This window comes from Haemorhous mexicanus, chromosome 35, assembly GCF_027477595.1.
Source record: "Haemorhous mexicanus isolate bHaeMex1 chromosome 35, bHaeMex1.pri, whole genome shotgun sequence".
Taxonomy (NCBI): Eukaryota; Metazoa; Chordata; class Aves; order Passeriformes; family Fringillidae; genus Haemorhous; species Haemorhous mexicanus.
Genome location: NC_082375.1, coordinates 1,017,479 through 1,124,978, shown reverse-complemented (window position 1 = coordinate 1,124,978; position 107,500 = coordinate 1,017,479). Strand labels below are relative to the sequence as shown.

At 62.9% G+C, this 107,500-nt stretch overlaps 8 protein-coding genes and 2 long non-coding RNA genes across 16 annotated transcripts; 4 read left to right on the top strand and 6 right to left on the bottom strand.

Moving 5' to 3' along the window:
* The first annotated feature begins 17,293 nt into the window (after positions 1-17,293).
* On the top strand, positions 17,294-20,253 carry LOC132341105 (uncharacterized). The gene is made up of 2 exons (XR_009490094.1): positions 17,294-17,499; positions 18,636-20,253. It is a non-coding gene; the product is annotated as an uncharacterized LOC132341105 (long non-coding RNA).
* A 20,679-nt stretch (positions 20,254-40,932) lies between these two features.
* On the top strand, positions 40,933-42,751 carry ZNHIT2 (zinc finger HIT-type containing 2). Its single transcript, XM_059872280.1, has one exon. It carries the CDS (start codon positions 40,975-40,977, stop codon positions 42,154-42,156), a length of 1,182 nt encoding a protein of 393 aa, XP_059728263.1. The 5' UTR covers positions 40,933-40,974; the 3' UTR covers positions 42,157-42,751.
* A 103-nt stretch (positions 42,752-42,854) lies between these two features.
* LOC132341018 (delta(14)-sterol reductase TM7SF2-like) lies at positions 42,855-47,039 on the bottom strand. Its single transcript, XM_059872282.1, is given in 11 exon segments — positions 42,855-43,316; positions 43,704-43,826; positions 43,912-43,992; positions 44,266-44,428; positions 44,874-44,987; positions 45,515-45,612; positions 45,793-45,925; positions 45,927-45,958; positions 46,267-46,306; positions 46,579-46,760; positions 46,982-47,039. Coding segments are annotated over 11 exon segments (1,179 nt in total). The 3' UTR covers positions 42,855-43,161.
* Positions 47,040-48,775: 1,736 nt separating this feature from the next.
* On the top strand, positions 48,776-51,466 carry ZFPL1 (zinc finger protein like 1). Of its 3 annotated transcripts, none has more exons than XM_059872277.1 (8): positions 48,778-49,039; positions 49,398-49,551; positions 49,625-49,736; positions 50,081-50,274; positions 50,374-50,437; positions 50,763-50,855; positions 50,963-51,074; positions 51,225-51,466. In XM_059872277.1, the coding sequence occupies exons 1-8, from the start codon at positions 48,918-48,920 to the stop codon at positions 51,391-51,393; spliced, it is 1,020 nt and encodes a 339-aa protein (XP_059728260.1). In that variant the 5' UTR covers positions 48,778-48,917; the 3' UTR covers positions 51,394-51,466. The 3 variants fall into 3 exon arrangements, with proteins under 3 accessions (XP_059728261.1, XP_059728260.1, XP_059728262.1); XM_059872279.1 differs by having other exon boundaries at positions 48,901-49,039; positions 49,435-49,551; XM_059872278.1 differs by lacking the exon at positions 50,763-50,855 and having other exon boundaries at positions 48,776-49,039.
* A 292-nt stretch (positions 51,467-51,758) lies between these two features.
* LOC132341055 (EGF-containing fibulin-like extracellular matrix protein 2) lies at positions 51,759-56,123 on the bottom strand. The gene is made up of 11 exons (XM_059872320.1): positions 56,067-56,123; positions 55,723-55,819; positions 55,440-55,488; positions 54,808-55,058; positions 54,356-54,476; positions 53,906-54,022; positions 53,668-53,787; positions 53,331-53,444; positions 52,889-53,021; positions 52,496-52,679; positions 51,759-52,123 (listed from the first exon to the last, which is right to left on the bottom strand). Exons 2-11 carry the CDS (start codon positions 55,813-55,815, stop codon positions 51,896-51,898), a joined length of 1,410 nt encoding a protein of 469 aa, XP_059728303.1. The 5' UTR covers positions 55,816-55,819; positions 56,067-56,123; the 3' UTR covers positions 51,759-51,895.
* A 244-nt stretch (positions 56,124-56,367) lies between these two features.
* Positions 56,368-63,973, bottom strand: FIBP (FGF1 intracellular binding protein). Of its 4 annotated transcripts, none has more exons than XM_059872344.1 (11): positions 63,655-63,803; positions 63,048-63,134; positions 62,520-62,718; positions 61,409-61,535; positions 60,670-60,770; positions 60,295-60,428; positions 59,409-59,517; positions 58,780-58,843; positions 58,234-58,320; positions 58,040-58,137; positions 57,394-57,615 (listed from the first exon to the last, which is right to left on the bottom strand). In XM_059872344.1, exons 2-11 carry the CDS (start codon positions 63,130-63,132, stop codon positions 57,546-57,548), a joined length of 1,074 nt encoding a protein of 357 aa, XP_059728327.1. In that variant the 5' UTR covers positions 63,133-63,134; positions 63,655-63,803; the 3' UTR covers positions 57,394-57,545. The 4 variants fall into 4 exon arrangements, with proteins under 4 accessions (XP_059728326.1, XP_059728327.1, XP_059728328.1 ...); XM_059872345.1 differs by having other exon boundaries at positions 61,454-61,535; XM_059872343.1 differs by lacking the exon at positions 60,670-60,770 and having other exon boundaries at positions 56,368-57,615; positions 63,655-63,973.
* A 6,189-nt stretch (positions 63,974-70,162) lies between these two features.
* Positions 70,163-89,939, bottom strand: LOC132341054 (autophagy-related protein 2 homolog A-like). The gene is made up of 32 exons (XM_059872319.1): positions 89,403-89,939; positions 88,812-88,962; positions 88,513-88,635; positions 87,888-87,994; positions 86,805-86,900; positions 85,959-86,055; positions 85,132-85,261; positions 84,842-84,937; positions 84,490-84,538; positions 84,056-84,195; positions 83,047-83,173; positions 82,346-82,453; positions 82,041-82,238; positions 81,517-81,718; positions 81,127-81,214; positions 80,702-80,801; positions 80,451-80,593; positions 79,996-80,162; positions 79,701-79,851; positions 79,062-79,192; positions 77,945-78,099; positions 76,867-76,947; positions 76,454-76,560; positions 75,802-75,891; positions 75,378-75,445; positions 74,900-74,979; positions 74,219-74,428; positions 73,852-73,939; positions 73,419-73,630; positions 71,781-71,983; positions 70,861-70,960; positions 70,163-70,378 (listed from the first exon to the last, which is right to left on the bottom strand). Exons 1-32 carry the CDS (start codon positions 89,793-89,795, stop codon positions 70,163-70,165), a joined length of 4,407 nt encoding a protein of 1,468 aa, XP_059728302.1. The 5' UTR covers positions 89,796-89,939.
* A 424-nt stretch (positions 89,940-90,363) lies between these two features.
* On the bottom strand, positions 90,364-91,941 carry LOC132341086 (uncharacterized). The gene is made up of 2 exons (XR_009490077.1): positions 91,833-91,941; positions 90,364-90,717 (listed from the first exon to the last, which is right to left on the bottom strand). It is a non-coding gene; the product is annotated as an uncharacterized LOC132341086 (long non-coding RNA).
* A 640-nt stretch (positions 91,942-92,581) lies between these two features.
* Positions 92,582-94,852, top strand: ARL2 (ADP ribosylation factor like GTPase 2). Of its 2 annotated transcripts, XM_059872371.1 has the most exons (6): positions 92,582-92,761; positions 93,239-93,349; positions 93,747-93,909; positions 94,146-94,226; positions 94,301-94,453; positions 94,646-94,852. In XM_059872371.1, exons 1-5 carry the CDS (start codon positions 92,697-92,699, stop codon positions 94,433-94,435), a joined length of 555 nt encoding a protein of 184 aa, XP_059728354.1. In that variant the 5' UTR covers positions 92,582-92,696; the 3' UTR covers positions 94,436-94,453; positions 94,646-94,852. The 2 variants fall into 2 exon arrangements, with proteins under 2 accessions (XP_059728354.1, XP_059728353.1); XM_059872370.1 differs by having other exon boundaries at positions 92,583-92,761; positions 94,301-94,852.
* Positions 94,853-95,056: 204 nt separating this feature from the next.
* LOC132341053 (protein enabled homolog) lies at positions 95,057-97,979 on the bottom strand. The gene is made up of 6 exons (XM_059872318.1): positions 97,836-97,979; positions 96,757-96,785; positions 96,141-96,191; positions 95,774-95,840; positions 95,395-95,502; positions 95,057-95,254 (listed from the first exon to the last, which is right to left on the bottom strand). Exons 1-6 carry the CDS (start codon positions 97,872-97,874, stop codon positions 95,057-95,059), a joined length of 492 nt encoding a protein of 163 aa, XP_059728301.1. The 5' UTR covers positions 97,875-97,979.
* Positions 97,980-107,500: the final 9,521 nt, after the last annotated feature.

The window sequence follows — 107,500 nt, the reverse complement described above, 5'->3', positions numbered from 1 at the left end:
GGCGGGCACCCGGGGGGGGTCACGTGGTGGCGGGGCAACATGGCGGCACCCGGGGGGGGTCACGTGGTGGCGGGGGCAACATGGCGGCACCCGGGGGGGGTCACGTGGTGGCGGGGCAACATGGCGGCACCCGGGGGGGGTCACGTGGTGGCGGGGCAACATGGCGGCACCCGGGGGGGGGTCACGTGGTGGCGGGGCAACATGGCGGCACCCGGGGGGTGGTCACGTGGTGGCGGGCAACATGGCGGCACCCGGGGGGGGTCACGTGGTGGCGGGGCAACATGGCGGCACCCGGGGGGGGTCACGTGGTGGCGGGGCAACATGGCGGCACCCGGGGGGGGTCACGTGGTGGCGGGGCAACATGGCGGCACCCGGGGGGGGGGGGTCACGTGGTGGCGGGGCAACATGGCGGCACCCGGGGGGGGGGGGGGTCACGTGGTGGCGGGGCAACATGGCGGCACCCGGGGGGGGTCACGTGGTGGCGGGGCAACATGGCGGCACCCGGGGGGGGTCACGTGGTGGCGGGGCAACATGGCGGCACCCGGGGGGGGTCACGTGGTGGCGGGGCAACATGGCGGCACCCGGGGGGGGGTCACGTGGTGGGCGGGGCAACATGGCGGCACCCGGGGGGGGTCACGTGGTGGCGGGGCAACATGGCGGCACCCGGGGGGGGTCACGTGGTGGCGGGGGCAACATGGCGGCACCCGGGGGGGTCACGTGGTGGCGGGGCAACATGGCGGCACCCGGGGGGGGTCACGTGGTGGCGGGGCAACATGGCGGCACCCGGGGGGGGGGGGGGGTCACGTGGTGGCGGGGGCAACATGGCGGCACCCGGGGGGGGGGGGGGGGGGTCACGTGGTGGCGGGGCAACATGGCGCACCCGGGGGGGGTCACGTGGTGGCGGGGCAACATGGCGGCACCCGGGGGGGGGTCACGTGGGTGGCGGGGGCAACATGGCGGCACCCGGGGGGGGGGGTCACGTGGTGGCGGGTGCAACATGGCGGCACCCGGGGGGGGGGGGGGGGGGGGGGTCACGTGGTGGCGGGGCAACATGGCGGCACCCGGGGGGGGGGGGTCACGTGGTGGCGGGGCAACATGGCGGCACCCGGGGGGGGGGGGTCACGTGGTGGGCCGTAAAGATGGCGGTGTTGTCTGGGGTGGGGTGTGGGGTTGGGGCTGGTGGTTGTTGGGGGACTGGTAGCAGGTCGGGTATGGATCCCTATAGGTAAAAAGAAGAAAAACTATATGTCTGGTGCAGCAGTAGAAACTTTCAGGGCTCCCCGGAGTAAAAGGGTGTTTCTTTTTTTTTAATTTTTTTCTTTTATTCCCGGGGAGCCTGAAAGTTTCTACTGCTGCATTTGTATTCTAAAGCTAGAAAGGAAGACAAGTTAGAGAAGAAGGGGAGAGAGAGGAGAGAAAAGAACAGAGAGAGAGAGAGAGAGAGGAGAGAAAAGAACAGAGAGAGAGAGAGAGAAGAGAGAAAAGAACAGAGAGAGAGAGAGAGAAGAGAGAAAAGAACAGAGAGAGAGAGAAGAGAGAAGAGAACAGAGAGAGAGAGAGAAGAGAGAAGAGAGAAAAGAACAGAGAGAGAGAAGAGAGAAGAGAGAAAAGAACAGAGAGAGAGAGAAGAGAGAAAAGAACAGAGAGAGAGGAGAGAAAAGAACAGAGAGAGAGAAGAGAGAAAAGAACAGAGAGAGAGAAGAGAGAAAAGAACAGAGAGAGAGGGGAGGGAAAGAACAGAGAGAGGAGAGGGAAAAGAACAGAGAGAGAGAGAGAGAGAGAGAGAGAGGGAAAAGAACAGAGAGAGAGAGAGGAGAGGGAAAAGAACAGAGAGAGAGAGAGGAGAGGGAAAATAACAGAGAGAGAGAGAGAGGGGAGAGGGAAAAGAACAGAGAGAGGAGAGAAAAAAACACAAAGGGGGAGAAAAGAAAAGTAGAGAGGGAGGGAGGTAGAGAGAAAGAGAAGAGGTAGAGGGAGAAAACAGAGGTAGAGAGAGAATAAAGAAAAGCGTGAGTAAAAGAGAGGGAGAGAGGAAAAAGATTGAAGGAAGGGAGGAGAAGGAAAGGAAAGAGGAGAGGGAGAAACTGAAGAAGGAGAGGAGTTAGGAGTTAGAATGAAAATAAAAAGGAAAGGGAGAGAGTGAAGGAGAAGAGGAGTTAGGAGGGAAAGCGGTTAGGGTTAGAGTTGAAGTGAAGGCTTGGGCTAGAGTGAAAAACAAAAAGAGTACGAGCGAAAAAGACGGACCGAGTAAAAAGAGAACGCGGAGCGGAAAAGAAGGGAGAAAAGTTAAGGTTTAGAGGGGAAAGAAAGAAGGTGCAAATTATAGACGACGGACAGAAAAGTGAATACGGTCAGAGACAAATAGGGAAATGGACAAACGGAAGAAAGGAAGCGTATGGAAACGGAGTTACAGAGGCGGAGGCGCAGAGCTAGAAAGGGTGAGAAACGGAAACAAAAGGTTAGAGACGGATGGAAATGGAGTCAAGTCAGAAATAGAAAAGTAGAGTGAGGAGCAAAAGGGAGAACTACAGTGGAAAAGAAAAAGACAAAACCACACCGAAAGGAGGCAGGGGCCAGGGTGGGGGTAGGGGTTGTCTTTATTAGGGGTGATTCAACTTTATTAAATGAATATTTTCATTTACACTTCAGCAAAATACATGGAAACGGTCTATACAAATGCAAGTACAGATACAATCTATAGACACACAGGTAAAAGTCTAATTTACATACAGAGCAAGACGGGGAAAGGCAGCAGCTGATGCCAACACAGAGCAATACAGAGCAATACAGAGCAAGGCGGGGAAATGCAATACAGAGCAATACAGAGCAAGGCGGGGAAATGCAATACAGAGCAATACAGAGCAAGGCGGGGAAATGCAACACAGAGCAATACAGAGCAAGGCGGGGAAACGCAATACAGAGCAATACAGAGCAATACGGGGAAACGTAATACAGAGCAATACGGGGAAACGCAATACAGAGCAACACAGAGCAACACAGAGCAACACAGAGCAACACAGAGCAACACAGAGCAACACAGAGCAACACAGAGCAACACAGAGCAACACAGAGCAACACAGAGCAACACAGAGCAACACAGAGCAACACAGAGCAACACAGAGCAACACAGAGCAACACAGAGCAACACAGAGCAACACAGAGCAACACAGAGCAACACAGAGCAACACAGAGCAACACAGAGCAACACAGAGCAACACAGAGCAACACAGAGCAACACAGAGCAACACAGAGCAACACAGAGCAACACAGAGCAACACAGAGCAACACAGAGCAACACAGAGCAACACAGAGCAAGGCGGGGAAATGCAATACAGAGCAATACAGAGCAAGGCGGGGAAATGCAATACAGAGCAATACAGAGCAAGGCGGGGAAATGCAATACAGAGCAATACAGAGCAAGGCGGGGAAATGCAATACAGAGCAATACAGAGCAATACAGAGCAATACAGAGCAATACAGAGCAATACAGAGCAATACAGAGCAATACAGAGCAATACAGAGCAATACAGAGCAATACAGAGCAATACAGAGCAATACAGAGCAATACAGAGCAATACAGAGCAATAAAAATTAGCACACTATGATAACCTTTTTCATATTTTCATTACAGGTTGATTTATTGTTACAGGAAACCCAAAACAACAAAAGCACATTGAAAACAACGCTCATCTACCATTAACACCCCCTTCCGACACAAAATCACCGTCGCTCTGAGCACAACTGCTAAATTACACACTGGCAATCTTTGGTCCTCGGGAACGCTGTTCCCGGGAGCCTCCAAAAAATCCTCCTGCCTGACGAAAACCCCGGCCCCTGGACGGTCCGCGCCCAAACTTTGGCGATGAACGTCGCCTCGCGGACCGGCCGGGACCGAGGAAAAAAAAACCCAGCCGGGGGGAAAAAAAAAAAAACCCCCCGGCTGGGGATTTTTTATTCTAAATTTAAAAATGAGTTGAAAAACCTGAAAGGCAAAAGTCATACAAGGTTAAAACCCTTCAACGCACACGCTTCCTTCAGCTTACGCACAAACCCACCCTTGCTCACATCTTATTCACTCTGCTAACAACCGGCACACATTCGCACGGCTCCTGGGGAACGTGGTTCCCGGGAGCCTCCAAAAAATCCTCCTGCCTGACGAAAACCCCGGTCCCTGGACGGTCCGCGCCCAAACTTTGGCGATGAACGTCGCCTCGCGGACCGGCCGGGACCGAGGAAAAAAAAACCCAGCCGGGGGGGAAAAAAAAAAAACCCCCCGGCTGGGGATTTTTTATTCTAAATTTAAAAATGAGTTGAAAAACCTGAAAGGCAAAAGTCATACAAGGTTAAAACCCTTCAACGCACACGCTTCCTTCAGCTTACGCACAAACCCACCCTTGCTCACATCTTATTCACTCTGCTAACAACCGGCACACATTCGCACGGCTCCTGGGGAACGTGGTTCCCGGGAGCCTCCAAAAAATCCTCCTGCCTGACGAAAACCCCGGTCCCTGGACGGTCCGCGCCCAAACTTTGGCGATGAACGTCGCCTCGCGGACCGGCCGGGACCGAGGAAAAAAAAACCCAGCCGGGGGGAAAAAAAAAAAAACCCCCCGGCTGGGGATTTTTTATTCTAAATTTAAAAATGAGTTGAAAAACCTGAAAGGCAAAAGTCATACAAGGTTAAAACCCTTCAACACACACACACACACGCTTCCTTCAGCTTACGCACAAACCCACCATTGCTCACATCTTATTCACTCTGCTAACAACCGGCACACATTCGCACGGCTCCTGGGGAACGTGGTTCCCGGGAGCCTCCAAAAAATCCTCCTGCCTGACGAAAACCCCGGCCCCTGGACGGTCCGCGTCCAAACTTTGGCGATGAACGTCGCCTCGCGGACCGGCCGGGACCGAGGAAAAAAAAACCCAGCCGGGGGGGAAAAAAAAAAACCCCCCGGCTGGGGATTTTTTATTCTAAATTTATAAATTAGTTGAAAAATCTGAAAAGCAAAAGGTCATACACACAAGGTTAGATCCGGTCAGCATGCACTCACACGAGCGGAGACGAGCGGACGCGGACGGCCACGTGCTCTCACACTCTTCCGACTTGGATGCTCACTGCGGCCCTTACTTGAAACGCTGGAGAACGTGCTTCGATGCATCTTCTGGCTGCTGCTCCTCGATGTCAAATGGTAGATTCTGGGGAAAATCGGTAGCCTCGGGGACCTGCGAGACAAGAGGAAGTGGTCAACAGGGGGCTGACAACTAGGACTTGTCCCCGCTCCAGACCAATAAAATTTCAACCCACAGTCCCATAGAAGACAGATGAGCGGTAAAGTTTTTGTAACTGTTCTACCTAGCTGTGACTACGTGCCAGGGCAGGGCAGCTCCAATCGTAACAGGTACAAAATAAGTAAACACGATATAAGCCGACGCGTACGGTGCAAGTGTACGTATGGTGTAAGTACATACACTATAAGCCAACATACACTATAAGCCAACATACACTATAAGCCAACATACACTATAAGCCAACATACACTATAAGCCAACATAGGTACAGACACTATAAGCCAACATAGGTACAGCCAACATAGGTACAGACACTATAAGCCAACATAGGTACAGCCAACATAGGTACAGACACTATAAGCCAACATAGGTACAGCCAACATAGGTACAGACACTATAAGCCAACATAGGTACAGCCAACATAGGTACAGCCACTATAAGCCAACATAGGTACAGCCAACATAGGTACAGCCACTATAAGCCAACATAGGTACAGCCAACATAGGTACAGCCAACATAGGTACAGCCAACATAGGTACAGCCAACATAGGTACAGCCACTATAAGCCAACATAGGTACAGCCAACATAGGTACAGCCACTATAAGCCAACATAGGTACAGCCAACATAGGTACAGCCACTATAAGCCAACATAGGTACAGCCAACATAGGTACAGCCACTATAAGCCAACATAGGTACAGACACTATAAGCACAGACACTATAAGCCAACATAGGTACAGCCAACATAGGTACAGCCAACATAGGTACAGCCAACATAGGTACAGCCAACATAGGTACAGCCAACATAGGTACAGCCAACATAGGTACAGCCAACATAGGTACAGCCAACATAGGTACAGCCAACATAGGTACAGCCAACATAGGTACAGCCAACATAGGTACAGACACTATAAGCCAACATAGGTACAGACACTATAAGTACAGACACTATAAGCCAACATAGGTACAGCCAACATAGGTACAGACACTATGAGCCAACATAGGTACAGACACTATGAGCCAACATAGGTACAGACACTATGAGCCAACATAGGTACAGACACTATGAGCCAACATAGGTACAGACACTATGAGCCAACATAGGTACAGACACTATGAGCCAACATAGGTACAGACACTATAAGTACAGACACTATAAGCCAACATAGGTACAGACACTCTAAGTACAGACACTATAAGCCAACATAATTATAGACAATATAAGCCAACATAATTACAGACACTAAAGGTACAGACACTATAAGCCAACATAATTACAGACACTATAAGCCAACATAGGTACAGAAAATATAAGTACATACACTATAAGCCAACATAGGTACGGACAATATAAGTACATACACTACAAGCCAACATAATTACAGACAATATAAGCCAACATAGGTACGGACAATATAAGTACATACACTATAAGGCAACATAGGTACAGACAATATAGAGTACATACACTATAAGCCAACATAATTACAGACAATATAGAGTACATGCAATATAAGCCAACGCAGGTAGATACAGTATAAGTACACAGAGTATAAGCCAACGCAGGTAGATAAGGTATAAGCCAGGACTTGACATAACTCTCTGAAAGATTAATTCTTGAGCCCTATACCCTTTGAGAAGATGGAACCTAGAGAACTACTGCGGTCACGTGAGGAGGGTGTGAGACGCTCCCTCTAAAAGTCCGAGAGAATGGCGTGGAAGAAAAGGCGCTACCGAAGCCGGTAGCGAGAAGGAAGATGGATGAGGACATCTTGTGTAATCCTTCCTGTCTCAAAGAGTAAAGATTTAAAGATGCCGGAATAAGTGAAGGAACGTGTGTAAAATACGGCCGATATGGCGCAAAATAGTGCCCGTAAAGAGCTGGGATGGAACGAAGGCCTACGACGTGGAAGACGGTGGAGACGGACTACGTGACACGGACACGGATGACGTGACATAGACAGGGATGACGTAACGGAGAGACGAGGGGAAACTGCCTGGCGCTTTCACGTTATGGACCCGAGATTCCTAGCGCGAGATGAGCCGGGGGCTGATGATGCTAAAGGAAGGAAAGCCCTATGACGATAGGATGTAATGATGAAATGTAACTCGTTAAAAGAAGTTAGCGCCGAAGCGGTTAAGAGGACGCTCGAGAGGCTCGGTGGGCCTAGAGAAGGAAGCGGAGACCGCCGGTTGACCGTGGCCGTAGCTCCGGACCTGAAGGCGAGCTCCTCGGGTGAAAGATCCGTGACGATGTCGAGTTGAAGGAGGCTGACGACGCAAAGTTTACGACAATGTGGGGATGGGTCGGAACTGCCCTGCCCGGCAGAGGCTGTGGTGAGGCTGAGGAGAAACCCTCCCCCTTTGCTTCCAGAGAGCCCGTCCCGCTACGGACCTCTGCGCTAAACTGACATCAAATTGCCCCCTGTGATAGTAAAGGTTTTTCCCCTTCTCCCAACTACTGGCCGCGACACTTAGCTTTTGGAAGACGAGTGGACAAAATCCATCGTCGGTTGTACGTGGACGTGGGGACGTTCTCCGTGTTTGCTTCGGTGCTGCCGTTTCCAAACTTTGGCTGCGAACCTCCTCCGGGTACCTAAGACGATACGGAAAAGGTGACTATTGCCCTCAAAAAGAGTAATCCCCGGGACTCCTCTGCACCGCTGCCCCGGCTCACCTCAAATCCCGATTCTGCTCCAGAAGCTGCTCAAAGGATATCTGCAAAAAGAAAAGGTACAGGCTTAGCATGCTGCTGCATAAAACTCACCTATGAGTCACCCTGCCTAAACGCAGACTCACCTGCTCTCCTCTGTTCTTTGGCATGCCTGGAGCGGTGACAGCACCTGCAAGAAAACAAAGCAGAAAAGCATGCTGAGATACTGAGGAAACACAACCTCCCTAATCTGACAAGTATGCCATACTGATACCTTAAGCTTGTACCCACCTGGCATCGGGCATGCTCGGCCAGGAGAGATGGCAAGTGGACCACCTAAAATAAAAAAATTAGGAGTAGATTTAGAAAAATTAGGAGTAGATTTAGAAAAATTAGGAGTAGTTTAGAGCTGCAGTGGAAACTGAGACCTCAGCAATAACTGCTTCTGGAAACTACTCAATGCTCACCTTGCCTACTCGGTCTTGACTGCGGCTCTCTGCCTTGACTTCTGAAAAAGACAAAGAACAGCGCTGTAACAGAGTCACCATTTACACTTCTGCTGCAGAGACAAACAGTGACGGACCTGCACCGGGGGACTCCCACAGCCGGGATGGGGCCCTCGTGCACAGATTTGATCCATATGAATCTGAAAAACAAGTAAGAACAAACGTCAAAGGTCTGCAGGATAACTTCCCAGCTGCAAACATCTTGTGTCCATCTACAAATGCCATCTAGAGTTCAACAACACCCCACATCACAAACTTCAAGGCCCCAGGACTTCTCCTGCTGCACCAGGCTATGCGGCAGGGCAGAGCGGCTCCGGCACAAATGCGTGCAGACACCCGTGACACAGGACAGGACGTGACAAACAAGGGGGACACAACACACACAGAAATCTCTTGGCAAGAAAATTGACTGCAAGGACCGAGAGAATTCAAAATGAGATGACCGAGGCGAGACCGATGGAGAGCTGATGAGGCTCAGAGAAGCCTGGAGGAAGAAGATGCTAACTGAATGATTAATTCCAAGAACTGCCAAGATGGATGCCTGGGAATCCTACGGTCAGAATCCTCTGCCTAAGCTCGCATTCTGACAAGTCCTAACCTGCCGTAATGGATCCTTGTGGGACGCGGCTGTCCCTACAGCTCGAAACAAGACCTGAAAAGACATCTAAGTGGATGCTACTAAAGAAGAGATGCGAGTCTGATGGCAGTCTGAGCTCCTAAGTCAAAAGTTCTATGGCATTGGTGCCAGGATAAAGAAGGCAGATCACAGATGCCAAGAATGGTTTCTGATAGGCCCCTCAAAGGCCTGAGGTAAAAGACATGACATATACAAATAACACAGAATGCACAATAGACAAGTGACACGACACACACCGGAACTGCTCTGCCCTGTGCACCTTGGCACTCTGATCAAAAGCGATACTTTCCCTTTACAGGGCCTAAGAGGCCATTACTTGGACATCCCCATCTCGCAAGCCAAATCGAAATCCCCTCCCCGTGGGTTGTGACCCAGAGCCCACTGTCATCCCCTCTCTGGGTCGTAGCCCTCTACTTATCTCTCGGACAGGTGGGCGTGCCGATCCGTGCTGGGTGGAAAGAAAGCGGACCCGCTGTCTGGGAAGTCCCTGCTGACACCAGACTGTTGTCTCTTAGTCTGCCAGGAGAAAGGAAACCAAACGTGAGTGCACGATCTCAGCAGCACAGCGGCCAAAACGTGACAATTTTCCTACTCACCGTTCTCCTGTGAAGGCCCGGCTCCGCGGGCCACACGCTTCAGGCCTGCTCGGCAGCTGACACCGTCATCACACCTGGGTTAAAGTGGAGACAAGGTGATCTGGCATTGCTGAGACCTGAGTGGAGCCTCCTTCCTCTTCCCTGCCTCCTTGACTCACCGCAACTCCTTGGTCGTTCCTGAGGGCTGCCAGGATGGGACCATGAAATAGAAAAGTTGAAGGCTTCATCATCACAGACTCCTGTAATACTTCCACAGGACTTGCATTTGCAGGAAACCCGGTGCATCGGCCGGTTGGTGACGGGGGCTGGACGTATGCCGAGTTGATTGCCTAAAGTGCATAAACGAGAATGGATGCTTAGAGTTGCACCAGAAAGTGAGACTTAAGCAATAACAACTGCTCCTGTACAATGCTCAATGCTCACCTTGCCCACTTGGCCTTGACTGCTGCTCTCTGCCTTGACTTCCTAAAAAGAAAGACAAAGAACAGTGCTGTAACAGAGTCACCACTTACACTTCTGCTGCAGAGATAAACAGCGAGTGACTGACCTGCTCAGGAGGATGCCCGCACCCAGGATAGAGCCCTCTGGGACAGATTTGATCCATAGGAATCTGAAAGAAAAGTTAGGACGATAGTCAAACTGTTGCAGGATAACTTAACCTGCAGAGCTCCAGACATCTTGTGCCCATCTAGAGTTCAACAACACCCCACATTACAAACTTCAAGGCCCCGGGACTTCTCCTACTGCACCAGGCTATGCGGCAGGGCAGAGCAGCTCCGGCACACATGCGTGCAGACACCCGTGACACAGGACAGGATGTGACAAACAAGGGGGACACAACACACACAGAAATCTCTTGGCAAGAAAATTGACTGCAAGGACCGAGAGAATTCAAAATGAGATGACCGAGGTGAGACCGATGGAGAGCTGATGAGGCTCAGAGAAGCCTGGAGGAAGAAGATGCTAACTGAATGATTTATTCCAAGAACTGCCAAGATGGATGCCTGGGAATCCTACGGTCAGAATCCTCTGCCTAAGCTCGCATTCTGACAAGTCCTAACCTGCCGTAATGGATCCTTGTGGGACGCGGCTGTCCCTACAGCTCAGAACAAGACCTGAGAAGACATCTGACTAGATGGTTCTAAGGAGACATGCGAGTCTGATGGCCGTCTGAGCTCCTAAGTCAAAAGTTCTATGGCATTGGTGCCAGAATAAAGAAGGCAGATCACAGATGCCAAGAATGGTTTCTGATAGGCCCCTCAAAGGCCTGAGGTAAAACACATGACATATACAAACACACAGAATGCACAATAGACAAGTGACACGACACACACCGGACCTGCTCTGCCCTGTGCACCTCGGCACTCTGATCAAAAGTGACATTTTCCCTTTACAGGGCCTAAGGGGCCACTGCTTGGACATCCCCATCTCCAAAGCCAAATCAAAATCCCATCAAAGTGAATTGTGAACCAGACCCCACTGACATCCCCTCTCTAGGTCATAGCCCTCTACTTATCTCTCGGACAGGTGGGCGTGCCGATCTGTGCGAGGGGGGAAAGAAAGTGGACCCGCTGTCTGGGAAGTCCCTGCTGACACCGGGCTGTTGTCTCTTAGTCTGCCAGGAGAAAGGAAACCAAACGTCAGTGCATAATCTCAGCAGTACGGCGGCCAAAATATGACAGTATTGCTACTCACCCCTCTCCTAAGAACGCCCAGGTCCTCGGGCCACACGCTTCAGGCTTGATTGGAGGCCATCGCCATTGTTGCAGGCTGCACCAGGGTTAAAGTGGAGACAAGGTGATTTATCATTGCTGGGACCTGAGTGGAGCCTCCCTCCTCCTCCCCGCCTCCTCCACTCACCACAACTCCTCAGCCATTCCTGAGGGCTGCCAGGATGGGACCATGAAATAGAAAAGTTGAAGGCTTCATCATCACAGACTCCTGTAACACTTCCACAGGACTTGCATTTGCAGGAAACCCGGTGCATCGGCTGGCAGGTGACGGGGGCTGGATGTACTCCGAGTGGATTGCCTAAAGTGCACAAATGAGAATGAATGCTTAGAGCTGCACCAGAAATTGAGACGTCAGCAATAACTGCTTCTGTACGCTACTCAATGCTCACCTTGCCCACTTGGCCTTGACTGTGGCTCTCTGCCTTGACTTCCTAAAAAAAAAAAAAAAAAAAAAAAAAACAGTGCTGTAACAGAGTCACCACTTACACTTCTGCTGCAGAGACAAACAGTGAATGACTGACCTGCTCAGGAGGATGCCTGCACCCAGGATAGGGCCCTCTGGGACAGATTTGATCCATAGGAATCTGAAAGAAAATTTAGGACAATAGTCAAACTTTTGCAGGATAACTTAACCTGCAGAGCTCCAGACATCTTGTGCCCATCTAGAGTTCAACAACACCCCACATTACAAACTTCAAGGCCCCGGGACTTCTCCTATTGCACCAGGCTATGCGGCAGGGCAGAGCGGCTCCGGCACAAATGCGTGCAGACACCCGTGACACAGGACAGGATGTGACAAACAAGGGGGACACAACACACACAGAAATCTCTTGGCAAGAAAATTGACTGCAAGGACCGAGAGAATTCAAAATGAGATGACCGAGGTGAGACCGATGGAGAGCTGATGAGGCTCAGAGAAGCCTGGAGGAAGAAGATGCTAACTGAATGATTTATTCCAAGAACTGCCAAGATGGATGCCTGGGAATCCTACGGTCAGAATCCTCTGCCTAAGCTCGCATTCTGACAAGTCCTAACCTGCCGTAATGGATCCTTGTGGGACGCGGCTGTCCCTACAGCTCAGAACAAGACCTGAGAAGACATCTAAGTGGATGCTACTAAAGAAGAGATGCGAGTCTGATGGCAGTCTGAGCTCCTAAGTCAAAAGTTCTATGGCATTGGTGCCAGGATAAAGAAGGCAGATCACAGATGCCAAGAATGGTTTCTGATAGGCCCCTCAAAGGCCTGAGGTAAAACACATGACATATACAAACACACAGAATGCACAATAGACAAGTGACACGATACACACCGGACCTGCTCTGCCCTGTGCACCTTGGCACTCTGATCAAAACTGATACTTTCCCTTTACAGGGCCTAAGGGGGCATTACTTGGACATCCCCATCTCCAAAGCCAAATCAAAATCCCCTCACCTTGAGTCATGACCCAGACCCCCCTTTCATCCCCTCTCTGGGTCATAGCCCTCTACTTATCTCTCGGACAGGTGGGCATGCCAATCCATGCGAAGGAAAGCGGACGCGCCGTCTGGGAAGTCCCTGCTGACACCGGGCTGTTGTCTCTTAGTCTGCCAGGAGAAAGGAAACCAAACGTCAGTGCATAATCTCAGCAGTACGGCGGCCAAAATATGACAGTATTGCTACTCACCCCTCTCCTAAGAACGCCCAGGTCCTCGGGCCACACGCTTCAGGCTTGATTGGAGGCCATCGCCATTGTTGCAGGCTGCACCAGGGTTAAAGTGGAGACAAGGTGATTTATCATTGCTGGGACCTGAGTGGAGCCTCCCTCCTCCTCCCCGCCTCCTCCACTCACCACAACTCCTCAGCCATTCCTGAGGGCTGCCAGGATGGGACCATGAAATAGAAAAGTTGAAGGCTTCATCATCACAGACTCCTGTAACACTTCCACAGGACTTGCATTTGCAGGAAACCCGGTGCATCGGCTGGCAGGTGACGGGGGCTGGATGTACTCCGAGTGGATTGCCTAAAGTGCACAAACGAGAATGAATGCTTAGAGCTGCACCAGAAATTGAGATGTCAGCAATAACTGCTTCTGTACGCTACTCAATGCTCACCTTGCCCACTTGGCCTTGACTGTGGCTCTCTGCCTTGACTTCCTAAAAAAAAAAAAAAAAAAAAAAAAAACAGTGCTGTAACAGAGTCACCACTTACACTTCTGCTGCAGAGACAAACAGTGAATGACTGACCTGCTCAGGAGGATGCCCGCACCCAGGATAGAGCCCTCTGGGACAGATTTGATCCATAGGAATCTGAAAGAAAATTTAGGACAATAGTCAAACTGTTGCAGGATAACTTAACCTGCAGAGCTCCAGACATCTTGTGCCCATCTAGAGTTCAACAACACCCCACATTACAAACTTCAAGGCCCCGGGACTTCTTCTACTGCACCAGGCTATGCGGCAGGGCAGAGCAGCTCCGGCACACATGCGTGCAGACACCCGTGACACAGGACAGGATGTGACAAACAAGGGGGACACAACACACACAGAAATCTCTTGGCAAGAAAATTGACTGCAAGGACCGAGAGAATTCAAAATGAGATGACCGAGGTGAGACCGATGGAGAGCTGATGAGGCTCAGAGAAGCCTGGAGGAAGAAGATGCTAACTGAATGATTTATTCCAAGAACTGCCAAGATGGATGCCTGGGAATCCTACGGTCAGAATCCTCTGCCTAAGCTCGCATTCTGACAAGTCCTAACCTGCCGTAATGGATCCTTGTGGGGCGCGGCTGTCCCTACAGCTCGAAACAAGACCTGAAAAGACATCTGAGTGGATGCTACTAAAGAAGAGATGCGAATCTGATGGCAGTCTGAGCTCCTAAGCCAAAAGTTCTATGGCATTGGTGCCAGAATAAAGAACGCAGATCACAGATGCCAAGAATGGTTTCTGATGGGCGCCTCAAAGGCCTGAGGTGAAAGACATGTGACAGAGGATACCCAAATAACACATAAGGCACGATAGACAAGTGACACGATACACACCGGGACTGCTCTGCCCTGTGCACCTTGGCACTCTGATCAAAAGTGAGATTTTCCTTTTATGTGACCTAAGAGGACACTTCATGGACACCTCCATCTCCAAAGCGGACTCAAAAACTCCTCCTGGTTGGTCCCCGCCCAGCACCCCACTTTTGTCCCCTCTGTGGGTCATAGCTCTCTACTTATCTCTCAGACATATGGGGATGCCGGTCCGTGTCAAGTGCACAAGAAGGCCGCCTCGACAGCTGGCAAGTTCCCACTGGCACTGTTGTTCAACAACTTCCTGTTGTTTCTTATTGGGCTGCATTAAAGAAAACCAAACATCAATGCATGATCTCGACAGCACAGCGGCCAAAACCCAACAATTCTGCTACTCACCGTTCTCCTAAGAATGCCCGGCTCCTCGGGCCGCACACTTCGGCCGCGCTCGGAGGCTTACGCCGTCCTCGCGGGGCACGCCTGGGTTAAGGGGAGACGAGGTGATGTGGGGCTGCTGAAACCTGAGTGGAGCCTCGCTCCTCCTCCCTACTTCCCCGACTCACCGCTACTCCTCGGCCGTTGCCAAGGACTCCCCGGGTGACACCTTTAAATAGAAAAGGCAGAGGCTTCGTCCCCGAGTCCCGTAATACTTCCGGAGGGCTCACGGGTGCAGCAAACCCGGCACGTCGGCCGGTCGGTGACGGGGCGTGGACGTACTCCGAGTGGATTGCCTAAAGCGCACGAACGAGCTGGGGTGCTTAGAGTTGCACCAGAAAGTGAGACTTGAGCAATAACAACTGCTCCTGTACACCGCTCAAAGCTCACCTTGCCCACCTCACCTTGACTGCTGATACCCGGCTTTACTTCCTCAAAATAAAAAGAACAGTGCTGTAACAGACTCACACTTTACACTCCCCCACCAGAGACAAACGGTGACTGACTGACCTGCTGGGTGGAACCTCCTCACCTGGGATGGGTGGATGGATTTTTCCCTGGATTTCATCCTTCTGCATCTGAAAGAAAGTGAGGACTAAAGTCAAAGGGCTGCAGGCAAACTTCACAGCTCCAAACATCTTGCGTCAATCTAGGAATATCATCTGGAGTCCAGCGATACCTCACAATCTGCAAGTCCCCGGGACTCGTCCTATTGCACCGGGCTATGCGGCAGGGCAGAGCAGCTCCGGCACAAATGTGTGCGGACACCCGTGACACAGAACGTGACAAACGAGGGGACGTTAAACACAAACACATTATGCTACCAACAGTGTGACACAAGGATGAGAAGAGAGTTCCTGGCAAGATTAAAAACGGCAAGGACCAAGAGGATGCCAAAAGAGATGACTGATGCTAAGGTGATGGTAGACGGAGGGAGCTCCTCTAAGGAGCAGAAGAAAAGACTGGAACAGAGTGACCTGTTAGAAGAACTGTTGGTCACGATGATCGAGGTGGCTGTGAGACGATGCTGCGTTTGGAATGCTCTCCGTAGCATACAATGTTATAAGGCCCTGAGTGCTGTGACTCAGGCTGGAAATGATGGATAGTGATACGCCACGAACCAAAGCCTCAAAAAACATCTGACTCGATGCTTCTGAGATGTGACTCGGACAGGGCCGAGCCTGCCGGCGAAAGAACGAATGATATCGGCGTTGTGCCGAGAAGTACGAGCGTTTGAGAAGCTAGAGATGACGGCTGATGCTTGTGGTAAGGGCCTTGAGAGGAAAAGGCAGAGCTATCTGATCAAAGGACCCCAAAGACACCAGGTAACACGGTACACCAGACAACACGACACAGACCGGAGCTGTTCTGCGCTGCACGCCCGACAGCTGCGATCAAAAGTAGAGCTTCTCCCTGTCACTGTCCTAAGAGGCCTCTTAGAGGACACCCCTTTACCCTCTGCTGATTTTTAAATCTGTCCCAGGAATTTCTAATCCAGTACTCTCCTATCCTCCCATCTACAGGCTGTGGCCCCTGACTTATCTTTTGGATGATCGGTGGTGTGAATCCACATTGGACCTGAAACGAGTCTGCCTCGGAGGGCCCTGTGATCGCCTGTTAGCCTCTCGGTCAGCTACAATAAAGAAAACCAAAAGCAATGTAGGAGTTCGGGGTTATCTGGGCCCAATCCCAGCAAGTCAGCTACCTGCCCTCTCCAGAACGTACCTGGGTCCTCGAGGCTCCAGCTTCATCCTGATTCCAAGAATGTGGCTGTTATTATGAGCAGCACCTGGGTTAGAGAGAAACAAAGTTACATGGCATTTCTGTGAGTGCAGTGGGTGACATTGTGTGCTGTAAGACATGCAAATGCCTCTTCTACACTTGTGAAACGCCTTGTGGGGGGGGGGGGCCCTCAAATAGATACCATTTCTCACCCTGCTACCTTCAAACCACCCCCACAATAACTCCTAACCTGATACCTGCTCACCCTCCCTCTCCTAGTCACAATCCTCAACTCACCTGAAGCCTCAATCCCAAACATCATCTTGGACACTGGGCAGATGCCTTTTGTGATATGATGAATGTGCTCAAAAAATATTGTACTTGACACAACCTGGAATTTCTGGAAGCTGCGCTCCTCCTAAAATAAAAATAGGAACAACAAAACAAGAATAACACCAGAAATTACAAAAGCACCTTACCGCTCCTGAACACACAACCCAAAATCATGAACTTCAATACTCCCTCTGTTCAATGCTGTTTTCTTCGCAGTATCTTCAAAGCCTCTGTTGCTTTAGATGCCCAAAAGCAGCTGGTGAAAACAAGCTGAGATAAACTGAAAAAGCCCCTTCACTAAAATGAGAGAAGAGCTCTCATCCTACTACATCCCAGAGAGGGAATGAAGCTCCTTAGCAAAGGCTGGGGTTAATATACCCCTGATTGTGCCCGCCTCTCGTTCCCACAATGCCCGGGAAAAGGGAGGGGGCAAATCCCACCGGGTATAAAGGCCCTCAGAGCAGCTGCAGCTGTTTGGCTCCTCTGACTCTAATTCAAGGGGGGTAAGTGGCTTGTTATAGAAGAAAACTTTTCAGGGAAATAACAGCACTTTTTTTTTTTCCCTATAACTGCTTGGAGCAGAAGAACAGAAAACAGGTAGGAAATAAAACTGTGTGTTTTGGTAGCATGGCTAGATAAATTGGGTAATGTGCTGTTAACTTACATAATTAGACCTTGGTGATCACTAAGTAGTGCTTCATGTGTGACTAAGCAGAGTGGAAAAGATTACTAACAATATGAAGAGTCTGACTCTCCTTAGGACCTCTAATTAGAACAATCTACAATATACACAAAAAAAAAAAAAAAAAAAAAGAAAAAAAGAAAAAGAAAAAAAAACCAAAATCCTGGGCAGTGTAATGTTGAAGTACATGCCAACCTGACCCTTCTCTGAGATATCTAGTCTAAAGACACAGAAAGAAGTGCCCAGAAATGAAAAAGTAAATTCTTAAAACTCAGAAAAAGAGCTTTGTTCAAGTGAACCTGTAAAAATGAAAAAACAGAGCAGGTACCTCCACTGAAACAGATGAAATGGCCAAAACCCCCTTTGGTCCTCTAATTTAATCTCCAAAAATATTGTGAAAAGAAGGGTCCTCCTCCCAGCTAATCTGAGGCCCTGCAACTGCAAGGCCACAGTGGCCTTGGGTATAGCTGTAGTCTGATAACAAGATGATGTAGCCGAGAGCAGAGCATGAGAAAAGGGAGATGTAAGTTGTAAAGAATAAAGAAGTAGGAATAACCAATAGACTGCTTAGCTTACAGAATATGCATGAGCTTATTACATGTTGTGCTTAAATGTCTGATGCTCTAATCAATAAACGAAGCTTGCTGATTCTCACATGGAGATTACCCCAGCTTCCTGCACTGGGACAAATGGCGCCTCGAACAGAGACCCTAAAAGAGGGGGGAGGCTAAAGGGCTGGTGTTCCGCGCCTTGAACAAGGACCCTAGAGAGGGGGGTTGGCAAAAGAGCTGGTGGTCTCCGTGCCCCGAGCGACCCTACAGAGGAGTCTCGGCTTGAACCTGTTGGCCACGGTCCAGTGCAGTATCCGTGTCGGTCCCGAAGCAGCACGGGAGGCAAAGAGCTGGTACTCCGGCCCCGAGCGACCCTAGAGAAGAGTCTCGGCCGATGAACGCCGCCGACGTCTTGGAAGGGCTGCAACAGCGCTGACGTTTAAATTGAAAGGTATGAAAAGACAAGCGGCGTATGATTTTTTTTTTTAAATGCTTTTTAGAAAAGCGGGGACTATAAAGTATTGACCTGGGAAAAGAACTCCCAAGATTGCCTGCATATAGACTGTAAGCCGTAACGTAACCAAACAAGAGTTAAAGAGCCTGTTACAGCAAGCAAACAAACAGTGAGATCTTTATTAAGTGGACGCGAGACTAACTTTACCACTTGGTAAGCAGCGGCGCGGTAAAAGTAACATTTAGCTCCCCCGCTGGGAGCAGAAACTGCTGCGGCCACTTTGTGCTTTTTTTTTCTGCATCGCAGCCGGCAATTGCATTCACAGCGGTGCCGGCGGGAGTCGACCCTGTATTACCCGTGCCGACCCCTCCCGTGGCCGCCTCCCCAGCAGAGCCCGTGAGAGCTCCGGCCGCGGCTGTCCTGCCATCTCCCGTGTCGGCTCCACCAGCAGCTGTCTGCGCCTGCACTGCAGCTTTCGGCACCCGGAAAGGACGCGGCTGCCGTCCCCAGCCCGGCAAGAGATGCATTTCCTTCAGCTTTGCAGCCCCCACAGACTCCCGCGGCGACCCCGCCTTCGCCCGCCGCGCCGGTGAAGAAGATTAGAGTCGACAATAGCGACCACCAAGCGGAACCGTCTTCAGAGCCACCCCTCTGCCCCCAACAGTAGCTGCCAGCGCCTGCGATCAGCCGAGATTCCCTCCCGAACTTTTCCAACTGTCCCGAGACTGCCCCTGCGGGGGCAGCTGAGACAGGGGAGAAGACGAGGAGGAGGGGGGGGACGCCATCCTGCCCCTGCGGTGCCGCAAGGGCCTGTGTAAAAACTCAGCGTTTTTTGCAAGCCGATTCGAGTCTAGTTTAGAAGTTCCCATTAAAGTTTAAAATGCTTAAATTCCCCTGCTCGCCCCAGCGGCCTAGAGAAAGTAACTCCTAAAAGTTCTGCCTCTGTTCCCCAGCCCGGGTGGGGGGGGTGAGAGTAGTACCAAGGAGCTGTAAATTAACCCTGTGAGTACACCAAAGGGAACTGCATAACTGTAAAGAATCTAAAAGCCTGTGTTATATAGACCTTTTTAACCATTCACAGTCTATTTACTCCCAGCTCTCTGACTTGCAGAGGTTAACTAGAAACTTACAAGTAAAATTAAGCTTTAGTGTTGATAGATAGCTCAAATCTCTAAGCCTAAGATTATAGCTATGTTTTATTGTTAAAGCTAATATTATAATAAGTGTTATAGCTTTGTTAATAGTATTAGTTTTGCTTTGGTTTTGCATGTGCTTATAAAAAATAGTATAAAAAATAATATTTACTGCATTTAATCAAACATTGCTTGTGCAAAAAGAAAACAGGGGAATTGTTGGGAATTGGTTACATTACAAAGGTCACGTAGACATGCTCTGGATAGCTGAGAATTGGAAAAATACTGGCCAAGCTAATCTGAGGCCCTGCAACTGCAAGGCCGCAGTGGCCTTGGGTATAGCTGTAGTCTGATAACAGGATGATGTAGCCGAGAGCAGAGCATGAGAAAAGAGAGATGTAAGTTGTAAAGAATGAAGAAGTAAGAATACCCAATAGACTGCTTAGCTTACAGAATATGCATGAGCTTATTACATGTTGTGCTTAAATGTCTGATGCTCTAATCAATAAACAAAGCTTGCTGATCCTCACATTGAGGTGTCACCGAGCTTCCCTCACTGCGACAGAGAAGATTTTTCCCCCAATCAAAACCCACAAAAGAACAGACAGCTGGAGAACGTTTGAAAGATGTGCATGGGACTCACAAAGCAGCCTGACTTTGCGGTGGCAGCAGCTGTGGTCTAGGAGGCACCATGCGCAATGCAGAATTCTCAGCATGCAGCCGGTCGTTCTGCGCAAAAGAACCCTGAACACAAGGGCCAGTCCTTTCCAAAATGAAGAAAATCAGACCAGACAAGGCTCTGGAAGGGGAATTGTAGGACCCACTCAGCACTCTCAAACAGCCGAACATTGCAGAGATGGCAGCTTGGCTTCTGGTAAGCATCCTGCAGAATGCAGAATTACAGGAGCCAGCCGGACTCCAGGAGCCACAGGCCTAAAACACAAACAACGGCCATTTTCCCAGGTAAGCAAAAGTCACCACCTCAGTTTCAGGGTGCCAGTTTGCAGGGGGTACTTGGCATTCTCAAACCAGCATAACTTGTCACTGATGCCAGCTTGCCTCTGGCAGGCATCCTGCGCAATGCGGGATTTCAGGAGCCAGCCGGCCTCTCCGAGCGAATGACTTAAAAAACCAAGGCCGGCCCTTTTCCCAGGTAAGCAAAAGTCACCAACCCTGGTTCTTGGTGTCAGTTTGCAGGAGGTACTTGGCACTCTCAAACCAGCCTGACTTGGCACTGGTGCCAGCATGCATCTTGGAGACAGCCTGCGCAATATGGATTTTTAGGAGCCAGCCGGCCACTCCAGGCCACAGGCCCTGGAACACAAACAACGGCCCTTTTCCCAGGTAAGCAAAAGTCACCACCTCAGTTTCATGGTGTCAGTTTGCAGGAGGTACTTGGCACTCTCAAACCAGCCTGACTTGGCACTGGTGCCAGCTTGCCTCTGGCAGGCATCCTGCGCAATGCGGGATTTTCAGGTGCCAGCCGGCAACTACAGGCCACAGGCCCTGGAACACAAACAACGGCCATTTTCCCAGGGAAGCAAAAGGCACCACCTCAGTTTCATGGTGTCAGTTTGCAGGAGGTACTTGGCACTCTCATACCAGCCTGACTTGGCACTGGTGCCAGCTTGCCTCTGGCAGGCATTCTGCGCAATGCAGATTTTTAGGAACCAGCCGGCCACTCCAGGCCACAGGCCCTGGACCGCAAACAACGGCCCTTTTCCCAGGTAAACAAAAGTCACCAACCCTGGTTCTTGGTGTCAGTTTGCAGGAGGTACTTGGCACTCTCAAACCAGCCTGACTTGGCACTGGTGCCAGCTTGCCTCTGGCAGGCATCCTGCGCAATGCGGAATTTTAGGAGCCGGCCAGCCACTCTGGGGCATTGGCCCTGGAACACAAACAACGGCCATTTTCCCAGGTAAGCAAAAGTCACCAACCCTGGTTCTTGGTGTCAGTTTGCAGGGGGTACTTGGCACTCTCAAACCAGCCTGACTTGGCACTGGTGCCAGCTTGCCTCTGGCAGGCATCCTGCGCAATGCGGGATTTCAGGAGCCAGCCGGCCTCTCCGAGCGAATGACTTAAAAAACCAAGGCCGGCCCTTTTCCCAGGTAAGCAAAAGTCACCAACCCTGGTTCTTGGTGTCAGTTTGCAGGAGGTACTTGGCACTCTCAAACCAGCCTGACTTGGCACTGGTGCCAGCATGCATCTTGGAGACAGCCTGCGCAATATGGATTTTTAGGAGCCAGCCGGCCACTCCAGGCCACAGGCCCTGGAACACAAACAACGGCCCTTTTCCCAGGTAAGCAAAAGTCACCACCTCAGTTTCATGGTGTCAGTTTGCAGGAGGTACTTGGCACTCTCAAACCAGCCTGACTTGGCACTGGTGCCAGCTTGCCTCTGGCAGGCATCCTGCGCAATGCGGGATTTTCAGGTGCCAGCCGGCAACTACAGGCCACAGGCCCTGGAACACAAACAACGGCCATTTTCCCAGGGAAGCAAAAGGCACCACCTCAGTTTCATGGTGTCAGTTTGCAGGAGGTACTTGGCACTCTCATACCAGCCTGACTTGGCACTGGTGCCAGCTTGCCTCTGGCAGGCATTCTGCGCAATGCAGATTTTTAGGAACCAGCCGGCCACTCCAGGCCACAGGCCCTGGACCGCAAACAACGGCCCTTTTCCCAGGTAAACAAAAGTCACCAACCCTGGTTCTTGGTGTCAGTTTGCAGGAGGTACTTGGCACTCTCAAACCAGCCTGACTTGGCACTGGTGCCAGCTTGCCTCTGGCAGGCATCCTGCGCAATGCGGAATTTTAGGAGCCGGCCAGCCACTCTGGGGCATTGGCCCTGGAACACAAACAACGGCCATTTTCCCAGGTAAGCAAAAGTCACCAACCCTGGTTCTTGGTGTCAGTTTGCAGGGGGTACTTGGCACTCTCAAACCAGCCTGACTTGGCACTGGTGCCAGCTTGCCTCTGGCAGGCATCCTGCGCAATGCGGGATTTTAGGAGCCAGCCGGCCACTCCAGGCCACCGGCCCTGGAACACAAACAACGGCCCTTTTCCCAGGTAAGCAAAAGTCACCACCTCAGTTTCATGGTGTCAGTTTGCAGGAGGTACTTGGCACTCTCCAACCAGCCTGACTTGGCACAGGGGCCAGCTTGCCTCTGGCAGGCATCCTGCGCAATGCGGGATTTTAGGAGCAAGCCGGCCACTCCAGGCCACAGGCCCTGGAACACAAACAACGGCCACTTTCCCAGGGAAGCAAAAGTCACCACCTCAGTTTCATGGTGTCAGTTTGCAGGAGGTACTTGGCACTCTCAAACCAGCCTGACTTGGCACTGGTGCCAGCTTGCCTCTGGCAGGCATCCTGCGCAATGCGGGATTTTCAGGTGCCAGCCGGCTACTACAGGCCACAGGCCCTGGAACACAAACAACGGCCATTTTCCCAGTTAAGCACAAGTCACCAACCCTGGTTCTTGGTGTCAGTTTGCAGGAGGTACTTGGCACTCTCAAACCAGCCTGACTTGGCACTGGTGCCAGCTTGCCTCTGGCAGGCATCCTGCGCAATGCGGCATTTTCAGGGGCCAGCCGGCCACTCCAGGCCACAGGCCCTGGAACACAAACAACGGCCCTTTTCCCAGGTAAGCAAAAGTCACCAACCCTGGTTCTTGGTGTCAGTTTGCAGGAGGTACTTGGCGCTCTCATACCAGCCTGACTTGGCACTGGTGCCAGCTTGCCTCTGGCAGGCATCCTGCGCAATGCGGAATTTTAGGAGCCGGCCAGCCACTCCAGGCCACAGGCCCTGGAACACAAACAACGGCCCTTTTCCCAGGTAAGCAAAAGTCACCACCTCAGTTTCATGGTGTCAGTTTGCAGGAGGTACTTGGCACTCTTCAACCAGCCTGACTTGGCACTGGTGCCAGCTTGCCTCTGGCAGGCATTCTTCGCAATGCAGAATTTTAGGAACCAGCCGGCCACTCCAGGCCACAGGCCCTGGACCGCAAACAACGGCCCTTTTCCCAGGTAAACAAAAGTCACCAACCCTGGTTCTTGGTGTCAGTTTGCAGGAGGTACTTGGCACTCTCAAACCAGCCTGACTTGGCACTGGTGCCAGCTTGCCTCTGGCAGGCATCCTGCGCAATATGGATTTTTAGGAGCCAGCCGGCCTCTCCGGGCCAAAGGCCCTGGAACACAAACAACGGCCACTTTCCCAGGGAAGCCAAAGTTTCCACCTCAGTTTCATGGTGTCAGTTTGCAGGAGGTACTTGGCACTCTCCAACCAGCCTGACTTGGCACAGGGGCCAGCTTGCCTCTGGCAGGCATCCTGCGCAATACGAATTCTTAGGAGCCAGCCGGCCTCTCCGGGCCACAGGCCCTGGAACACAAACAACGGCCACTTTCCCAGGGAAGCAAAAGTCACCACCTCAGTTTCATGGTGTCAGTTTGCAGGAGGTACTTGGCACTCTCAAACCAGCCTGACTTGGCACTGGTGCCAACTTGCCTCTGGCAGGTATCCTGCGCAGTGCGGGATTTTAGGAGCAAGCCGGCCACTCCAGGCCACAGGCCCTGGAACACAAACAACGGCCATTTTCCCAGTTAAGCACAAGTCACCAACCCTGGTTCTTGGTGTCAGTTTGCAGGAGGTACTTGGCACTCTCAAACCAGCCTGACTTGGCACTGGTGCCAGCTTGCCTCTGGCAGGCATTCTGCGCAATGAGGAATTTTAGGAGCCGGCCAGCCACTCTGGGGCATTGGCCCTGGAACACAAACAACGGCCATTTTCCCAGGTAAGCAAAAGTCACCACCTCAGTTTCATGGTGTCAGTTTGCAGGAGGTACTTGGCACTCTCAAACCAGCCTGACTTGGCACTGGTGCCAGCTTGCATCTTGGAGGCAGCCTGCGCAATATGGATTTTTAGGAGCCAGCCGGCCACTCCAGGCCACAGGCCCTGGAACACAAACAACGGCCCTTTTCCCAGGTAAGCAAAAGTCACCAACCCTGGTTCTTGGTGTCAGTTTGCAGGAGGTACTTGGCACTCTCAAACCAGCCTGACTTGGCACTGGTGCCAGCTTGCCTCTGGCAGGCATCCTGCGCAATGCGGGATTTTAGGAGCCAGCCGGCCTCTCCGGGCCACAGGCCCTGGAACACAAACAACGGCCACTTTCCCAGGGAAGCCAAAGTTTCCACCTCAGTTTCATGTTGTCAGTTTGCAGGAGGTACTTGGCACTCTCCAACCAGCCTGACTTGGCACAGGGGCCAGCTTGCCTCTGGCAGGCATCCTGCGCAATACGAATTCTTAGGAGCCAGCCGGCCTCTCCGGGCCACAGGCCCTGGAACACAAACAACGGCCACTTTCCCAGGTAAGCAAAAGTCACCACCTCAGTTTCATGGTGTCAGTTTGCAGGAGGTACTTGGCACTCTCAAACCAGCCTGACTTGGCAATGGTGCCAGCTTGCCTCTGGCAGGCATCCTGCGCAATATGGATTTTTAGGAGCCAGCCGGCCACTCCAGGCCACAGGCCCTTCAACACAAACAACTGCCATTTACTCAGGTAAGCAAAAGTCAGCACCTCAGTTTCATGGTGTCAGTTTGCAGGAGGTACTTGGCACTCTCAAACCAGCCTGACTTGGCACTGGTGCCAGCTTGCCTCTGGCAGGCATCCTGCGCAATGCGGGATTTTCAGGTGCCAGCCGGCTACTACAGGCCACAGGCCCTGGAACACAAACAACGGCCCTTTTCCCAGGTAAGCAAAAGTCACAAACCCTGCTTCTTGGTGTCAGTTTGCAGGAGGTACTTGGCACTCTCCAACCAGCCTGACTTGGCACTGGTGCCAGCTTGCCTCTGGCAGGCATCCTGCGCAATATGGATTTTTATGAGCCAGCCGGCCTGTCCGGGCCACAGGCCCTGGAACACAAACCACGGCCACTTTCCCAGGGAAGCCAAGGTTTCCACCTCAGTTTCATGGTGTCAGTTTGCAGGAGGTACTTGGCACTCTCCAACCAGCCTGACTTGGCACAGGTGCCAGCTTGCCTCTGGCAGGCATCCTGCGCAATACGAATTTTTAGGAGCCAGCCGGCCTCTCCGGGCCACAGGCCCTGGAACACACAATATGGCCATTTTCCCAGGGAAGCAAAAGTCACCAACCCTGGTTCTTGGTGTCAGTTTGCAGGGGGTACTTGGCACTCTCAAACCAGCCTGACTTGGCACTGGTGCCAGCTTGCCTCTGGCAGGCATCCTGCGCAATGCGGGATTTTCAGGTGCCAGCCGGCTACTACAGGCCACAGGCCCTGGAACACAAACAACGGCCATTTTCCCAGGTAAGCAAAAGTCACCAACCCTGGTTCTTGGTGTCAGTTTGCAGGGGGTACTTGGCACTCTCAAACCAGCCTGACTTGGCACTGGTGCCAGCTTGCCTCTGGCAGGCATTCTGCGCAATGAGGAATTTTAGGAGCCGGCCAGCCACTCTGGGGCATTGGCCCTGGAACACAAACAACGGCCATTTTCCCAGGTAAGCAAAAGTCACCACCTCAGTTTCATGGTGTCAGTTTGCAGGAGGTACTTGGCACTCTCAAACCAGCCTGACTTGGCCCTGGTGCCAGCTTGCATCTTGGAGGCAGCCTGCGCAATATGGATTTTTAGGAGCCAGCCGGCCACTCCAGGCCACAGGCCCTGGAACACAAACAACGGCCCTTTTCCCAGGTAAGCAAAAGTCACCAACCCTGGTTCTTGGTGTCAGTTTGCAGGAGGTACTTGGCACTCTCAAACCAGCCTGACTTGGCACTGGTGCCAGCTTGCCTCTGGCAGGCATTCTGCGCAATGCGGAATTTTAGGAGCCAGCCGGCCACTCCAGGCCACAGGCCCTGGACCACAAACAACGGCCCTTTTCCCAGGTAAGCAAAAGTCACCAACCCTGGTTCTTGGTGTCAGTTTGCAGGAGGTACTTGGCACTCTCAAACCAGCCTGACTTGGCACTGGTGCCAGCTTGCCTCTGGCAGGCATCCTGCGCAATATGGATTTTTAGGAGCCAGCCGGCCTCTCCGGGCCACAGGCCCTGGAACACAATCAATAGCCACTTTCCCTGTGAAAGAAAAGGAAGCAACCCTGGTTCTTGGTGTCAGTTTGCAGGGGGTACTTGGCACTCTCAAACCAGCCTGACTTGGCACTGGTGCCAGCTTGCCTCTGGCAGGCATCCTGCGCAATGCGGGATTTTAGGAGCCAGCCGGCCTCTCCGGGCCACAGGCCCTGGAACACAAACAACGGCCACTTTCCCAGGGAAGCCAAAGTTTCCACCTCAGTTTCATGTTGTCAGTTTGCAGGAGGTACTTGGCACTCTCCAACCAGCCTGACTTGGCACAGGGGCCAGCTTGCCTCTGGCAGGCATCCTGCGCAATACGAATTCTTAGGAGCCAGCCGGCCTCTCCGGGCCACAGGCCCTGGAACACAAACAACGGCCCTTTTCCCAGGTAAGCAAAAGTCACCACCTCAGTTTCATGGTGTCAGTTTGCAGGAGGTACTTGGCACTCTCCAACCAGCCTGACTTGGCACTGGTGCCAGCTTGCCTCTGGCAGGCATCCTGCGCAATATGGATTTTTAGGAGCCAGCCGGCCTCTCCGGGCCACAGGCCCTGGAACACACAATATGGCCATTTTCCCAGGGAAGCAAAAGTCACCAACCCTGGTTCTTGGTGTCAGTTTGCAGGGGGTACTTGGCACTCTCAAACCAGCCTGACTTGGCACTGGTGCCAGCTTGCCTCTGGCAGGCATCCTGCGCAATGCGGGATTTTCAGGTGCCAGCCGGCTACTACAGGCCACAGGCCCTGGAACACAAACAACGGCCACTTTCCCAGGTAAGCAAAAGTCACCAACCCTGGTTCTTGGTGTCAGTTTGCAGGAGGTACTTGGCACTCTCAAACCAGCCTGACTTGGCACTGGTGCCAGCTTGCATCTTGGAGGCAGCCTGCGCAATATGGATTTTTAGGAGCCAGCCGGCCACTCCAGGCCACAGGCCCTGGAACACAAACAACGGCCCTTTTCCCAGGTAAGCAAAAGTCACCAACCCCGGTTCTTGGTGTCAGTTTGCAGGGGGTACTTGGCACTCTCAAACCAGCCTGACTTGGCACTGGTGCCAGCTTGCCTCTGGCAGGCATCCTGCGCAATGCGGGATTTTAGGAGCCAGCCGGCCACTCCAGGCCACAGGCCCTGGAACACAAACAACGGCCCTTTTCCCAGGTAAGCAAAAGTCACCACCTCAGTTTCATGGTGTCAGTTTGCAGGAGGTACTTGGCACTCTCAAACCAGCCTGACTTGGCAATGGTGCCAGCTTGCCTCTGGCAGGCATCCTGCACAATATGGATTTTTAGGAGCTAGCCGGCCACTCCAGGCCACAGGCCCTTCAACACAAACAACTGCCGTTTACTCAGGTAAGCAAAAGTCACCACCTCAGTTTCATGGTGTCAGTTTGCAGGAGGTACTTGGCACTCTCAAACCAGCCTGACTTGGCACTGGTGCCAGCTTGCCTCTGGCAGGCATCCTGCGCAATGCGAGATTTTAGGAGCCAGCCGGCCACTCCAGGCCACAGGCCCTGGAACACAAACAACGGCCATTTTCCCAGGGAAGCCAAAGTCACCAACCCTGGTTCTTGGTGTCAGTTTGCAGGGGGTACTTGGCACTCTCAAACCAGCCTGACTCGGCACTGGTGCCAGCTTGCCTCTGGCAGGCATCCTGCGCAATGCGAGATTTTAGGAGCAAGCCGGCCACTCCAGGCCACAGGCCCTGGAACACAAACAACGGCCATTTTCCCAGGTAAGCCAAAGTCACCAACCCTGGTTCTTGGTGTCAGTTTGCAGGGGGTACTTGGCACTCTCAAACCAGCCTGACTTGGCACTGGTGCCAGCTTGCATCTGGGAGGCATCCTGCGCAATATTGATTTTTAGGAGCCAGCCGGCCTCTCCGGGCCACAGGCCCTGGAACACAAACAACGGCCACTTTCCCAGGGAAGCAAAAGTCACCACCTCAGTTTCATGGTGTCAGTTTGCAGGAGGTACTTGGCACTCTCAAACCAGCCTGACTTGGCACTGGTGCCAGCTTGCCTCTGGCAGGCATCCTGCGTAATGCGGGATTTTAAGAGCCAGCCGGCCACTCCAGGCCACAGGCCTTGGAACACAAACAACGGCCCTTTTCCCAGGTAAGCAAAAGTCACCACCTCAGTTTCATGGTGTCAGTTTGCAGGAGGTACTTGTCACTCTCAAACCAGCCTGACTTGGCACTGGTGCCAGCTTGCCTCTGGCAGGCATCCTGCGCAATGCGGGATTTTCAGGTGCCAGCCGGCTACTACAGGCCACAGGCCCTGGAACACAAACAACGGCCCTTTTCCCAGGTAAGCAAAAGTCACAAACCCTGCTTCTTGGTGTCAGTTTGCAGGAGGTACTTGGCACTCTCAAACCAGCCTGACTTGGCACTGGTGCCAGCTTGCCTCTGGCAGGCATCCTGCGCAATATGGATTTTTAGGAGCCAGCCGGCCTCTCCGGGCCACAGGCCCTGGAACACAAACAACGGCCACTTTCCCAGGGAAGCCAAGGTTTCCACCTCAGTTTCATGGTGTCAGTTTGCAGGAGGTACTATGCACTCTCCAACCAGCCTGACTTGGCACAGGTGCCAGCTTGCCTCTGGCAGGCATCCTGCGCAATACGAATTTTTAGGAGCCAGCCGGCCTCTCCGGGCCACAGGCCCTGGAACACACAATATGGCCATTTTCCCAGGGAAGCAAAAGTCACCAACCCTGGTTCTTGGTGTCAGTTTGCAGGGGGTACTTGGCACTCTCAAACCAGCCTGACTTGGCACTGGTGCCAGCTTGCATCTTGGAGGCAGCCTGCGCAATATGGATTTATAGGAGCCAGCCGGCCTCTCCGGGCCACAGGCCCTGGAACACAAACAACGGCCATTTTCCCAGGGAAGCAAAAGTCACCACCTCAGTTTCATGGTGTCAGTTTGCAGGAGGTACTTGGCACTCTCAAACCAGCCTGACTTGGCACTGGTGCCAGCGTGCCTCTGGCAGGCATTCTGCGCAATATGGATTTTTAACAGCCAGCCGGCCACTCCAGGCCACAGGCCCTTCAACACAAACAACGGCCCTTTTCCCAGGTAAGCAAAAGTCACCAACCCTGGTTCTTGGTGTCAGTTTGCAGGAGGTACTTGGCACTCTCCAACCAGCCTGACTTGGCACTCGTGCCAGCTTGCATCTTGGAGGCAGCCTGCGCAATATGGATTTTTAGGAGCCAGCCGGCCACTCCAGGCCACAGGCCCTGGAACACAAACAACGGCCCTTTTCCCAGGTAAGCAAAAGTCACCACCTCAGTTTCATGGTGTCAGTTTGCAGGAGGTACTTGGCACTCTCAAACCAGCCTGACTTGGCACTGGTGCCAGCTTGCCTCTGGCAGGCATTCTGCGCAATCTGGAATTTTAGGAGCCAGCCGGCCACTCCAGGCCACAGGCCCTGGAACACAAACAACGGCCATTTTCCCAGGTAAGCAAAAGTCACCAACCCTGGTTCTAGGTGTCAGTTTGCAGGAGGTACTTGGCACACTCAAACCAGCCTGACTTGGCACTGGTGCCAGCTTGCCTCTGGCAGGCATCCTGCGCAATATGGATTTTTAGGAGCCAGCCGGCCACTCCAGGCCACAGGCCCTGGAACACAAACAACGGCCCTTTTCCCAGGTAAGCAAAAGTCACCACCTCAGTTTCATGGTGTCAGTTTGCAGGAGGTACTTGGCACTCTCAAACCAGCCTGACTTGGCACTGGTGCCAGCTTGCCTCTGGCAGGCATCCTGCGCAATATGGATTTTTAGGAGCCAGCCGGCCTCTCCGGGCCACAGGCCCTTCAACACAAACAACGGCCATTTTCCCTGTGAAAGAAAAGTCACCACCTCAGTTTCTTGGTGTCAGTTTGCAGGAGGTACTTGGCACTCTCAAACCAGCCTGACTTGGCACTGGTGCCAGCTTGCCTCTGGGAGGCATTCTGCGCAATGCGGAATTTTAAGAGCCAGCCGGCCTCTCCAGGCCACAGGCCCTGGAACACAAACAACGGCCATTTTCCCAGTTAAGCACAAGTCACCAACCCTGGTTCTTGGTGTCAGTTTGCAGGAGGTACTTGGCACTCTCAAACCAGCCTGACTTGGCACTCGTGCCAGCTTGCATCTTGGAGGCAGCCTGCGCAATATGGATTTCTAGGAGCCAGCCGGCCACTCCGTGGCATTGGCCCTGGAACACAAACAACGGCCATTTTCCCAGGTAAGCAAAAGTCACCACCTCAGTTTCATGGTGTCAGTTTGCAGGAGGTACTTGGCACTCTCCAACCAGCCTGACTTGGCACTGCTGCCAGCTTGCCTCTGGCAGGCATCCTGCGCAATGCGGAATTTTAGGAGCCAGCCGGCCACTCCAGGCCACTGGCCCTGGAACACAAACAACGGCCCTTTTCCCAGATAACCAAATGTCACCACCTCAGTTTCATGGTGTCAGTTTGCAGGAGTTACTTGGCACTCTCATACCAGCCTGACTTGGCACTGGTGCCAGCTTGCCTCTGGCAGGCATCCTGCGCAATATGGATTTTTAGGAGCCAGCCGGCCACTCCGGGGCATTGGCCCTGGAACACAAACAACGGCCCTTTTCCCAGGTAAGCAAAAGTCACCAACCCTGGTTCTTGGTGTCAGTTTGCAGGAGGTACTTGGCACTCTCAAACCAGCCTGACTTGGCACTGCTGCCAGCTTGCCTCTGGCAGGCATCCTGCGCAATATGGATTTTTAGGAGCCAGCCGGCCACTCCAGGCCACAGGCCCTGGAACACAAACAACGGCCCTTTTCCCAGGTAAGCAAAAGTCACCAACCCTGGTTCTTGGTGTCAGTTTGCAGGAGGTACTTGGCACTCTCAAACCAGCCTGACTTGGCACTGGTGCCAGCTTGCCTCTGGCAGGCATCCTGCGCAATGCGGAATTTTAGGAGCCGGCCAGCCACTCCGGGGCATTGGCCCTGGAACACAAACAACGGCCATTTTCCCAGGTAAGCAAAAGTCACCAACCCTGGTTCTTGGTGTCAGTTTGCAGGAGGTACTTGGCACTCTCAAACCAGCCTGATTTGGCACTGGTGCCAGCTTGCCTCTGGCAGGCATTCTGCGCAATCTGGAATTTTAGGAGCCAGCCGGCCACTCCAGGCCACAGGCCCTGGAACACAAACAACGGCCATTTTCCCAGGTAAGCAAAAGTCACCAACCCTGGTTCTTGGTGTCAGTTTGCAGGAGGTACTTGGCACACTCAAACCAGCCTGACTTGGCACTCGTGCCAGCTTGCCTCTGGCAGGCATCCTGCGCAATATGGATTTTTAGGAGCCAGCCGGCCACTCCAGGCCACAGGCCCTGGAACACAAACAACGGCCCTTTTCCCAGGTAAGCAAAAGTCACCACCTCAGTTTCATGGTGTCAGTTTGCAGGAGGTACTTGGCACTCTCAAACCAGCCTGACTTGGCACTGGTGCCAGCTTCCCTCTGGCAGGCATCCTGCGCAATACGGATTTTTAGGAGCCAGCCGGCCTCTCCGGGCCACAGGCCCTGGAACACAAACAACGGCCATTTTCCCTGTGAAAGAAAAGGCACCACCTCAGTTTCTTCGTGTCAGTTTGCAGAAGGTACTTGGCACTCTCAAACCAGCCTGACTTGGCACTGGTGCCAGCTTGCCTCTGGGAGGCATTCTGCGCAATGCGGAATTTTAAGAGCCAGCCGGCCACTCCAGGCCACAGGCCCTGGAACACAAACAACGGCCCTTTTCCCAGGTAAGCAAAAGTCACCACGTCAGTTTCATGGTGTCAGTTTGCAGGGGTTGCTTGGGACTCTCAAACCAGCCTGACATGGCACTGGTGCCAGCGTGCCTCTGGCAGGCATCCTGCGCAATATGGATTTTTAGGAGCCAGCCGGCCTCTCCGGGCCACTGGCCCTGGAACACAAACAACGGCCATTTTCCCAGGTAAGCAAAAGTCACCAACCCTGGTTCTAGGTGTCAGTTTGCAGGAGGTACTTGGCACTCTCAAACCAGCCTGACTTGGCACTCGTGCCAGCTTGCATCTTGGAGGCAGCCTGCGCAATATGGATTTTTAGGAGCCAGCCGGCCACTCCGTGGCATTGGCCCTGGAACACAAACAACGGCCCTTTTCCCAGGTAAGCAAAAGTCACCACCTCAGTTTCATGGTGTCAGTTTGCAGGAGGTACTTGGCACTCTCCAACCAGCCTGACTTGGCACTGCTGCCAGCTTGCCTCTGGTAGGCATCCTGCGCAATGCGGGATTTTAAGAGCCAGCCGGCCACTCCAGGCCACAGGCCCTGGAACACAAACAACGGCCCTTTTCCCAGGTAAGCAAAAGTCACCACCTCAGTTTCCTGGTGTCAGTTTGCAGGAGGTACTTGGCACTCTCAAATCAGCCTGACTTGGCACTGGTGCCAGCTTGCCTCTGGCAGGCATCCTGCGCAATGCGGAATTTTAGGAGGCAGCCGGCCACTCCAGGCCACAGGCCCTGGAACACAAACAACGGCCCTTTTCCCAGGGAAGCAAAAGTCACCAACCCTGGTTCTTGGTGTCAGTTTGCAGGAGGTACTTGGCACTCTCAAACCAGCCTGACTTGGCACTCGTGCCAGCTTGCATCTTGGAGGCAGCCTGCGCAATGCGGGATTTTTAGGAGCCAGCCGGCCACTCCAGGCCACAGGCCCTGGAACACAAACAACGGCCCTTTTCCCAGGTAAGCAAAAGTCACCACCTCAGTTTCATGGTGTCAGTTTGCAGGAGGTACTTGGCACTCTCAAACCAGCCTGACTTGGCACTGGTGCCAGCTTGCCTCTGGCAGGCATCCTGCGCAATGCGGGATTTTAAGAGCCAGCCGGCCACTCCAGGCCACAGGCCCTGGAACACAAACAACGGCCCTTTTCCCAGGTAAGCAAAAGTCACCACCTCAGTTTCATGGTGTCAGTTTGCAGGAGGTACTTGGCACTCTCAAACCAGCCTGACTTGGCACTGGTGCCAGCTTGCCTCTGGCAGGCATCCTGCGCAATATGGATTTTTAGGAGCCAGCCGGCCTCTCCGGGCCACAGGCCCTGGAACACAAACAACGGCCATTTTCCCAGGTAAGCAAAAGTCACCACCTCAGTTTCATGGTGTCAGTTTGCAGGAGGTACTTGGCACTCTCAAACCAGCCTGACTTGGCACTGGTGCCAGCTTGCCTCTGGCAGGCATCCTGCGCAATGCGGAATTTTAGGAGCCGGCCAGCCACTCCGGGGCATTGGCCCTGGAACACAAACAACGGCCATTTTCCCAGGTAAGCAAAAGTCACCAACCCTGGTTCTTGGTGTCAGTTTGCAGGAGGTACTTGGCACTCTCAAACCAGCCTGATTTGGCACTGGTGCCAGCTTGCCTCTGGCAGGCATTCTGCGCAATCTGGAATTTTAGGAGCCAGCCGGCCACTCCAGGCCACAGGCCCTGGAACACAAACAACGGCCATTTTCCCAGGTAAGCAAAAGTCACCAACCCTGGTTCTAGGTGTCAGTTTGCAGGAGGTACTTGGCACACTCAAACCAGCCTGACTTGGCACTGGTGCCAGCTTGCCTCTGGCAGGCATCCTGCGCAATATGGATTTTTAGGAGCCAGCCGGCCACTCCAGGCCACAGGCCCTGGAACACAAACAACGGCCCTTTTCCCAGGTAAGCAAAAGTCACCACCTCAGTTTCATGGTGTCAGTTTGCAGGAGGTACTTGGCACTCTCAAACAAGCCTGACATGGCACTGGTGCCAGCTTGCCTCTGGCAGGCATTCTGCGCAATCTGGAATTTTAGGAGCCAGCCGGCCACTCCAGGCCACAGGCCCTGGAACACAAACAACTGCCCTTTTCCCAGGTAAGCAAAAGTCACCAACCCTGGTTCTTGGTGTCAGTTTGCAGGAGGTACTTGGCACTCTCCAACCAGCCTGACTTGGCACTGGTGCCAGCTTGCATCTTGGAGGCAGCCTGCGCAATATGGACTTTTAGGAGCCAGCCGGCCACTCCAGGCCACAGGCCCTGGAACACAAACAACGGCCATTTTCCCAGGTAAGCAAAAGTCACCAACCCTGGTTCTAGGTGTCAGTTTGCAGGAGGTACTTGGCACACTCAAACCAGCCTGACTTGGCACTGGTGCCAGCTTGCCTCTGGCAGGCATCCTGCGCAATATGGATTTTTAGGAGCCAGCCGGCCTCTCCGGGCCACAGGCCCTGGAACACAATCAACAGCCACTTTCCCCGTGAAAGAAAAGGAAGCAACCATGGTTCTTGGTGTCAGTTTGCAGGAGGTACTTGGCACTCTCATACCAGCCTGACTTGGCACTGGTGCCAGCTTGCCTCTGGCAGGCATCCTGCGCAATATGGATTTTAAGGAGCCGGCTGGCCTGTCCGGGCCACAGGCCCTGGAACACAAACAACGGCCCTTTTCCCAGGTAAGCAAAAGTCACCACCTCAGTTTCATGGTGTCAGTTTGCTGGAGGTACTTGGCACTCTCAAACAAGCCTGACTTGGCACTGGTGCCAGCTTGCCTCTGTCAGCATCCTGCGCAATGCGGGATTTTCAGGTGCCAGCCGGCCACACCAGGCCACAGGCCCTGGAACACAAACAACGGCCCTTTTCCCAGGTAAGCAAAAGTCACCAACCCTGGTTCTTGGTGTCAGTTTGCAGGAGGTACTTGGCACTCTCAAACCAGCCTGACTTGGCACTGGTGCCAGCTTGCCTCTGGTAGGCATCCTGCGCAATGCGGGATTTTAAGAGCCAGCCGGCCACTCCAGGCCACAGGCCCTGGAACACAAACAACGGCCCTTTTCCCAGGTAAGCAAAAGTCACCCCCTCAGTTTCATGGTGTCAGTTTGCAGGAGGTACTTGGCACTCTCAAACCAGCCTGACTTGGCACTGGTGCCAGCGTGCCTCTGGCAGGCATTCTGCGCAATATGGATTTTTAACAGCCAGCCGGCCTCTCCGGGCCACAGGCCCTTCAACACAAACAACGGCCCTTTTCCCAGGTAAGCAAAAGTCACCAACCCTGGTTCTTGGTGTCAGTTTGCAGGGGGTACTTGGCACTCTCCAACCAGCCTGACTTGGCACTGGTGCCAGCTTGCATCTTGGAGACAGTCTGCGCAATATGGATTTTTAGGAGCCAGCCGGCCACTCCAGGCCACAGGCCCTGGAACACAAACAATGGCCCTTTTCCCAGGTAAGCAAAAGTCACCAACCCTGGTTCTTGGTGTCAGTTTGCAGGAGGTACTTGGCACTCTCAAACCAGCCTGACTTGGCACTGGTGCCAGCTTGCCTCTGGGAGGCATTCTGCGCAATGCGGAATTTTAGGAGCCAGCCGGCCACTCCAGGCCACCGGCCCTGGAACACAAACAACGGCCCTTTTCCCAGGGAAGCAAAAGTCACCACCTCAGTTTCATGGTGTCAGTTTGCAGGAGGTACTTGGCACTCTCAAACCAGCCTGACTTGGCACTGGTGCCAGCTTGCCTCTGGCAGGCATCCTGCGCAATGCGGAATTTTAGGAGCCGGCCAGCCACTCCGGGGCATTGGCCCTGGAACATAAACAACGGCCATTTTCCCAGGTAAGCAAAAGTCACCAACCCTGGTTCTTGGTGTCAGTTTGCAGGAGGTACTTGGCACTCTCAAACCAGCCTGACTTGGCACTGGTGCCAGCTTGCCTCTGGCAGGCATCCTGCGCAATCTGGAATTTTAGGAGCCAGCCGGCCACTCCAGGCCACAGGCCCTGGAACACAAACAACGGCCATTTTCCCAGGTAAGCAAAAGTCACCAACCCTGGTTCTAGGTGTCAGTTTGCAGGAGGTACTTGGCACACTCAAACCAGCCTGACTTGGCACTGGTGCCAGCTTGCCTCTGGCAGGCATCCTGCGCAATATGGATTTTTAGGAGCCAGCCGGCCACTCCAGGCCACAGGCCCTGGAACACAAACAACGGCCCTTTTCCCAGGTAAGCAAAAGTCACCACCTCAGTTTCATGGTGTCAGTTTGCAGGAGGTACTTGGCACTCTCAAACCAGCCTGACTTGGCACTGGTGCCAGCTTGCCTCTGGGAGGCATCCTGCGCAATGCGGGATTTTAAGAGCCAGCCGGCCACTCCAGGCCACAGGCCCTGGAACACAAACAACGGCCCTTTTCCCAGGTAAGCAAAAGTCACCACGTCAGTTTCATGGTGTCAGTTTGCAGGGGGTGCTTGGGACTCTCAAACCAGCCTGACATGGCACTGGTGCCAGCCTGCCTCTGGCAGGCATCCTGCGCAATATGGATTTTTAGGAGCCAGCCGGCCTCTCCGGGCCACTGGCCCTGGAACACAAACAACGGCCATTTTCCCAGGTAAGCAAAAGTAACCAACCCTGGTTCTTGGTGTCAGTTTGCAGGAGGTACTTGGCACTCTCAAACCAGCCTGACTTGGCACTCGTGCCAGCTTGCATCTTGGAGGCAGCCTGCGCAATATGGATTTCTAGGAGCCAGCCGGCCACTCCGTGGCATTGGCCCTGGAACACAAACAACGGCCCTTTTCCCAGGTAAGCAAAAGTCACCACCTCAGTTTCATGGTGTCAGTTTGCAGGAGGTACTTGGCACTCTCCAACCAGCCTGACTTGGCACTGGTGCCAGCTTGCCTCTGGCAGGCATCCTGCGCAATGCGGAATTTTAGGAGGCAGCCGGCCACTCCAGGCCACAGGCCCTGGAACACAAACAACGGCCCTTTTCCCAGGTAAGCAAAAGTCACCAACCCTGGTTCTTGGTGTCATTTTGCAGGGGGTACTTGGCACTCTCAAACCAGCCTGACTTGGCACTGGTGCCAGCTTGCCTCTGGCAGGCATCCTGCGCAATGCGGGATTTTAGGAGCCAGCCGGCCACTCCAGGCCACAGGCCCTGGAACACAAACAACGGCCACTTTCCCAGGGAAGCCAAAGTTTCCACCTCAGTTTCATGGTGTCAGTTTGCAGGGGGTACTTGGCACTCTCAAACCAGCCTGACTTGGCACTGGTGCCAGCGTGCCTCTGGCAGGCATTCTGCGCAATACGAATTTTTAGGAGCCAGCCGGCCTCTCCGGGCCACATGCCCTGGAACACAAACAACGGCCATTTTCCCTGTGAAAGAAAAGGCACCAACCCTGGTTCTTGGTGTCAGTTTGCAGGGGGTACTTGGCACTCTCAAACCAGCCTGACTTGGCACTGGTGCCAGCTTGCCTCTGGCAGGCATCCTGCGCAATGCGGGATTTTTAGGAGCCAGCCGGCCACTCCAGGCCACAGGCCCTGGAACACAAACAATGGCCATTTTCCCAGGTAAGCAAAAGTCACCACCTCAGTTTCATGGTGTCAGTTTGCAGGAGGTACTTGGCACTCTCAAACCAGCCTGACATGGCACTGGTGCCAGCGTGCCTCTGGCAGGCATCCTGCGCAATATGGATTTTTAGGAGCCAGCCGGCCACTCCAGGCCACAGGCCCTGGAACACAAACAACGGCCATTTTCCCAGGTAAGCAAAAGTCACCAACCCTGGTTCTTGGTGTCAGTTTGCAGGAGGTACTTGGCACACTCAAACCAGCCTGATTTGGCACTGGTGCCAGCTTGTCTCTGGCAGGCATCCTGCGCAATGCGGGATTTTAAGAGCCAGCCAGCCTCTCCGGGCCACAGGCCCTTCAACACAAACAACGGCCATTTTCCCTGTGAAAGAAAAGGCACCACCTCAGTTTCATGGTGTCAGTTTGCAGGAGCTACTTGACACTCTCAAACCAGCCTGACTTGGCACTGGTGGCAGCTTGCCTCTGGCAGGCATCCTGCGCAATACGAATTTTTAGGAGCCAGCCGGCCTCTCCGGGCCACATGCCCTAGAACACAAACAACGGCCCTTTTCCCTGTGAAAGAAAAGGCACCAACCCTGGTTCTTGGTGTCAGTTTGCAGGAGGTACTTGGCACTCTCAAACCAGCCTGACTTGGCACTGGTGCCAGCTTGCCTCTGGCAGGCATCCTGCGCAATATGGATTTTTAGGAGCCAGCCGGCCTCTCCGGGCCACAGGCCCTGGAACACAAACAACGGCCACTTTCCCAGGGAAGCCAAAGTTTCCACCTCAGTTTCATGGTGTCAGTTTGCAGGGGGTACTTGGCACTCTCAAACCAGCCTGACTTGGCCCTGGTGCCAGCGTGCCTCTGGCAGGCATTCTGCGCAATACGGATTTTTAGGAGCCAGCCGGCCTCTCCAGGCCACAGGCCCTGGAACACAAACAACGGCCATTTTCCCAGGGAAGCAAAAGTCACCACCTCACTTTCATGGTCTCAGTTTGCAGGAGGTACTTGGCACTCTCAAACCAGCCTGACTTGGCACTGGTGCCAGCTTGCCTCTGGCAGGCATCCTGCGCAATATGGATTTTTAGGAGCCAGCCGGCCTCTCCGGGCCACAGGCCCTTCAACACAAACAACGGCCCTTTTCCCAGATAACCAAATGTCACCACCTCAGTTTCACGGTGTCAGTTTGCAGGAGGTACTTGGCACTCTCAAACCAGCCTGACTTGGCACTGGTGCCAGCTTGCCTCTGGCAGGCATCCTGCGCAATATGGATTTTTAGGAGCCAGCCGGCCTCTCCGGGCCACGGGCCCTGGAACACAAACAACGGCCATTTTCCCAGGGAAGCAAAACTCTCCATTTCAGGTTGATGATGGCAGGTTCTAGGAGTTACTTGGCACTCTCAAACCAGCCCCAGTTGAGAGTGGTGCCAGCTTGCGTCTGGCAGGCATCCTGCGCAATGCGGAATTTCAGGAGCCAGCCGACAGCTCTGGGCCACATGCCCCTGAGCTCTATGGCAGCTCCCCACCTGTCAAGGCCCCCCCCCATCTCTGCGCCTGAGCCCACAATGTCTGTGCATCACTCCAAGTCCCTCAATACTGTCCCTTGGCCCCCTGACCTCCAACCTGCACTCTCCACCTGTGTATGGGTGGTTTTTAGGGTGAGTATAGGTGTGGTGTGATTGCTGGCTCACCTGTCACCCTCAGGCACCCCCACTTTGCCTCTCAAGGCACCCCCTGCCCCTCAGCCTCTTTGTGTCACTCTCAAGTTCCACACTGCAGCCTCTCAGTGTCTCTGTGCCACCCTGGAGCCCCCCTTGGCTCCTAAGGACCCCTAAAGGGGAGCGGGTAAGGGTTAGGAGGGGGCACCCCAAATCTCCCAGAGCGAAGCTGCAGCAAAACAAAACTCTGGCTGCCCTGGCAGTGCCAAACATGTCCTGGAAACTGCCATCGGGAACCTTTGTGTCCTGTGGAAAGGGGCTGCAGCTGCTGCTGGTTTCCAGGGAGTGGGATTGTGCCTCCTAAAATCGCAAAGGGTGGAGGATTTCTCGCAGAGACACTTGGGTGGAAAGCTTTCCTTCCTCTGCAGAAAAAAAAAAGCCATCATTCACAGCGAGGCGTCCAGGGCTGCAAATCCCCTCATAGCAACACAAGGGGCGGGGAAACGTGACTGTACATCCTCAAAACTTCTAGCACATCCAAAACGTTCATTCCATAATTATGAGAGTCAGCCGTGGCATTACTCACGTGTAACAAACCCTTGTGCTCAGGGGAGCACCTCAGCAGGTGGGGCAGCGTGTGGGGTCACAGGGGAACCCTTCTCTTTCCAGTTCCACGCTCCCAGTCTAGCGGCAGAACTCTCAGTTCCATCCCAGCTCCACCCCAGTATCCCCACTCCCTCCCCAGTGCAACCTATTAACCCCAGAAAAACGAAGAGGTTTGAGTGGAAAAGGAGTTTAAACGGAGGGGGAATCCTTTTCCATAATTGTCCCCTTTTTTTAAACGAAGGGGGAATCCCCTTTCCCTGCAATTTTAAAAAATTTTTACTTTGGGGATCCCGCTCATCCTTCCCCCTCAGCTCGCACCCAGAGCATCACCTGCCCCGCCCCTCCTCTCCCGGCAGGCTCTGTGATGGGGCGCTAATTAGAGGGAACGTTAATTAACTTGTTACGGTGAAATGGGTCTTGTTCGGAGGTGGGCGGCGAAAACAGCCGAGTGCTGCCGGAGATGCCCGAATAGCGGAGCGAGCGCGGTCAGCGAAAGGACCCGAGCGGGGACGGAAAAACCCGAGCGGCGGAGCTCGGCGGAAAGCGACCGAGGAGCTTTCCGGACTGCGAGCCCTGATTAGCCAATGGCCTCGGGGGGGCGGAGCGTGCCTGGCCCCGGTGGCGACCTCAGACGCCGCGATGGCGGCGGAGGCCGCGGAGCCTCCGTGCGGGCTCTGCAGCGCCTCCGTGGCTCCCTACACGTGCCCGCGCTGCCACAGCCGCCTCTGCTCCCTGCGCTGCTACCGCACCCACGGCCCCTGCGCCGAGGCCTTCTACCGCGATCAGGTTCTTGAGGCGCTACGCGCCGAGCGCAATTCTCCCCGGGGCCCCACGCCGCCCGGGCTGCGGGAACTACGCGAGCCCGCGGATCCAGCGCGGCCTGCAAGCCGCAGGCTGTGGGAACAGCTCAGCGAGGCGGAGCGCGACGGGTTCCGGCAGCTGCTGAGCTCCGGGGAGGCCGCGGCGCTGCTGCCGCAGTGGCGGCCGTGGTGGTGGCGCGGGCGGGGGCAGGTGGAGGAGCTCGGAAAAGGCTCGGGGACCGAGGAGGACGATGAGGAGGGCGGCGAAGACCGGCCCGGCCCCGCGCCGCCCGTCCCGGCCTCGGTGCCCCCGCTGAGCGCCCTCCGCGCTGCGCCCCCGTCGCCCTTGGTGCGGTTCCAGCTGCCGAACGCGCTGTTCGGCTACGCCTTCGCCTTGAGCCTGCACGGCGGAGACGAGACGCTGCTGCCCGAGCTCCCCGAGGCCGCCATCGCCGCCTCGGCCGCGCTCCGCGACCGCCGCCCCTTCGCCAGCACGGCCGAGGCGCTGCTGAGCGCCCGGCGCGACGCCCGCGCCGCGGGGCTGCCCCTGAGCCCGCTCGGCGACAGCGGGGCGCTCCTGGCTGTCGCGCAGCTGCTGGAGGGTCGCGATAGTCGCGACCCCGGCGCCGACGTGGCGGCGGCTTTGTGGCACCTGTGGCGGCTGCTGAAGGCGGGGGCGCGGGCGCTGCCGCCCCCCGAGCGGAGCCGCTTCCGAGGGGCGCGCAGGAAGGTGGGGTTCCTGCTGAGCTGGAGCCGGGGGGCCCCTGAGGAGCTCGCCCAGCTCGCCCGGGAGGTGCGGGGAGTTCACGCCGAGGTGGCCGCGGAGGAGGCGGCGGTGGCCGAAATCAGGGAGGGGCTGGAGAAGGTCTGGGGAGGTCCCCGGCCGCCCCCCAGGGAGGAGCAGGTGGATCGGGTTCCCTGGCTGGTCAGGGAGGGGGTTGAGGAGGTTTTCGGGGATCCCCGGCCGCCCGCGGCTGACAAGGGGCGGCAGGGTCGGCAGCTGATCGAGGAGCTGGACTGAGATGGGCAGATGGCAAAGAAACAGCCCGGGAGAGAATCCGCTGGTCAAGGGACAGAACTGATTAACGTTCGGGAAAGCTGCTCGTTAAGGAACAGGCCTAATGAATGTCCAGCGAAGCCCTGCCAGGAGTGACTGTTAAGCGATGGGACTGAGCGATCCTGGCTCGTTAAGGGGTGGGACGAACCAACATCCCGAAACCCGAGAAATGGCACTCTTTAAGGAACAGGGCTCATCAAGGATGGGAATTAACGAGACCCCCCCGGGAAGTGGGTTCAGGAGAGAACCTGCTCGTCAGTGACCCAGACCAAGGAACCAGGCCCAGAACCGCTCATTAAGGGCCAGGACTAAAGGACATCCCACAAACCAGTCCCAGGAATGACAATCACCAAGGAGTGAGACTCATAAATGACTAGTGATATACCATTAGGAGAGGCCCTGAATTAATTAAGGGTCTGGGCTAATGAAGTGCTGGTGAAAGTGGCCCGGGAAAAGCTGTGCAATAAGGGATGGGAATAACCAGATCCCAAAGGAACCAGAGACCCTTCTTGTTCATAATTGGCCAAAGAACATCTAGGAATAAACTGACCCCTCACAACCTCCTTGTGCTAATTAATGAGTGTGGGCCCCGGGTAATAAAAGCAGGTACTGATGAATGTGGGCATTTATTTAACAAAGGGGGGCACTAATGAACACAGGCATTTACAGAGCCACAAAGGAAGGGGAGACCCCAAGACTTTATTACAAGTGATTCACAGTGATGGGGCTGTGGAACCAACCCCCTGTGACCTGGGGGGGGTCCCAAGAGGGGTCCCCACTCTCAGCAGGTGTGGGGAGTCCCAGGGGGTCCCTCAGTTGATTGGAGAGGTCCCAGCAGTGTCAGTAAATGGTGGGGGACAGGAGTTGGGGGGGGTCCCAAAGGTGCCTCAGTAGATGGGGGGTCTTGGGGGTTCCACAGGCAATGTGGGGAATCCCCAGGGGGTCGCAGGGGGGGTCTCGGAGGAGCCCTCAGTAGACCAGGGGCAGCAGGCGGTGGGGGACACGCTGGCACAGGCCCCCCCAGGCCCCCCCAAAGCGGCGCCGCTGCCGCCGCTCCCCCACAAGTGCCCGGAGCTCCCGGAGTGCCGCCCCCGCCAGGAGCAGCAGCAGGGGTGGGGACAGCCCTGGAGGGACACGGGGGTCAGGGGGGACACGGGGGGCAGGGCCCGGGACTGGGGGGGGCAGTTGGGAGGGTCTGGGTGTTGGGAAAGGGGAGGGGAGGACCCAGGTGTTCGGGGGGAGATGCTCAGGAGGTCCCAGTGGGGCAGGGACAGGGGCAGGAGCCCAGGGGTTTGGGCTGGAGCTCAGGTAAGGCCCAAATGTCAGGGGGGTGCAGGTGTCTGGGGTGTTCAGGGGACACCCAGGAGTCTGCAAGGGTTTTGGGGGGCTCAGGTGTCTAGGAGGGACACAGGGCTTTGGGGGGCTCAGGTGTCTGTCTGGGATGGACACAGGGTTTTGGGGGAACCCCAGCAAAGGAGGGGCACCCTGGCGGGGTGAGGGGGGGGTCTCACCGCAGGGAAGGGTCCAGCCCAAGGCCATCAGCAGCTCCCCGAGGTCATCGGGGCGTCGCACGAGCCCCCACCAGCCCCCAGCCAGCAGCACCTGCCCCGTGGCCGTGGGGACCGTGGGGAGACCTGGGGGGGAGGGGAGCAGGAGTTTGGGGGGTCCCAGATTTGGGGATCCTCAGCACTTTGGGTGTCCCGGCCTTGGGGGACTCACCCGCCACTCGGGGGTCTCGGGGGTTGCGGCTGAAGAGGCTCCTCTGCGTGGTGGCACCGTGGAAGATCCACAAGCCCAGGACTTGGGGAAAGGGGAGGGGGATGTCAGGGCCCCCCAAACTACCCAGAGACCCCCCCGAGCTCCTCACTGACGCCCCCCAAAATCCCCCCACCTCCCCTGAACCCGCTCCACCCCCATTCTGCCCACTGCCCCCCCATTCCCCCAATTAATCCCCAAATGATCCCTGGTGCTCCCATTAACCCCAAATCCCCCAAATTCCTCCCGAATCTCCTTCAGTGCCCCCAGCTCCCCCCATTTGCTCCCCAGTTCCCCCCCAGTTCCCCCCGTGCCCACCGTAGAGCCCCCCACAGGCGGCCCCCCCGGCACCCCCCAGCCCCTGCTGGGGTCTCCGCAGCAGCAGCAACGCTGGGAGGGGACCCCCAAAAGGACCCCAGGCAAGAGCCCCGAAGAGTCCCAGGAACCCGCTGGGGCCGCGGGCAGAACTCCCGCTCAGCTCCTGGGGAAGGGCAAGAGGTGAGACCCCACAACCCTCCCCCACCCCCAAACACACCCCAGAAACCCCCCAGAGATGCAAACGCACCTCACCCCCCGGGGGGACCCCAAAAACCCACCCCCCAAACACACCTCATCCTCCGGGGGGACCCCACAACCCCCCCAACCCCACACACGCCTCACCCTCCGGGGCACCCCACAGCCCCCTGGAGACCCCACAGACCCTCCCACTGCCCCCCCCCGGAGTCCCCCCACGTACCCCCACCCATCCCGTCCCCCCCACCCCCACCATGCCTCCCCCTGGGGGTTCCCTTCACTGTGGGGTCCCCCCCTTGACTCCCCCCGTGAGGTTCCCCCCCGTGGCCCTCACCCCCCGCCATGCGTGGTTTCCCCCCCCATGTCCCCCCGTGTCCCCCCCACTCGTGTGGACCCCCCCCCGCGCCCCCCACCCTGAGGCGCCGCAGCACCGGGACCCCCTGAGCAGCCGCCACGAGCGCCAGGGGCAGCGAGGGGGACCCCCAAAGGCGCTGCTGCTCCCCCAGGGCCGCCGCCAGCACCAGCAGCTGGGGGGGACAGGGGGAAGACGGGGGGGACAGGAAAGGGGGGGCAACAGGGGCGACACAGATGGGGAACAGTGGGGGAAGAGCCCATTAACCCCCTGGGCCCGCCCCTGGTCCCAGGGCTCCCAGTCCCTCCCAGTTTGCCCGCAGTAGCCCCAGCGCCCCCCCCCAGTTCTCCCCAGATCCTCCAGTACCCCCTGCACCCACCCAGTGTCCCCCGCGTGTTCTCCCAGTCCCCTCCCGGCGTCTCCCACTCCCCCCAGTGCTCAACCAGTCCTCCCCCAAGCTCCTTCCAGTGCCCCACAGTTCCCCCCAGTCACTCCCAGTGCCCCCCAGTCCCCCCCCCAGTTCTCCCAGTTCCCCCCCAGTTCCCCCCAGTCCCTCCCATTCCCCCCCAATTTCCCCCAGGCACTCCCAGTGCCCCCCAGTCCCCCCCAGTTGCCCCCAGTCCCTCCCATTCCCCCCCAGTTCCCCCCAGTTCCCCCCCAGTGTCCCCCAGTTCCCCCCCAGTGCCCCCCAGTTCCCCGTACCCAGGCGCAGAGCCCAACCCGCTCCCAGTGCAGATTCTCGGGGGTCTCCAGGGGGGACCCCGCTTCTCCCCCCACGAAGAATTCGTACACGGGGTGTCCTGGGGGGGAGGGGCACGGCCTTAGCACCCCCGGACCCCCCCAGCCCCCCCGGACCGACCCCCCAGCCCCTCCCCCAGCCCTCCTCGGCCCCTCCCAGGGACCTCCGGAGTCCCCCCGACCCCCAGCCCGCCATGACCCCCCCCAGATCCCCGATTCCCCCCTCAGCCCCCCCCGCTCACCGGTGCCCCCCCCCCGCAGTCGCCGCCGAGCGAGGAGGAGGAGCCCGAGGCCGAAGGCGACGCTGGAGGCGGCCGCGGCCAGCGGGGGGAGGAGGGGGCACAGGGGGGGCAGGGGGACCCCCAGGGCCAGAGCCGCCGCCAGGGCCCCCCCCCAGCGCCAGCAGCCCTGAGCCGGCGGCAGTGAGTCCCCCCCAGTGAGAGCTGCGACCCCCGAGGGAACCCCCGACCCCCACAGTGAGAGCTGCGACCCCCGAGGGAACCCCCGACCCCCCCAGTGAGAGCTGCGACCCCCGAGGGGACCCCCCGAGACCCCCGCCCGCACCCAGACCCCCCCAAAGGACCCAAACAGACCCCGGACCGCCCCCCAGGACCCCTCCGAGGGGCCCTGATCTCGGAGCCCCCCCCCAGCTTCCTCAGGGACCCCTGCCATCCCCCCTAGAGGGGTCCCCAGACCCCCGAGCGGCCCCCACTCACAGCCGAGGTCTCGGAGGGGTCCTGGGGTGTCACCGGGGCTCTGGGGACAGCAGCGTCACCCTGACCCCCCCTGACCCCCCCGACCCCCTCCTGCAACCCCCCCCGACCCCACCGGTCCTCACCCCTCTCCCACCGCCCCCACCCCCCCCGCTGTGTCCCCAAAGCCCCCGAGCCGCCCCCACCGTGCCCCCCAACCCCCATCCCCCACCACCCCAACCCCCCCAACCGCTCCCATATCCCCGATCCCCCCCACCCCCCGCACCTCCCCCAAAATTCCCCCCATTCCCGCCCAAACCCCAAATGCCCCCTCACCCTCGGGGGTCTCCAGCAGCTCCCCAGCCCGTGCGCGCCCACCCAGGCGAGGACGAGTGCGAGTGCGGGGGGGGTGGGGAAGGCCAGGGCGGGGGTCCCCCAGCCCCCCTCCCCCTCCCCCACGCTGGCGCTCACGACCCCCACGAGCCCCAGGGGCAGCAGCAGCGTCAGAGCCCCTGCGCCTGGGGAGGGGGCGGGGGGCGAGTGAGACCCCAGCCCCAAAAAAGGGACCCGGGAACCCCCAGGTGTGACCCTTCCCCAAAAACAGGACAGCGGCCACTCCCCTATCCCCGCCCCCCACCCCCAAAAGGGGACCCAGGGCTGCGGACACCCCTTACCCCCCCCTCCCTCGCCCCCTCCCCAAAAAGGGGACCCCGTTGTGCCCCACCCCTGCCCCCCTCACCCCAGGGCCCCCCAAATTCCAGCTCGGAGGGGGTGGGAGGCGCTCGGGGGGGCTCCATGGCCGGGGGGGGACAGGGGGGATTTTTTGGGGGGGTCCTGGACTCGCGATCTCCGCCTCCGGGGGCGTGGCTTGGCAGTCGCCATGCCCCTAGGGCGGGTGATGTCATCGCGCCGCGCGTTGATTGGCTGCAGCAGTGCCCCACCCCACTCTTAAAGAGGCAGTAACCTAATTCTGCTGCTCCGTGACGTCAAAAACTGCGTCATCACACAGCGCGGCCACAGCAAAACCGCGTTTATTGAGGAATAAAGGGGGGTGGGGGGGGGGTCCCTCGAGCAGGGGGGGGCTGTGCACGGGGGGCCCTTGCACAGGGACCCCCAGTCCTGAGGGTCCCCCGAGGGTCCCCGGGCATTTCTCCAGCTCTCATGGGGGTCTGAAGGGTTCCCTGAGGGTCCCTCCTGCACGGGGGGCCCCGGGGGGTCTCCGGGGGTCCCTGGGGGTCTGGGGTCACTCCACGACCAGGTGGAAGCGCTCGGCCTCCTCGAACTGCGCGTTCATGGAGGCGGCCCAGGCCTCGAGCTCCGACAGCTGGGGGGAACGGGGAAACGGGGGTCAGGGGGAAACGGGGGCTTCACGGGGGGTCTGTGGGGAGCAGGGGAAGCCCTGGGGGTCAGAGGGGCAATGGGGGGCCAAGGGGGTGCAGGGGACAGCAGGGCGAGGGGAATGGGGAGGATCCCGGAGGGTCGTGGGGGCTCCCAGGGGGTCCTGGCAGTATGGGAAGGGTCCCTGGGGGGGTCCCTGGGGTTAGGGTCAGGGGGTTAGGTCCCAGGAGGGTCCCTGGGGTGTCACTCACGTCGATGGGCGTCACCTTCTTCTTCCTCCTGCGCTCGGGGCCGGCGCCAATGCCGGGGAGGCCGAGTGGAGGGATCTGGGGAGGGGGCTCGGGGGGCGGCACGTTGAGAGGGAGGGGGCTCAGGGGGAGCCCCCCCCTGGGGCTGGGCACTCCCCCGCCCTCCAGGCGGCTGTAGGAGCGGCGGACGCGGGGGGGCACGGGGGAGGGGAGGGGGGAGGGAGGGGGGGAGGGGGCGCCACGGGCGGGGGAGGGGGCACAGGAGGGGGCGGGGGCGTTCTCCTTCTGGCTCTGCAGCTGTGGGGAGAGGCGGGGGGGGGGTCAGTCTGCGGAGGGGTCCCGGGGTAACCAGGACCCCCCCCGACCCCCCCGCCTCTCCCTCAACTGACCCGGGGGCTCTGTCGGCGTCGCTCAAAGTCCTGTGGGAGAGGGAGAGGGGTCTGAGAACTGCCCCCAGCCCCAAGACCCCCCAAACCCTGCCTGGGACCCCCCAGGGCCCTCCCGGGACCCCCCCGAACTCCTGGGACGCCTCACACCCCCGGGACCCTCCCCCAACCCCTTGGTGACCCCCCCCCCCGACCCCCACTCACGGGGCTGCCCCGGGGGCTGCGGGACCGGAGGGTCCAGGGGGGGCCCCCCCGCGGCGCCGAGACCACCAAGCGCTGGGAGCTCCGTCGCGTCACTGGGGCAGAAGATGGGAATGGTGAGGGGTGGGGGTCGCGACCCCCGACTGACCTCGAGACCCCCCGAGCCCCCCAGAACCACCCCGAGCCCCTCCCCAGAGCCCCCGAGCGGACCCCCCCCGTCCTACCGGCCTGCCCCCGACCCCGACCTCAAATTCCCGCTGGGCCCCTCCAGACGCCCCCAGCCCCAATAGACACCCCCCCCAGCCCCATCTCCGCTTCTCCTCCCCAAATGCCCCACCCAGACCCTCAGGACCCCCAGGCCCCCCCTCACCCCTCGGGGTCGCCCCCGCCGAGCGCCGCCCACCACCGGCTCCCGCCATGGCCGTTCGAACGGCCGGAAGTGGCGTCATCGCGCCGTGCCGCGCACCAGGGCAGACGGGGGGGGTGCGGGGGCTCGGCCACCATGGTGGGTGTGGCCGCGCGGCAGAGCCAGACCGCACTTCCGGCGCGGCGGCTGCCGGTGACGCCATCAGGGAGCGACGCACCCGGAAGCGCCAGCGGGGCAGCGCGTCGCCATAGGAACGTGTGAGTGGGGGGCGGAGGGGGTCTTGGGGGTTCCAGGAGAGTCTGGGGGTCGCCAGGAGGGGCTGGAGGGATCCTGGGGAGCGCTGGGCGCGGCTTTGCGGTGTCCCGTTGGCGAGCGCGGGGTGCTCAGCGGGCTCTGGGGAGTCCCGGGGGGCTCTGAGCGGTCTCGGGCACCGGGAGAGCGCGAGGGGGGTCCTGGGGGCTTCTCGGCGGCTTCTCCTGGGAAGGGGTGCTGGATGTTCTCGGGGCGAGGAGGGGGGTCCTGGTTCTTCTCGGGGTCTTTTTCTCGGGAGGGGTCCTGGACGTTCTTGTGGCCGAGGAGGGCCCCAGCCCCCCGGGACCTCCCCCTCAATTCCAGGCTGCCCCCAGGCCCCTGGGACCCCCCCCATTTCCAGCCCCTCCAGGCCGCCATGGGGCTGTGCAAGTGCCCGAAGCGCAGGGTCACCACGCTCTTCTGCTTCGAGCACCGCGTCAACGTCTGCGAGAGCTGCCTGGTCAGCGCCCACCCCAAGGTGGGCCGGGGATCTCCGGGCTGCTCTGGGGGTCCGGGGGTCCCTCGACGCTGACCCCCCCATGTCCCCGCAGTGCATCGTGCGCTCGTACCTGCAGTGGCTGCAGGACAGCGATTACAGCCCGCAGTGCCCGCTGTGCCAGGCGCCGCTGGGCGAGCGCGACACCGTGCGCCTGGTCTGCTACGGTGGGGAGGGGGCTCGGGGGGCTTTGGGGGGCTGGGAGGGCTCTGGGAGCCTCCAGGGGGCCAGGGGCGCCTGGTCTGCTACGGTGGGGAGGGGGCTCGGGGGGCTGGGGGAGCTTTGGGGGTCTGGGGGCGCCTGGCCTGCTCGGAGGGGCTCAGGGGGCCATGGGCACCTCATCTGCTACAGTGGAGAGGGGGCTTGGGGGGCTCGGGGGGGGTTCCAGGGGCTGGGCGGGGGCTGGGGGGCCAGGGGCACCTCACCTGCTGGGGGCGGTGGGGGGCCGGGGGGGTTCGGGGGGGGCTCTGTGGGGTCCTGGGTGTGCCCTGACGACCACATGCCCCCCCAGACGTGTTCCACTGGCCGTGCCTGGCCGGGTGGGCTCGGGCGCTGCCCCCCCGCACGGCCCCCGCCGGGCACCGCTGCCCCCAGTGCGGGGGGCCGCTCTTCCCCCCCCCCAACCTGCAGGGCCCCGTGGCCGAGGCGCTGAGGGCGCGGCTCCGGACGGCAGCCTGGGCCCGGCCCGGCCTGGGGCTGCCCCTGGTGAGTGTCAGAGTGTGCCCCCCAGACCCCGCACTGTGCCCCACCAGAGCACCCCTCAACCCCCCAGAGTGCCCTGACAGCCCCCCAATCTCCCCCCAGATCGAAGACTCGGAGGCGTCGCCAGAACCTGAGACCTGTCCAGAGCCAGACGGGAGCTGGGACGGTGAGGGGAGACCCCAAAACCACCCCCAGGCCCCCAAAACCACCCCTAGGACTCCCAAAACATCCCCAGGTTCCCCAGAAACACCCCCAGGACCCCCCAAAACACCCCCAGGGCCCCCAAAACCCTCCCTGCAGCCCCAGCCCTGCCCTGAGCCCCCTCTGGGACACCCAAATCTCCCTGGGACCCCAAAACCCTCTGGGACACCTCAAACCCCCCCCCAAATCTTTCCTGGTACACTCCAAACCCTTGAGACCCCCCCGAGTCCTGTCCTGGGGCACCCTACCCCCCCCCAGGGCAGCCCCCAACCCCAATTCTGTCTCCGCAGCCCCCATGACCCCCCCAGAGCCCCCCCCGAGCCCCCCCACCCCCCACGCCGTCGTCCACATGGGGGGAGGGGAGACCCCGACGCTGCACGCGGGTGAGTCTGGGGGCTGCAGGGGCTGGGGGGGCTGGGACCCCCACGGTGGCCAGTGGGGGGCAGGGCCCCCAGCCCTGGGCAGGGCATTAATGTCGCTCCGCCCCCAGGCTCCGCCCCCCGAAAGCCCCTGGGGGGCCGCGAGCCCTGGAGCCCCCCCGACGGTGAGGAGGACAAAAAATACCGGAGGAGACCCCGGGCGTGGCTGCCCCCGGGGCTGAGGTGGGGCTGGGGGCTGCAGGGGGGCTGGGGGGGCACTTTGGGAGTGTCATGGGGTCCCTCTGGGGGTCAATTGGGGATCTCCCTGGGGGTCTCTTTAGGGCCCCTCTGGGGTCCCTTTGGGGTCCCCCCTGCCTGACCCCTCCCCCGCAGGTGCCGTGTGCGCGGGGCCCCGCGGCGCCCCCTGCTGGCGCTGTGCCTGGGCGGGGCCGCGGCCTTCGCGCTGCTCCTGCTCCTATTGGGCAGCCTGGGCAGGGGTGGGGCCGACGCCGACCCCGCCCTCGAGCCGCTCAACAACCCCCACGTGCGGGTGGGGCACTGACCACGCCCCCAGGGGCAGGGCTTCCGAGGGCGTGGCAAATAAAGGGCGCCCCCTTGTGGGGAGGGAGGCAGAAGTGTCAGTGTGGCTTTGGGGGGGCACCAGTCCCCCCCAGACCCCCCCCGGTCCCTCCCAGTTCCCAGTACACAAAACTGCTCAGGACTCGTTCTTTGCCCCCAGACCGGGGGTCCCAGTTGGTTTTGGGGGGTTCCTGGGGGTTCTTTGGGGGCCCTTGGGGAAGGGGGAGTACCCAAGAAAGAAATTTTGGGGTCCCAGGTAAATTCTGGCCATCCCAGGGAGGTTTCGGCGTTTCCTGGGAGGTTTTGGGGCAGTCCCATGGGGGCTTGGGGCCCTTGGAGGGGCCCAGGGGAGATCCCAGGGGGTCTTGGGAAGGGTTGTGAGGGCCGGCGGGAAAACTGGGGGTCGTGGGGGTCCCAGTGGAGTTTTTGGGGGTCGCAGGGCGGTTTTGGGGGGTCCCAGTGGAGTTTTGGGGATGTCCCCCCCCCTAGAACGGGTGGGCCCCCACTGACAGATGGAGGCGGAGCAAGGCCAGGCCACGCCCAGCCAGAGGGGGCGGGTCCCATGCGCTTGGGGGCGGGTCCTCTGTGGCGGAGGGCGGGGCCTCTTGCGGAGGGCGGGGCCCCGGGCGGAGCAGCTCCACCTCCAGCAGCAGCTGCCGCGGGCCCGCCAGGGGGCGCGCGAGCTCCAACAGCGAGCTGTGATTGGTCAGCGCCTGCGGGGGGGGCGGGGCCACACTGAGACCTCACCCCCAGCCCCCCAAATTCCCACCGACCCCCCCCCCCTCCCCAAAATACCCCGAGGACCCCTCCCCAAATACAGCCAGAGACACCAAAGAGAGCCCGGAGTGCCCCCAGAGACCCCCCCCCATCCTCCCCTAACCGCCCCCCCACTGCCCTCGAGACCCCCCCAAAAAACCCCAGAGCTTCCTCAGAACCGCCCCCGACACCCCCAGATTCCCCCCGAGCCCCCCAATGCCTCCGAGCCCCACCAGAATCCCCCTGACCCCCCCAGAGCCCCCCCAGTTCCCCCCCAAGCCCCCTGGGTTCCTGCTGGGCCCCCCAGGAGCCCCCCCAGCCCTCGGTACCCGCAGGCGGAAGGTGCCGGGGGGGCCCCCCCGCAGCCGCAGCCTTTGGGGGTCCCCCGGGGGGTGCTGGAGCTGGAAAATCCCGGCGGGGACCTCGGGGGTCTGGGGCAGCGCCAGGAACCGGTGCAGGAGCCAGCGGGGGCGGGGGGCACAGCCGGGGACCCCCACGGGGCACACACAGGTCCTGGCGGCCCGAAAAGGAGAATGGGGGGGGTCCCCTAACGCGGGACCCCCTCCCCGAGACCCCCAAAACTCCCCTGAGATCTCGGGGCCCCCCACTGGGGTTAGGGGGACCCCCAGAGGGGGTAAGGAGGAGCCCCCCGGATTTTGGGGGCATAGGGAGGGGTCCCCTCCCACACCGGGATTTTGGGGGGTGTGGGGGGGGGTCCGTACCCGTTGCTGCGGGGGTGAGGGGTGTAGGGTCCCCGGCAGAGCTCGCGGGGGACACAGAGGTGCCCCCCGAAAGTGTTGAGGCAGCTCTGGGCCCCCCCGCAGCCGTGGGAGCCCTCGGCGCACTCGTCCCGGTCTGGGGGGAAAGGGGGGGGGGGGCTTTGGGGGAGGCTGAGCCCCCCCAGTGCCCTGCAGCCCCCCCCCACTGACCACAAACCCCCAAACCTACCCACAGCCCCCCAGCCTCCCCACAGACCCCCCGCTAACCCGCCCACCCCCCACAAACGGCTCCTCTGCTGCCCCGGAGACCCCCAGTCCCCAGACGGCCTCAGAGACCCCCAAAGCTTCCAAACCCACCCTAAAGCCCCCCAAACGCCCCCCCAGCACCCCCAAAGCTCTCACCCCCCCCATAACCCCCCAACTCCCCCCCCCAGCGCCCCCATACCCCGGCAGAGCCCCCCCTCCTCGGCGTAGCCGGGGGGGCAGAGGCAGCTGAAGCCCCCCGGGAGGTTCTGGCAGCGGTGCTGGCACGGGACTCCCCCCTGGCACTCGTCCACATCTGAGACCCCCGGAGGCGGGGAGAGAGACCCCGGTGAGACCCCGGGGGGGCACAGAGAGACCCTCGAGAGACCCCCGGGGGGGTTCCGGAGCCCCCACAGGGACACCCCGAGGGTCCCTCGGCCCCACCCCGGCCACGCCCGTGCCACACCTGCAGGTGTCCGGCCCCGGCGGGTGTGTCCATCCCACAGTGGGCGTGTCCCCCCGCGGTGGGCGTGTCTTACCGAGGCACCGGTGCCCGTCGGCGCCCAGGGCGAAGCCGGGCCGGCAGCGGCAGCGGAAGGAGCCGAAGGTGTTGAGGCAGCGCTGGGAGCAGCGGGCGCCCATGGAGCACTCGTCCACGTCTGGGGGGCACAGAGAGACCCCGGGGGCTTGGGGAGGGGGCCCGGGGGGCCTCACCTGCCCCCGGCCCCCAGGAGGGCGAGGGAGGGGCTCCCAGCCGAGTCTGGGGGGTTCTCTGACCGAGGCAGGAGCGGCCGTCGGGGCCGAGGCTGAAGCCAGGGTGGCAGCGGCAGGCGAAGGCTCCGGGAGAGTTGGCGCAGCTGTGCTGGCACCAGCGGAACTGGCACTCGTCCTCGTCTGTGCCAAAACCGCCCAAATTCACCCCAAAACCACCCCGTGAACACCCCCGGTAGCCACACCCAGCACTCGTCCTCGTCTGCACCAAAATCGCCCAAAAGTACCCCAAAATAGCCCATAAACACCCCCTGGGAGCCACACCCACCCCAGAGATTCCCCACAGCTCACTTCAGCCAAGACCCCCATCCCCAAATCCCCCCAAACCCTCCCAGACATCCCCAAATCCCCTCAAGCTTCCCCCAGGACCCCCGTGTCCCCCCAAACGCCCCCAACCCTCCCCATATCCCCGCCCCAAACCCCCCCGTACCCCCCAGGCCCCCTCCCCGCACTGACCCACGCACTCGGTGTCCCGGTGCCGGTACCCGGGGGGGCAGCGGCACTCGAAGCCCCCCGGGAGGTTGATGCACTCCTGGCTGGGCCGGCACGGGGGGGGGCCCCGCGCACTCGTCCACGTCTGGGGGGGCACGGGAGGAGGGGCGGGCAGCGGGACCCCCGAAATGGGGACCGTGACCGGGGGGCACCTCCCTGCCCCGGCGGGACCCCTCCCGGGATAACACCCCCCGTGAAACCCCCCCCCGAGCAGCCCCACCCTTCCAGACCACGCCCATAAACAGGCACCGCCCACAAAACTGGCTCCACCCACTCTGCTCAGCCCGCTGCTCATCGACCCCACCCCCGCCCCTTTCCACAGCCTCGCCTACCGATTTGCATTCACATAACCGCACCCCCTTTCACCCCGCCCACCAATTTGCGTCCATACTACCCCGCCCCTCCTCCCCGCCCACCGAGCAGGCCTCTCCCCCTTTACCTGCGCAGGTGCCGTCGGGGGCGGGGCCGAAGCCTCGTGGGCAGCGGCCGTCGGGGAGAGGGGCGGGGCGCGGCGGGGGCGGGGCGGGGGGCGGGGCGGGGGCGGGGCCGGGCCCGGGGCTGAGCAGCGCGGCCGAGCGCGGCAGGCACAGGTACCCCCCGAAATGGTTCAGGCACTTCATGGAGCCCCGGCACGGCCGCGGCCCCTCGGCCGCGCACTCGTCCACGTCTGGGGGGCCGGGGGGGCGGTCAGAGGGGAACACCCCCAAAAACAGCCCGAGAGGGGCCCCGCGCCCCCCGCCCCAAAAACAGCCCCAAGGCCTCCCCAGAACACTGCCGGCAAAGCCCGCGGGACCCCCCCAAAACCCTGCCCAGGAACCCCCAAAACCCTGCCCGAGACCCCCAAAACCCTGCCCGGGACCCCCCAAACACTGCCCGGGACTCCCGAAAACCCTGCCGGGACCCCCCCCCAAATCATCACCGAGGCCACCCCCGAGCCTCCCCCATGGACCCCAGGACCCCCAAACCCCACGGACCCTTCCCCCGACCCGGGCACCCCCAAACCCCCCCGGGCTGGGCCTCCAGACCCTCCCCACATCCCCTCCCCCACCTTTGCAGTGCTCGGTCTCGGGGTCCCACTCGTAGCCATCGCTGCACTCCTGGGGGGGAGCGAGAGGGGGTCACCCCCCCCCCCAAACCACATCCCCCCCGCCCCGCCCCCACCCTTCCCAGCCCCTCCCCCACAGCGGCTCCAGAAGTTTGGGAATGGGGGAGGGGCCAAGGAGTTTTTGGGGAGGGGGCATTTGGGTGTTCGGGGGGGGACAGGAAGGTTTCGGGAGGGGGGCCGGGATCCCCCGCACCCCCCCGCACCCCCCCCATCTCCCCTTCCCCACCGCGTAATCCTCGGGCTCCTCCAGGTCCGGGGGGGCCGCGGGGGCCACGCTGGCGCCGAGGAAGAGGAGGAGGAGCAGCGAGGGGGGGCCCATGGCGCTGGGGGGGGCACGGGGGGTCACCCCAAACTCCGGGACCCCCCGGAGGGGCCCGACCCCCTCCTGGGAGCCCCCCCCTCCATCCCCGGGACGCCCCTTCCCCCCCGCCAAAGGCCCCTCTGGGGTTCGCGGGGGAGGGGCGTCTCTGTGGGGGAGGGGCGTCTCGGGGGGGTCCCCGCAGAGGGAGGGGTGGGGGGGATGTCCGCACCCCCCAGAACCCCCCGAAAACCCCCCGCGGCCTCACTTACCCCTCTCAGCTCTGGCCCCGCCCCCAGACTCAAAAGCTCCTCCCCCCCAAATTGGCCCCGCAGCGCGGGAGAGCCCCTCCCCCACCCCAACGCCCCTCCCCTTTATTCCCGCGCCCTCCCCAGACCTCCCCACCTCCCTCTCCCCACTTTTGGGGACCCCCCCCTCCCCCAGCCCTGCCCCTCTCCTCCTTGGAGCTTTTGCCCCCCCCCAACCCCTCGCTGAGATTTGGGGACCCCCCAACTCTGCCCCTCCCACCCCAAACCCAAAATTTGGGCGCCCCCCCCCACAAACGGCCCCAGCTCAGCTCCGATTCCGGCTCTTTATTGCACCCCCCCATTTTTGGGGTTCCACGGGGGGTCGTCCCCAGGTTTGGGGATTCCCCCATTTTGGGGGGGTCCTGATTGCCAGACCCCCCTGATTTTGGGGAGCCTCCAGGGGGCTGGGTTGGGCGAGCCCGGGTTTGGGGTGTCCCGAGTTTGGGGTGACCGGGGTTTGGGGGTCACCCCCTTTTTTGGGGTCCCCCCCCATCCCCAGTGTCCCGATTTTTGGGGCGCTGCCGCTGCTGCTCCTCTGGGTTTGGGGGGTCCTGGTGCTCGGGGTCCCTTCCCGGGGTTCTCCAAACACCCAAATTCTGGGGGGCTGACGCTCCATCCTCGGCCCGTCGGGGTTTCGGGTTCCCCCTCCTTTTGGGGTCCCATATTTGGAGGCAGCCCAACTTTTGGGGTATCCCCAACTTCGGGGTACCCCCATGTCGGGGGGCACTGCAGGTTCTGGATCCTTCCATCTCTGAGGTGCCGTTTGTGGGGTGCAGTGCCCGTTTCTGGGGTGCTGTTTTGGGGTGCAGTGCCCATCTCTGGGGTGCTGTTTTGGGGGGCAGTGTCCATCTCTGTGGCACCGTTTTGGGGTGCAGTGTCCCTCTCTGGGGTGCTGTTTTGGGGGGCAGTGTCCCTCTCTGGGGTGCTGTTTTGGGGTGCAGTGCCCATCTCTGGGGTGCTGTTTTGGGGTGCAGTGTCCCACTCTGGGGTGCTGTTTTGGGGTGCAGTGCCCATCTCTGGGGTGCCGTTTTGGGGTGCAGTGCCCATCTCTGGGGTGCTGTTTTGGGGTGCAGTGTCCCACTCTGGGGTGCTGTTTTGGGGTGCAGTGCCCATCTCTGGGGTGCCGTTTTGGGGTGCAGTGCCCATCTCTGGGGTGCTGTTTTGGGGTGCAGTGTCCCTCTCTGGGGTGCCGTTTTGGGGCGCAGTGCTCGTTTCTGGGGTGCTGTTTTGGGGTGCAGTGTCCCTCTCTGGGGTGCTGTTTTGGGGGGCAGTGTCCATCTCTGGGGTGCCGTTTTGGGGTGCAGTGTCCCTCTCTGGGGTGCTGTTTTGGGGTGCAGTGTCCCTCTCTGGGGTGCTGTTTTGGGGGGCAGTGTCCATCTCTGTGGCACCGTTTTGGGGTGCAGTGTCCCTCTCTGGGGTGCTGTTTTGGGGCGCAGTCTGGGGTCAGTCGTGGTACATGCGCAGCAGGCAGGCGGTGATGGCGGCCATGTAGCGCTCCCACAGCGCCTGGTGCCTGCGGGAGGGGGCAGAGCTTGGATTTGGGGTTTTTGGGGGCACCGCTGGGATCTGGGGGGCTCCCTCCCTTTTGGGGAACCCCCCCGGTGTTCCACACCACCCCCAGCCCCCTTCTGGGCTGGCTTTGGGGTTCCCCTAAAGGCTGCTGGGGGAAGATTTGGGGAGTTCCTGGTTTTGGGGTCTCAGAGGAAACCCGGCAGGTTCTGGGGGGTTCTGGGGGGATTTGGGGGTGGTTCAGGGGGGGTTCCCAGTTTTGGGGTCTCAGAGGAAACCCGGCAGGTTCTGGGGGGTTCTGGGGGGATTTGGGGGTGGTTCAGGGGGGGTTCCCAGTTTTGGGGCCCAGCTGAACCCCAGCAGGTTCGGGGGGATCTGGGGGTGGTTTATGGGGGGGTTTATGGGGGGTTCCCGGTTTTGGGGCTCACCTGAAGCCCGGCAGGTTTCGGGGGGCCGCGGTATAGTGCGTCAGGAAGAGCCGCAGGTCCCCCAGGCTCCACTTGTCGGAGCGGCAAGGCTCGATCACCTGGGGGACCCCAAAAAACCCACCCGGATTTTGGGGGGGTCCCCATCCAGGGGGGTCCCCATCCAGGGGGGGTGCCGCTTTGGGGGTGCCTCTCACCTTCTCCACCAGGTCCACGAAGAAATCCCGCACGTCGCGGGCGTGGGTCAGCTTCCCCCCCACGTTCACCAGGGCCCGCGACAGCGCCTGGGGACACGGGGGGCGTCAGGGACCCCCAGAGCCGGGGGGGCACGGGGGGCGTCAGGGACCCCCAGAGCCGGGGGGGCACGGGGGGCGTCAGGGACCCCCAGAGCCGGGGGGCACGGGGGGCGTCAGGGACCCCCAGAGCCGGGGGGGCACCCCAGGCTCTGGGGACCCCTCCCAAGAGGGGGGCCCAGGACTTTGGGGAACCCCCACAACCAGGACCCCCCTGCCCGGACCCCCTGAGCCCCCCAGAAGACAGACCCAGGACTTCGGGGGGCTCTCAGGAGTTTGGGGACCCCCCCCAATCCCCACCCAACCTCCCCCCACAAATGTGCACGGGGAGTCCTTTGGGATTTCAGGGGGGTCCCAAGATTTTGGGGGAGCCCCTCCCCCTCCAATCAGACCCCAGGGGTTGGGGGACCCCTCCCCCCCTGAGGACACCCCGTTTTTGGGGGGCTTCACCTTGAAATTGGCCTCCAGCTCGTTGTAGACCGAGATCTTCCCCCGCAGGGCCGAGCACACCAGGCTGGGGGGAGGGGGCGCTTGGGGGGGGCCGGGACCCCCTGGAACCGCGACCCCCCCCCAGGGACCCCCCAAAGCCGGGACCCCCCCCCCCAGGGCCCGGGCAGCCCCTCCCCCACCCCAACACAGACCCAAGGGGTGCCAGGGTTGGGGGGGCACCAGGGTTTGGGGAGAAAAAGTTTGGGGGGCCCCACGGAATTCAGCAGGACCCACAGATTTGGGGACCCACCCGCTTCTGGGGGGCTCCTTCTGCAGGGAGCCGGTTCTGGGGTGCCCCATGGGGTCTGGGGTCCTGCTCTGAGGGCTGGCCCTGCTTTTCCTGTCCCTGTTTTGGGGGACAGCTCCTTGGGGGTGTCCCTGTCCCACTCCCTGGGGTGTTCCTGGGGTGTCCCCATCCCTGTCCCACCCCTGTCCCCATCCCTGTCCCCATCCCTGTCCCCACCCCTGTCCCATCCCTGTCCCCATCCCTGTCCCACCCCTGTCCCCCTCCCAGGGGTGTCCCCATGCCTCGGGTGTCCCATCCCTGGGGTGTCCCCTGGCTGTCCCTGTCCCCGTGCCAGCGGTGCCACCTCTTGTGCTGGTCCAGCAGGTCCTTGTCGCTCACCAGCACCTTCAGCTCCTTCAGGTCCTGCAGGAAGGACTTGGGCAGGTCCCCGTCGGGCTCGGCCGCCTCGGGCGCTGCGGGGACAGGGACAGGGGTCCTGGGGTCACGAGGTCACAGGGGGTCACAGGGTCACCAGGGTCACAGGGACAGGGGTCCTGGGGTCACAGAGACAGCAGGGTTATGGGGTCACAGGGACAGGGGTCATGGGGTCATAGGGGTCACAGGGACAGAGGTCATGGGGTCAGGGGGTCACAGGGACAGGGGTCACAGGGTCACCAGGGTCACAGGAAGAGGGGGTCACAATGACAGGGACACTGGGGTTTTGGGTACCCAGGGCCCCCTGGCTCCAGTGGCCCATCATGCTCTGGGGTTTCTGGGGTTTTTGGGGGTTTTGGGGGGTTTTGGGGTACCCAGGGCCCCCTGGCTCCAGTGGCCCATCATGCTCTGGGGTTTTTGGGGGTTTTTGGGGTTTTTGGGGGTTTTGGGGTACCCAGGGCCCCCTGGCTCCAGTGGCCCATCATGCTCTGGGGTTTTGGGGGGTTTTGGGGGTTTTGGGGTACCCAGGGCCCCCTGGCTCCAGTGGCCCATCATGCTCTGGGGTTTTGGGGGGTTTTGGGGGTTTTGGGGTACCCAGGGCCCCCTGGCTCCAGTGGCCCATCATGCTCTGGGGTTTCTGGGGTTTTGGGGGGTTTTTGGGGGTTTTGGGGTACCCAGGGCCCCCTGGCTCCAGTGGCCCATCATGCTCTGGGGTTTCTGGGGTTTTTGGGGGTTTTGGGGGTTTTGGGGTACCCAGGGCCCCCTGGCTCCAGTGGCCCATCATGCTCTGGGGGTTTTTGGGGGTTTTGGGGTACCCAGGGCCCCCTGGCTCCAGTGGCCCATCATGCTCTGGGCGCAGGCAGCGAAGTCCCCGAAGCTCAGGAACTGCAGGCGCCTCTTGCCCGTCTCGAAGCGGCTGTTGGCGAAGAACACGATGGCGGCGTAGTCCCTGGGGGGGCAGGGGGGTCAGGGGGGCCTGGCCTCCCAGGGGACCCCGAACACCCCCCAACCCCCCCCCCAAAACCCCTCCCAGCCTTCCCCCAAACTGCCCCCCCAAACTCCAACCCCCCCCAGACCCCTAAAGCCCCGACACTCCTCCCCAAATTCCCAACCACGGGAGCGTTTGCTGGGCCCCAGAAGCCCCCTGAGCCCAGAGACCCCCCCCAGAGCCCCCCGGAGCCCCCTCGCACCGGGCCAGGGGCGGGGGCAGCAGGAAGAGCTGCTGGATGTTCTCGGCCAGGGGCCCCCGCAGCTCCTCCACGGCCTTGAAGACCCTCTTGAAGTTGTCAAACTGGGAGGGCAGGGGGGGTCAGCGCCCCCAAACCCCCCCAGGGCCCCCCTGCACCCCAAACTGGGAGGGCAGGGGGGGTCAGCACCCCCAAACCCCCCCAGGGCCCCCCTGCACCCCAAACTGGGAGGGCAGGGGGGGTCAGCACCCCCAAACCCCCCCAGGGCCCCCCTGCACCCCAAACTGGGAGGGCAGGGGGGGTCAGCGCCCCCAAATCCCCCCAGGGCCTGAAAAAGCCCCTTGAGCACCCCCAGGGTCCCCAGCAGGCCCAGACCCCCCCCACGAGCCAAGGCCCTCCAGTTTTGGGGTTTTCCCCATTTTGGCGTTTTCCCGTTTCCCTTTGCCCCCATTTTGCCCATTTTGCCCATTTCCTCCGCCATTTTTTGGATTTCCCCCCCAGTTTTTTGGGATTTCCCCCATCATTTTCAGGTTCCCCCCCCCATTTTTTTGTTTCCCCCCCAGTTTTTGTTTCCCCCCCAGTTTTTGGGTTCCCCCCCCCATTTTCGGGTTCCCCCCCCATTTTTTTGTTTCCCCCCCAGTTTTTGGGTTCCCCCCAGTTTTCAGGATTTCCTCCCCCATTTTTTTGCTTCCCCCCCAGTTTTCGGGTCCCCCCCAGGGCCCCCCCGTTGCCGGGGTCCCACCTGGCGGCGGCAGCTGCGGATCCCCACCCCGGTGCGGGCGCTGACCTCGTCCAGCTCCTTCTTGGTGCCCTTGGAGAGTTTCTTGCCCAGCAGCTCCCGGGCCAGCGCCTCGTCGAAGGCGTAGTACCTGGGGGGTCCCAAAGATGGGGGGACCCCGAAATGGGGGGGACCCAGAAATGGGGGGGGAACCCCAGAAATGGGGGGGAACCCCAGAAATGGGGGGGAAACAAGGGAGAAACCCCAAAAACGGTGAGAAAATCCCAAAAATGGGAGGGAAACCCCCACTCCCCCCAGTCCCGCTGCACGAGCAGCGCTCCCAGTACTCCCCAGTGCTCCCAGTCTGTCCCAGTTGCCCCCCAGTCCATCCCAGTGCCCCCCAGTGCCCCCAGTTTGCCCAGTACCGCTGCACGAGCAGCGCTCCCAGTGCCCCCCAGTGCTCCCAGTCTGTCCCAGTTGCCCCCCAGTCCATCCCACTGCCCCCCAGTGCCCCCAGTTTGCCCAGTCCCGCTGCACGAGCAGCGCTCCCAGTGCCCCCCAGTCCATCCCAGTGCCCCCCAGTGCCCCCAGTTTGCCCCCAGTTTGCCCAGTACCGCTGCACGAGCAGTGCTCCCAGTGCTCCCCAGTGCTCCCAGTCTGTCCCAGTTGCCCCCCAGTGCCCCCCAGTGCCCCCCAGTGCCCCCAGTTTGCCCAGTCCCGCTGCACGAGCAGCGCTCCCAGTGCCCCCCAGTCCATCCCAGTGCCCCCCAGTCCATCCCAGTGCCCCCCAGTGCCCCCCAGTGCCCCCAGTTTGCCCAGTCCCGCTGCACGAGCAGCGCTCCCAGTGCCCCCCAGTCCATCCCAGTGCCCCCCAGTCCATCCCAGTGCCCCCCAGTGCCCCCCAGTGCCCCCAGTTTGCCCAGTCCCGCTGCACGAGCAGCGCTCCCAGTGCCCCCCAGTCCATCCCAGTGCCCCCCAGTCCATCCCAGTGCCCCCCAGTGCCCCCCAGTGCCCCCAGTTTGCCCAGTCCCGCTGCACGAGCAGCGCTCCCAGTGCCCCCCAGTCCATCCCAGTGCCCCCCAGTCCATCCCAGTGCCCCCCAGTGCTCCCAGTTTGCCCCCAGTTTGCCCAGTACCGCTGCACGAGCAGCGCCTGCCGCTCGGGGGGGATCTGGAACAGCAGCTGCTGCAGCAGCCGGGGCGGGGCGTGCAGGAGCCGCTCCAGCATCTGGAAGGTTCTGTAGTGGTCGCGGGTGTCGCTCTGCAGCACGGCCACCGAGGTCCCCTCGCGCTCCAGGACCCCGCCCCGGAGCCGCCGCGCCACCGCCTCGGCCACTGGGGACACAGGGGGGACACGGGGACACATTGGGGACACATTGGGGACACGGGGACAGCCATGGGGACATGGGGACACAGGGGGGACACGGGGACACAGAGGGGACACGGGGACAGCCACGGGGACACGGGCACGGCCACCGAGGCCCCTCGCGCTCCAGGACCCCCCCCCAGAGCCGCCGGGCCACCGCCTCGGCCAGTGGGGACATGGGGACACCAAGGGGACATGGGGAGGCATTGGGGACACGGGGACACTGTGGGAATGCGGGGACACGGGGACACTGAGTGTCCCCCAGCTGTCCCAGGTGTGTCCCCAGGTGTGTCCCCACCTGAGTGTCCGTCCAGCCACAGCCGGTACACCTCCTCGTCGATCAGCGTTGTGTTCCCCACGAACACGTCCAGGTCGCTGCTCATGGCTGAGGGACGCCACCAATGTCCCCAAATGTCCCCAATTGTCCCCATGGCCCCAGACCTGCTGTCAGGGACACGCTGACCCCAAACTGGGACCCCCCGACCCCAAACTGGGCCATACTGGGAGCCCCCCCAACAGCCCCCAGCCCATACTGGGAACGCCCTGACCCCAAACTGGGCCGCACTGGGAGCCCCCCCAACAGCCCCCCAGCCCATACTGGGAACGCCCTGACCCCAAACTGGGCCATACTGGGAGCCCCTCCAACAGCCCCCAGCCCATACTGGGAACGCCCTGACCCCAAACTGGGCCATACTGGGAGCCCCCCCAACAGCCCCCAGCCCATACTGGGAACGCCCTGACCCCAAACTGGGCCGCACTGGGAGCCCCCCAACAGCCCCCAGCCCGAACTGGGCCCGCCCCTCCCCCAAACTGGGCCGCACTGGGATCGCCCCCGCCCGGGGCAGTGACGGCCCCTCCCCCACCCCCGGGACCCCTCCCCCACCCCCCACCCCTTCTCCACCGACCGGCGCCGACCCGCGCGCTCCTCCCGCGGCGCACAGCGATGACGTCACACACAACGGCTGTGACGTAGCGGGCAGGGCGGAGCCTCGCCGCTCCGGCCCCGCCCCCCCGCGGCGCGCAAGCCCCTCTCGGGTCCCCCCAGTAAAAAACCAGTGAAAACCAGTAAAAACACTGAAAACCAGTAAAAACCAGTGAAAACAGTAAAAACCAGTCCCAGTGAAAACCAGTAAAAAGCAAGAGAAGCCAACCCCAGTAAGAACCAGTCCCAGTAAGGACCGGTCCCAGTCCCAGCCCCAGTGCCCGTCCCAGTAAGAGCCAGTGCCAGTCCCAGTAAGAACCAGTCTCTCCCAGTTTATTGGGGGCGGGGCCGCGGGGGGGGGGCGGGCCCCCCCCAGTCCCTCGGTGGGGGCGGAGCCGCTCCTCGAGCCGGGGGGGCGCTGGGGAGAGAAGGGGGGGGGTACTGGGGTTACTGGGAGGGACTGGGGGGCACCAGCACCGCCCCAGCACTGCCGGGGTGAACTGGGACCCCCCGTCCCCAGACTGGGCCACACTGGGAGCCCCTGAGCCCAAACTGGGCCATACTGGGAGCAGTCCCCATCCCCCTCCAGTCCATACTGGGATCCCCCCAATCCCAAACTGGGCCATACTGGGAGCCCCCAGCCCGTACTGGGACCCCCTGACCCCAGACTGGGCTCCCCCCGCCCCCCCAGCCCCCCCCCAGTCCATACTGGTCCATACTGGTCCGTACTGGGGGCCGCTGGTGCCGCCCCCCGCGGGGCTCGGGGGGACCCGGGGGCAGCCGGGGGGGGCCCGGGGGGGCCACGAGTCCGAAGAGAGCCTCGGCCAGGGCCTGGGGGTCAAAGGTCACGGCGGGGGGACCCCCAGAGGGACCCCCGGGGGGGCTGGGGGTTCCGGGGGGGTGGGGGGGGGGGGGGGGTTTGGGGGGAATTTGGGTGATTTTTGGGGTGTTGTGGGGCAGTATTTGGGGCACTATTTTGGGGTGTTTTGGGGTGTTTTGGTGTATTTTGGGGTGTTTAGGGGTGTTCTGGGGTGTTTAGGGGTGTTTTGGGGTGCTTTGGGGTGTTTTGGGGGTGTCTGGGGTGTTTAGGGGTATTTTGGGGTGTTCTGGGGTGTTTAGGGGTGTTTTGGGGTGTTCTGGGGGTGTTTTGGGGTGTTCTGGGGTGTTCTGGGATGTTTAGGGGGTGTTTTGGGGTGTTTTGGGGTGTTCTGGGGTGTTTTGGGGGTGTTCTGGGGGTGTTTTGGGGGTGTTCTGGGGTGTTTTGGGGTATTTTGGGGTGTTTAGGGGTGTTCTGGGGTGTTTAGGGGTATTTTGGGGTGTTCTGGGGTGTTTTGGGGTGTTTTGGGGGTGTCTGGGGTGTTTAGGGGTATTTTGGGGTATTTTGGGGGTGTTTTGGGGGTGTTCTGGGGTGTTCTGGGGTGTTTAGGGGTGTTTTGGGGTGTTCTGGGGGTGCTTTGGGGTGTTCTGGGATGTTTAGGGGGTGTTTTGGGGTGTTTTGGGGTGTTTTGGGGGTGTTCTGGGGTATTTTAGGGGTGTTTTGGGGTGTTTTGGGGTGTTCTGGGGTGTTTTGGGTGTTTGGGGGTGTTTTGGGGTATTTTGGGGTGCTTTGGGGGTGCTTTGGGGGTGTTTGGGGTATTTTAGGGGTGTTTAGGGGTGTTTTGGGGGTGTTTTGGGGTATTTTAGGGGTGTTTTGGGGTGTTTTGGGGTGTTTTGGGTGTTTAGGGGTGTTTGGGGTATTTTAGGGGTGTTCTGGGGTGTTTTGGGGGTGTTTGGGGGTGTTTTGAGTGTTCTGGGGTGTTTTGGGGTATTTTAGGGGTGTTTAGGGGTGTTCTGGGGTGTTTAGGGGTGTTTTGGGGTGTTCTGGGGGTGTTTTGGGGGTGTTTGGGGTGTTTAGGGGTATTTTGGGGTATTTTGGGGGTGTTTTGGGGGTATTCTGGGGTGTTTAGGGGTGTTTGGGGTGTTTTGGGGTGTTCTGGGGTGTTTTGGGGTATTTTAGGGGGTGTTCTGGGGTGTTTGGGGTGCTTTGGGGGTGTTTAGGGGTGTTCTGGGGGTGTTTTGGGTGTTTAGGGGGTGTTTTGGGGTATTTTAGGGGTGTTTTGGGGGTGTTTGGGGGTGCCTCACCCACCTGCAGCGCCCGCAGCAGCCTCGCTCCCAGCCCCAGCGCGGCGCTGGCCCCGGCGGCCCCGAGCGCGGTGGACACCACGGGTCACCCCCCCGGGTCACCCCCAGGGTCACCCCCCCGGGACCCCCCCCCTGCAGCGGCAGCAGCAGCAGGTCCCGGAGAGCCCCGCCCTGGGGGACATTGAGGGGACACTGAGGGGACACTGGGGACAGGGGGGGACAGCAGGGACAACGGGGACTCTGAGGACAGGGGGACACTGGGGACACCGTGAGGACACTGGGGACACTCACAGAGGCGCAGCACGGCGTGCACCGGTGCCACCCCCCCCAGCAGCCCCGGCAGTTGGTGACACCCGAATGTCCCGGAGCCACTCGGTCACCGCGTAGGACACGACCCGGCCGAGCCCCAGCAGCCTGAGGGGACAGAGGGACACGGGGGGGACACCGCAGTGCTGAGCTTGGGCTCACTCGGAACCCCGCCTGTGTCCCCCCGTCCCTTTCATCCCCATTGTTCCCCCCTGTCCCCAGTGTCCCCATTATCTCCAGTGTCCCCAATGTCCCCTCAATGTCCCCCCTGTCCCACCCCTGGCGGTGGCAGAGCCGTTGTGCCCAGTGTCCCCAGTGTCCCCAGTGTCTCCCCTGTCCCCAGTGTCCCCAGGGTCCCCAATGTCCCCCCTGTCCCCAGTGTCCCCCCCCCGTCCCCTGTCCCACCCCTGGCGGTGGCAGAGCCGTTGTGCCCAGTGTCCCCAGTGTCCCCAGTGTCCCCAATGTCCCCCTGTCCCCAGTGTCCCCAGTGTTCCCCCTGTCCCCAGTGTCCCCCCCCCGTCCCCTGTCCCACCCCTGGCGGTGGCAGAGCCGCTTCAGGCGCAGCTGGGAGCAGTTCAGCCGTGCCAGCCCGATCAGGATCCCGGCCAGGGCGCCCTGGGGACACGGGGACACGGGGACAGTGTCAGCAGGGCATGGGACACAGGGACACAGGGACAGTGTCAGCAGGGCGTGGGGACACAGGGACACAGGGACACAGGGACACGGGGACAGTGTCAGCAGGGCGTGGGGACACAGGGACACGGGGGACATGGGGACAGTGTCAGCAGGGGGACACAGGGACAGAGAAGGGACAGGGGAGGACAGAGAGGGGCCAGCGAGGGGCCAGCACGGGGACAGTGGCACCGGGGGACACAGGATTGTCCCCCCGTCCCCCCTGTCCCCATGTCACCTGCTCCATGGTGACGCGCTTGCCGCGGTAATCCAGCCAGACGGGGACATCGGCCGTGAACCGGAACTCGCTGGGGACAGGGACAGGGACAGGGACAGCCCGTCAGCCCGGGGACAGCGTGGGGACATCCCCAGGGACACGGGGACAGCCCAGTGTCCCCAGTCTGTCCCACTCCCCACCAGTGTCCCACCCGTCTGTCCCAGTCTGTCCCAGTCCCCACCAGTGTCCCCCCCAGTGTCCCCAGTCTGTCCCACTCCCCCCCAGTGTCCCCAGTCTGTCCCACTCCCCCCCAGTGTCCCCAGTCTGTCCCAGTCCCCCCCAGTCTGTCCCAGTCCCCCCCAGTGTCCCCCCCCAGTGTCCCCAGTCTGTCCCAGTCCCCCCCAGTGTCCCCCCCAGTGTCCCCCAGTCTGTCCCAGTCCCCCCCAGTGTCCCCAGTCTGTCCCACTCCCCCCCAGTGTCCCCCCCAGTCTGTCCCCAGTCTGTCCCACTCCCCCCCAGTGTCCCCCCCAGTGTCCCCAGTCTGTCCCAGTCCCCACCAGTGTCCCCCCCAGTGTCCCCAGTCTGTCCCACTCCTCCCCAGTGTCCCCCCCAGTGTCCCCAGTCTGTCCCAGTCCCCCCCAGTGTCCCCAGTCCCCCCCAGTGTCCCCAGTCTGTCCCAGTCCCCCCAGTGTCCCCAGTCCCCCCCAGTGTCCCCAGTCTGTCCCAGTCCCCCCCAGTGTCCCCCCCAGTGTCCCCAGTCTGTCCCACTCCCCCCCAGCGTCCCCAGTCTGTCCCACTCCCCCCCAGTGTCCCCCCCAGTGTCCCCAGTCTGTCCCAGTCCCCCCCAGTGTCCCCAGTCTGTCCCAGTCCCCCCCAGTGTCCCCCCCAGTGTCCCCAGTCTGTCCCACTCCCCCCCCAGTGTCCCCCCCAGTGTCCCCAGTCTGTCCCAGTGTCCCCAGTCTGTCCCAGTCCCCCCCAGTGTCCCCAGTCTGTCCCCAGTCTGTCCCAGTCCCCCCCAGTGTCCCCAGTCTGTCCCAGTCCCCCCAGTGTCCCCCCAGTGTCCCCAGTCTGTCCAGTCCCCCCCAGTGTCCCCCCCAGTGTCCCCAGTCTGTCCCAGTCCCCCCAGTGTCCCCCCCAGTGTCCCCAGTCCCCCCCAGTGTCCCCCCAGTGTCCCCAGTCTGTCCAGTCCCCCCCAGTGTCCCCAGTCTGTCCCACTCCCCCCCAGTCTGTCCCAGTCTGTCCCACTCCCCCCGCAGTGTCCCCCCCAGTGTCCCAGTCTGTCCCAGTCCCCCCCAGTGTCCCCCCCAGTGTCCCCAGTCTGTCCCAGTCGGTCCCAGTCCCCCCCAGTGTCCCCCCCAGTCTGTCCCCAGTCTGTCCCAGTCCCCGCCAGTGTCCCCCCCAGTGTCCCCAGTCTGTCCCAGACCCCCCAGTGTCCCAGTCTGTCCCACTCCCCCCCAGTGTCCCCCCCAGTCTGTCCCCAGTCTGTCCAGTCCCCCCAGTGTCCCAGTCTGTCCCACTCCCCCCAGTGTCCCCAGTCTGTCCCACTCCCCCCCAGTGTCCCCCCCAGTGTCCCCAGTCTGTCCCACTCCCCCCAGTGTCCCCCCCAGTGTCCCCAGTCTGTCCCAGTCCCACCGGAAGTAGATCGGGGGGGTCTCCTCTGGCTCCGGCTCCGGGGGCGGCTCGGCCGGGGGGGGTCCCCGACCGGGGGGGGGGCTGCAGGAGGGGGGGCACAGTCAGGGGACCCCCAAAGCCCGGGAGCCCCTCCCCCCGTGCCAGCCCCTCCCCCCGCGCCAGCCCCGCCCCCCCGGCAAGCCCCGCCCCCCGGGGCGCGGTACCGGGCGAGGGTCCCGGGGGGGGGCCCCGGGGGGGGGGCTCAGGTGGGCGAGGAAGGCGCCGGCGAAATCCCTGAGGAAGATCAGCGCGTCCTGGGGGGGCGAGGGCAGAGTGAGACCCCCAAAACCACCAAAAATACCCCAAAAACATCCCAAACACCCCAAAATCCCCCCCCAAACGCCTCCACCCTCCCAAAGACCCCCCAAAACCACCCAAAATACCCCAAAGACATCCCAAAATACCCCAAAATCCCCCCCAAACACTCTTCACCCTCCCAAAGACCCCCCAAAACCACCCAGAAAATACCCCAAAAACACCTCCACCCCCACCCAGCCCCCCCAGCCCCCCAGCCCCCAGCCCACCTGGTCGATGTGCAGGGCGCAGCGGGGTCAAGGGTGACCCTGAGGCAGCACTCGGGGACCCCCCCCGGGGGGGGAGGCGGGTGGGGCAGGACCCGCAGGGCCTTGAGCCACAGCTGGGGGGGGGAATTGGGGAGGGGGTCAGAAATGGGGGGGGGGCTCAGAATGGGGGGGCAGGACCCGCAGGGCCTTGAGCCACAGCTGGGGGGGGGAAACGGGGAGGGGGTCAGAAATGGGGGGGGGGGGGCTCAGAATGGGGGGGCAGGACCCGCAGGGCCTTGAGCCACAGCTGGGGGAGGGAAATGGGGAGGGGGTCAGAAATGGGGGGGGGGGGGCTCAGAATGGGGGGGCAGGACCCGCAGGGCCTTGAGCCACAGCTGGGGTGAGGGGAAATGGGGAGGGGGTCAGAAATGGGGGGGGGGCGGCTCAGAATGGGGGGGCAGGACCCGCTGGGGGGGGGAAACGGGGAGGGGGTCAGAAATGGGGGGGGGGGCTCAGAATGGGGGGGCAGGACCCGCAGGGCCTTGAGCCACAGCTGGGGGAGGGAAATGGGGAGGGGGGCAGAAATGGGGGGGGCAGAAATGGCAGGGGAAGGTCTGGGTCAGGTTTGGGGGAGGGTCTCGTGGTGGGGGGGTCATGTTTGGGGGGGGAATCACATTAGGAGTCACATTTGGGGTACCTCAGATTTGGGGTGTCCCATTTGGGGTCCCATTCTGGGGTCCCAGATTCGGGGTGTCCCACGCCGGGCCCCTTGGGGGGTCCCATTTTGGAGGGTCCCAGATTCGGGATCCTATTTTGGGCTCCCATTTTGGGGGTTCCCATTTTGGGGTTCCCATTTTGGGGGGTCCCATTTTGGGGTCCCATTTTGGGGGTTCCCCATTTTGGGGTGCCATTTTGGGGGGTCCCATTTTGGGGGTTCCCATTTTGGGCTCCCCATTTCGGGGTCCCATTTCGGGGTGTCCCACCCGGGCCCCGTTTGGGGGTTACCGTGGGGGGGCTGCGGGGGGCGGCGCCCCCCCGGGGGTGGCGGCTGAAGGGGGGGCGCGCTGCCCCCCCCCCAGGCGGTCCCGCAGCTCCAGCTCAGGCACCAGCAGCACCAGCCGGGACGTGGGGGTCTCCCCCGGGCCCAGGACCCCCCCCCGGGGCCCCCCCGGGCACCCCCCGGGTGCGGCCAGGTACGTCTCGTGCTGCAGGCACACCTGGGGGGGCACGGGGGGCGCTGGGCACCCCGCGCCCCCAAAACCCACCCTGCACCCTGAGACAGCCCCCAAAACCCACCCCGGACCCCAAAACAGCCCTGGGACCCCCGAAATCCACCCCGGACACCAAGGAGCCCCCCGAAACCCACCCTGCACCCTCAAACAGCCCCCCAGGACCCCCGAAATCCACCTCGGACCCCGAAACAGCCCTGGGACCTCCGAAATCCACCCCGGACACCAAAGAGCCCCCCGAAACCCACCCTGCACCCTGAAACAGCCCCCCAGGACCCCCGAAATCCACCTCGGACCCGAAACAGCCCCCCGGACCCACCTCCCACCCCAAAAACCCCCAGACTCCCAGAATCCCCCCCCCCAAGAGCCCCAAAACAGCCTCGGACCCCTGGGATCCCCCCCAGCCCCCAAAATCCCCCCCAAGAGCCCCAAAACAGCCTCCAGCCTGCCCCAGACCCCCAGGTGCTCACCTTGCCCAGGTACAGCTCCATCAGCTGCTCCTGGACCCTCCCGGGGCCCCCCTGGCAGCGCCACCGCGGGGGGGCGGGGCCGGCGCTGCGGGGGCGGGGCCTGTGGGGGCGGGTCCGTGCAGGCACACCCATGGTTCCTCCTAGCCACACCCATCAGCCCCACCCCTGTGCTCTGGGGGCATGTCCATCTCATGGCCACGCCCACCCCAGCCTCTCCCTGCTTGGCACATGGCCCAAGAAATGGCCCCACCCATCCTTGCCCCAACATGGGCGTGGCCCACCCCTGGGGTGTATCCCCTGCCCCAGCCTGGGGCATGTCCCCTGCCCCACCCATGGTGTGTCCCTCAGCCCCACCCATGGGTGTGTCCCAAGCAGCCCCACCCATGGGTGTGTCCCCAGCAGCCCCACCCATGGTGGTGTGTCCCCAGACCCGCCATGGGTGTGTCCCCAGCAGGCCCCACCCATGGGTGTGTCCCCAGCAGCCCCACCCATGGGTGTGTCCCCCAGTCCCGCCATGGGTGTGTCCCAAGCAGCCCCACCCATGGGTGTCCCCAGCAGCCCCACCCATGGGTGTGTCCCCAGTCCCGCCATGGGTGTGTCCCCAGCAGCCCCACCCATGGGTGTGTCCCCAGTCCCGCCATGGGTGTGTCCCCAGCAGCCCCCACCCATGGGTGTGTCCCCAGTCCCACCCATGGTGTCCCCAGCAGCCCCACCCATGGGTGTGTCCCGTGTCCCCAGTCCCGCCATGGGTGTGTCCCCAGCAGCCCCACCCATGGGTGTGTCCCCAGCAGCCCCACCCATGGGTGTGTCCCTAGCAGCCCCATGGGTGTGTCCCCAGCCCCACCCCTGGGTGGGTCCCCAGCAGCCCCACCCATGGGTATGGTCCCATGAGCCCAGCCCCGCCCCCGGGCGTGTCCCACCTGTGCGGGGCGGGGCCGAAGTCCCCGCCCCCCCGAAGAGCGCCCAGGTGAGGCTGAGGTCGCGCAGGAGCAGGCGGGTGTGGGGGGGGGGGCAGCCCCGGGGGGGGGGCGCAGCCGGTCCCCGCCCCCCCCCGCGGGACCCCGAAATGGCCGGGGACGATGCGCAGGGGCCCGGGGGACAGCCAGCGCACGCGGGGACAGGCCTGGGACAGGGACAGGAGTGTGACACCTAAATGTCACCTGGGGACAGCCAGCGCACGCGGGGACAGGCCTGGGACAGGGACAGGAGTGTGACACCTAAATGTCACCTGGGGACAGCCAGCGCACGCGGGGACAGGCCTGGGACAGGGACAGGAGTGTGACACCTAAATGTCACCTGGGGACAGCCAGCGCACGCGGGGACAGGCCTGGGACAGGGACAGGAGTGTGACACCTAAATGTCACCTGGGGACAGCCAGCGCACGCGGGGACAGGCCTGGGACAGGGACAGGAGTGTGACACCTGGGGACAGCCAATGTCACCTGGGACCCCCCAGTGTCACCCGGGGGACAGCCAGCGCACGCGGGGACAGGCCTGGGACAGGGACAGGAGTGTGACACCTGGGGACAGCCAATGTCACCTGGGACCCCCCAGTGTCACCCGGGGGACAGCCAGCGCACGCGGGGACAGGCCTGGGACAGGGACAGGAGTGTGACACCTGGGGACAGCCAATGTCACCTGGGACCCCCCAGTGTCACCCGGGGGACAGCCAGCGCACACGGGGACAGGCCTGGGACAGGGACAGGAGTGTGACACCTGGGGACAGCCTGGTGTCACCTGGGACCCCCCCAGTGTCACCTGGGGAAAGCCAGCGCACGCGGGGACAGGCCTGGGACAGGGACAGGAGTGTGACACCTAAATGTCACCTGGGGACAGCCTGGTGTCACCTGGGACCCCCCAGTGTCACCTGGGGACAGCCAGCGCACGCGGGGACAGGCCTGGGACAGGGACAGGAGTGTGACACCTGGGGACAGCCAATGTCACCTGGGACCCCCCAGTGTCACCTGGGGACAGCCAGCGCACGCGGGGACAGGCCTGGGACAGGGACAGACAGGTGACACCTGGGGACAGCCTGGTGTCACCTGGGACCCCCCAGTGTCACCCGGGGGACAGCCAGCGCACACGGGGACAGGCCTGGGACAGGGACAGGAGTGTGACACCTAAATGTCACCTGGGGACAGCCTGGTGTCACCTGGGAACCCCCCAGTGTCACCTGGGGACAGCCAGCACACGCGGGGACAGGCCTGGGACAGGGACAGGAGTGTGACACCCGGGGACAGCCAATGTCACCTGGGACCCCCCCCAGTGTCACCCACGCACCCCCAATGCCACCCGGGGGACAGGCCTGGGACAGGGACAGGAGTGTGACACCTAAATGTCACCTGGGGACAGCCTGGTGTCACCTGGGACCCCCCCAGTGTCACCCACGCACCGCAATGCCACCTGGGGGACAGGCCTGGGACAGGGACAGACAGGTGACACCTGGGGACAGCTGGCGCATGCAGGGGGTGGCCTGGGGACGCAGTCACCCCAATGTCACCTGGGGACGCCCCAGGGTCCCCCCAGGGTCCCCCCCAGCCCCCCCCAGCCCCCACTCACGGGCTCGGGGCTCTCGGGCGCCTCCAGCACGCAGAACCCCTCGGGCTCGGGCTCGAGGACGGGGCCGGGCTCGGGGGCGGGGCCGGGCTCGGGGGCGGGGCCGGCACCGCCCCCCCCGGGGGGGCTCGGGGGGGGGCCCGGGCGGAGCCCCCCCCCTCCCCCGGGAACAGGTACAGCGACACGGGGGGGGGCCGGGGGGGGCGGGGCCTGGCCTGGGGGGAGACGGGGAGTCAGAGCCCCCCCCGGACCCAGAACAGAGCCCCCAGACCCCAAATAACCCCCCAGACCCCCCAAAGACCCCCTCCCCCCAGCCCTGAACAGCCCCCCCCGGACTCAGAACAGAGCCCCCAGACCCAAAAAAAAACCCCCAGATCCCAAAGACCCCTCCCCCAGACCCAGAACGGCCCCCCCCAGCCCCTGCCCCCCCCCATACCGGCGGTCCGGGGGTCCCCGGGGGGGGTCCCGGGGGGGTCCCTCAGGGCGTCCGCCAGGTCCTGCTGGTTGATGGGGGCGGGGGCGGCCTGGGGGGGGCAGAATTGGGGGAGGCACTGGGGGTCCCCGTGTGCCCCCCCCAGACCCATCTGGGGTTCCCTTTTACCCCCCGCCTTCATTTTTACCCCCCCACCCGTTTTTTACCCCCCCCACGCCCATTTTTGCCCCCCCCAGGCCCCTTCCCACCCCCACCCCCATTTTATCCCCTCACCCCTTTTTTACCCCCCACCCCCATTTTTGCCCCCCATCCCCCTTTTTGCCCCCCCACCCCCATTTTTTACTCCCCCACCCCCATTTTTTTGCCCCACCTGCTCTCCCCCCGGGGGGGGCTCCTCCTGCCCCGGGGGTCTCTCCTTGGCTGCCCCCGGGGGGGCCGGTGGGGCGGGGGTCCCGGGGCCGGGGGGGGGTCCCGGGGGGGCGCCCAGGTGCTGCAGCAGGCGGGCGATGGCGGCGGCGCTGTCGGCGCAGGTGCGGCCCCGCAGCCGGGCGGGGGCCACCAGCAGCTCCTCGGGGGGGGGCTGCGGCCGGGGGGGGCACGGGGCACGGCTGTGAGCCCCCCGAGACCCCCACAGCCCCCCACAGCCCCCGACACCCACCTGCCCCTCCCTGAACCCCCCCAGCCCCAGCAGCTCCTCGGGGTGGGGGGCACGGGGCACGGCTGTGAGCCCCCCGAGACCCCCACAGCCCCCCGACACCCACCTGCCCCTCCCTGAACCCCCCCAGCCCCCCCTAACCCCCCCCAGCCTTCAGGACCCCCCCAGCCCCAGCAGCTCCTCGGGGTGGGGGGCACGGGGCACGGCTGTGAGCCCCCCGAGCCCCCCACAGCCCCCCAGACCCACCCACCCCTCCCTGAACCCCCCCGAGCCCCCCCAAACACCCCCAGCCCTCACGATCCCCCAGCCCCAGCAGATCCTCGGTGGGGGGGCAGGGGGGTCACCCCAAATCCCACCCGCCCCCCAGCCCCCCCCAGCCCCCCCAGCCCCACTCACCGCCCCCCCCTCGCCGTCCCCCCCCCTCCCGGTGCTCAGCAGCAGCTCCAGGAAATCGACGTCGAGCACGGAGACGAAATCTGGGGGGACACCGAGGGACCCCCAATGACCCCCTGAGGGACCCCCCCGAGGGACCCCCCCCAGAATGACCCCTCCCAGAACGACCCCCCGGAGGGACCCACAGTGACCCCCCTGAGGGACCCCCCCACAGTGACCCCCCCCAATGACCCCTGGAGTGACCCCCCCAGGTGACCCCACCGAGTGCCCCCCCAGACCCCCCCACAGTGACCCCCCCCCCAAGACCCCCCCGAGAGGGGACAGGGTGGGGACAACGGGGGGGAACCCAGGGGGTGTCACTCCCCGGGGGACAGGGGGGTTTCAGGGGGTCCCATTTTGGGGGGGCTTCCCTTTTGGGGTCCCATTTTGGGGGGTTCCGATTCCCCCCCATTTTGGGGGGTCCCCCTGGGGGTCCCGTTACCCCTCTGCAGGTCCAGCCCCTCCCCGCAGCGCTCGCTCAGGAACACGGAGCCGTCATCCACCAACAGCCTGGGGGGCACGGGGGGGTCACACCCCTGCAGACCCCCAAACAACCCCCAACAAGCACAAAAAAAACCAAAATCTCCTGCAGACCCCAAAACAACCCCCAAAAACACCACAAAAACCAAAATCCCCCCGGACCCCAAACAACCCCCCGAAAACCACAAAAAAACCCCAAAATCCTCTCCAGACCCCCAAAAAACCCCCCAAAAATCCCCAAAACAACTGAAATCCCCCCCGGACCCCCCAAAAACCCCAAAAACCCCAAAATACCCCCAGACCCCCCCAAAAACCCCCCAAACTCCCCCAGGACCTCCCCAAACCCCCCGGGAGCCCCCAATCCTCCTGTGCTCCCCCCAGCTCACCTGAGCCCCCCCGGGCGGGGGTCGGGGCCGCTCCCACAGGTGACACTCAGGGTCTCGGCTGTCACCAGCACCCGCAGGGGGAGGGGCGGCCTGGGGGGACCCCAAACCCGGGTCACCCCCCCGGGAAGGGATCGGGGGCTCCCCCACCCCGAGCCCCCCTGGTTTGGGGTGTCCCACTCAGGGGACCCCAAAACCAGAACCCCCTTAAAAGGGACCAATGCCAACCCCCAAGCACCCCCACTTTGGGGTGACCCCTCCCCTCCCAGGACCCCCATTTGCCCCCCCATTTCGGGTCCCCCCCCATTTCGGGGTCCCCCCCATTTCGGGTCCCCCCCCCGTTTCGGGGTGCCCCTCCATTTCGGGTCCCCCCCCATTTCGGGTCCCCCCCCATTTCGGGGTGCCCCTCCATTTCGGGGTCCCCCCCCATTTCGGGGTCCCCCCCCATTTCGGGTCCCCCCCCATTTCGGGGTGCCCCTCCATTTCGGGGTCCCCCCCCGTTTCGGGGTCCCCCCCCATTTCGGGGTCCCCCCCCATTTCGGGGTCCCCCCCCGTTTCGGGGTGCCCCTCCATTTCGGGTCCCCCCCCATTTCGGGTCCCCCCCCATTTCGGGGTCCCCCCCCATTTCGGGGTGCCCCCCCTTTCGGGTGCCCACCTGTAGTCGAGGCCGCAGCGCTGCAGGTGCAGGTGCAGCTGGGTCAGGGGCGTGGGGGCCGTGTACCCCAAAACCGGCTCGTCCTCCAGGGCCAGCAGGGCCAGCAGCTGGGGGGGAAAGGGGTGACCCCGGGACCCACAGAGACCCCAGGAGAAACCCCGAAAAGGAGAAAAACCCCCCAAAAAAACCACAAATGAAGAACTCCCAGGAAAAAACCCCGAAAATGGGAAACACCCAAAAACGCTCCCAAAACGGGAACCAGCAAAACACACCCCCAAAAAACCCAAAACCAGGAAACCCCCCCAGAGAAACCCCAACCCCCAGGAGGCCCCAGGAAACCCCAATCCCCCCCCATTTGCCCCCCCAATCCCCCCCCATTTGCCCCCCCCCCCACTGGGGTCTCCCCCCCTCACCTGGCGGTACCAGGGGGTCCCGGGGGGGTCGGGCCGGTGCCGCAGCATCAGCCCCTCCAGGGCCAGGGCCACCTCCAGCTCCTGGGGACACGGGGACATCGGGGGGCTCGGGGGTGGCATCCCCCCCAGGGACCCCCCATGTCCCCCCGTTCGTGTCCCCCCCGTGCTCTGCTGTCCCCGCCGTGTCCCCCCCGCTGTCCCTGTCCCCTGTCCCTCTGTCCCCGTCCCTGCTCCTGTGTCCGCATCTTGGTGTACCCTGTCCCCCTGTCCCTCTATCCCCTCTATCCCCTCTGTCCCTGTCCCCCTGTCCCTGTCCCCCTGTCCCTCTATCCCCTCTATCCCCTCTATCCCCTCTGTCCCCAGTCCCCCGTCCCTGTCCCCCTGTCCCCCTGTCCCTGTCCCCCTGTCCCTCTATCCCCCTGTCCCCGTCCCTCTGTCCCCCTGTCCCTGTCCCTCCATCCCCCTGTCCCTCTATCCCCCCGTCCCCCTGTCCCTGTCCCTGTCCCCCTGTCCCCTGTCCCTGTCCCCCTGTCCCTGTCCCCCTGTCCCCCTGTCCCTCTATCCCTCTATCCCCCTGTCCCCCTGTCCCCCTGTCCCTGTCCCCCTGTCCCCTGTCCCCCTGTCCCTCTGTCCCCCTGTCCCTCTATCCCCTCTGTCCCCAGTCCCCCAATTGTCCCTGTCCCCTGTCCCCCTGTCCCCCTGTCCCTGTCCCCTGTCCCCCTGTCCCTGTCCCTCCATCCCCCTGTCCCTCTATCCCCCCGTCCCCCTGTCCCCTGTCCCCCCTGTCCCTCTATCCCCCCGTCCCCCTGTCCCCTGTCCCCCTGTCCCTCTATCCCCCTGTCCCCTGTCCCCCTGTCCCTGTCCCCCTGTCCCCTGTCCCTGTCCCCCTGTCCCTGTCCCTGTCCCCCTGTCCCCTGTCCCCCTGTCCCTCTATCCCCCTGTCCCTCTGTCCCCCTGTCCCCAGTCCCCCTGTCCCCCTGTCCCTCTATCCCCCTGTCCCTCTGTCCCCTCTATCCCCCAGTCCCCCTGTCCCTGTCCCCCTGTCCCCCTGTCCCCAGTCCCCCTGTCCCTGTCCCACCTTGGTGTCCCCGCGGGGGCTCAGGTGCCCGCTCAGCGCCAGCGCCATCATCCGGGGGGGCGGGGGGGCGCCGGGGGGGGGCGCGGGCTCCTCCCAGGGCACCAGGGTGGGGAAAAGGGGGGGGGGCGTCCCCTCCCCCTCCGCGGGCACCGGTCCTGGGGGGGGGGGGCGAAATGGGGTACGAGCCCCCCGAGAAACCAGGGGCCCCCCCAAAAAGCGGGACCCTCTAAGCTCCCCCTCCCCCAAAGAGAGCCCCCTCCCCAATTTTTGACACCCTCTCCCTCAAACCCCCCTCCCATTCCCGGACCCCCCCCGGTGCCGGTACCGTGCAGCCCCCCCCCCCATGTGCCCCCCCCGTGCCGGTACCGTGCAGCCCCCCCCCCCAATTAGGACCCCCCCGGTGCCGGTACCGTGCAGCCCCCCCCCATGTGCCCCCCCCGGTGCCGGTACCGTGCAGCCCCCCCCCCATGTGCCCCCCCCGGTGCCGGTACCGTGCAGCCCCCCCCCATTTGGGCCCCCCCGGTGCCGGTACCGTGCAGCCCCCCCCCATTTGGGCCCCCCCGGTGCCGGTACCGTGCAGCCCCCCCCCATTTGGGCCCCCCCCCAGTGCCGGTACCGTGCAGCCCCCCCCCATTTGGGCACCCCGGTGCCGGTACCGTGCAGCCCCCCCCCCCCCATGTGCCCCCCCCGGTGCCGGTACCGTGCAGCCCCCCCCCATTTGGGCCCCCCCCGGTGCCGGTACCGTGCAGCCCCCCCCCCCCCATGTGCCCCCCTGGTGCCGGTACCGTGCAGCCCCCCCCCATGTGCCCCCCCCGGTGCCGGTACCGTGCAGCCCCCCCCCCATTTGGGCCCCCCCGGTGCCGGTACCGTGCAGCCGCCCCCCCCCATGTGCCCCCCCGGTGCCGGTACCGTGCAGCTCCCCCCCCCCATGTGCCCCCCCCGGTGCCGGTACCGTGCAGCCCCCCCCATTTGGGCCCCCCCGGTGCCGGTACCGTGCAGCCCCCCCCCATTTGGGCCCCCCCCGGTGCCGGTACCGTGCAGCCCCCCCCCATTTGTGCCCCCCCCGGTGCCGGTACCGTGCAGCCCCCCCCCCCCGTGCCCCCCCCGGTGCCGGTACCGTGCAGCAGCCGCAGGCTCCGCGCGTCGGCCCCGGCCCGGGTCAGGCCCCGCTGCCCCCCCGGGCGGGGCAGGACACACAGCCGCCCCTCCCCCAGCTCCAGCACCAGCCGCGAGCCCGGCAGCCCCCCCTGGGGACCCCAAAATCCGTGTGACACCCCGCCCCTCCCCCCCGGGGACCCCAAAATCCGTGTGACACCCCGCCCCTCCCCCCGGGGACCCCAAAATCCGTGTGACACCCCGCCCCTCCCCCACGGCCCGGCAGCCCCCCGGGGACCCCAAAATAGGGGACCCAGAGTGACCCAAGGTGACCACAGGGGACCCAGGGTGACAGAGAGTGACAATAAGGGACCCAAGGTGACAATGCGGCACCCAAGGTGGCCCAAGGTGACAAGAGGGAACCCGAGGTGACAATGCAGCACCCACAGTGACCCGAGGTGACAATAAGGGACCCGAGGTGACAACAGGGGACCCAGGGTGACAATAAGGGACCCAAGGTAACAATAAGGGACCCGAGGTGACAACAGGGGACCCAGGGTGACAATAAGGGACCCAAGGTAACAATAAGGGACCCGAGGTGACAACAGGGACCCGAGGTGACAACAGGGGACCCGAGGTGACAGCCCGGCCGCCCTCACCGGCGGGGGGACACTCGGCGGTGACACAGCCCCAGGGCACGGTGACCAGGATGGCGCCGCCGCTCTGGCGGGGCCCGGGGGGGTCCCCAAGGTCCCCAAGGTCCTGCAGGGACCCCCCGGGGCCTTCATCATCCTCCTCCTCCTCCTCCGAGTCTGGGGGACAAGGGGGGGTCAGGGGGACACCAAAGGGACACCCAGGGGACACCAAGGGGACACCAAGGGACACCAGGGGACACCCAGGGACACCCAGGGGACACCTGGGGGACCCTCAGGATTTGGGGGACCCCGGGGTCTCACCTGTGCCCAGCCCAGACCTGCAGGGCTTGAAGGGGGTGGGGCCTTCTGAATGGGTGGAGTCCTCCAAAGGGGCGGAGTCCTCTGAGGGGGCGTGATCTCCATGGAGGGTGGGGCCAGCTGAGGGGGCGGGGCCAGACGGGTCCCAGAGCAGGAGGTCGTTGTTGATCCTGGGGGGGTTTGGGGGGGTCAGCAGGGGCCCTGCCCCTCCCCCCGCTCAGGACCCCCCAGGGCTGCCCCCGAGACCCCCCCCAGGCCCAGGTGTGCCCCCCCCACCTGCTGTGCTCCCACCTGTCACCCCTCACCTGTCCCTCATCCGTCCCTCACCTGTCCCTCCCCTGCTGTCCCCTCACCTGTCGCTATTCGTCACCTGTCCCCCAGCTGTTACTCCTCCCCTGCCCCCTCACCTGTCCCCACCTGTCCCCCCGTGTCCCCCTGTGTCCCCACCTGTCCCCCACCTGTTGTAGAGGCGCTGCAGCAGCTCGGGGGTGCTCAGGCTCAGGTGTGCTCGGGGCAGCGTCACCTGCAGGCTCCAGGGGGCCCCGCCCAGGGCCCCGCCCACGAACGCCCCCAGCTCCTCGGGGGTCCCGGGCAGCACCAGCTGGGGGGAGTGAGGGGGTGCTCAGGGACCCCCAGAGCCCCCCAGGGATTTGGGGAGGGGTCTCCAGGACCCCCAGAGCCCCCCAGGGATGTGGGGAGGGGTCTGCACCTCGTGGCTCTCGTAGATGCTGCGCCGGGCGGAGAACGGGGTCGGGGGGGGCCCGGGGGAGGGGCCCTGGGGAGGGGTCGCAGCCACTGTCACCTCCAGCCTGGGTGGGGGACACGGGGGGGTCAGCCCTGGAGAGGGCAGCCCCCAGACCCCCCAAACCCCCCAGCCCAGCCCCGGGGTCCAAGGAGACCCCAATAACAGACCCTGAACAGCCCCCTCCCAAACCCAGACCCCGGGGCCCCCCCAACTCAAAAATGGACCCCGGGAACGCCCCCACCCCCAGAAACAGACCCTAAGGACCCTCACCCCAAAAACAGCCTCTGGGGACCCCTCCCATCCCAAAAATAGATCCTGGAGACGCCCCCCAACCCCCAGGGAGCCCCCCAGAACAGACCCTGAGGACCCCCCAGACGCCCCCCACTCACGTGGGCACGCTGGGGACGCCCCCCGGGCCGGGCCCCGGCTCGGCGCGCAGGCAGGGCAGGGTCCCCATGTCCTCGGCCTCGTACGTCACTGGGACGGGGGGACACGGCGGGGACACGGGGGGGGGGGGAACAAGGCTGTGACCCCCTCCCCACCCGCGTCCCCCCACCGTGCCACCCCACCCCCATCACAGCCCCCCCGCCGTGCCTGCTCCTGTTCCCAACCCCCCCAGTGTCCCCTCCCGGCCCCCCCAAAGCCACCTGGACCCCCAACACCCCTGTCCCACCCCCAAGACCCCTCTCCCACCCCAGTATCCCCCCAGCCCCCCCTATGCCCCCCCATCCCACCCTCCTGTCCCCCCTATTCCCCCCCTTGTCCCCTCCCCCGCTCACCCTCCAGGTGGTCGCAGGCAATGGCCCCGCCCACCGGCCCCACCCAGCCCCGGGCCCCACCCAGCCCCACCCAGAGGCTCTCAGGGCGGAGCCGGGGGGGAGGGGCACGTAGGGGGGCGGGGCGCAGGTCAGTCAGGGGCAGCCACAGCCGCAGCCCCGCCCCTGGCACCGCCCACCGCACCAGGGGCCACGCCCACTGCACCTAGGGGGAGGGACAGGGTCAGGACACGCCCAGGAACCGCTACAAAGACACACCCACAGTGAGCCCCTCCCTGACCACACCCATTGGCAAAGCCCCTCCCCTCAGCCACACCCCTGACCAAACCCCTCCCCTCCCCAACCCCTCCCTCCTCCTGAGCTCCTCCCACTTCAAGCGCCTCCTACTCCAAGCTCCCATTGGCTCCAACCATTGAGCCCCTCCCCATTGCCCCACCCCTTTCAAGCCCCTCCCCTTCAGCCCCACCCACAGCCCTCCCCCACACCCCTCCCTCTCCCAAGCCCCGCCCCTTCCCTGCCCCACCCACCTCATCAGGAGGCGCATCCTGCGCTGTGGGCGTGTCCCGGCCAGGGTGGGCGTGGCCCAGGACGGCCTCGAGGGCGGGGCCGAGGCGCTCGAGCAGCCCCAGGTCCAGCTCGGCCTCGGGGGGGCTCAGCTGCACCCCCAGCTCCAGCGGGGGGGGGGGGCCCTGGGGGGCGCGGGGGTCAGGGGGGAATTGGGGGGTCTGAGGGGGGAGGGGGGGTGGGGCGAGACTCCCCAATTCCCCCCTGACCCCCGCCCCTCCCCAAATTCTGCCTGGGGGGGCAGTGGGGCCCCCCCTCCCCCACTCACCTTGGGAAGGGGCGGGGCCCCAGGGGGGGCAGGGCCAGGGGGGCCCCAGCGGAGGCGGAGCACGGGCTGGGCGGGGCCTTCAGCCGGGGGGGTGGGGAAACGCAGGACCTGGGGGTGGGGCCAGGGATCAGCAGGGTGGCCACACCCATAGAGACCCCACCTCTTAACGTGAGCCCCATCCCTTCACAGCCACACATAGATAGGCCACACCCCTTAGTGTGAGTCCCACCCCCCACAGCCACACCCATACAGACCCCACCCCTTGGTGTGTGCCCCACCCATTCACAGCCACACCCATACAGACCACACCCCTTAATTTGAGCCCCACCTCTTCACAGCCACACCCAGACAGGCCACACCCCTTAGCATTATCCCTGCCCTTTCACAGCCACGCCCATACAGGCCACACCCCTTAGGGTGAGTCCCGCCCCTCCACAACCACACATATTCCCACCTCCCTGCTGGCCACACCCCCTCCCTCAGGTTCCACCCCACAGCCACGTGCAGGAACTAGGCCACGCCCACCTCCAGGCCACACCCACAAGCTCCACCTCTCTTTAGGCCCAGCCCCACCCTGCCCAAGTCCTGCCCACCATTAGCAGCACTCTCCTGGCCACACCCCCACCCACCTGTATGTGGTCAGGCCCCGCCCCCACCCCGCCCACCTGAATGTGGTCAGGCCCCGCCCCCACCCCGCCCACCTGAATGTGGTCAGGCTCCGCCCCCGGCAGCTCCTCCTGCAGCTCCAGGCGGGCGAGCGAGAGCCCACCACGGGGCCCCCCCGCAGCCCCCCAGGACAGCCAGAGCTGGACCCCCCCCGCAGAGAGCCTGGGGACAGACAGACGGACAGACAGTCAGGGACAGACAGACAGGGACAGACGGACAGGGACAGACGGACAGTCAGGGACAGACAGACAGGGACAGACAGACAGTCAGGGACAGACGGACAGGGACAGACAGACAGACAGACAGTCAGGGACAGACGGACAGGGACAGACGGACAGGGACAGACAGACAGTCAGGAACAGACGGACAGACAGACAGGGACAGACGTACAGACAGACAGTCAGGGACAGACAGACAGGGACAGACGGACAGCGACAGACGGACAGGGACAGACAGACAGTCAGGGACAGACGGACAGGGACAGACGGACAGGGACAGACAGACAAGGACAGACAGACAGTCAGGGACAGACAGTCAGGGACAGACAGACAGGGACAGACGGACAGGGACAGACGGACAAGGACAGACAGACGGACAGACAGTCAGGGACAGACAGACAAGGACAGACAGACAGTCAGGGACAGATAGAGCTGGACCCCCCCCGCAGAGAGCCTGGGACAGACAGACGGACAGACAGTCAGGGACAGACAGAGCTAGACCCGCCCCCAGAAAGCCTGGGGACAGACAGACAGACAGACAGTCAGGGACAGACAGACAGACAGACAGTCAGGGACAGACAGAAAGGGACAGACAGACAGGGACAGACAGACAGGGACAGACAGAGCTAGACCCGCCCCCAGAGAGCCTGAGGACAGACAGACAGACAGTCAGGGACAGACAGACAGTCAGGGACAGACGGACAGACAGACAGTCAAGGACAGACAGTCAGTCAGGGACAGTCAGACGGACAGTTGGACACGGGGGGGAGGGGATGAGGGGGTCTGGGGACACCAAGGGGGGCGGACCCGGGGGGAGTGGCCTCACCTGAGGTGGGGGAAGGGCAGGGCGCGGTCCCAGGTGGGGTGGGCGTGTCCATCGCAGAGCTCCGCCCAGAGGCGCTGGTGGGCGGGGCAGGGGGGTCCCCCCGGCTCGGGCAGGACGGCGGTGAGGGTCCCCAGGGTCACCTGCAGCCGCAGGCCCCGCCCCCGGCACGGGGGACCCCGGCCTGGTGCAGCGTCAGGGACCGGGGGGGACAGGGACCCCCAAGGGAAACCCCCAGGTACCCCCCCTCAAGGGGCACCCCCAGGAACCCCCCCACAGGGGCACCCCCCCACAGGGGCACCCCCCCAGGGACCCCCCCCACAGGGGCACCCCCAGGAACCCCCCCACAGGAGCACCCCCCCAAGGGAAACCCCCTGGGAACCCCAGGGACCCCCCCAGGGACCCCCCAGGGACCCCCCCCAGGACCCCAGACTCACCTGGGGGGGCGCAGCTGTGGGGGGAGGGGCGGCGGGGCCGGGGGCTGCCCTAAGGCGGGAGAGGGGTGCAAGGGGAGGGGTCAAACCCCAAAATTCCCCCCCAAAACAACCCCCAAATAATCCCCTGTCAGGACCCCCCCTTAAAAACCCCCAAATCCCCCAGTCCCAATAACCCCCCGGCCCCCCCCCCCCCAATAAACTCTCCATTCCCCTTCCAGGACCCCCAAAATTACCCCCAAATCCCCCCCAACCCCAAACTAAACCCCCCAAACCCCCCCAACCCCAAACAAACCCCCCAGGACCCTCCCTCAGGACCCCAAAATCCCCACCCCCCCAGACCCCCCCGACTCACCGCAGGGCTGGGGGAGGGGCTGCCCGTGGGGGTCTCCTCGGAGGGGGCAGCGCTGTCCCCCCCCCCCCAGGGACCCCGTCATGGAGTAGAACAGCTCTGTGGGGGGGAAAGAGGTGAGGACCCCCCAAAATCCACCCCAAAGCCCCCCAAAACCCCCTCAAACCTCCCGACACCCCCCCAAAGCCCCCCAGTCCCTCCCAAAGCCCCCCAAAATCTCCTCAAACCCCACCCCAAAGCCCCCCAAGCCCCCCCTCAGCCCCCCCCAAGCCCCTCCCTAGCCCCCCCCTCACCGGTGTCGGGGTCCTCCCCGGAGGGGCTCGGGGGGTTGCACCCCCCCCCGCAGCCCCCGGCTCAGCTCCCGCTCGATCAGCGCCAGGTCCTGGGGGCCCAGGGGGCGGCTGCGACCCCCGGGGGGGGCACCTGGGGGGGGGCAGGGCGTCAGACCCCCGGGCAGCCCCCAAAGCACCCCCAAAATAATGTACTGACCCCCAAAACCCCCCCAAAATGACACACTGACCCCAAAACCCCCCCAAAATAACACACTGACCCCAAAACCCCCCCAAAATAACACACTGACCCCAAAACCCCCCAAAATAACACACTGACCCCAAAACCCCCCCACAATAACGCACTGACCCCCCAAAACCCCCCAAAATAGTGCACTGACCCCCAAAACCCCCCCAAAATAACACACTGACCCCAAAACCCCCCCAAAATAACGCACTGACCCCAAAAACCCCCCAAAATAACACACTGACCCCCCAAAACCCCCCACAATAACACACTGACCCCAAAACCCCCCCACAATAACACACTGACCCCCAAAACCCCCCCAAAATAACACACTGACCCCAAACCCCCCCAAAATAACACACTGACCCCCCAAAACCCCCCACAATAACACACTGCCCCCCCAAACCCCCCCCAAAATACCCCACTACCCCCCCAAACTGCCCTACAATAACTCAGTGCCCCCCCAGATCCGCCCCAAATCAGCCCCCTGCCCCCCCGAGGAGCTTAGGTGTTCGGGGAGACCCCCGGGGGGAACCCCAGAAACCCCCAAGATACCCCACCCCCCCGAGGCCCCAGCCCCTCCCCAGGGTTTGGGGTCCCTCACCGGGGGGGTCGAGGGCCCCCAGCAGCCCCCGCAGGGTCCCCAGCAGGGGGGGGGGCAGCAGCAGGTGCAGGGCCCCCACCTTCCCCTCCAGCTCCACCTGGGCACGGCCGCGGTCAGACACCAACACCAAAACACAAAAACCAAAAACCCAAAACCCCCAAAGCCAGACCCAAATAACCCAGAAACGCCAGAACCACAGCCCAAAACCCCCAGACCCCAAAAACCCCCCAATGAGACCCCCCAACCTCCCCAAGTGAGACCCCAAATTCCCAAAAAGGAGACCCCAAACCGCCCTGAAAGGCCCAAAACCGAGCGCGCCCCAGCCCCCAGCAGAAACCAGTCCTCATCAGCCCCTCCCAGTGCCCCCCAGTCCCTCCCAGTGCCCCCCAGTCCCTCCCAGTCCCTCCCAGTTCCCTCCCAGTCCCTCCCAGTGCCCCCCAGTTCCCTCCCAGTGCCTCCCAGTCCCTCCCAGTGCCCCCCAGTCACCCCCAGTGCCCCCCAGTTCCCCCAGTCCCCTCCCAGTCCCTCCCAGTGCCTCCCAATCCCCTCCCAGTTCCCTCCCAGTGCCCCCCCAGTCCTCATCAGTCCCTCCCAGTGCCCCCCAGTCCCTCCCAGTGCCCCCCAGTCCCTCCCAGTGCCCCCCAGTCCCTCCCAGTCCCTCCCAGTTCCCTCCCAGTCCCTCCCAGTGCCCCCCAGTTCCCTCCCAGTCCCTCCCAGTGCCCCCCAGTTCCCTCCCAGTCCCTCCCCGTTCCCTCCCAGTTCCCTCCCAGTGCCCCCCCAGTCCTCATCAGTCCCCTCCCAGTGCCCCCCAGTCCCTCCCAGTCCCCCCAGTTTCCCCAGTCCCACCCCTGGGCCCGGCACGTTCTCGTTCTGCTTCAGGCGCAGGCACAGCTCCGAGGGGCCCGGCAGGAGAGCGGCCAGCACGGGGGGGGACACGGGCACCTGGGGGCACAGGGACACCTGGGGGCACAGGGACACCTGGGGACACCTGGGGGCACCTGGGGGCACAGGGACACCTGGGGGCACCTGGGGGCACCTGGGGACACCTGGGGACACCTGGGGGCACTGAGGGGACACAGGGACACCTGGGGGCACAGGGACACCTGGGGGCACCTGGGGGCACCTGGGGGCACAGGGACACCTGGGGACACCTGGGGACACTGAGGGGACACTGAGGGGACAGCAGGAGAGTGGCCAGCACTGGGGGGACATGGGCACCTGGGGACACCTGGGGACACCTGGGGGCACTGAGGGGACAGCAGGAGAGCGGCCAGCACTGGGGGGACACAGGCACCTGGGGACACAGGGACATCTGGGGACACCTGAGCCAGAGAGGACACCTGGGGACAGTGGGACAGTGAAGGGACAGTGAGGGGACAGCTGAGACGCTGAGGGCACCTCGGGACAGGTGCTACAGGTGGGCTTCAGGTGTCTCGTACCTGTACCCAGGGCAGGGTGGAGAGCGACACTGGAGTGACACGGAGTGGCAGGGGGATGGCAGGGGGGTGACCCAGGTGCCACAGGGGTGACCCAGGTGCCACAGGGGCCGTACCTGCGCCCAGGGCGGGGGCAGCTCCTGCCACAGCAGCCGCAGGTCGCGCAGCCGCAGCCCCTTGTGCAGCACGGCCGGGGGGCCCGCGCCCCCCCCCCGAGTCCTCGTACTCCACCCTGCGGACAGACACACCTGGGACACCTGGGGACACCTGGGGACACCTGGGGACACACCTGGGGACAGCTGGGGACAGCTGGGGACAGCTGGGGACACAGCTGGGACACACCTGGGGACAGCTGGGGACACACCTGGGGGCAGCTGGGGACAGCTGGGACACCTGGGGACAGCTGGGGACAGCTGGGGACAGCTGGGGACACAGCTGGGACACACCTGGGACAGCCGGGACCCCCCCCAGACACACCCAGACCCCCCCTCACCTGGGCAGGTGCAGCTCCAGGGCCCCCCCCGGGCCCCCCCCCGGGCTGCGGGGGCAGCTCCAGGCGGAGCTCGGTGTCCTCCAGCAGCACCTGCAGGCGGCGCAGCACTGGGGACAGCAAGGGGACAGGGGACAGGGACAGGGGGACAGCAAGGGGACAGCAAGGGGACAGGGGGACAGCAAAGGGACAGGGGACAGGGACAGGGGGACAGCAACGGGACAGCAAGGGGACAGGAACAGGGAACAGCAAAGGAACACCAAAGACAGGGACAGGGGACAGCAGGGACAGGGGGACAGCAGGGACATTGGGGACATTGAGGACACTGGATCCCCAATGTCCCCAATCCCTCCCTCTGTTCCCCATTCCTGTCCCTTGTTTGTCCCTCTCTCCCCTGTCCCCAGTCCCTGCCCCTGCTCTCCCCTCTGTCCCCTCTCCCCCTGTTCCATGTCCCTGTCCCCCCGTCCCTGTGTCCCCAGTGTCCCCAGTGTCCCCCCAATGTCCCCACTGTCCCACCTGTGTTGATGGTCACGGCCAGCGCCTCCAGCCCCTCTGTCCCTGTGTCCCTGCTGTCCCCAACTTCCCCCAATGTCCCCCCACTGTCCCCAGTGTCCCCCCACTGTCCCACCTGTGTCGATGGTCACTGCCAGCGCCTCCAGCCCCTCCAGCGGGGGCGGCTCTGGGGGGGGGTCCCGGCCCTGCTGCGACCCCCCTGGGGGGGGCGACCCCGGCCCTGGGGACCCCGGCGGGCCTGGGGGGACAGGGGGGGTCAGGTGAGGGGTCGGGGTGACAGCCGGGGGTCCTGGTGTGACTCACGGGGCCGCAGCACGAGGCGCAGGCGCTGCAGCCGCAGCCCGGGGGGGGTGGGGGGGTCGGGGGGGTGGTCAGGGGGGCTCCGGGGGGCTCCGGGGTCCCGCCGTGACTCACGGGGCCGCAGCACGAGGCGCAGGCGCTGCAGCCGCAGCCGCACGGGCTCGGAGCCCAGCTGGGCCCAGGGCACGGTGACCGTCACGGCCCCGAGGCCGCCCTCGCGCAGCTCCAGCGGCGCCGCCGCCGCCGCCAGCAGCTCGTCCACGGCCTGGAGGAACCACCCCAAAATCAGCCCGAAATAACCCCAAAACCACCCCCGGAACGGCCCCGAAATCACCCCAAAATCATCCCAAAATCACCCCCGGAACGGCCCCGAAATCACCCCAAAATCACGACCAAATCAGCCCAAAATCACCCCCGGAACGGGCCCAGAGCCGGCCCGGAATAACGCCAAAATCAGCCCAAAATCAGCCCCGAAATCGGCCCGGTATCAGCCCCGGAACGGCCCCCAAATTACCCCAACATCAGCCCGGGCACGGCCCCGGAACCTGCCCAAAATCCTTTCCAAAACCGCCCCAAATCACCCGCGGGTTCTCCAACGCGCCCCCAAACCCCGCAAAACCCCCCCAGAACCGACCCCGCCGCCCCGGCCCCCGCTACCCCCGGTGCCCCCGTTATCCCCCGTGTCCCCCCGGTGTCCCCGCTGACCGCCGCCCGCAGCCGCAGCTCCCGCAGGGTCCCGGTGCCTCCCCGCAGGTCCAGCCCGAGCTGCTCGAGCCGCAGCGGCTCCTCCAGGAAGGGCCCGAGCCAGCGCTGCAGCGCGTACCGGGCGGCGCGGGCCTTGAGCGCCTCGGGCCAGCCCCGCGCCCAGCGCGGCATCGCCGCGGCACCGGCAGGGCACCGGGAGCGGAACCCGCGCCGGGAGCGGCCCCGACACCGCAATCTGCACCGGGAGCGGCCCCGGCGCCGCGATCGGGCCCGAACCGGGAGCGGCTCCGGCACCGGGATCGGCACCGGCACCGGGATCGGCACCGGCACGGCCACAGAGCGCCGCTTCCGGCCCCGCCCACGCACTTCCGCTACGGATCTGCGGCTCCCCATTGGCTGCCGAGGGTTTGATGGACGGCGCGCGCCCCGTCAGTCAGCGTGCGCGAGCGCTCCAGCCAATGAGGGCGCGGCAGGCAGCGTCCGCGAGCGCTCCGGCCAATCGCGACAAGGGGAGGGCGGAAGGTCCCGGGGAGGAGAGGCGGGGTCGCCGCCGGAAGTCGCGTAGCAGGTTCCCGGAAGTGGGGAGACCGGGGCCGGGGGCGCTGAGGGGGCAGGACCGGGGGGTAGGGGAAGGGTCTGGGGGGGATTTGGGGTCTGGGGGTCCCGGAAAGGGGCGGGGGGGAAGGGAAGGGTCTGGGGAGGATTTGGGGTCTGGGGTCCCGGAAAGGGGCGGGGGGAAGGGAAGGGTCTGGGGGGGATATGGGGTCTGGGGTCCCGGAAAGGGGCGGGGGGGGGGAAGGGAAGGGTCTGGGGGGGATATGGGGTCTGGGGTCCCGGAAAGGGGCGGGGAGGGGTCGGTGACACTTTGGGGACCCCCAGGCACCCCCACCCCCCAGGGCAGTTTGGGGGGCAATAAAGGATTTTTGGGGGCAATAAAGGATTTTTTTGAGGTAATAAAGGATTTTGGGGTCATTAAAGGGTTTTTTAGGCGCCATAAAAAGTTTTTGGGTCAATAGAGGATTTCTGGGGGGCGGTCCCGGTCGGTTCTGGTCCATTCCAGGCGGGTTCCGGTCGATCCCGGAGCGGTTCCGGTCGGTTCCGGGGTGGTCCCGGTCGGTTCCGGTCCATTCCAGGCGGGTTCCGGTCGATCCCGGAGCGGTTCCGGTCCATCCCGGAGCGGTTCCGGTCGGTTCCGGGGCGGTCCCGGTCGCTCCGCTCAGTAGCGCCCCCCCCGGCACAGGTCGCACCTGCAGGACGCCGCTGACACCGTCCGGAGCCGCCGGGCCCCACCCGGGCAGCGCAGGGTCAGCTGCACCTGCGGGGGGCGGGGTCAGGACCAGACACGCCCTGGGACATGCCCAGACACACCTGAGTGTGCCACTCCCACACCTGGACACACCCAGCTGCGCCTGACTGTGCCACACCCACACCTGCACCTCCAGACACACCTGAACGTGCCACGCCCACACCTGGACATGCCCTCAAAGGCCCTGCACACACCGGTGAAGCCACACCCTCACAGGCCACACTCACACCTCTGTGCGCTCTGACACGCCCACACCTGAACACGCCCTGCCACACCTTCACAGGCCACACCCACACCCGTGTGTGCCTGCCACACCCTCACAGGCCATGCCCACACCTGGACACAGTCTGTCACACCCTCACAGGCCACGCCCACACCTCTGTGCACCTTGACACACCCTGACACACCCTCACAGGCCACACCCACACCCGTGTGTGCCTGCCACACCCTCACAGGCCGTGCCCACACCTGGACACATTCTGTCACACCCTCACAGGCCACACCCACACCTCTGTGCACCTTGACACGCCCTGACACACCCTCATAGGCCACACCCACACCCGTGTGTGCCTGCCACACCCTCACAGGCCGTGCCCACACCTGGACACATTCTGTCACACCCTCACAGGCCACGCCCACACCTCTGTGCACCCTGACACGCCCTGACACACCCTCACAGGCCACACCCACACCCGTGTGTGCCTGCCACACCCTCACAGGCCGTGCCCACACCTGGACACAGTCTGTCACACCCTCACAGGCCACACCCACACCTCTGTGCACCCTGACACGCCCTGACACACCCTCACAGGCCACACACACAGCCGTGTGTGCCCGCCACACCCTCAGAGGCCACTCCCACACCTGGGCATGCCCAGACACACCTGAGCGCGCCACGTCCACACCTGAACACGCCCTGCCACACCCTCACAGGCCACACCCACAGCCGTGCGTGCCCGTCACACGCTCAGATGCCACACCCGCACCTGGACACGCCTTCCCACACCACGGCCACACCTATTCAGCCACACCCACTTCACCTTAGCTCCACCCACAACCTCCTTCTGCCCCCCCGCCCCGCCCATGCTGTCATGGCCCCGCCCCCGCCCCGAGGCCCTGCCCACCCTGGTCACGTGCTCCATGGTGCAGCAGCGCGCCTCGGCCAGCAGGGGGCGCCCTCCGGCGTCCAGCAGCGCGCGGGGGGCGGGGCCGGCGCGCGACTCGCAGTGACCCGCGCATGCGCCCAGCCAGGCCGCGCCCCCCGGTCGGCAGCGCCCCGCCCCTCGCGGGAGGGGCACCGGGACCCCTGGGAAAGGGGGGGAGGGGTGAAAAGGGGCAGGGTCAGAGGGGAATGGGGTGGAGCCAGGAGGGAGCGGGTCTGTGCAGGTGTGGGCGGGGTTTCCACGGGGGCGGGCCTCCCGGGCTGGGGTGGTGGGGGGTCCCGGGGGAGATTTGGGGGTCCCAGGGGGGTTTCGGAGATTTCGGGGGGCTCAGGGGTTCCCGGGGAGGCTCTGGGGGGGTTTGCGGGTCCCGGAGAGGGTCCGGGGGTCCCGGGGTGGTCCGGCTGTCCCGGGTGGGTTTGGGGGTCCGGGGGTCCCGGGGTGTCCGGCTGTCCCGGGTGGGTTTGGGGGTCCGGGGGTCCCGGGGTGTCCGGCTGTCCCGGGTGGGTTTGGGGGTCCCGGGGTCCCCCCGCTCTTACGGCGGAGGCGGCAGCCGGGCCCGGGGGTCTCGGTGGCGGCCGGGGGCGGCAGCAGGAGGAGGAGGAGGAGGAGGAGGAGGAGGAGGCGGCTCAGGGCGGCCATGGCGGATCCGGGACCCCTCGGGACCCCCCGGGACCCCCAAACCCCGCCCGGGCCCCCCCGCTTTAGGTCCTCCGGGCCGCCAGGGGGCGCCGCGCGGGTCCCCGCACACCCGGAAGTGGCGGCGGGAGCGCGAGCCAATTGGAGCCGGGGGGCGTGGCCGGAGGGGGCGGGGCCGGCGCGGCCGCCATGGGGCTCCTGACGATCCTGAAGAAAATGCGCGAGAAGGAGCGAGAGCTGCGGCTGCTCGTGCTGTGGGCGGGGCCTCAGGGGCGGGGCATGGGGCGGGGCCATGGGGGAGGAGAGGGGGCGTGGCCTGAGCGGGGGCGCGCGGGGGGTGGGGGATGGGGCGGCCGCGTGGTGAGGGTGGGGCTTCTGGCACTTCCGGGGGTGGGGCAGGAGGGGCGGGAGTTTTGAGGGTGGGGAGTGGGGTGGGGCTTGTGAGGGTGGGGCACCGTGGGGGAGGAGTCATTGGGGTGTGGTCAGGGTGTGGCCCATGAGGGTGGAGTCAGTCAGGGTGGGGTCAATGGGTGTAGTTCAAAAGGGGTGGAGCTAAGGGAGTGTGGACTGTAAAAGGGGCGTGGTCATGTGTGGGGTGGTGTTAATGGGGCTGAGGGAGGCGGGGCCTGGCTGGGTGGGCATGGCCTGGTGAAGGGGCGGATTTATGGGCAGGGTGGGGCACTCAGGGCGTGCCCATGTGTGGGCGTGCCCTGAGGCCCCGCCCCTCACAGGGGATTGGACAACGCCGGTAAGACGACGCTGCTGAAGCGGCTGAACGGGGAGGACGTGGGCGGCACCTCCCCCACGCTGGGCTTCAACATCAAAACCCTGGAGCACCGCGGGTAGGGCGGGGCCACCGCGGGGGGCGGGGCCACCGCGGGGGGCGGGGCTGATGGCTGGGGCAGGGGTCACTGGGGAGGGGCCACCAGGTGTGGACTATGCCATTGGGAAGGGGCGGGGCCATTGGGAGGGGGTGGGGCATAGGGAGGGGGCAGGGCTGGGCTGCTCCCCCTGACGACCCCGTGTCGACCCCGCTGACCCCACACTGACCATCACTGACCCCTGTGACCCCTGTGTGACCCCGTGACCCCTGTGTGACCCCAGGTTCCAGCTGCACGTGTGGGATGTGGGCGGGCAGAGCTCTCTGTGCTGACCCCATGGTGACCCCACGGTGACCCCACTGACCCTATGACCCCTGTGTGACCCCTGTGTGACCCCGTGACCTTTCTGTGACCCCAGGTTCCAGCTGCACGTGTGGGACGTGGGCGGGCAGAGCTCTCTCCGCTCCTATTGGCGCAATTACTTCGAGAGCACGGACGGGCTGGTCTGGGTGGTGGACAGCAGCGACCACGAGCGGCTCAGGCTGTGTGCCAGGGAGCTGAGAGCCCTGCTCAAGGAGGAGGTGACACCTTGGGGACACTCTGAGGACAATGGGGACACCCACAGGGACAGGGACGGGCTGGGGACAGGGGCTGGGAAAGGTGGGGGCGACACAGAGACAGGGGGACAGGGCCGGGGTGGTGACACGGGCCCGGGGCCAGCAGGGAGTGACCGTGTCCCTGTCCCTGCTGTCCCCATCCCTGTCCCTGTCCCACCCCTGTCCCTTCTGTCCCCCCCTGTCCCTCTGCTGTCCCCCAGCGCCTGGCCGGGGCCTCCCTGCTGGTGTTTGCCAACAAACAGGACCTGCCGGGGGCGCTGCCGGCCGGGGACATCCGCCAGGTACCCTGACCCCCGACCCCTGACCCCTGGGTGACCCCCCGGTGACCCCGGGGTGACCTCTGACCCCTCCCCAGGCCCTGGAGCTGGACTCCATCCGCAGCCACCGCTGGCGCCTGCAGGGCTGCTCGGCCTTCACCGGCCGCGACCTCCTGCCCGGGCTGGACTGGCTGCTGGACGACATCGGGGCCCGCCTGTGCCCCCCCGACTGACCCCCGAGTGACCCCTGACCCCTGAGTGACCATTGGAGTGACCACAGTGACCACAGTGACCACAGTGACCCCTGGAGTGACCCCACACTGACCCCTGCACCGCCCTCCTGCCCGGGCTGGACTGGCTGCTGGACGACATCGGGGCCCGCCTCTGCCCCCCCGACTGACCCCTGAGTGACCCCTGACCCCTGAGTGACCCCTGACCCCTGAGTGACCCCTGAGTGACCACAGTGACCAGAGTGCCCAGAGTGCCCCTTGGAGTGACCCCTGACTGACCCCTGTGCCCCCCCCGACTGACCCCGGACTGACCCCTGCAGTGACCCCGGGCTGACCCCGGCCCGGGACCCCCCAAACCCTCGGGTGGGGGAGGGGTGGCGGCCCCTCCCCCCGCTGCCAATAAAGTGGGGGTCGATGGAAGCCGGGGGTGCCTCGAGTGGGGGAGGGGACCCTGGAATGGGGCTGGGGGGAGGGGGAGAGGGGGAAGTTTGGGATTCCTGGGGCCGTTTGGGGCATTTTGGGTCCATTTCGGGCAGTTTTGGGTCAGTTTGGGGTCCATTCTGGGCAGTTTTGGGTCCATTTCTCGCAGTTTTGGGGCAGTTTTGGGTCGCTCACGACTCAGCCTCACGATGGGGTGGGGGAGGGGTCTCGATCCTTTATTGAGGGGGTGGGGGATGGGCGGGGGAAGGGATTTGGGGTGGGGGAGGGGCTCAGGGCAGCGGCCCCGCCCCCCCCGGGGGGTCTCTGAAGGCGGGGGGGGGGCAGCAGCGGCCCCTCCCCCCCCTCCTCATCCTCATCCTCGGCCCCGCCCCACGCGGCCACCTGGGGGGGAGGGGACACGGAGGGGGGTGGGGTCACCCGGAGGTGTCACCCCCTCCCCCCCCCAGAATCCCCCTCCCCCATGGGACCCCACAGTGCCCCCTCCCCCATTAAAGCCCCCCCCTTGCCCCTCCCCCCCTCACCGTGTCCCGGGGGGGGGTCCCGGGCGCGGGGGGGGTCCCCAGGACCCTCTGCAGCACCTCGGCCACGTGGCGGCTCAGGGCGGCTCTTTCCAGCGCCATGGACTGGGCCTGGGGACCCGAAACAGCCGCGACTCGCCCCAAATCCTGCCCCAAATCCAGCCTGTGCCTGTGACCCAAACCCCCCAGAATTCACCCCAAAAACAGCCCCCAAATCCCCCCCAGCCCCTCCCCTTCACCAGCCCCCTCAGCCCCTCCCCCCTCATTAGCCCCTCACCAGCCCCTCCCCCCTCATTAGCCCCTCACCAGCCCCTCCCCCAATGGCCCCTTCCCAGCCCCGCCCCTCCCCATCATTGGCCCCGCCCCCGCCCCTCCCCCTCACCAGCCCCCGCAGCCGCTCCTCCAGGGTTCGGTTCTGGTGCTGCGAGCGCAGGAACTGGGCCTGGAGCCTGGGGACAAACTGGGAGCACTGGGAGGGAACTGGGAGGGACTGGGAGCCGCCCACACCTGTCCATCCCTCACCTGTCCATCCCTTACCTGTCCACCTGTCCATCTCTCACCTGTCCATCTCTCACCTGTCCATCCCTTACCTGTCCACCTGTCCATCCCTCACCTGTCCATCCCTCACCTGTCCACCCGTCCATCTCTCACCTGTCCATCCCTCACCTGTCCACCTGTCCATCCCTCACCTGTCCATCCCTCACCTGTCCATCCCTCACCTGTCCATCTCTCACCTGTCCATCTCTCACCTGTCCATCTGCTCCCGCAGCGCGTCCAGCTCCGCCCGTTCAAGGGGGGGTCTGGGGGGAAAGAGGGACCCAAAACTGAGCCCAAACCCCCCAAAATGAGCCCAAACCCCCAAAACTGAGCCCAAAACTGAACCCAAACCCCCAGAACTGAACCCAAACCCCCAAAACTGAGCCCAAACCCCCCAAAATGAGCCCAAACCCCCAAAACTGAGCCCAAAACTGAACCCAAACCCCCAGAACTGAACCCAAACCCCCAAAACTGAGCCCAAACCCCCCAAAACTGAGCCCAAACCCCCAAAACTGAACCCAAACCCCCCAAACTGAGCCCAAACCCCCCAAACTGAGCCCAAAACTGAACCCAAACCCCGAAACTGAACCCAAACCCCCAAAACTGAGCCCAAAACTGAACCCAAACCCCCAAAACTGAGCCCAAACCTCCCAAACTGAGCCCAAACCCCCCAAACTGAGCCCAAACCCCCCAAACTGAGCCCAGAGCCACCAAAACTTCCTTGAACCCCCCAAACTGAGCCCAAAACCCCAAAACCTCCCCAAACCCCAAACCGCCCCAAAACTGACCCAAAACCCCCAAACTGCCCCAAAACCGCCCCGCACTCACCCCCGCGCTGCTGCGGCCGCTCGCGGCTCCTGCGGGACACACAGACAGACAGCGGGACAGACAGACAGATAGACACACAGACAGACAGACAGACAGCGGGACAGACAGCGGGACAGACACACAAACAGACAGACACACAGACAGCGGGACAGACAGCGGGACACACAGACAGACACACAGACAGACAGACACACAGACAGACAGCGGGACACACAGACACACAGACAGACAGACACACAGACAGACACACAGACAGACAGACACACAGACAGACAGCGGGACAGACACACAAACAGACAGACAGACAGCGGGACAGACAGCGGGACACACAGACAGACACACAGACAGACAGACACACAGACAGACACACAGACAGACAGACACACAGACAGACAGCGGGACACACAGACACACAGACAGACAGACACACAGACAGACACACAGACAGACACACAGACAGACAGCGGGACAGACACACAAACAGACAGACACACAGACAGCGGGACAGACAGCGGGACACACAGACAGACACACAGACAGACAGACAGACACACAGACAGACACACAGACACACAGACACACAGACAGACAGACAGACACACAGACAGACACACAGACAGACAGACACACAGACAGACACACAGACAGACAGACACACAGACAGACAGCGGGACACACAGACACACAGACAGACACACAGACAGACACACAGACACACAGACACACAGACAGACAGACAGACACACAGACAGACACACAGACACACAGACACACAGACAGACACACAGACACACAGACACACAGACAGACAGACACACAGACGCACAGACACACAGACACACAGACAGACACACAGACAGACACACAGACACACAGACAGACACACAGACACACAGACAGACAGACACACAGACAGACAGCGGGACAGACAGACAGACACACAGACAGCGCTGTCACCGCGCGGCGCCGCCGGTGCGTCCCCTCCCCGCCCTCCCAGGTGTCCCCAGGTGTGTCCCCTCCCCCCCCCAAAGTGCCCCAGCTGTGTCGCCCCTCCCCACCCCCCCCAGGTGTGTCCCTACCTGTCCCCCCTCCTCCTCCTCCTCCTCCTCTTCCTCCATCACGGGGGGGCCCCCAGAGCCGGGCCGGGCCCGGGGGGGCTCGCGGGGGTCCCTGGGGGGGTCCCTGGGGGGGGTCCCGGTGTTCCGGCTGCTCCCGGGGGTCGCGGTGGGGGGGGGTCCCGGTGGGGGGGGGGTCGCGGGGGGGGCCAGCCGAGCGCGCGCAGCTCCGCGGGGCTCAGCACGCTCCGGGTCAGCTCGTCCAGGAACCGCGAGAAGCGGGGACCCCCCCGGGGCCCCCCCAGCGCCTCCAGCGAGCGCCAGCGCCGGGCGGGGGGCGCCCCCCGCCCGCGCCCCCTCCCCCCCGCGCCGCCCCCAGCCCCTCCTGGCTGCGGCTCAGCCCCCGGCGGGCGGGGGGCGGCCCAGGGGGGGGGTCCCGGGGGCTCAGCCCCTCGTGGCTCCGGCTCAGCCCCCGCCGCAGCCCCCGCGACCCCCGCGCCGCCCCCCCGAGCGGGGAGGGGGTCCCCGGGCCGGGGGGGGCGTCCCCGGGCCCGCGGCGCTGCCCCCGCCCCCTCCGCCGGGGCTCGGGGGGGTCCCCGGGGGGGTCCCGGGGGTCCTCGGGGAGGTCGCCGAGGGTCCCCGGGGGGGGGTCCCCCTGGCCCAGCCCCTCGTGGCTCCGGCTCAGCCCCCGCGCCCCCCCGGGGGGGTCCCCGAGGGTCCCCAGAGGGTCCCCGAAGCCCCCCCGGGGGTCCCCGCGTTGGGGGGCGGCCCCGGGGACCCCCCCGGAGGGGGAGGAGGAGGAGCAGGAGGAGCAGGAGGAGCAGGGGGAGGGGGAGGGCGAGGACGGGGGGCTGCCCGGGGGGGGGTCCCCGGGGGGGTGAAGAAGCGCTCGAGGAGCTGCAGCTTTCCCGGGGGCACCGGCGACCCCCGCGGCCCCCCCGCGCCGCCCCCCGCCCGCCGGGGGGGGCGGGGCCGCAGCGGCGACCCCCGGGGGGCCCTCCCGCTCATCCGGGACCCCCGGAACAGCCCCGAACCCCCGGAACAGCCCCGAACCCCCGGGACCCCCCGGGCCCCCCCGCCCGGGCCCGCTCCGGTTCTTGTCTACTCCAGCGCCGGGATTTGATCCGAGCCCGGCCCGGTTCTGGCTCCCGGTCCGGATCCGGTCACTGATCCGGTTCCAGGCTTTGAGCCGGCTCCGGTCCGGTTCGGGTCGGGCAGGATCCGGTTCCGGTCCCGGTTCTGGTCGGATCCACCGCCGGGTCTGGATCCGGTTCTGGTCCCTAAGCCGAACCCGGTCCGCGATCCAGTCCCGGTCTTTGCTCCAGCCCCCTCCGGTCCGGTTCCAGTCCGGGTCCGGCTCCGATCCGGTCCTGGTCCCGATCCGGTCCGCGCGGTGCCGATACCCGCTCCCGCTCCCGGTCCCGGTCCTGATCCGGTCCGGGGTTCGGTCCGGTCCCGGTCCAGTCCCGGTTCGGTCCGGTTCCGATCCGGTGCCGGCTCTTTATAGCGGCCCGAGCGCATCACCGGATCACGTGACACCCCCCTCCCCCCCCCCCACGGGACTGGGATGGACTGGAACGGACTGGGATGGACTGGGATGGACTGGGATGGAACTGGGATGGACTGGGACGGACTGGGATGGAACTGGGGACCCTGGGACGGACTGGGACGGACTGGGAAGGACTGGGACGGACTGGGATGGAACTGGGATGGACTGGGATGGAATTGGGGACCCTGGGATGGACTGGAACGGACTGGGATGGACTGGGATGGAACTGGGACGGACTGGGATGGAACTGGGATGGACTGAGATGGACTGGAACGGACTGGGATGGACTGGGAGGGACTGGGATGGACTGGGATGGAACTGGGACGGACTGGGATGGACTGGGATGGACTGGGATGGAACTGGGACAGACTGGGATGGACTGGGATGGAACTGGGACGGACTGGGATGGAACTGGGATGGACTAGAACAGACTGGGATGGAGCTGGGATGGAACTGGGGACCCTGGGACGGACTGGGATGGACTGGGATGGAACTCGGGACCCTGGGACGGACTGGGATGGACTGGAACAGACTGGGATGGAACTGGGATGGACTGGGATGGACTGGGATGGACTGGAACGGACTGGGATGGAACTGGGATGGACTGGGATGGAACTGCGATGGACTGGGATGGAACTGGGGACCCTGGGACGGACTGGGATGGACTGGGACGGACTGGGATGGAACTGCGATGGACTGGGATGGAACTGGGGACCCTGGGACAGACTGGGATGGACTGGGATGGAACTGGGATGGACTGGGATGGAACTGGGGACCCTGGGACGGACTGGGATCGGGGTACTGGTCACTCGTGCCACTGGTTCTGGCTGTACCGGTGCCACTGGTGTGGTCACTGTCCCTACACTGGTTATACTGGTGTCACTGCTGTCCGTACTGGTGCCACTGGTGCCCATACTGGTGCCACTGTACTGGTTATACTGGCTGTACTGGTGCCCATACTGGTGCCACTGTACTGGTTATACTGGTGTCCATACTGGTGCCTCTGGTGCCTCTGGTGTCACTGTACTGGCTATACTGGCTATACTGGTGTCCATACTGGTGCCCCTGGTGTCACGGGTGTCACTGTACTGGTTATACTGGTTATACTGGCTATACTGGTGTCCATACTGGCGCCTCTGGTGTCACGGGTGTCACTGTACTGGTTATACTGGTTATACTGGTTATACTGGTGCCCACACTGGTGCCTCTGGTGTCACGGGTGCCACTGTACTGGTTATACTGGCTATACTGGTGTCCATACTGGTGCCTCTGGTGTCACGGGTGTCACTGTACTGGTTATACTGGTTATACTGGTGTCCATACTGGTGCCTCTGGTGTCATGGGTGTCACGGGTGTCACCAGTGTCCCCTCCCCGCCCCTCCCCCAGCCGGGCCAAGGGCGCCGCGGTCGCTCCCAGTCGATGCCAGTCGATACTGGGAGGGTCCCAGTTTATACTGGGCGGGCCCCAGTCCATACTGGGCGTGTCCCAGTTCAGCCCGGGGGCTTTTCCATGAGGCAGCAGCCGCAGGGGGGGCGGGGGGCTGAACCATTCTGGGGCCCGGGGGGGATTCGAGAGATTTTTCAGTGATTTTGGGGAGTATGGGGGATTTCGGGGGATTTTGTGGAATTTCTGGGGGTTTTGAGGGATTTTGAAGGACTTCGGGGAGTTTTGAAGAAATCTGGGGAGTTTTGAGGGATTTCAAGGCGATTTTCAGGGATTTCGGTGGGTTTTGTGGGATTTCGGTGGATTTTCAGGGATTTGGGGGGATTTTGAGGGGTGCCGGGGGATTGTGAGCGATTTCGGGGAGATTTTGAGAGATTTTGGGGGGCTTTCAGGGATTTGGGGGAGTTTTGAGGGATTTCGGGGGTTTTAAGGGATTTTTGTGGGGACTTCAGAGATTCCGGGGGATTTTCAGGCGTTTTGGGGGGGGTTGGGGCGTTCTAAAGGGATTTGAGGAATATTTCAGGCATTTTGGGGGGTTCTGAGGGGATTTGAGGAATATTTCAGGAATTTTGGGGGGTTCTGAGGGGATTTGAGGAATATTTCAGGCATTTTGGGGGGTTCTGAGGGGATTTGAGGAATATTTCAGGAATGTTGGGGGGTTCTGAGGGGATTTGAGGAATATTTCAGGAATTTTGGGGGTTCTGAGGGGATTTGAGGAATATTTCAGGAATGTTGGGGGGTTCTGAGGGGATTTGAGGAATATTTCAGGAATTTTGGGGGTTCTGAGGGGTTTTGGGGGTTTTGGGGGCTGCCGGGGGCGGTCGGGTCCATTTGTGGGTCCCGTGGGGGGGTCAGGGCCCATCGGGGGATCCTCGGGGGGCCCTTTTTGGGGTCCGGAGGGCGATTTTGGGGTCCGGGCGGATGTTGGGGGCTCAGGGGTGCCTGTGGGGGAACCCGCGGCGCTTTTCGGGCAGGGGCGATCATTTTGGGCTCAGTTTTGGGGTGTTTTTGCCTCCCCGGTGGCTCCGCCCCCTCTTTCCCGCCGCCGCCATCTTGGCTGCGGGCGCGCGAGGCCCCGCCCACTCCCGGGCAGCGGGAGGCGTGGTCGAGGGGCGTGGCCGGGCCCGTGACGCTCTGGGGAGCCCCGGCGCTGATTGGCCGGCGGCGCTGTCAATCACGCGGGTGACGCGGCCGGGACGGAGCGCGGCGGAGCCGAGGTTGGGGGGGGGAGGGGCGGATTTGGGGGTCCCCGAAGGGGGGGGAGGGGCCGGGGGGGATCCCCGGGGGGGGGGGGAGGAGGGGGGGGAGCGGGGGGGCGGGGTGGAGACGCTGGGGGGGGGCAGGGGGGGGGCGGGTTTGGGGGTGTCCCCGGTGGGGGAGGGGCGGTTTGGGGGTGTCCCGGGTGGGGGAGGGCGGTTGGGTTTGGGGGTCCCCGTGCCTGGGGGCGGGGCCGGGGGAGGGGCGGGGTCTGGGGGGGGCTCCCGGAGGTTTTTGGGGGATCCCGGGCGGGGGGGGGCGGTTCTGGGGTGCCCCCGGGGTGGGGGAGGGGCGGTTTTGGGGTGTCCCGGGTGGGGGAGGGGCGGTTCTGGTTCGGGGGGGGGTCCCGGCAGTTTTGGGGGTACCGTGGGTTGGGGGGAGGGGGCGGTTTTGGGGTGCCCCGGGGCTGGGGGGGGCACTTCCGGGTACCAAAGGCCACGGGGGCGGAGCTTGGGGTCATTAATTGGGCGGGGGCGGGGCTAATTATCGGGGACCCCAATTAGCGGGGGGCTCTGGGGGGCGGGGCTGCGCCGGGGGGGTCTCGGGGGATTTTGGGGCTCAGCCCCCCCGCCCCTCCCCCAGCCCATGGCCTGACCATGTTCCGCCTGGACGAGACCCCCGAGGAGCGCCCCTCCCCTCCCCCCTCGCCCTGGGGCGGCTCCCCCGCCCCCAGCCAGCCCGGGACCCCCCTCCCCAGGTCAGTCAGACCCCCCCGAACCTCCCCAGAAACCACAAACCCCCCAAAAAAACCCAAAAACCCCCAAACCTCCCCCAAAAACCCCCAAATCTCCCCCAAATCTCGAATCCTCCCCAAAAACCCCAAAATCCTCCCCAAAACCCCAAAATCCTCCCCAAAACCTCCCCAAACCCCCAAACCCCCAAGATCTCCCCCCACCCCCCCCCCGCACCCCAAAACCTCCCCGAACCCCGGGTGGGGGCTGGGCTGGGCCGGTGCGCTCCCCTCCCCCCTCCCGGGTCCCCTGACGCCCCTCCCCCCCCAGAGGCGCGGCCCCGGCTGCGCTCGGAGCTGGGGGGGGCGGGGGGCGCCCCCGGGGACCCCCCCCCGGCCCCGCCCCCTCCCCGCGGCCGCTCGCGCTCGGCCCCGCCCGTGCTCTGGGCGGCGCAGAGGTACGGCCGGAGACTGAGGAGGATGAGCGACGAGTTCCAGCTGCAGGTGAGACACCTGGCACACCTGGGGGCACACCTGGGGACAGCTGGGGACAGCTGGGACAGCTGGGGACACACCTGGGACACCTGGGACACAGCTGGGGACACACCTGGCACACCTGGGCACACCTGGGGGCACACCTGGGACAGCTGGGACAGCTGGGGACACACCTGGGACAGCTGGGGACACACCTGGGGACACCTGGGGACACACCTGGGACACCTGGGGGCACACCTGGGGGCACACCCTGGGACAGCTGGGACAGCTGGGGGCACACCTGGCACACCTGGGCACACCTGGGACAGCTAGGGACACCTGGGGACACACCTGGGCACACCTGGGGGGCACACCTGGGGACAGCTGGGCACACCTGGGGGCACCTGGGGACACACCTGGGGAAAGCTGGGACAGCTGGGGACACACCTGGGACAGCTGGGGACACCTGGGGACACACCTGGGACAGCTGGGACAGCTGGGGACACACCTGGGACAGCTGGGGACACATGGGGACACCTGGGGACACCTGGGCACACCTGGGCCATGGGGGGTCCAGTGGGACAGGTGGGACATTGGGGACACGGAGGGGACACGGTGGGGGAGGGGGGTCAGTGACCTTGGGGGGGGGCTCAGTGCCCCCAGGTGACCCCCCCCAGGTGACCCCGCCCCCTCTGCCCCTCCCCCAGGTGCTGCCGCGGCCCCGCAGTGTCGGGGGGGCCCCCCCGGGGGGGGGGGGGCTGGCGCGAGACCCTCCGGGCCTGGGGTGGGGGGGGGGGTCCCGGCGGCCCCGCCCCGCCCCCCCCCGCCCCCCCGCCCTGAGCCCCCCCGCCGGGACCCCTCCCCCCCCAAAGGAACAGCTCCATTTGGGGCGGGGGTCCCCAAAATCCTGCGGGGAGAGGGGGGCGGGGGGGCAATAAACCCCGGGTTTTGTAGAAAAAAGGAGATTTTGGGTTTTTTGGGGAGGGGGGATTGAATTGAGAGCCCCCCCCCTCCCCGGGGAAATGGCAGCGGCCCCCAAATTCGGGGAGGGGGCGCTGGGATGAGACCCCCCCCCCCAAAACGAGAGGGGGTCCCAAAAAGGGGAGGAATCGGCCCAGAATTAAAGAAAATCCCCAAAATTAAAGCCCCCCCCCAAATTAACCCCAAATCCCCCAAAATGGGGGGGGGGTCCCAAAAATGTCCCCAGGCTGGAGGAGGAGGGGGGAGCCCCCAAAATGGGGGGCTGAATCGGGGCGCCCCCTCCCCAAATCGCGGGGTGTGCCCTGAACGACCCCAAACCCCCCAAATCCCCCCCAAATTGCCCCAAAATCCCCCAAAATCCCCCAAAATCCCCCAAATCCCCCCCAACCTCCCAAAATCCCCCCAAAATCCCCCCAAATCCCCCCAAAATCCCCCCCCAAATTGCCAAAATCCCCCCAAAATCCCCCCCCCCACAGAGGCGTCTCCATGGAAGAATAAATTTCTCTTATTGTACAAAAGGGGGGAGGGGGCTCCATTTGGGGGGGGGGTCCCAGTTCCGGGGGGGTCTCCCCAATGGCGGGGGGCCCCGACAGCAGAGCAGGACAGGCAGGACCCCCCCCACAACCCCCTCCCCAAATTGGGGGGTACAAAAGAAAAGCCTTGGGAGGAGCCCCCTCCCAAATGAGGGGGAGGGGGATTTTGGGGAGCCCCCCAAATTGGGGGGGGGGGCAGAAGCGTGGCCAGGAGTGATTTTAGTGTCGTGAGGCAGCGGACCCCCCCCAAAGACCCCAAATCGGGGGGGGAGGGGAGGGACCCCCCCCAAAGACCCCAAATCGGGGGGGGGAGGGGAGGGACCCCCATTTTAGTGGGGTCCCCAGAAATTGGGGGGGGGTCCCCAAATTTTGGGGGAGCCCTTGGAGATTCCTCCCACCCCCCCCACCAAATTTCGGGGGGTCCCAAATCACCGGGACCCCCCCCAAAATCCCCCAAAGGCACCGAGGGACCCCCCCCCAAATTCAGGGCCCCCCAGTCTCGGGGGGGGAGGGGATTTTGGGGGGGATTTGGGGCGGATTTTGGGGGGATTTGGGGGGATTTGGGGTCCCCCCTGGTCAGAGCGGGGTGGCGTCGCCTGGGGGGGGTCCCGGGGGGTTTTGGGGTTCAGGACCCCCCCCAATTCCTGCTCCAGCTCCTGCAGCAGCTGCCGGGGGGGGGAGAGACCCCAAAATCAGTGAGAGACAGGGACCCCCCCCCAGAGCCCCCCAAAATCCCCCAGAGCCCCCCAGGACCCCCCCAAACCCCCCAGGCCCCCCCGCCCCATTTGTGCCCCCAGCCCCTTTTGGTGCCCCCAGCCTCCTTTTGGGGTCCCCCCATGTTTGGGGTGCCCCCAGCCCCATTTGTGCCCCCAGACCCATTTCTGGTGCCCCCCCATTTTGGGCCCCCCCCCCTCCCCATTTCAGCGCCCCCCATCCCCATTTTTGGGGTCCCTTTCAATGCCCCCCTCCCCATTTCTGGGGTCCCCTCCCCTTTCAATGCCCCCCTCCCCATTTCTGGGGTCCCCTCCCCTTTCAGTGCCCCCTCCCCATTTCGGGGGTCACTCCCCATTTTGGGGGGTCCCTTTTGGTGCCCCCTCCCCTTTTTCCTGCCCCCCTCCCCAATTCGGGGGTCCCCACCCGTGGCTCCTGCTCCCGGATCTGCTCCAGGACCCCCCGGTGCTGCTCCCGCAGCCGCAGCTCCCGGCAGCGCTGCGCCTCCTGCAGCTGCACCCCAAAAAAATGGGTTAAAAACCCCAGAAATTGGTTAAAAACCCCAAAACCCCAGACCAGCTCCCGGCAGCGCTGCGCCTCCTGCAGCTGCGCAGAAACGGGTTAAAAAACCCCAGAAATTGGTTAAAACCCCCAAAACCCCAGATCAGCTCCTGGCAGCGCTGCGCCTCCTGCAGCTGCAACAGAAATGGGTTAAAAACCCCAGAAATGGGTCAGGGACCCCAGACAGGGATCAGGGAGCCCGAAATGAGGTCAGGGTGGTTTTGGGGTGTCTCGAGGAGTTTTGGGGATGGATTTGGGCTGGTTTGGGTCAGTTTGGGGCCGTTTTGGGGCAGTTTTGGGGCCGTTTTGGGCAGTTTTGGGCTGTTTTGGGCAGTTTTTTGGGCCGTTTTTGGGGCAGTTTTGGGCTGTTTTGGGCAGTTTTGGGCAGTTTTGGGCCGTTTTGGGCCGTTTTGGGCAGTTTTGGGGCGTTTTGGGCCGTTTTGGGCCGTTTTGGGCCGTTTTGGGTCAGTTTGGGCAGTTTTGGGGCCGTTTTGGGCAGTTTTGGGCAGTTTTGGGCTGTTTTGGGCAGTTTTGGGGCTGTTTTGGGCAGTTTTGGGCTGTTTTGGGCCGTTTTGGGCAGTTTTGGGCCATTTTGGGCCGTTTTGGGCAGTTTTGGGTCAGTTTTGGGCAGTTTTGGGCAGTTTTGGGCCGTTTTGGGCAGTCTGGGCCCCTCACCCTGCGGATGGACGTCACCGACTCGTTGATGTGGCGCCGGTTGATCTCGGGCAGCTCCCTGGGGGGGAGGGGACAATCGGGGCTGGGGTGGGGGGGCAGCACCCCCGGACCCCTCCCCAAAACCTGAACCCCCCCCTCAGACACCCCCAAGGGCGACCCCGACCCCCCCAGACCCCAAAACTGCCCTGGGACCCCCAGAACCCCCCTGGAACACCCCAAAATGCCACAAAGCCACCGAACCGCCCAATCCCCCAAATCCCCCCAAATCCCCCAAAATCCCCCCAAACTCCCCCAAACTCCCCCCAAACTCCCCCAAATCCCCCCAATAAATCCCCCGTACCCCCCCTGGCGCCCCCCCCGGGCCTCGCTGATGCTGCTGTGCCGCTTCCGTTCCAGATCTTCTGCAGCTCCTTCTTCTCCCTGGGGGAGCCAAAACAGCCCAAAACCAACCCAAAAACGGCAAAACCAACCTAGAAAACCCCAAAACCAACCCAAAAACCCCAAAACCAACCCAAAAACAGCAAAACCAACCCAAAAACTGCCCTGGGACCCAAACCACCCCAAATCAACCCAAATTAACCCCGAACAACCCAGATTAACCCAAAACCCCCAAATCAACCTAGAAATGTTCCTGGGACCCCAAAAACTCCCAAAACCCACCCCAAAACCACCCCCAGTCCCTCCCAGCTTGATCCCAGTCCCTCCCAGTCCCCCCCCAAGTTTGATCCCAGTCCCCCCCAGTTTGATCCCAGTCCCCCCCAGTCCCCTCCAGTCCCCCCCAGTCCCCCAGTCCCTCCCAGTTTGATCCCAGTCCCCCCCAGTCCCCCCCAGTCC

Bases quoted from the DNA above. Each gene is read 5' to 3' on its own strand.
- ZFPL1 (XM_059872277.1), top strand. From the start codon at position 48,918: ATGGTGGGTGTGGCCGCGCGGCAGAGCCAGACCGCACTTCCGGCGCGG. The intron at 49,737-50,080 runs GTGGGGAGGGGG...ATGCCCCCCCAG, and splicing joins CGTGCGCCTGGTCTGCTACG to ACGTGTTCCACTGGCCGTGC. The intron at 51,075-51,224 runs GTGGGGCTGGGG...CCTCCCCCGCAG, and splicing joins TGGCTGCCCCCGGGGCTGAG to GTGCCGTGTGCGCGGGGCCC.
- ARL2 (XM_059872371.1), top strand. From the start codon at position 92,697: ATGGGGCTCCTGACGATCCTGAAGAAAATGCGCGAGAAGGAGCGAGAG. The intron at 92,762-93,238 runs GTGGGCGGGGCC...CGCCCCTCACAG, and splicing joins GAGCTGCGGCTGCTCGTGCT to GGGATTGGACAACGCCGGTA. The intron at 93,910-94,145 runs GTGACACCTTGG...GCTGTCCCCCAG, and splicing joins GAGCCCTGCTCAAGGAGGAG to CGCCTGGCCGGGGCCTCCCT.
- LOC132341053 (XM_059872318.1), bottom strand. From the start codon at position 97,874: ATGGAGGAAGAGGAGGAGGAGGAGGAGGAGGGGGGACAG. The intron at 95,841-96,140 runs GTGAGAGATGGA...GTTTGTCCCCAG, and splicing joins CTGCGGGAGCAGATGGACAG to GCTCCAGGCCCAGTTCCTGC. The intron at 95,255-95,394 runs GTGAGGGGGGGA...CCTCCCCCCCAG, and splicing joins GGACCCCCCCCCGGGACACG to GTGGCCGCGTGGGGCGGGGC.
- LOC132341054 (XM_059872319.1), bottom strand. From the start codon at position 89,795: ATGGGGAGCCGCAGATCCGTAGCGGAAGTGCGTGGGCGGGGCCGGAAG. The intron at 74,980-75,377 runs GTAACGGGACCC...GTGTCCCCCCAG, and splicing joins GGGGCTGGACCTGCAGAGGG to ATTTCGTCTCCGTGCTCGAC. The intron at 74,429-74,899 runs GTGAGTGGGGCT...CCCCGGCCGCAG, and splicing joins GGGACGGCGAGGGGGGGGCG to CCCCCCCCCGAGGAGCTGCT.
- ZNHIT2 (XM_059872280.1), top strand. From the start codon at position 40,975: ATGGCGGCGGAGGCCGCGGAGCCTCCGTGCGGGCTCTGCAGCGCCTCC.
- FIBP (XM_059872343.1), bottom strand. From the start codon at position 63,132: ATGAGCAGCGACCTGGACGTGTTCGTGGGGAACACAACGCTGATCGAC. The intron at 59,518-60,294 runs GTACCCCAAAAC...CTGTCCCCGCAG, and splicing joins CTGGAGCCAGGGGGCCCTGG to CGCCCGAGGCGGCCGAGCCC. The intron at 58,138-58,233 runs GTGAGAGGCACC...GGGGTCCCCCAG, and splicing joins TCGTGGACCTGGTGGAGAAG to GTGATCGAGCCTTGCCGCTC.
- LOC132341055 (XM_059872320.1), bottom strand. From the start codon at position 55,815: ATGGGCCCCCCCTCGCTGCTCCTCCTCCTCTTCCTCGGCGCCAGCGTG. The intron at 55,059-55,439 runs GTGGGGGAGGGG...CCGGCCCCCCAG, and splicing joins CGAGACCGAGCACTGCAAAG to ACGTGGACGAGTGCGCGGCC. The intron at 52,680-52,888 runs GTACGGACCCCC...TCGGGCCGCCAG, and splicing joins CCTCACCCCCGCAGCAACGG to GACCTGTGTGTGCCCCGTGG.